At 42.4% G+C, this 144,179-nt stretch overlaps 3 protein-coding genes across 6 annotated transcripts; 2 read left to right on the plus strand and 1 right to left on the minus strand.

Moving 5' to 3' along the window:
- The first annotated feature begins 15,662 nt into the window (after window positions 1-15,662).
- RELA (RELA proto-oncogene, NF-kB subunit) lies at window positions 15,663-39,529 on the plus strand. Of its 2 annotated transcripts, none has more exons than XM_072117916.1 (11): window positions 15,663-15,862; window positions 24,582-24,620; window positions 24,713-24,867; window positions 26,079-26,227; window positions 28,242-28,333; window positions 28,444-28,575; window positions 30,734-30,838; window positions 32,292-32,504; window positions 33,763-33,843; window positions 36,578-36,637; window positions 38,410-39,529. In XM_072117916.1, the coding sequence occupies exons 1-11, from the start codon at window positions 15,856-15,858 to the stop codon at window positions 38,994-38,996; spliced, it is 1,620 nt and encodes a 539-aa protein (XP_071974017.1). In that variant the 5' UTR covers window positions 15,663-15,855; the 3' UTR covers window positions 38,997-39,529. The 2 variants fall into 2 exon arrangements, with proteins under 2 accessions (XP_071974017.1, XP_071974019.1); XM_072117918.1 differs by having other exon boundaries at window positions 32,295-32,504.
- Window positions 39,530-43,570: 4,041 nt separating this feature from the next.
- On the plus strand, window positions 43,571-77,761 carry LOC140070885 (uncharacterized). 3 transcript variants are annotated; one of them, XM_072117919.1, is made up of 10 exons: window positions 43,571-43,754; window positions 50,537-50,693; window positions 59,066-59,431; window positions 61,291-62,800; window positions 63,596-63,627; window positions 65,623-65,680; window positions 69,776-69,826; window positions 71,927-72,040; window positions 72,127-72,170; window positions 76,893-77,761. In XM_072117919.1, the coding sequence occupies exons 3-10, from the start codon at window positions 59,101-59,103 to the stop codon at window positions 76,988-76,990; spliced, it is 2,238 nt and encodes a 745-aa protein (XP_071974020.1). In that variant the 5' UTR covers window positions 43,571-43,754; window positions 50,537-50,693; window positions 59,066-59,100; the 3' UTR covers window positions 76,991-77,761. The 3 variants fall into 3 exon arrangements, with proteins under 3 accessions (XP_071974020.1, XP_071974021.1, XP_071974022.1); XM_072117920.1 differs by having other exon boundaries at window positions 72,130-72,170; XM_072117921.1 differs by lacking the exons at window positions 71,927-72,040; window positions 72,127-72,170; window positions 76,893-77,761 and adding an exon at window positions 64,094-64,158 and having other exon boundaries at window positions 65,629-65,680.
- Window positions 77,762-108,422: 30,661 nt separating this feature from the next.
- Window positions 108,423-110,559, minus strand: LOC140068971 (forkhead box protein A4-like). The gene is made up of 2 exons (XM_072114320.1): window positions 110,491-110,559; window positions 108,423-109,547 (listed from the first exon to the last, which is right to left on the minus strand). The coding sequence occupies exons 1-2, from the start codon at window positions 110,557-110,559 to the stop codon at window positions 108,423-108,425; spliced, it is 1,194 nt and encodes a 397-aa protein (XP_071970421.1).
- Between the last annotated feature and the right edge of the window lie 33,620 nt (window positions 110,560-144,179).

The following is a 144,179-nucleotide window of genomic DNA, read 5'->3' on the forward strand; positions in this document are numbered from 1 at the left end:
GGAAAGTATGACGGAAAGATCGAGCAGTCTCCGGGCAGATGCCATTGCTCTTGGGATCTCTAGGGGTTCGGCCGGTTGTGCACCTCCTCAGATCTTATGCCACCCTGAAAACAGCTCCTAAAGAGGATATCTGGAGTCCTCTTATTAGCCAAGTGGTCTGAAGAAAATCTCAAGTCTGACCATTTCAGCACACTGTTTCTTTTGCGCCGAAGGAAAAGTGGCGGTGCCGAGTCATTCCTAGGGATGAGGCGGTGCTTTTATAGGTGAAACCAACCTGCTACTGTCGGCGCTAAGTGAACGAGGAGCTGACGAGCGGCCAAGCTTCTCGGTATCAAACGGAAAGCTCGACTTCCTTAGGTGGGACCATGTCCAAGAAGGAACTGTGAGGACAGTCTTGGGAAAGAGCTCCGCACGAAAGCAAGACTCGGGCGAGAAAAAATGCAAAGCTCTCCCCGTCGGGGAATCAAACACTGGTCTCCCACGTGACAGGCGGGGATACTCACCACTATACTAACGAAGAACAAGTTGCTGGCAAGGGCCTGTCGCGCAGCGGCCAAAGTCGAGCTGCTTGCAATCCCCCAGCAAGGCCTCTTTCCATGCACCTCTGAAATCAAAGGGGGTTGAAAGCAAACAAACGGCGGCAGTTGATGGAAATGGCATTCAGCTGAATGAATGACTGACATCCTCCGACAAAGACGGGACCTCTTGGAAAGTATGACGGAAAGATCGGGCAGTCTCCAGGCAGATGCCATTGCTCTTGGCATCTCTAGGGGTTCGGCCGGTTGTGCACCTCCTCAGATCTTCTGCCACCCTGAAAACAGCTCCTAAAGAGGATATCTGGAGTCCTCTTATTAGCCAAGTGGTCTGAAGAAAATCTCAAGTCTGACCATTTCAGCCCACTGTTTCTTTTGCGCCGAAGGAAAAGTGGCGGTGCCGAGTCATTCCTAGGGATAAGGCGGTGCTTTTATAGGTGAAACCAACCTGCTACTGTCGGCGCTACGTGAACGAGGAGCTGGCGAGCGACCAAGCTTCTCGGTATCAAACGGAAAGCTCGACTTCCTTAGGTGGGACCATGTCCAAGAAGGAACTGTGAGGACAGTCTTGGGAAAGAGCTCCGCACGAAAGCAAGACTCGGGCGAGAAAAAATGCAAAGCTCTACCCGTCGGGGAATAAAACCCCGGTCTCCCACGTGACAGGCGGGGATACTCACCACTTTACTAACGAGGAACAAGCTGCTGGCAAGGGCCTGTCGCGCTGCGGCCAAAGTCGAGCTGCTTGCGACCCCCCAGCAAGGCCTCTTTCCATGCACCTCTGAAATCAAAGGGGGTTGAAAGCAAACAAATGGCGGCAGTTGATGGAAATGGCATTCAGCTGAATGAATGACTGACATCCTCCGACAAAGACGGGACCTCTTGGAAAGTATGACGGAAAGATCGGGCAGTCTCCGGGCAGATGCCATTGCTCTTGGGATCTCTAGGGGTTCGGCCGGTTGTGCACCTCCTCAGATCTTCTGCCACCCTGAAAACAGCTCCTAAAGAGGATATCTGGAGTCCTCTTATTAGCCAAGTGGTCTGAAGAAAATCTCAAGTCTGACCATTTCAGCACACTGTTTCTTTTGCGCCGAAGGAAAAGTGGTGGTGCCGAGTCATTCCTAGGGATGAGGCGGTGCTTTTATAGGTGAAACCAACCTGCTACTGTCGGCGCTACGTGAACGAGGAGCTGGCGAGCGGCCAAGCTTCTCGGTATCAAACGGAAAGCTCGACTTACTTAGGTGGGACCATGTCCAAGAAGGAACTGTGAGGACAGTCTTGGGAAAGAGCTCCGCACGAAAGCAAGACTCGGGCAAGAAAAAATGCAAAGCTCTCCCCGTTGGGGAATCGAACTCCGGTCTCCCATGTGAGAGGCAGGGATACTCACCACTATACTAACGAGGAACAAGCTGCTGGCAAGGGCCTGTGTTAGGGATTTTTATGCAGGGCCCCAACAGCCCTGTTGACTTTTGTAAGGTGAGTCCTAATTATCCCTTGATTGAACATAGAGACCAAGACATACGTCAATCTCTTAGTCAAGATCTTCTACTCCTTTAATAATCAAAATGCATAATATATATCAGACAAAAGAGTCATCAAAGGGGTGTGAATAGTATACTGCAAAACTATTGGACATCAGAATATTCTGGGGAAAAAATTAATTAATTGTGCTCAGTTCTCAGAGACCTTGTACACAGATATTGTTTATACTAGTTTGCTGAGAAGAAGGTGATAAGTGGCTCCAGAATCATATTATTATGCAGCTTTGAGGACAGACTGGCTTCTCATTAAATGTCAAAGGGTATTAGCTAACAGGCCAGCAAACAGGTTACATAAAATGAAGTTTGAATCATGACATTAACTTGACAATGGTCAGGGAACATGGCCGCTGTATCTAAGATGGCGGACAGTAGTCAAGATGGCGTCCGAAACCAGTGCAACCTCCTTAACAATTCCCCCCTTTGAGCTTTGCTGGCCTGTAACTCCATCCTGAGCGACCTCCTCAAGCTCCAGGTACCCACAGGTAGGCTAAGCCCGTACCTGCTGGACTTGTTACCTCTTCACCAGATCCCCTGGAGGCTGGTCACTCAGGGGTTACAGGCCCGCATACTCAAATCACATCACTGAGTCCCCATAGTCCATAGGTTTGTAAACAGGCAGCATCATCCTCCGCTCCGGGCACTTCTCCTGTCGTGGTTCTTACCACCTGGACATGGTGGACTTGATGAGGGGGACTACACAATGCGCAATAAGTGACGAGAGCAAAATCACAATCCCCAATATCACCCCCACTTACAGGAAACCCTTCCAATCCCCCAACCACAAAGTGAAGGACAAAGTGTCCACCCCAGAGTTTCTCTTGAGGTCCCTGGACAGTCCTTCAATCTTTTCACGAGCATGGGTAATGGATCCATAGGGGGCGATGTCATCTGGGATGTATATGCAACAAGCCACTCCCACCATCTTACAGACTCCTCCCCTCTCAGCAAGGATCATGTTCCAAAGCCATGCATCTCGAATATATTCCCAAATCTCTGTTGATTACAATAAAAAAAAAAACCAGTTACCCAACCAACATCTTTACTCATAGCTCTCTGGGGAATAATGGACTCTAGACCTGCCCATATCTGATTGTGGGCCTTGTACTCATCTGGAACCCCCCCTTGGTGCTCCCACTGTATCCATATAAACGTTGTCATCTAGGTGCTCCTCTCTCAGACCTTCAGAATCCTTTGGGATTCTCTACCTTTTCTTATGTGTCTGATCAACCTTATCCCTGGGGATCACGAGGAAGGAATGCACAAGTGTTATCACCGTACACTCACCTTCCCAGCCTCTAGGCCTGACCTGACTCTCCTATCCCCACAAATCCAGTACACATCAGACACTGCTAATACAGGGCTACCTGTGCTCTCAATGTTAAAGAAGGTCATTGTCGTGTTGCACCAAGCGTAGGTAAAGTCTCCTACCCTGGTCGGTCCTATAGTTACAGTGATAGTCATGGTTGGGGTGTCCCTGAGCATACAGTCATTCAGAAGAGACCAGCTAGCAAGAAGTAAGTTTACAATAGAAAGCATGGAAGCATGCTGACTTCCCTCTAGCTTCAGACGTGGCACTGGTCAGCAGGACTTGGAAAGGACCATCGTAGCGAGGCTCCAGACTCTCTCCCTGGTGTCTCTTTACCACCACGTAGTCTCCAGGTTTCAGGTTATGCGTCCTGAGGTCTCTGTCTGGATCTGAAAAAAGGAATCAGAAACACTTTTGCGGAGCTTTTCCAAGGCATGGCTCAACTGCGTGGCATGTTCCACCTGGTTTCCTGCCATCATCTATAGGATCTGTGGGAAGTAGGGGCCTAGTCTGGGTGCACAGCCAAAAAGTACTTCAAAGGAGGACAATCCCATCTTTCTGGTGGTTGTGGTCCTAACTGAATAGTGGGCAGCAGGAAAGCACTCGCACCTTGGTTTCCCTGTTACGTCCATGGCCTCCCAGATCTCTAACTTAAGATTGCTGTTTAAAGTATCTCAAACGCACCACCAACTTGGGGATGCTAAGGGGTGTTCAGGGCCTGTTCTACACCCAGGAGGGACAAGGTTTCAGTATTTACCTGTCTAGTGAAGTGGGTTCTGCGACCGGACTCTTTGGTCTCTGGAAGTCCAAACCTGCAGAAAAATCTCACTCACCAACTTCTTTGCCTCAGCTCTGGCAGTAGCCTTGGTCATGGGAGAAGCTTCTGGCCACCCTGGAAAGAGATCAATGCACACAGGCACGTATTCCTATGCACCACTTTTTGGTAGCTGGATAAAATCCATCTGCAGTCTCTGGAAGGGATACAGCAGCTTAGGTGTCACCTTCTGTGGGGTCTTTACCACCTTACCCGGGCTGTGGCGGGCACAGACTATAAAGGCTTTCACTAGTCTAGTGACAGGGGTAGTAATGCCCGGGCAAACCACTTGCGGTTTATGAGCAATAGCATGGCCATTTGGAATATGTGTGTGTGTCCGTGGGCTACTTGACTTACTGTCGGGTGCAGGGCTCTGGGCAGGCACACTCTCTCTCCCAGCATCCAGGTCCCATCGGCATCTGGGCTCCAGCTTTCCTCCACTCTTCCTTCACTTCTGATGACACTCGGGCCACCAGGGACTGGAACACCTGTGGATCAAACTTTTAGCTCAGAACTCACCGATGAGACTCCAGGACAGTCTCCAGGCTCCATCTGTGCAGCTGCCTTCGCCATCCCGTCAGCCACATACTTGCCCTTGGCTTGTGGAGTCACCAAATTGTGTGTGCTTTTCCTTTTATTATCCTCACCTCTTGTGGAAGTAAGAGAGCATCCATGAGCTCTATAACCAGCGTGCCATGCTTAAAGGGGGTCCCTGTAGAGGTGAGGAAATCTCTAGCCTTCCATATGGGTTCATAGTCGTGTTTAGACCTCAAAACTATACCTTGAGTATAGATGTTCGCCCTTTTACCTTCCACCAGCTGTAGCGCTTCCCTGAGTGCCGTCACTTCACCTCCTGCGCTGACCTGTGTGGAGGGAGTGGTTCTGCTTGTACTACCTCATGTGCGCCACTGACCACTGTATATCCAGTGTAGAACCGTCTGTCTTCTCCTGCAGACCTGGAGCCATCTATGAGAAAAAACTCAACATCTGGGTCAATCACCCTTCTCTCCCCCCTCTCTGAATCCTGGCAGACTGGCGATAGAATGAAGGATTCAGAGCTGTGCACCTTATCAGTGTATCCTGGGGCATCAGGAGTGCACACTGGAGTCTGAGCTGTCTGGCCTTTGCTCAGATGCTTGGGCTGTACTTGGGTGAGGACACTGTGCAAGGTATGTGGGGTTTGCACTGCAACCAAGTGATCTAGGGTCTAGGATCAGCTCACTGGCCTTGCTGAGCAGATTGCTGGCTGCATCTACTAACACATGAGGGGCTCCCCACACGACTGAGTCTAGCCGGGCCTAAGAGTAGGTCACTGGGGAGGCCACCACGTTCCTGGGCTAAGACACCTGTCTCCTAGATACTCCGTGAAAAATAAAATAAAATGTCTGGTTCAGTGGCATGTGCCTAGGGCCGGGGCAGACTTGCCAGCTTAAGGCTATGGAATGCATCAATTGCCTCCTGACTAAGGGCAAATGGAGAAGAGGCAATTCAGTCAGAAAGGGGGCAGCAGACCTTATCCCAGGCTGCAGGAGCTGGCCAGTGCTAGAATCATGTGAAGAGGCGTAGGGCCTCAGGACAGGGGCACATTCTGGACTGCCAGCTTTCTTCCCTCTGTCAGGTATCTGCCTGTGGCTGAGAAGCAGTGGCCTAGGAAGACCACCTTCTCCTGGCAGTACTGGAGTTTGTCTCAGGAAACTTTGCAACCCTTCTGGAACAGAAAACAAATAAGGTCAATAAATGCAGCCTGGCAAACAAAAACAGTAGGTCCTCCGCATACTGAAAAGGAGAACATCCAGTAAGGGGCCAGTCTGCCAGTCTACTCCCTGTAGGGCCGTGGGGTATTTGCTGGGTGAGTTTTACCCACCCCCCCCTTGTGGGAATCTACATCAGGTATACTGGAATACTGAACTGGTAAAGGCAAATAGGTACTGGCAATCTTTATGTAGGGGCACAGAGAGTAAAACATTTGCCAAATCAATAACAGTGAATAAGATGTCACTCTCAGGGACTGCTGCCAGTTTGGGCTAGGGACCACTGGGCTTCAGTACACTCATTGGCAGCTTGGAGGTCATGGACCATGCTACATGTATCCGGCTGTTCTTTCTGAGTCTTTTCTTGACCGGGAATGGGCTAAAATCATCATCGGACTAGCAGGGGAGAGTTCTACAATGCAAGGAGATAACTCTGTTTGGGGGGGCTTTTCTCGCTGACATCCTTGTCCATAACCACCCCCCTTGTCTTGCCCTGTGGCGGCCGTCTCCGCCACTCACTACAGTAATGTCTCCTCCCCGCAACGCCCACTTGGGTTGGCCGGTTGAGACTTCCGGAGATGTTGTCAATCTCACTTTGGCGTGGTCTGTGAAACATCCTCTATTCCCTCTGTACGTCAATGTCAGAGTCCCTCCACCACATCTCCAGCCCAGTGTTCTGTGCTACCTATAAAGTTCTGGCCAGACTCCAATGTCTCAATAAAATCCAGGTACACTTAAGATGGTTTTTAATCAAAAAGGAACAAAAGTCAGTCATAGGCTCTGTAATACAGTTGGGGGGCTTGTTCTTGCTTAGTCTGTTCATGGGGTACACAGGAGGACATCACATCATACTGTATCCCTGTTCCACAACCAAATAAATTCCTTCAAGTCTTTTTTAGATTGTCAGGGAGAAGTCTAAATGCAGCGATCTACCCCTCCCAAATGTAAATGTTCTCACTAGCCTGTAAACCACGAGATAACAGAACACAGATTCCAAGCAACTCAATATGGAGAAATTCAGTTTTCCGTGAACATCAAGGTCACTATCGTCTCTCTCGTAGATAAGACAGACACAGCACATGTCAGTTCTTCACAAAACAAAACGCAGCTCCAACAGCCCCCACCCTTTTGTTAACCCCTTAAATGCCAGAAAGCAGGTACCGGAGACATTGTAACACTTTTTATAGTAATTTTTCTCTAATTGTCGGGATCAATAAATTTGAATAATACTCAAACAACCTCCATCCCTCACTCCAAGACCCCTAGCAGACGCCCCAAGCATGGTCAGCTGTTATCCTACAAAGCCCCACAACAGCTTTTATGGCTGCCAACAGCAATCAACTTTCATCGACTTGAAGATCGTCTTAAGATGGCCGCCACTGAAGGATGGTAGGGCGTGTCATCTTCTCTAACCACCAGATACAGGGGTGGTGTCTGGATTACAGGGGCCATTTTTCTCTCCAAGGAAAATATAATAAAATCTCTTTTTCTCAAATTCTTTCCACATCAAAAACTTTGAAATGTCCCTTATCGCCTGTCTTTTTCTTCATTGGGCACTCTGAAGGATTCCTGTCACTCTGTCCTGGTCCGTCCGTCAAAGTCAGAGGCTATAAGTGTCTGTTTCCTAATCTGATCAAGTTTTTTCACTTGTACAAACATCAGATGATCTGACACATCCCAAAACCTTCAAACCTTCAATATTACTTTTCATTTCAACACAAAACTACCAGCCCTTATGTCCGATCATGTCAACTTGCACTTTTCCATCAGTCCTACTTAACTCAACAACCTTCTGTCTCTGTGCATCTTTCCCCTTCATGTGGGACACAATCTTCCTTCTTGCCTATGTCTGCAATGCAATGCACTTGGCTCTATTCCAATTCACTCTGCTGTGCTCTCTGTATCTACAACTACGATACCGTTACAGGGACACATCCCCAAAGATTCAGCGGATGCCAACATATCGATTTATTGACAAACAAAGAAACTAGCTACCAGAGAATATCTCACAAAGGACGCTACACCAAGCCACTGCCTGACTAGACTGACTAAAACATGCCGCCATCCTCCACTAGTTCTCACAGCCACACGAGACCGCTCAGACTCCCGAAGAAAGTCTAGCGCTCACCTGATCAGGGCGGGTCTCCGCAATCTGAACTCTGTCACAATCTATGGGAAAAACCAGTCCCAAACAAACAGTATCCAGACACTATGATAATCCGACTATCACAACAGAATATCTCCCACTCTAGCATTGCAGACATCTAAGGGTTACTCTTCCCTGTCCCACAGCTCCAACCAGATAACACCACAGACTGTCTGACCATCCGTCACTGTCCAGTCTCTGTCCATCACCTTACAAAGTGGTTCTTTGCCAAAAACTATGAGCTTAGGTTACAGTGAACAACAGTGACAAATACATAACACAGAGACAGTCTTACCCGGTCCGTCCAACCAGTGAACCAGAAGTGACATATCAAGGTAGACAATAAAAAACAGCTTACCCTGAGAGCTATCTGGTCAGTTCTGTTCACCAAGCCGGCGGGGACTCTTCACGGAGGCTGTCTCGGTGTTGTTGTTGTTTACTTCTAAGCCCACCCAGGAAAGGACGCCAAATATTGTTAAGGATTTTTATGCAGGGCCCCAACAGCCCTCTTGACTTTTGTAAGGTGAGTCCTAATTAACCCTTGATTGAACATAGAGACCAAGACATACGTCAATCTCTTAGTCAAGATCTTCTACTCCTTTAATAATCAAAATGCATAATATATATCAGACAAAAGAGTCATCAAAGGGGTGTGAATAGTATACTGCAAAACTATTGGACATCAGAATATTCTGGGAAAAAAATGAATTAATTGTGCTCAGTTCTCAGAGACCTTGTACACAGATATTGTTTATACTAGTTTGCTGAGAAGAAGGTGATAAGTGGCTCCAGAATCATATTATTATGCAGCTTCGAGGACAGACTGGCTTCTCATTAAATGTCAAAGGGTATTAGCTGACAGGCCAGCAAACAGGTTACATAAAATGAAGTTTGAATCATGACATTAACTTGACAATGGTCAGGGAACATGGCCGCTGTATCTAAGATGGTGGACAGTAGTCAAGATGGCGTCCGAAACCAGTGCAACCTCCTTAACAGCCTGTCACGCTGCGGCCAAAGTCGAGCTGCTTACGACCCCCCAGCAAGGCCTCTTTCCATGCACCTCTGAAATCAAAGGGGGTTGAAAGCAAACAAACGGCGGCAGTTGATGGAAATGGCATTCAGCTGAATGAATGACTGACATCCTCCAACAAAGACGGGACCTCTTGGAAAGTATGACGGAAAGATCGGGCAGTCTCCGGGCAGATGCCATTGCTCTTAGGATCTCTAGGGGTTCGGCCGGTTGTGCACCTCCTCAAATCTTCTGCCACCCTGAAAACAGCTCCTAAAGAGGATATCTGGAGTCCTCTTATTAGCCAAGTGGTCTGAAGAAAATCTCAAGTCTGACCATTTCAGCACACTGTTTCTTTTGCGCCGAAGGAAAAGTGGCGGTGCCGAGTCATTCCTAGGGATGAGGCGGTGCTTTTATAGGTGAAACCAACCTGCTACTGTCGGCGCTATGTGAACGAGGAGCTGGCGAGTGGCCAAGCTTCTCGGTATCAAACGGAAATTTCGACTTCCTTAGGTGGCACCATGTCCAAGAAGGAACTGTGAGGACAGTCTTGGGAAAGAGCTCCGCACGAAAGCAAGACTCGGACGAGAAAAAAATGCAAAGCTCTACCCGTTGGGGAATCGAACCCCGGTCTCCCGTGTGACAGGCGGGGATACTCACCACTATACTAACGAGGAACAAGCTGCTGGCAAGGGCCTGTCGCACTGCGGCCAAAGTCGAGCTGCTTGCGACCCCCCAGCAAGGCCTCTTTCCATGCACCTCTGAAATCAAAGGGAGTTGAAAGCAAACAAACGGCAGCAGTTGATGGAAATGGCATTCAGCTGAATTAATGACTGACATCCTCCGACAAAGACGGGACCTCTTGGAAAGTATGATGGAAAGATCGGGCAGTCTCCGGGCAGATGCCATTGCTCTTGGGATCTCTAGGGGTTCGGCCGGTTGTGCACCTCCTCAGATCTTCTGCCACCCTGAAAACAGCTACTAAAGAGGATATCTGGAGTCCTCTTATTAGCCAAGTGGTTTGAAGAAAATCTCAAGTCTGACCATTTCAGCACACTGTTTCTTTTGCGCCGAAGGAAAAGTGGCGGTGCCGAGTCATTCCTAGGGATGAGGCGGTGCTTTTATAGGTGAAACCAACCTGCTACTGTCGGCGCTACGTGAACGAGGAGCTGGCGAGCGGCCAAGCTTCTCGGTATCAAACGGAAAGCTCGACTTCCTTAGATGGGACCATGTCCAAGAAGGAACGGTGAGGACAGTCTTGGGAAAGAGCTCCGCACGAAAGCAAGACTCGGGCGAGAAAAAATGCAAAGCTCTACCCGTTGGGGAATCGAACCCCGGTCTCCCGTGTGACAGGCGGGGATACTCACCACTATACTAACGAGGAACAAGCTGCTGGCAAGGGCCTGTCGCGCAGTGGCCAAAGTCGAGCTGCTTGCGACCCCCCAGCAAGGCCTCTTTCCATGCACCTCTGAAATCAAAGGGAGTTGAAAGCAAACAAACGGCGGCAGTTGATGGAAATGGCATTCAGCTGAATGAATGACTGACATCCTCCGACAAAGTCGGGACCTCTTGGAAAGTATGACGGAAAGATGGGGCAGTCTCCGGGCAGATGCCATTGCTCTTGGGATCTCTAGGGGTTCGGCCGGTTGTGCACCTCCTCAGATCTTCTGCCACCCTGAAAACAGCTCCTAAAGAGAATATCTGGAGTCCTCTTATTAGCCAAGTGGTCTAAAGAAAATCTCAAGTCTGACCATTTCAGCACACTGTTTCTTTTGCGCCAAAAGAAAAGTGGCAGTGCCGAGTCATTCCTAGGGATGAGGCGGTGCTTTTATAGGTGAAACCAACCTGCTACTGTCGGCGCTACGTGAACGAGGAGCTGGCGAGCGGCCAAGCTTCTCGGTATCAAACGGAAAGCTCGACTTCCTGAGGTGGGACCATGTCCAAGAAGGAACTGTGAGGACAGTCTTGGGAAAAAGCTGCGCACGAAAGCAAAACTCGGGCGAGAAAAAATGCAAAGCTCTCCCCGTCGGGGAATCAAACCCCGGTCTCCCGGGTGACAGACAGGGATACTCACCACTATACTAACGAGGAACAAGCTGCTGGCAAGGGCCTGTCGCGCTGCGGCCAAAGTCGAGCTGCTTGCGACCCCCCAGCAAGGCCTCTTTCCATGCACCTCTGAAATCAAAGGGGGTTGAAAGCAAACAAACGGCGGCAGTTGATGGAAATGGCATTCAGCTGAATTAATGACTGACATCCTCCGACAAAGATGGGACCTCTTGGAAAGTATGACGGAAAGATCGGGCATTCTCCGGGCAGATCCCATTGCTCTTGGGATTCCTAGGGGTTCGGCCGGTTGTGCACCTCCTCAGATCTTCTGCCACCCTGAAAACAGCTCCTAAAGAGGATATCTGGAGTCCTCTTATTAGCCAAGTGGTCTGAAGAAAATCTCAAGTCTGACCATTTCAGCACACTGTTTCTTCTGCGCCGAAGGAAAAGTGGCAGTGCTGAGTCATTCCTAGGGATGAGGCGGTGCTTTTATAGGTGAAACCAACCTGCTACTGTCGGCGCTACATGAACGAGGAGCTGGCGAGCGGACAAGCCTCTCGGTATCAAACGGAAAGCTCGACTTCCTTAGGTGGGACCATGTCCAAGAAGGAACTGTGAGGACAGTCTTGGGAAAGAGCTCCGCACGAAAGCAAGACTCGGGCAAGAGAAAATGCAAAGCTCTCCCTGAACCCCGGGGAATCGGACCCCGGTCTCCCGCGTGACAGGCGGGGAGACTCACCACTGTACTAACGAGGAACAAGCTGCTGGCAAGGGCCTGTCGCGCTGCGGCCAAAGTCGAGCTGCTTGCGACCCCCCAGCAAGGCCTCTTTCCATGCACCTCTGAAATCAAAGGGGGTTGAAAGCAAACAAACGGCGGCAGTTGATGGAAATGGCATTCAGCTGAAAGGAATGACTGACATCCTCCGACAAAGACTACTCGGCTACTTCGAAGAACCGAGTATGAGGATGCCCCATATGTGGTGGTGACTGCTGTATGGGCACATGGCTGAGCATAGAAGGGAAGCTGCACCATTCAGAGCAGATCTGCAATGTCACATTTTACAGGCTATTTTTGTAATTTGGACATATGGGAGATTATTTTTTTGTGGATGAGATCCACTTTTCAGGTACATCATTTACGGGGGGGTTCAATGATCAGATTTTGTTAACTCTTTCTTGGTGGTGGTTAAAAAAATCATTAATTCTTGTTTATGGTTTTTAGCATTTTTTTCGCCAGACGTTCACCATACCATAAAAATAATGTGTTATCTTTATTCTATGGGTCATCACGATTACGGGGATACTCCATTTATATGGCTTTTTATGGTTAACTTGTTTTGCAGAATATAGAACTCATTTTGTGAGAAATTAGCTTGTTTATGTAACAATGTAACAAAGGGCAGAACATTTATATATTTTTTTGTTTACAGAGCTGGTTTATAGCTTATTTTTTGTGGGACACGCTGTACTTTTTCTTGGTATCATGTCGGGATAAATGTTACTTTTTGATTATTTTTTATGCGCTTTTTATGAGATCTGGTGTGAAAATTTCATAATTTTTGCAAGTTTCTTTGTGTTTCTTTTCACGCCGTTCACCGTATGGGTTCAGGGACAGTTTTATTTTATTGTACGGGTTGTAAAAGACGTTGTGATGCCCAATATGTTGTGTTTTTTTGGCGATTTTCACTTTTTTATGTTTTATTGGATTATTGAATGGGATGGGACTTCAAGGGACTTTTATTTTTTTTAATAATTTTTTTTAATTGCACTTTTTTTTTTACTGTTTTATTTTGTCCCAGGGTGGGACATGAACAAGTGATCATTTGATCACTTGTTCATTGTAATATACTGCAATACTAATGTATTGCAGCATATTACATAGTCAGCCTATGCATTCTGCCGATCGTCGCGGTGATTCACCATAGACGCTGCGGTCACAATGACTGCGGCGTCTATAGGGTTAAACAGCCGGGATCCCGGCTACCACGTACTGCCGGGATCCCACGGCGATCGCACGTGCTCAGCTTCTGAGCACGGGTGATCGCCATGACACAATACTACGTCAAGGTGCGGGAACGACCCGCATCCTATGACATAGTATTAAAGACAGCGATGAAGCAGCACTCCGATTAGTGAAAAGAAATTGGCTTTATTCCACCATGAAAAACATGCAACGTTTCACCTTATCAATAAAGGCATTTTCAAGAATGCCTTTATTGATAAGGTGAAACGTTGCATGTTTTTCATGGTGGAATAAAGCCAATTTCTTTTCACTAATCGGAATGCTGCTTCATCACTATCTTTACTACTACGGTGGGTTGTATCAGAACCCGTTTGGAAGATTTTTGCACCCGTTCTTGTCTTTTGCTCGGTGCTGCTCCATAAGAGGATTTTTGCCTAAGGCCCCTTCCACACTTGCGTTGCATTTCACGTCAGAGTTTGATCAGGGTGCGATCAGTTTTTGGTCAGTGAAAAACGCACATTTTTCACGCAAGTTATTTGCAAAAGTAGAGCATGTCGAGATAAAAACGCGCGTGTGTGCGTGAAAAAAAATGCAAGTCTGAAAAGACCCATTGGTTACAATGGGTCAGAGTGCAATGCAAGTTCTGTGCAGCAAACGCGCGTGAAAAACGCAAGTGTGAAAGGGGCCTAACACTATGACGTAATATCACGTCAAGGTGCAGAAAGGGGTTTAAAAAAATACTACATGCTCTATATTTTATTTACGTCTCATTCACAGTACAATACGTTACGTTGGACAATAAGCCCATTAAAATGGATGGCCATACTGGCCCTTGTAATGAATGGGGCTGTATGCTACACACACCTATAGGGCCGTCTATAAGTCCGTTTTCAAACATTTGTGTGCATGCGGCCTGAATCTGTATATAGGTAATGTTTTTCATCCATATGTGCACGTTTGTCACTGTATCTGTACCGTATTTGTTTAAAATACGGTGGGCTGGCAAATAATGGCTGGCTGGAAGTATGCACCTCCCACTGGTTCTGCTCTCTCTAAATACTGCATACTACACATATATATGGCAGGATAGGGTGCACAACTGTATTCAACATGCATTCAATATGCATTTTAAACGTTCCCATAAATTACTTCAATGGTAGATTTCCTCACATTTAGATTAAAAAAAGCTCTTTCCCGGGCGAGTAAAGATGTTACAATACTTGTGTCCCATATATCTTATCCAATTAGTGAATAAAATAAGGTTAATGCAGTTGCCTAACCCTGAGGAAGAGAGCCAAAGCTGTTGAAAACGTGTTTTGTTTGAGCTGTATTGTCTTACCCCTCTACCTGTACCCATAGTGACGTCACAGGTACTTCCGCAGCTAGCAAGGTGAGCCCCACCATCTAGGGCTTCACTGCATTTACCTTCTTTCATTCACTAATTGGATCTTTACTCACCCGGCAAGGAGTTCACCCACTATTGGGTATCGCCGATCATCTAGCAGTCTGGTGTTCCATAGACACAGACCGCACAAGACGCAGGATATATATATATATATACCCCAATGTACTATATATCCAATACTATCTATGAAGGTTGACATATAGAAGTACTATAGAATAGCACAGATATTACCTTATATTGTATATATTTGTTCCATATGAGAAAAGGACCTCTCATACTATACAGGCGAAGCCACTCTCTCAACTGGCTCACTTATTCATTGACATCACTTCACTTACTGCACTGACACATGTTACTACCTTCAATAAATGTACATATTATATTAGTATAAGTAGCATTTTAAATATTGTAATTCTTTATAACAGTAGATACTGTTTTTTTTTTCATGTGAGCCATGGTACAAGATTCACTTCTGGCACATAAGGGTGATGGCACACGTGGCGTTTTGAACACGTTTTTGGCCCATTTTTAAGCAGTCCGTCAAAAACAACATGCGGTTTTCAAAAACGCATGCGTTTTTTTGAAGGACTGCTTAAAAACGGGCCAAAACCGCCTTCAAAATGCCACGTGTGCCATCACCCTAGGGTAGAGGGCCTTTCATGAATTTGAATCTCACCCTTGGCTTACCTCCACTCCAATAACCTATGTGTGTAGCTCCTGTCCCGGTATTTTACGTCTGGCTCTCAAGCTGTCCTATCTAATTTAAACGCTAGGTCTCACCAATCTACCATCACTACTGTTTTCTGACTAATGTAGTTTTTCTTTTCGCAATAACGCTGTAATAAGTTCTAAGACAACCCTCTAAGCGCAAGTCTCCAGCGCGACTGCATCAAACATGGCCACCAAAACAACCTCGTCACAGACAGAACATTTTTTTCAAACTAGAACGGAACAAACATGTGCACGTTTTAGAAAGAAGTGTTCATTTCCCCCCAATCCCTTGGTCACTTCCCGCAGCATGCATTGGGGTTTGAATCGATCAGCGAAAGAATGTGATCTTCCGCAGTTAATTGGCTGATGACTGAAAAGTGGGCGGTACCTGGTGGAACGGGAGCAGGCGCATTTATCAGGGCGTTCCACGAATTACGTCATTTGGGTATTTCCGCAGCGCTTTTAGGGATTGTCTGCAAATGCGTGTGTAAGGGGGCGTGGGTTCAACGAAGTAAAAGTGTACTTGAAGGAAAAAGAAGGGATTTTTTTTTATAGATAGACAAGTGCTGGGTTGTTGGACGTGTACGGTGGAGCATACTATACTGGAGCTGAGAGTTGTCTCCACTAACTATGGAAGGTAAGTGCGGGTCGGGCCCGTAATTAGCATAGTTAGGGAGTCGTGTGACGTCTTTGTAGCTTCTGCTGCTGTCATGTCACACCGCGCTGTTCTGTGCTGCTCATAGAGACGTGTTTCCGTATTTTACCTCAATGTATGGAAGAAATAAGGCTCCGTAGTAGAAGAAACATTGGTTATCAGGAAGTCACTTTTTGAATATTTTACCCGAATACTCATTTATTGTGTTGTTACTTAGTCTGCAGGTGTATATTCTCCTTAGTTTTTCTTAAATCATCTACCCCCCTCTCTAAATACATTACATTTTACAGTGAGGCCTAAGCACAGTTTTTCCAACTTTAAGGGGTTGTCCCAAGCCTTCATGTTCACTCCTATCCACAGGTTGAGTGTTGGTGGCTTGACCACTGGGACACCTATAAATTCCATTCCTAATAATAACTGTAGTTGTATTTTTTATGGGATTGCAGGAGATGACAATCTGTAGCTGGAATATAGTGAATGGAGAGTTGGGAATCAGAACAAGGACCCTCGTTCTCGAGATTGGAGGGGGTCCTAGCAACCAAAGCCTATAGTATATTATTTCTTATCTTGTGGGATAACTTTTAAGCTTTTCCTAAAGTTGCCTGGAAAGTACGACTTGAACTAGAAGATGTATTTGCTATAACAGCAGGTAACTGGAAGGCTCAGATTATGGGGGCGATAATTGGCGCATGATTGTTGGGCCATGCTGGATACATCAAGAGCAGGGGCGTATCAAGGAGAGGCTGGGCCCCATAGCAGCCCCATTCGCTTAATGTATATGTATATATGTATATATATGTATATATATGTAAATTCACATGTTCATACACTCTTTTACACACATGGGGGGATATTTATCATACGCCGGCGCTCATGTTATGCCCACCGCTGCATATTCGTAGCGGGATACATCAAGAGACTTCCGCCTTTATTGTACACGATACAGGGTCTGGCTTAGAAATAAACATGTGAAGAGTCAACGGCAGCAGCAAGTGTGCAGGGACAGTAACGTCGGTGCCGGCCCACTCCCATTCGGGCCTGGCGTAGTTTTGGGTGAAAACCAGCGAATGAACGTTTGCTGGTTTCTCAAAAGAATGCACACAATATGGATAGTTTAAGGGTAGCATCCACACAATCATGTGACCCTTGAAGGGCTTAGAACACGCTGGTGACATAATTTTTCAAACTTTGTTTTTTTTTTTTTGTTTTTTTTTTATGCACCTACAGAAATGGATATCATAGGAATGTTATTATGTAGTCAAAACATCTATAACAAGCATATTTAACATCCAAATAAAGTATATAAAAGAAAAAAATGTACATATTAGGGATCAATCTGTACAATAAATCTAAATCCATATTGAACCCGCTCCGGGAATGACAAAAAAAAGAAAAGCTTTGCGTAATATACAATTTTTCATCAAATACGCTCACCTAAAATGTTCTAAAAAGTGATCCAAAAAATGTACTTGCCCTAATGTGATATGACTGAAAAGAACAATTCTTTTCACAAAAAATAAGCCCTCAACCAGATCTGTCGACAGAAAAATGCAGAAGTTATGCCCCTGAAAAGTTTTTGATAGTAAAAAATTTTTGGATTTTTCTCCAATACAGGCAGTCCCCATGTTACGTACAAGATAGGTTTGTTCTAACTGTATGCTTTATAATTGTAGATCCAGACAAATTTTTTTTTTTTCTTTTTTTTGCCCCAGTCACAATTGGAGTTTCAAAATTTTTTTGCTGTGATTGGAACAGGTATTATCAATAAAGCTTCATTACCTACACCTTACAGCATTTCAGCCTGGGACTATAGAAAAGCATCCAGAGGGGTTCACCAGGGGCAGATGGGTCCGTCTGTAAGTCGGGTGTCCTTAAGTAGATGACTGCCTGTATTGGTTTTTCTCAGTAAAATTGAACAAAGATAAGAAAAACTATATAAATGAGTTACCACCATAATCGTAGTGAACCATACAATAAAGGTAAAATATTATTTTTATGTTACAGTGAGCAGAAAAAAGGGCTAAAAAATAATAATTGGTGATTTTGACTGTGTCCCCCTTGAAATGGTAAATAAAATCTCATGAATAAGCTATAGACCCCCAAAATGAATTATGTATACGTTGTATCTCTCACTGATAATAAGCCCTCATACACTATGTTCACATTACCAGAAAAAAATTATATTTTGTACAATGGAACAATACAAATCTGCTCTGAATGGTGCTGCTTTCATTCCATACCTGGCCATGGGCCCATACAGCAGTCATCACCACTTGTGGGGTTATTGGTATACTCAGGAGAAATTGGGTATCAACTTTTGCAGAGCATTTCATCATTTAGTTAATTGTGAAATGCATGAATTTTCCCAAAAAATTAAAAAGATTGTAAATCGCACTCCCATTTTGTTTTAACCCATGTGAAGCACTTAAAGGGTTAATAGAAGTTGTTTTGCATACATTGAGGGGGGTAGTTTCTATAATGGGGTAATTTATGGGGTTTTACTGTTCTTTAGGGCTTTCAAAGTCACTTGAAAGTTGAGTTGTCCCTCAAAATGTGAGTTTTGGCGGTTTAAGTTCTAAGCCTCATAACATCCTCGAAAAATTTGAGGAGACATTAAATATCATTCCAACATAAAGAAGACATTCTGGAAATGTTAGTTATTAAGCTTTTTAGGTAGTTTGACTATCTGCCTTGAAAGCAGAACATTTCAAACTTTGAATATGAACATTCTTTTCCAAACTTTTTCATTTTTAAAAAAAATTTCTTTAAACGAAGCACAAAACTTATCGCTTAAATTTTACAGCTAGCATGAAGTACAATGGGGCACATATACTTACAGGGTCACCGGAATTCACTGAAAGTGCATTGTCCGTCTATAAGGCAAGGTGCGGCGATGATTGTGTGCCTGAAATCATGAATGTGTCACTTCCCCGCTCAGGTCCGACAGAGTTCCCCATCTTTTTGTGGTGCATCTTTAATGTGGGTTGTGCTACACAATTTAAAAGTTAAATACTGCACTCTGTCCGAATTAGTCGGACTGTCCGACGACACATTCCCTAATTTGTGTCGCATGGAAGCCATCGCAGCTGCGCCACAAAGAGGATCGCATGAACCACAATCCTAGTCCACACACTTCTTAAATACCTATGCAGGCCGTTTTAGCCCCAAAAAAGGTGCAGAGTCCGACAAAAGTGTGCAGCGCAACCCTTACTAAATGAGCCCCAATGTGTCTTGAGAAAACATGATGTTGCTGATGTGATGTCACAGGGATTTCTTAACCCCTTACTGACATGTGACGTAATACTACGTCACATGCTGGGTGCGGGTGCATGGAGAGGGCTCACGGGCTGAGCCCTCTCCATAGCCGGTAAGTCTTTGCTGGATATTGCAGCAAAGGCTTACTGGTAACACCCGCTATCGGTACCCGCTGACGGTGGCTTCAAAAAGACGTCATCGGGGAGCGGCGATCCGTCACCATGGCAGCCTCGGGTCTTCCGAAGACCTGCGGCATCTTCGGGTTAACCCATTAATTCAGCGCATTGTAATGAATGAGTAAAATCCCCATATACTGCCATAGGATAGTACAGACAACCTAGGGTTAAAGTACCCTAGGGAGTCTTAAAAATAGTAAAAATAAAAAAACCTAAACTCAAATCACCCCCCTTTCCCTAGCACTGATATAAATAAACAGTAAAAATCATAAACACATTAGGTATCGCTGTGTCCGAAAATGCCCGACAGTCCTAAAAATTATAACATTGTTAACATCATCAAAAGCTACAAAAAAAAAAACCACCTCCCAAAGCTCCGTACACCAAAGTATAAAAAAGTTATTAGTGCCAGAAGATGGCAAAGTTTTTTTTTTTTTTTTTTGTTTTTTTTTTACAGGAGGGTTTAATTTTTGTAAATGTATGAAAACATTATTAAACCTATACAAATTTGGTATCCCCGTAATCGTACTGACCTAAAGAATAAAGGGCATACAGTGAAATTCGTAAAATCCATGCCCACAAGAATACGGCACAAATATGGTTTTTTTAACAGTTTTACTGCATTTGGTATTTTTTTTTTCCCCACTTCCCAGTACGCGGCATGGAATATTAAATACCACCATTTTGAAGTGTAATTTGTTACGCAGAAAATAAGCCATAACATGGCGTTAAGGGGTCTTCCCATTAAAGAAAATTCTCACATTTCAAACCCTAGTGATTTTAACACAATAAAGATAATTTTACTCAGTTTTCACTACTATCACTCAGTGATGGTCAGTGTAAGATTCCAGAGTGTGGGCAGGGACTCTCTAAACGGACACATTGAGGCACATTTACTTACCCGGTCCGGAGGAGTTCACGAAACTCATGAAGCTTCATTGCAGATACATTTGATAACTGCTATAGGTGTTTATTGTAGCCTAGGACTAAAGTATGGTAAATTTATCAGAATTCAGAGGTCCGTTTGTAACTAGGAGTCGTCTGTCAGTCAGGTGTTTTTAAAGAGGACCTGTCAGCACTAGTAAGCATCTCCTAGTGCTAAAACAAATGCAGCAGTGTTACAATGATAGCATTATCTGAAACCTCTGCGGAGTACAATGAAAACGCCGGACCGCTTTGAGAGTATTCATGAGGGGGCGGTCCGAGGCGCTTCCTCTTCCCCGGGCCGCCTTATTCGCTCCATAGCTTGGCAGTGACTGCCGTGTGTCATGCGGCAGTAACCGCCCCCTCATGAATACGCCGGGCCACTGTGAGAGCTCCTAGTGCCCAATTTCTGGATGACATGTCCTCTTTAAGTAGGGGACCACTTGTATAAAACAACATGATAAAATTATTCGACAGGTTATTTCAAATATGTAAAAGTTTTCTTGTGGTTTACAACATAAATGAAATTTTCTTAAGTAATGTATTTTCTGTATTTTTCGGGCTAAAGGATGCACCCGAAATTTGGACATAAAAAAGGAAAAATTATATTTCTCCCCAATAAAAATTCCCTAGATGTCACACAAACATCTCTGCAATAGCTCCAACACAAACTGCTCTGTAACATGTACACCAATTGCTCTGCTACATTAACCCCTTCATGCTCCGTGACAGCTATATCCGTCCTGGAGCTATGAAGAGGGCTCACAGGCTGAGCCCTCTTCATACAGAGATGGGCTTTGCTGCATATCACAGCAAAGACCCATCGCTAACACCCGCGGTAGGTGCTTGCACCGATCGCAGGTGTTAACCTGTTGTTTGCTGCCGGCAAAGTCGACGGCGGCACTGAAAGGGCCGTCTTGCCTGCGATCCCCCGAATGTCATCAGGGGGCGGCGATCAGTTGCCATGGTAGCCTCGGGTCTTCGTGAGACTCGAGGCTATCTGGTTTCTGAAGATTCGTTACAATGAGCTAGTGGCTCATTGTAATCAATCATGTGCAAAAATGCCATACATTGCAATACAGTAGTATTGCAGGATATGGTAAGATCGATCGGACCATCTAGGGTTAATGTAAAAAAAATGTAAAAAAATGTATTTAATATTAAAAGTTCAAATCACCCCTCTTTCCCTAGAACTGATATAAAACCTAATAAACAGTAAAAAACACAGACACATTAGGTATCGCCGCGTCTCAAAATTTAAAAACGGTTATGGCCGGCCGTGACCTCAGAGACGGGAAATGGCGCCCAAATGTCTGAAACAGGACTTTCACACCTTTTTACAAGACATAAAAAATGTAATAAAAAATTATTAAAATGTCGCACAGTCCTCAAAATTGTAGCAATGAAAATGATGGCTCATTTAGCAAAAAATGACACCTCCCCCAGCTCCGTGCACCAAAGTATGAAAAAGTTATTAGCGTCAGAAGATGGCAAATTTTTTTTTCTTTTTTGTACACATTCGTTTAATTTTTGAAAATGTATTAAAACGCAATAAAACCTGTATAAGGGCGCTGTCCCACGTTGCGTTCGCAAACGCAGACCAAACCGCGCCCACTGGGGCGGTCCGCGGTCCGATCGCATCGGTGTTTTTCTATGGAAACGCCTGCGATCGGGAACAAGCCGCGCTGGCGTTTCCATTGAAAAACACCGATGTGAACGGACCGCCCCAGTGGGCGCGGTTTGGTCTGCGTCTGCGTTTGCGAACGCAACGTGGGACAGCGCCCTTAATTTGGTATCGCCGCGATCGTACCGAACCAAAGAATAAAGTAGAGGCTTTATTTGGAGCGCAGAGTGAAAGTCATAAAGACTGAGCCCACAAGAAGGTGACGCACATGGGTTTTTTTATTTCAATTTTTCCACATTTGGAATTTTTTTCCGGCTTCCCAGTACACGGCATGGAATAATAAATAACATCACAGGAAAGTAAAATTTGCACAAAATAAGCCCTCACACAGCTCTGTACATAGAAAAATGAAAAAGTTATGGATTTTTGAAGATTGAGAGCGAGAAATGAGCGAAAATACCCTGCGTCCTTAAGGGGTTAAACCTGCACACACACACACACACACACCATTAGCTCTCAACCACAAACACCTCTCGCAGGGACCGTTTGAAGTGCTTTGTCAGTGCTTTAACCAATCAGCAGGACAGTGGTCAAGAGTGTGTGGCAGGAAATTTAATAGAAAAAAAATCGTATTTTTTTATGCGTCGTCATATTCCGAGAGCTGTAACCTCGATCAAATAAACAGCAGTTGCTGAGAACAGGACTTTGGAATCTCAAGTACTCTATAAGCACTGGTCAGTCAAGTTCCACCTGTTGATCTAACTAGTAGAGAAGGATACTAACAAAATGACCATCCTCTGAGGAGTGAATTTGCATTTATAGGGGCTGAATAAATTTTATGTTTTGGTAACTAATGTGATTGGTAACGTACTACTTAGTAGTCCGTTACTTATCTGTTTCCAGTTTAGACAGTCTGAAATTCATAGGGTTCTATGTAGATGGAGGATTAATACACAGATATCCTGCTGTGGTCAGATGGATCATTTTTTTAATCTTTAGCAGGATGTATGGATTAGTCTTTTGACTTGTTCATTCCGTACATTTGTTTCTCCAGAGGTTGGAGAGGACCTATAGCTTCTGATTTGGCAAACAATTGTGTTTTACCTGCAATTATAACCTGTCATGCAAATTAAGACGCCCAAATCAAATACTTCATTAATAATTATGATCAACCCTAACAGGACTCTGCCCTTTTTCGTCTTCGTGTTTAGTTTTTTTTTTTTTTTTTTTGAATGATAGGTCTCAGTGCTACAGAACAAGCTGCTATGTGGAACATTGAGAGAGATCTCTGTTAAATCATTGGCCACTTCATGTCATGTGACCAGGTTGACGTCATCGAAGGTTCTGTTACAATTGATACATGTGTATGTATCTGATCATATGAAATCACAACGGCCTCCATGTATGGGGAGGTGTGATGTCCATTGAGACATGCTGTGATCATGCCATCATACTGACATGTAATCAGATACATACATGGGGTAGATCTTACAAACATAACTGGGTAAAGGACCTTATGACATGACATCCTAAGAGGAGACATGGGGAGCTGTAGATGGGAGGGTCTGGCTAAGCAGAAACACTGTTTCTGATGCCAGGTGATATAAGGAAAAGTTGATTTATCGGGATGTAAGGGAACCATTTTTGGCTACAAGAAGGGTGTCCGTTAATAGGGCTCTATGGTAACCTGTCACTAACTGTATATGTGAAAATGTGGTGACAGGTTCCCTTTAATAAACAAGAGCACAATGCAGTTTTAATCTTGAATATTTAAGAATAAAATGGGAGTTTACTATTCTAAAGAGCCATGGGGTGTGCCTCTACACCGCTTCATTCTGACATGTTAGTAGAGACAGTGAAAGAGAACCTGTCAGGGAAAGTAACCACCACAACTAAATATATTTTCATAAACTGCCATTAGAAGGCATTGACTCTATCCCTTTGCTTAAGTTTACAGGCATGTGGAGGTACAATCAGGTCCTAAAGCTTTATGCAAATGACCTGAGAGATGTCCAATGAATCATTATCATATTCAGCTGTCCAGCTTATTCATGAGTGGGAGGCATAGCCACACCCCCAGTGTTTGACTTACAGCCTTTATAATGGTGTAATGTTTCCTCCATGTGCTTCCGGCCACGCCCCCTGCAGTCTGTGTGTATGTGAGATATTCCTATACACATGACTGACAGCCTGTGTAATGGTGTGAGGTATAATGGTGTAAGGGCTCCTCCATGTGCTTCCTTTTTGCTGGCGCCCCCTGCAGCCTGTGTGTGTGTATGTGAAAGATGCAACAGCTCCAGGCAGCCATGTTATAGCAGAACATGTCAGTTACTTGTGTAGCTGATGTCACATATGTATGGGAGGAGAAGCATGTCAGCAGGTAAAGCACAGACACTAGCAATGCTTTACTATACATTACACACAGACATGAGCAGGTGGAGGGGAGGGGTGACAGGGGTGACATCACTTTCTCTCTCCATGTGCCCATCATCATTAACATAATAAAGAAAAAATTATTTTAGAATGATAAATGTATGAATTGACTAGATAAAGGCTGGGATGCAATCCATGTGACCTGCTCCAACAGGTAGTGGCGACAGAAATAGTGGCAGAGACCTGACTACTTATGTGTTAAAATCTTGTCTAGCTGTATAGGAAGGATCCAGTATCTAGCAGTTTCACTATAGTTTGGTTTTAACATTTTATTTTCCTTCTCTTTTAGATATGTTAAATTCTTTTAGAAAAGACTGGATTGCTTCAGGTAACCTTGGTAATTGTCTGTAATATTATATGTTTCATGAAGGGTTTTTATGTTAGATTTGATTATGTTTATTCTTGATCATCTTGCTGCAGGCCATGGTGTGCAGCCTTCCATTCCATATGTGGAGATTATTGAACAGCCAAAGCAACGTGGTATGCGATTTCGTTATAAGTGTGAGGGACGTTCTGCAGGAAGCATTCCCGGAGAGAGGAGTACCGATACGACTAAAACACATCCCACTATTAAGGTTGGTACTCTTTTTCATTATTCTGCAAGTATAGTTTTGTATTTGGAGTATGATGAATCTGCCTGCGTTGTCTATTAGGAGAGATAAGTAGGGTTTTTGGTTTACACTGGCTCAGAATGCATTGGCGGAGGTCCCTTTGACCCTGTAAATGGAGTATCATGTCACGCATATGCACTGGCACTCAATTCACTGTCTGTGACTGAAGGAAATTGTTGAGTACATTGTTAGGCTATTTCCCTCAGTTTCCCTACAGCGCATGTACAAAGTGGTAGCGCCCATGCTCGCCTCGCTGATATTTGTGAATAGCGGTTAAAGGTGTTTTTTAGGAATCTGGAAAAACCCCTAGAGGCTGACGTGGGGGGAAAAAAAAAAAAACTACTCCGATTTTAGGCCTTCACCTAGAGCAGGAGTTCCAGGTTCCAGGATAGATAGATAGATAGATATATCTATCTATCTATCTATCCCCCTGGAACTCCTGCTCTAGGTGAAGGCCTAAAACCGGAGTAGTTTTTTTATAATATATATAATTTTTTTTATTTTATTTATTTTATTTTTTCTCTTTTATGCTTAAGCCTGTCCATTAAAAAAAATCCTGTATTTTGTATTCCGAACTATGTTTTTAACTGTCTGTATCTCCACTGCTTCAGCACACAAGCCTTAGGCCGGCGGCACACGTGGCGTTTTGAACCCAATTTTGGGCCGTTTTTAAGCAGCCCGTTAAACCCATGCGATTTTTGAAAACTGATCAGTTTTTGACCGGTTTTACCAATTATCTTAATTAAAACGTGTCAAAAACGTGTGTTTTCCAAAAAAAAAAAAGCATGCGTTTTTTAACAAACTGCTTAAAAACTGCCCAAAAACGGGCTCAAAACGCCACGTGTGCCACCGTCCTTATGCAAAAGAGATTTTGTTCTTTAATATGATACCAAAGCTTGGTATTATAAGAGCCCAATATAGGGCATTTAAACTGACATGTCTCAAGGCAATTTTTTTTATATAAGTCAACTGGGGAGTTGTAACGTGAGGGAATGCTGCAAAGTAGATTTCATGCACTACCTGAGGGTGATGGTAGTTTAGTGGTGTAAAATCACTCCATACAATAAAATGTTAAATCGGTGGAAACATGTTAATGGAGCAGCAGGAGTTAAATTTCAGGGTTTAAGCTTTCATATAACAAATATCTACTTGTCTCCAAAAAATTTAATTTACAGATAATCAATTACCAAGGACCAGCCCATATAAGGGTATCTCTAGTTACAAAAGATGCCCCACATAAACCTCATCCTCATGAGCTTGTCGGAAAAGATTGCAAAGATGGTTACTATGAGGCTGACCTGACACCTGATCGTAATATTCACAGGTAATTATAAGCATACTGAATTGTTAATTCCCTTGCTTTTGGCTTCAAAAACTGCATTTGAAAAACTGAACGTATGGACTCTCCCTTAGGCCACTTCCACAGTTGCGTTTTTCAGGCGCGTGTTCTGCGCGTGCTTTTGACGTGCAGAACTTCCATTGCACTCTGACCCATTGTAATCAATGGGCTTTTTCACACTTGCATTTTTTTTCACGCACACCCACGTTTTTTTAACGTGTGTTTAAATCTCGGCATGCTCTACTTTTGCAAGTCACGCGCGTGAAAAAATGCACCATACAAGTCTATGGAGATGCATCAAAAACGCATTGCACTCTGAGACACTTGCAAGTGCAATGCGTTTTTCACGCATCTATTGCCATAGAAAAGATAGACCTCAGCCCTGAGTCCTTTCACGTGCATTATCTGTGACGTGATCTGCAACGCAAGTGTGGAAGTCGCCCTAAGGGCGACTCACCTGTGGTGCCCAATGGCTGGGCAGTTGTCTTGGAAGTCCATTTCGCCTTGTGCCTGCTGCTTTTTTGAGGCAGCTTTCAGGGAGGTACCCTGACATTTTGAGCGTTAGGAACATTCAACCTCACTATGAAGCAGTAAATTTATTTAACGTTTTTATGGTTGGTATTGGGAAGTAAAGCTTGCTGAATACTAAATTATACTTGCTCTGTTTATACTAGACTACTTGAATTTATCACGAATACCTGGAAAAACTTATAGAATCGAGCATAAGCCCACACTCAACCCCACCCTTTCAGGGACCTTCTCATAAGTTGGTTCCTGATCGTTTTAGGGTGCGGTCACTCGTACCGCTTTATGCAATACAAGACACTAGTTTCTAGGCTTGGGGGGGGGGGGGGTGTACAGTTCTCCCCCACTATTGCCTAATACAGGCCACAGTCTGTTGTGGGTGTGTGATATCAACGTGATGTCACCGCTGAGCTTCTGTATTTTAAGTGGTGACTAGAAGAGCTGTGCTGCCCTGAGGTGATTCATAAGTGCTTCATTTTATAACACCTGGAGCAAAGTTTGCGTAAAAAAATGGAATTGCACCATTGTTGCCCTTGTGTTAACGGGTTCAAAACGCCATGTGTGGCATCGCCCTTATTCAAGACTCCTATTTTAAGACTCCTGTCCCCAGGGCTGTTTTCGGTCTGTGGATTCCGAACAGTACACAGTCAAGTTTTCACGAACAGAGCTCCGTTGTCTGCCTCCGGCCTTAAATATTTCTAATTGTCAGACAACCCTTTTAACACGAGGAGGAGGGCTTTTGAAAAAAAAAAAATAAATAAACCTTTACTCTCCTCGTCTGGCATCCCCCATGTCCAGTGGTGTGTCTGAGCTCCGCTCAAGCAACGCTCACCCCCTGTACCAGCGCCTGATACAGCACTGTGATATAGGGAGGGCTGGACATCCTAGGCTGCCGGAAGCAGAGCTTCCAGGGGCACGGCTCCGATGGACGGCAGCGTGCCATACTTTGAAGCAGAGTTCATGAAAACTTGACACTGTGCAGTTTGGATTCTACAGACCAAACACAACCCTGGGGATGGGAGTCAAGGAATGCAAGGAATCTGCCTGCTGGCTTTGGACTGCTAAGAATAGGCGCACCAGATTTATCATGGTAGCTCATGCAGGATGATAGATTTAGCTAGTAATTAAAACCTTTGTTCTTTTTTTTTTTTTTTTTTTTTTTTTTTTTTTTTGTTTGAGATTTGCCATCTAAAACTATGCCCGTTTTTGTTAATCTATGCTCCCTTTTCCTATCGAGCCATGCCCCTTATCGATTTGAGGTTTAAAAATGGTATAAACCCCTATTTTTGGGGGGGGGGAATAACAGTATTTTCTAATCGTTAGTTGCTTGGTGTCAGAACCCCAAAAGTATGCTGTTGATTATCTGTCAACAGTAGGTCATAAATTTCAGGATCCAAGAAAACTCATTTAATTTCAAAATGTATTTTTACCTTTTTATGGTTTGTTTTCCAGTGTTTTAATATATTTTAATCAGTTTCCAGAATTTGGGCATTCAATGTGTGAAAAAGAGAGAAGTGGAGGAAGCCATTTCACAGCGGATTCGAACAAATAATAACCCCTTCAATGGTAGAGTATCACAGTATACCACAATCCATTCCATTTCATGCTGTTGTTTTAATGATTCTTTTTTTTTTTTTTTATTAATTTTTTTTTTTTTTTTTTCTTTTTTCTTGCAGTTCCGGTTGAAGATTTAAAATCTGACTTTGACTTGAACACCGTCTGCCTTTGCTTTCAAGTATACATACCTGACCAGTCTGGAGTGCTTATTCCACTTCAGTTTGTAGTTTCTCAGCCCATATACGATAACCGTAAGTTAAGAAATGATGTTCAATGTTGCATAACGTGAACTTCCTTTTATTTCTGGCATTGAGTTTTCAAGAATGCCTGATAAGCTGATATTTTTACACTGACCTGTGTATTTTCACTTGAAGATAGACCACATTTAGGAAATTCCTCTGATTATAAAACAGAATATTACTTGGATTTTATCTTTCGGTGGTTGATTTGGCTGCAAGTCGGTCTCACTTGCATATTAAAATTTATGCCAGAAATGTTAATATTAAAATCATAAAGGAGGAACTACACATGATAGTAGAAAATGGAGCACATGAAAACAGCAAGCCAAGCAGTAATACAAAACAACCATGTGCTATACAAAAATGACACTTTATTTAACCCGTTCACGACTCGTGACATAATAGCACGTCACGGGTCGGCCACGGCGTGGGCGCAGCCATCTTTTCGAGGATCGACGCTCATCAGGGAGCGGTGTTCCGTCGCCATGGTAGCCTCGGGTCTCACGAAGACCCGAGTCTACTTCGGGTTAACCCATGCATTTACAATGTGCTGACAGCACATTGTAATGTATGAGGAGTAAAATCCCCATATACTGCCATACAGTAGTATGGCAGTATATGGTAGGATCGATCAGAAAACCTAGGGTTAAAGTACCCTAGGGAGTCTGAAAAATAGTAAAACTAAAAAAATGTGTAAAAAAAAAAAAAAAAAAAAAAAAAAAAAAATTTAAAACTATAACTGATATAAATATAAATAAACAGTAAAAATCCTAAACATATTAGGTATCACCGCATCTGAAAATGCCCGATCTATAAAATGATAACTGTTTTTCACTGCGTATAATCCTGTAACGGAATATCGCGCCCAAAGTCGGAAATGACACTTTTTTTTTTTGTCATTTAAAAAAAAAAAATTAAAAATTCACATGGTCGTACAGTCCTGAAATCAATAACATTGTAAATGTCATCAAAATCCGCAAAAAAATATACCACCCACAGCTTTGGTATCCCCGTGACTGTACCAACCCAAAGAATAAAGTAGACATGTCATTTTGGCTGCACAGTGAAATCCGTAAGATCCAAGCCCACAAGAATGCGTTTTTTTTACAAATTTCACTGCAATTGGAATTTTTTTCCCGCTTTCCAGTACACGGCATGGAATAATAAATACCATCTCTATGAAGTGTAATTTGTTACGCAGAAAACAAGCCGTCACACAGCTCTGGACATGGAAAAATAAAAAAGTTATGGATTTTTGATCATGTGGAGTGAAAAATAAAAAAACAAAAAAGGGCCAGGTCCTGAAAGGGTTAACCTAATATGGACAACACATGAATATTATACACCAAACCAAACGCCAATAAAAGCATTTAAAAAGGAAAAAACGATCCTCTATACAAAACCCAAGGGAGGGTCGGGCACATGATAAGGCCCACCAGGAAAATGCCTCCCTACCCAGCCCCAAACCCTAAGCCTGTCCAGCTACAGAATGATGAAAATAAAAGAGCTGACCAAAAAAAAGTGCAACACCGTAGCAAAACGATCATGCAATATGGATAATAACTATAATTACTAGGCAGGCGGGGAAGGGGCTGGGAGAGCCCCTCGCAGTGTCTTCCTTAGGGGTAAATGGTATATGTAGATTAACAGATATATATACCTGTGGTGATAGGTGTGGAGCGCCCTGATGGTATAACCGCGCTCAGCGTCATCCCCAGTGTAGTGCGCATGCGTACACGTCATGCCCGCTAGTCACGGGACATAGAGCCATGCGACCAAGATGGCGGCGCCCAGCGCCGTGTTTAATGCATGTTTCCGCGTCATGCCCCCAAGTCACGTGACACGGAGTCATGTGACCAAGATAACGCCGCACAGCGCCGTATTTGATTCACTAAGTATATGGTGGGCTGATAGCTTATAATATAAAAGGTGATATGGCACAAAGAAAAGCGCGTGAGATCTGAAGATGCCCAGAGTCTCCAATATATTAATCTCCTGTACCGGGAAGGTGAAAAACAAAAATGCCACAAAATGGAAAAAACAGAAATGTTAATATTTACATTTGTAAAGCTCTTTAACTACAGTAATGGTGTATAACAGTTATTTGCTTTGTACATATGTGTTTTTTTTTTTTGTTTTTTTTTTACATTTAATACACTTAATATTATAGGAGCTCCTAACACTGCCGAACTGAAGATTTGTAGAGTTAACAAGAATTCCGGGAGTTGCTTAGGAGGCGATGAGATATTTTTACTCTGTGATAAAGTGCAAAAAGGTACTGTGTATTCATATATGTCTGCAAATGTCCATTTGTACCCTTTAACCCCTTTTGTCTAAGCCATTTTAGGGCCTGTGTCATTATAGGAGGTTATAACTTTGTAACGCTTTATCATATCCAGGGGATTTTGAGATTTGTTTTCTCATCACACATTGTACTTCAAAGTAATAGAAACCTTTTGATGATATCTTATATTTTGTGTTTAGTTATGAAAAAAAATGAAATTTGGAAAAATTATTACATTTCAAAGTTCAAAATTTTCTGCTTTTCAGGCATGGTCATAGCGCCCAAGTAACTTTATAACTAACATTTCCCAAATGTCTGCTTTATATCGGCATAGGGCTTTATGCATCCTCTCTCTTTTTTATGTTGTTAGGGGGTTCAGAATTGTGGGTGGAATTTTTCGATGAAAATCGCCAAAACACTTATTTAACTCTATATTAACTCTTTCTTGGTGGTGGTTAAAAAAATCATTTACTCTTGTTTGTGGTTTTTAGCTTTTTTTTTTTTTTTTTTTTTTTTCCTCCGGACTTCACCGTACCATAAAAATATGTTTTATTTATTCTATGGCTCCTCAGGATTACGGCGATGCTTGATTTTTATATGGCTTTTTTATGGTTAACTTGTTTTGCGGAATATAGAACTCATTTTGTGAGAAATTTGCTTGTTTTTGCATCGCCATGTAACATTTATATTTTTTGTTTAGAGCTGTGTTAGAGCTTATTTTTTGCAGGACAAGTTGTAGGTTTTTTTTGGTATCATGTCTGGGTAAATGTTACTTTCTGATCACTTTTGTAGCGCTTTTTATGAGGTCAGATGTGAACATTTTTATAATTTTTAACTGTACGGGTTCAGTGACAATTTTATTTTATTGTACGGGTTGTTACGGACGCGGCAAACCTTTTTAGAGGTCAAGTGCCCAAACTGCAACCCAAAACCTGCATATTTTTTGCAAAGTGCCAAAACTGCAATTCAAGCAGTAACTTATTGCAATTTTCTTGCTCCGTGCTGTACCACAGCTTTCAATGGGCCTGAGGGCACCAATATCTTTGTCAGAAGGAGAGGAAATTTGGGTTGTCACTGGAGCTTCCCTTGACGGCCTCCTAAACAGGGAAGATTCATGGGTCGCACAGGAGGGGCTCCAATGATAACCTGACCCTGTCCACACCACCTCTCTCTTCCTGCAGTCTCAGGTATACCAGGATGCTCCACATTAAAATAATGCTCAACGTGGCAAGTCCTGAGACCACTGAGATGGCTCTGAGTGCCACCTCTGGCACCCGTGCCATAAGTTCGCCCACACTGCCCTATATGTTGTGGGGGGGGGGGGGGGTTGGTGATTTTCACTTTTTACATGTTTTATTTGATTATTGCATGGGATGGGACTTCAGGGGACTATTTTTCCATTAATTGCATTAATTTTGCATAACTGTTTATTTTCACTTCCTAGAAGACATAGAGGTTGTGTTTGTACATGGAAACTGGGAAGCAAGGGGATCATTTTCCCAAGCGGATGTCCACAGACAGGTAGCCATAGTCTTCAGGACGCCACCCTACCAAGTTTCGGAAATCCGTCAGCCTGTAAAAGTCCAGATGCAGTTGAGGAGACCATCCGACAAAGAAGTGAGCGAACCCATGGAGTTCCAGTATCTTCCATATGAAGGTATTAACAGATCATAAGTCATTCGAATGAATTGGCAAATGCACTAAAACTTTTACTATGTGAATTTTTTACCCCTTTTTTTATAAATGAATTTGTTTTTTACCGCAAGGGCGTTATTCAGGTAAGACTTCACGGACAGAAAGGTCTGCAGGTCAGAAAGCGGCGATTACTCAAGCCATTTTGGCGCTATATAAATAAAGATGATGTTGATGATTATTATTCCCTCTAATTCTGCAAGACAGGATTTGGACATTTTTTCTCTTTAGGAATGAGCACATTGCTGTCATAATTGCAGGAAAATGCAATTATCAGGACAGATCATTATTGGCCTGAGGGTGCTTTAACAGTTTGCCATTGATATTCACACATCACATGTATCGTGTTAACATTGTGTTTACACAAACCTCATTTAAATGCATTGGTTTACACAATTTAAACATGTTGTTAACACACTGTAAATGAAACATGAGAACGTACCCCAAGAAATGTTGGTCTGTTCTACTGAAAAATTGCAGCCAGTTTTTTCTAACTCAAAAGCAGGTTCGCTGGCACCCATGGCATAGCCACTTTTCATTCCTGTCCATGAGAGTGGCAAAAATAGCCAAGTCTGTTTGTTCACTGCCCGTGGATACGGCATATATTCTATTTAAGGTAACATGAATGAGTACCCACTTATCCACAGTGTGAAAGAAGACTTCTTTCTCTAGGCTTGATAGATATTTAGGGTAGTACTTTTTTTATTTATTTAGCAACCGTGTCAAATGTAGATTAGGTGCCTTTCTGTGGTGTGTGTTGTTTTTTTTTTTTGCCGGACCTAGAGATGAAGTACCCCCCCACCCTTCCTTTTTTTCAAGCTTTTGTTTGTCAGTGGGTCATATTTCAAAATATTCTGCTGCTTGATTACCATATTTACTATAGTATAAGCCAAGTTTTTCAGCACAAAAAATGTTGAAAAACCCCAACTCAGCTTGTACTTGAGTCAGTGGGAAAAAAAACCACTGTACTCACCCTTCCGACAACCTACGGGTTTGGGGGGCAGGCACTGGCTATTTACGTGGGGATTGCCTGCTATATCTTGGGGTTTAATCAATAATCTCTTGCCACCAACACACAATCCATAAGTAGCTACTGAGAAAGTACATAAAACTACTTTTATGATCTGTTTTGGCAGGACTTTTTTGTAATACGCCCACACCTGTAATCAATTACATAACTACCTAAGACCAATTAAGTGCAAAAAAAACCCTTTTTGTTTTAGGGGATCTTCATCATATTGATGAAAAAAGGAAAAGAACTTTGGAAAGTTTTAAGCATATTGTGAAGAAAAGTCCTTTTTCTGGTAAGTCACAATGTGTGGTTTGGTTGTTGTCTTTGTGTAATACATTATTAGAATTGATTAGATGGTTGTCATAATTATAACAAAAATAATTATACCAAAAAATTAAAAATAACAATTATGCACATTTCGTTTATTTGGAGTCAAAACGGTCAGTAAGTTCAGACTTCTGTGTCCCTAAAGCATTTTTGACAAATACTGGAAATGAGAGATCTATCCTGTGAAGGAGCATGGCAAGTCCCTGATTTACTGGATGGCCTTCCCAATAAGGGCAGTCCCATTGTTTTCCCCCTACTCAGTTGTTAGGCCATTTCAGACTACAGTTGTGAGGACATGTATATGGCCGGGTGAGCACACGTTGGTGTGAAAGTAGCCTAAAAAAATATTATTTTCAGGAGTTTGTCTTTTAAAGTCAACAACTGACTAAGATAATTTCTTAAAATAAAATGACCATAATATTCATAAAGATGCTGATACTCGAGGTGGTCTTGATAAGGCACATAAATCTGCAGTTTCATAAAAAAAATTTATTTCTACACTAGGCAAATAACCCCATACGGCACTCCTGGGCCCCTGACACAGGGTGCTCAGTCACAACAATGCGCCTTGCGTGCTTGAAACTTCTCCTTCTACCCTCCCTCACTTTCTCCCGAGAGCCGGAGACGTCACCGAGCTCTCGGAAGCACTGGCGCATGCGCACTGTGCAACATCCCCCACCGGGGCCTAGCCTTTTCTTGGGGCCTGGGGGCAGCTGGGGCCCAGAATACCGGAGTTGCTGGCGGTTGCGGCCTAGGCACGCTAGTATCACGGTGCTTGGTATGAGGACCGGAGGGCTGTCCTACAGCCTGGAAGGTCTCCGGCAGGTGGTGTTGGCAAGAAATGATGTAGAGGGAGAGGCTGATGTACTGGTTCTCCCTGGGGCAGCCCTTAGAGTCTGTAGTATGTGTCCCTGGTAGATGGATGTGGCGCCCTTGATGGTGATACAGCCGTAGCAGGGACCAGACGTAGGCAATGTTGTGCATAAAAATAACTTACAGTTCTTTATTCGAACCAACGGTAACAACACGCCAAACGATTCTGTACAAGTGCAGTACTGGAGTGCTCTTGGAGAAGAACCTCAGGAGTTATGTCACCAGCCTGGATGCAGGGGCAGGCTGGGATGTAGCTGTGTCCAACGCTGGAAGCTGCAGCTTTTAATCCTGAGTATATTCAGTATCAGCCCTGAAGGTGGACTGACACCATGTAGCACTGAGGCCTGTAGTAAGAGCAGGTGCTCTAAGAGCTGATGCTCCTCCGTCAGAAGCTGGGTCCTAAGAGAGCTAACTCCTTCCCTGTTTAAGGGTTTAGTTACTCCCCAGTCAGGTGGTCTCCTCCTCCAATAACACTTCAGTTACAATAGTGGAACATCATTGGATGATAACATTAACATGCTTAACCCTTGCCTATCCAGGCAGAATTTACCGCTGCTCAATTACCTCTATATGTACTTAATAGTAAAAGGGCTTATTCGCAACTACTCCTCTGCCGTGCGCGTTGGCAGGGACGTTGCATCCGCTTCAGAATGGGGTCATTTGCCTAGTCTAGACATCGATTTATGTGAATTTACGTTCCTTATCAAGACCACCTCCAGTATCAGCTTACCAACTCTCGTGTAAAGGTATGTTTTAGTTCAGAATGAGCACTTTGAAATGGTAAATTTCCTTTAGACTGTTGGCTCAGTCTAATCACCTTACAACCTAAAGAGAGCAAGTTTTTACTCTCTGGTCACATTGTTTTTCCCGTGTTGATCTAGTCTGAAGACTCCTTTCTCATGAAAGGCCAGCTCTATAGTATGATGCAGAAGAAAGTGACTTTTCTCACAGCAGTTATGCCACAAATTAACTGAACTGAGCAGCCACTGTAAACGGCGGGTGACAGCTGTAACCACTGCCATGACTGGTATTACATGCTGTATTCAGACACAACTGCACCTATAGAAGATGTCTCCATTCTAAAGAAGATTTTTCTCCTATTGAGTTTGGAAGCAAAGTTTAAAAAAATTGAATTTAAACTTTCATATAATGAAAAGTCAAAATTGATATAATCAAATATATGGTAGCAGAATGACTGGAAAAACACATTATTGAACCTGCATGGTGAATTTTTAGTTTTTCGTTTTTGTGGATCAGTTCTGTATTACAGCTGTGGGGTCAAAATGCACCTCACAATGAATTTATCAAGGTATAGCGAGTAGTCTTCAAAATGTCACTTATTGGGTGATTCCAAAGGGACTCTTCAGTCAAATCTTCCCTCCAAAAGCCCAGTGACACTATCTTCCTTCACGACCTACCGTTACCAAAACCGTAGTTTGCAGACCCCTATGAAATTGTGGGAGAAAAATAGCTGTGGGTGCATTTTCTTCTTAACCCCTTGCATACGTTTAAGGGATGTGGTTGTCTATTACATAGGCATAGGCCACTTCAGGCCTTAACTGATATTTTTTTTTTTTTTTTTTTTTTTTTTTCTTTTTCAAAGGGGTTTATTTTTGTGAAAATATAAAAAATCGCTCCTACAGTTTATAGACCTCCCACAATGTTTGGACATTCCATATTTCTCAAGCTGTAAAGAAAGCGTTTCATTTTCAAAGAATGAAAATGTTGAGGAACGTTTGTCACATTTGGCAATACCAGCTCACGTGGAGCATGATCTGTAAAGAAAACTTACATTCCTCTTATTTTGTCTTTTTTTTTCCTTTTAGGGAGTGAAGTAAAGAACACAAGAAAAATTGCTGTTCCATTCCGGAACATTACAAAGACCGGTAACTGTGGATTCTGTGCATGTCATATATTAGTAGTTTTCTCCAATTGCAGACTTTTACATGTATATTAACCCATAGAACATAACTAATAAAGGTCCTTTTTTCTAAGTCCAGTCAATGGTTTACCTATTTTCCATGCAAAGCATATTAATGGCTTATGAATAGGATAGCTCGTTTAATGTGAATCTTCTTATGTAGATTCCCTAATTGTAACTAATCCCTAATCACTTTATTATTTTCTAAAATCTAACCCCTTGCAGAGGGGAGTGCTGCGCATGTGCAGAAGCTCCAGGTCCCATGCTGGCTTCACTGAGCACTCTAACCTGTGCGGTATGCCGCCACATTCACATGCAGCTTGGAGCACAGCTTTGCATAGACTACTCATGAAGTTGGGTAGCCTTAGACACGAAGTTAATAGATGCTACATCATGCCTTGGTGGCCTCTGGAGGTTATTGGCATAAAAATATATTAAAGTATTAAAACTTAGGATTTCAGTTTTAGAAAATAATAAAAGGGGATTAGTTACTCATTTAGTATAACTTAATGTTAGATTCCTTAAATCTTAAATCCTGACTGTAGATTTCCTTTAACATGAGATCATTGAGAGTGCAACAGCCAGCACACCCAACAATTGGATAAAAGCACTGCTAGCAGCACTACTACACAGTGGATGAAGCTGGAATATCACCATACCGCCCCATCCTGCTGTTAAGCTGCTTAGATCCCAAAGTTGCACCACTTGCTAGATGGGTGTATTCTGTGTTAGGGCACAAACGTGTGTAGCCCGTGTAAATGTGCCGTATGGTGGCACAATGCCATGAGCTGCACACAGTGCAGTGTATGGGGGTCCCGGAATAATATTGAAATATAATGCTAGGGCGTTCCCTCTGCCACGCTGGCTGTTCAGCCACAAGAGGGAATGTCCTTGCATTATATTTCTATATAATTCAGGGACTCCCATCCACTGCACTGTGCAGCTGTGGGGTCGTGCCACCTTATTGCACGTTTACACAGGTTTAAAGGAAACCTACCACTACGATCTACCTATTAAGGTAGATCTGGTGGTAGGTGCATCTAATGAATTACAATCCTTTAGTTTCCACAATCTTTTAATGGCCATGATATGCTAATTTTCAAAAGAGGCTACTGGGGTGTAGAGTAGTTGAAGCTGAGGCTACGCCACGCGGCTTCTCTATGCCCAAGTAGCCTCTTTTGATCCTTACAGATATCTTTAGCGCGCAGCTATAAGGAGCTGCGCATACTTGTCCACGAAGCCAGAGCATGCGCAGAACACAGGCCAGCAGCTGCGCGATCTCGGCTCCAAAGCCAGAGCTATTGCGCATGTGCAGAACCCTGGCTTCAAGGACGAGCTGAAGATATCTGGTAGGAGGATCAAAGAGGCTACTGGGGCATGGAGTGGCCGTGTGGCATAGCCTCAGCTCCGGCTACTCCACGCCCCAGTTGGCTCTTTAGAAAATTTGCATATCAGGGCCATTAAACTTTCTAAAAGATTGTGGGGATTAGCTTTAACAAGGGCTATCCTTACATTCGTTAGATGCATTAATCTAATGTTACATGGAACACCACACTTGTATCCTATGATACAGGTAATAAATCCCCTCTGTGTACAGTAGGGGTCTCTTATGAATGCAGTTCTACTTTACCTTTCTTAAGCAATACCACTGCTGGTTTTATCATGCTTATCGTAGGTCAGGAAAGTAGTAGATCGTATTGGTGATCATGCACTGAATAATATTTGTTCTTTCCTTAGAACCTATACCCACAGCTATTCAGAGAAACCTTCCAATGTCTATGCCGATAAATCCCCAATTCTCAGTTCCTGTGGTAAAAGCCGACACTGGAAATACGTTGACTCCACTCTTCACTGTAAATGCTAGTGATTTCAGCAATCTGGGATTTTCCCCTCTACCTTCCGTATCTCAGCCTTCAGCATCAGTAGATGAACATCTGGACTCTATGTTGGGCTATTCTTCCTTTACAGATGATGCCAATCTTGATTTAGCAAACATGCTGCAGAATGAACCTGACAGCCACTGTGCAAGTCTGAGTTCCATTGACAATAGTGATTTTGGCCAACTTCTCAGTGAATCTCAGTCTTCAAGTACTCTCTCACAAGGTCTCCATGAGGCTGGGGCTGGCCAGAATACACTCATGGCTTATCCTGAATCAATCACTAGACTCATGACTACTGGAACCGGTGAGGAGGCAGGTGGATGTGACAATTCTGAAAGACTTGACAGTACTCTCATGAATGGGATTTTTGAAATGCAGCAGGGAGAATGCTTAAACTCTATGTTGGATCTGGACTTTGCATCTTTTATAAATACATTGAAATGAAATGTATTCCAATGAAGGCACTAGACACTGCTCAGTCACAGCTGAGCTACATGCATTAACATTCATGGATCTTCTCAAGATTGCAGTGGCCTACAGAAACATAATAGGACTGCTATCATCTTGGTCATAATGGAACTAGGATTGTGCTCTCCCAATCCTATTCGAGTTAACATCCGTGTGAGAGAAGCGCTTTTTTTTTTTTTAAGTGGGGCTTATACATTGGATTTTTCTACAGGAATTATAATTTTTATCAACTATGAGGCTTTTTTTTGCACTGCTGCACTCATAAATGAGAGTTTTCTATCTGGAGTGCAAGCTTTTGAATGAATCTCTTAATTCCTTTGTCTACATGTCATTTTATTTCTCAATTCATTTTATTGTACATACTTGACTTTTACTGTTATCTAAGACATGTATTTTGGACAAACAAGCATATATTGTATAATATTGTATGTATTCACTAAGAATCTATCTTATAAATGTTTTTAGTTTGGTGTGCTTATTTGTAACCAACTAATTTACTTTGATCTCTCCATCTAGTCTTTTTCCTTTTCTTATTCAAAGCATCTGCAGTAGAGATTCATTAAGTAAACTTTATCTTATAATTACACTGTTCAGATGTATGGATCCGACCCCAGATCCCCAGTCCCCAACTAGTCATGGCGGGGGGGGGAGGGTGTTTGTTAAAATATTTCTAGTCCATAACTGGAAATTTTAAGCATTCTTTGACCCCCTACAGATGCATCTGAATTTGTTAATAATAAAGACGTTAAAGACACATGAAACTTTAAAAATACTTAAATGTAACCCTGTCCCCTCATGTCCTTTTAACCCATTTTTACTCCTGTGATTTGTAAACGCTGAGGAATATGAAGGCATTTGTATAAAGATTTTTTACTGCTGTCGTTTCAACTTGCTGCATTAAGCTATTCCGTTTGTCAGTCTCTTACTTGGTCTTTTTCCTTGTTCATTTTTTTTTTTTTTTCCCTTCAAGTATTTTTAACGAACGGTAGAATTTGGTGGGAATGCCCTTTTGCTATTGCGTTTCTGGTCTTGCATCCTGGATCTCATTTCTACTCTGACAGACCTTAGTTTTATGGATGACCTAACAACTCTTCTGCTAAACACAACTCTTCTGTTTCCACTTTCAATAAATAAAACTAGGCACTCTAGCAGGATTTATACTGAAAGTGGTTAGGACATTGATACCATGCTTGTGGAATGTATACTACGGTGCCCTCTAATTTTTGATCTGATCTCTGAAATCCTACTGTTGCACAGGCTGGAAGAACTTACAGCAGACTCTCATAAAACCACTGGGCAACATATTGTCTCTCCCGACAAGTAAGCAGATGTGCCGAACATCTGTAATCTATTCTTCACTGTGTGCTTTACTGTGTTTTTCACTTAAATGATCCTGTGTTCACCATGTTCACTGTTTTTATTCTATTCTTCACTGTGTTTTTTTAATGAAATGCTCGATCTCGAGCAGGGGAATTATTCATGTCACCTAGCAACCCATCCATTTAAAACGCATTGCACTTGCATGGGGACTTGAATGGGGCGGGAAAAACGCGAGTGAAACGCAAAAGTATAGCATGCTGCGATTTTGATGCATGTCAAAACAAACGCAAGCACGCGCGTGAAAAACAACACAAATGAGGAAAGACCCATTGGAAACAATGGGACAGAGTGCAATGCAAGTTCTGCACGTCAAAAGCACGCGCAGAACTCGCACGTGAAAAACGCTGGTGTGGAAGGGGCCTTACACAATTAGTACATGTGGTGATAAGTCATTAAGATAAATCGGGGTAATAAAACTGTTTTTGAAGGTCAATAGGGGAGGATTTAGTCTCTTGTGGTGTTTGAAGTGTGTCTATGTAATGGGCCATAAACCCAGGTGCAATGTTGAGTCCTTGTGTCAGTGTCTGGAAGCTCATCATCAGCTTGAATTCCCAGGTTTTCCTCTTCCATTATTAAAGTCCTCTTTCAGTCTTAGGACCTTTAAATTCTTCACACCGTGGCCTGGTCCAGGAAAGTGTTTTCCCACAGGTGTATCCATCTTCTAGCTCATGGTGTGTTTGTGTGGATGTTGTAGTCCTGTTTTGCCAACGTTCTCCGCTAGATGACTTGCATTTTTTGTTGTTTCAGTGCCCATCTGTGTTTGAAAAGAGGGCATTTCTGACCAGGAGATTCCTCCATATTTGGTGCCTGTCTGTTGGCCAGGGAGGTAGATCTGGGAATATTTCCTTTAGTCTGTTGTACTTATGAGGAATAGTTTGGAGATCTCCAAACTATTTATTTATTCATTTAATTTTATTGGCTAACACAGTACTTCTACACCTTTCTCAACATGCTATGAACTAGGCATACAAATGCAATTTTCTCTGATGGGAGCAACTTTGCGAACAAGGGATGATTGATGATTTTTCTGAGGCTGAATACTATACAGAAAAAGGATCCTCAAGATCCTTATGCATGCTAGTAATTAGGTCTGTTCTTTGCAATTATTGCTGTAGAATTATTTCAGATTTTCAACTGTTCCTAATAATAGGTGCCTATTCTATAAACCGCAGTACCCGCAATTACTGCTGTTTTAGTCCTTGTCTGGTTGACTGACCCTATGATGAGTAGCAAGCTCCTCCTAGTTGGCTACTGTGTGTAATGGTGTCTGGAAGCGTGACACTGCTCTTAAAGGAAACCTGTCACCAGGGACCTCACTTTCACTAAAGACAAGTTATAGAAGCCCATTGCAGCTGCATTGCAAATATGTCTTTCTTACAATATTCCATTTAAATATACTTGTGTGTTAATACTTACTTTGCACCCTGACAAAGTCCTCTGTTTAGTCCCATAAAACCCGTGAATTTTCTGTGTTACTCACTTCTCAGCTCTCCGCTCTCCTGTACAGCTGCTTCCAACCCCACTGATGTCAGCTCACACGGTGTGAGGTCTGTGAAGAAGCACAAAGGTGGCAGCTGAGAGCTGAGGAGTTTTCAGCACAGACAAGTCATGACAAGACCAAAGACAACCCCAGGGACTAAAAAGAGGATTCTGACAGGGTGCAGGGTAAGTTATAACACACAATGCAATGCACACGCAATACAGCTGTAATGGGCTTCTGCAACCTGTCTTTAATGAAAATGAGGTCCCTGGTGACAGGTTCCTTTTAAACTGCAGTCACATGTCCAGCCCAGCAAATCATGGGCATGCCAACTAAAAGACTAGAAGCTGCTTCTGTAGCCAATCAAGCAGCTTTGTGCTTTTTTTTTTCCCGAACACTGACCCGGATAATAACATGTGTTCAGGTTCGTGGGTGCCGACTACTTGTCAGCTTTGACCTGACGGTTCTCTGCAGAGTTTGGAAAATTGCTAGAAGAATTGCATATGTAGCAATTAAATAACATTAAAAGTTTTGTGTGAAATTTGCAAATAAAATTTTGAAACACATCTGCTCTTGAGAGCATTTGTTGGTGTCTTGAGCTGCTGGTCCCTAAAGGGGTTGTCCACTTTCAGCAAATAATTGCTAATTTTTATGTAAGGAAATGTTATACAATTTTCCAATATACTTTCTGTATCAATTACTCACCATTTTCTACATCTCTGCTTGCTTTGCTTTTATAGAAAGCTTCTAGAGTGTCCGTCTATTATGCTGCGTGCGCCTATTCATTAAGATTGTCTGACAGTTCACCAACTTTTTTTGTGGTTCATTTCAAACGTAGACTGATCACGGTATTTAACTTTTAAATTGTGTCGCAAGCCCTGACGGCACCCCCCCTAATTTGTTTCGCATGGAAGCCAGCGCAACTGCGCCACAAAAAGGGTCGCGTGCGCCACAATCCCAGCGAGCACACACTTATTAAATACCTGTGCAAGCTGTTATAGCCCAGAAAAATGGTGCACAGTCCGACTAAAGTGCGCACCGCAACCCTTAGTAAATGAGCCCTAATCTAGCCATGGTCATGTGATTATGCGTTATTATCTCACGGCTCTGATTACTTTTTGTGATAATAACGGCTAATGCACCTGCATGTCCATCACAAGACCATTGATACAGAAGGTATATTGAAAAATTGTATAACTTTTCATTATATTATTTTACAAATAATATCAATTTTTTACTGAAAGTGGCCGACCCCTTGAAGACACTATGAAAGGATCTGACAGAAGAAAAGAGTGAATAATCTCCTGCTTTAAGCTGTGTGCTCTTATTATTGACAATATGGCTGTTTAACCTGCTATCAATTTTTTTCAAAAAAAATATGCAAGTAACATAAAAACGCCAAACTACCAAATTTTGGCTAAAGTTCAAACTAATTAAAGGCTTATAAGTGAGGAAGAACTGCTCGGTATACATGCAGCCATAGTATATACATGCAGCCATAGTATAGTACTTGGCATATGTAAAGATTTCTCATTATATGGAGGCATTTTAAACCACCAAGAATAAAATAGCTTCAAAGAAAAAGGTGTTGATAATATGGCAAGTGAAAGAGTTAATACACTTATGTCTGCCCTTAGTGTGACAGGAGCAGAAGGAAGGTGACAAGATTTACTAAGTCTTTTAATCTTCCAGGAGCTAAGAGGCAGCCAAGAGTAACTGGTGGAATAAAGAAGGAATCCAGACAAACTATAATGCTTTTTCATAGGTGATCTACCATAAATGGAGAAGGGGGGCTATTTTTCATTTTTTCCAATGTCTCAGACCGAGACCAACCTGCACTACAAACACAGATCTTTAAAGCAACAGCAGATAAGGTAAGTTAATCTGTTTGCTGGAACAGATTTCAGGTGCTATATCTCATTGGCTTCTAATATAGTAGACAGTAAAAACCTCCAAAGAGTGGACCCATTTTAAAAACTAGACCCCTCAAGGATTGTTTAACCTTTATTAGCTTTTTTTTGGGGTGGGGGTCGCAAAAAAAAAATCTATTCAGTAATTGATTTTTTTTTTTTTTTTTGGGGGGGGGGGGGGGGTTGTGTTTTATATACTAAATAGCATAGTTAACATGCTACTTGTTATATATATATATTGGTTAGTACAGTTACGCTGATATCCCATTTATATAGCTTTTTTATGTTTAACTTGTTCTACAAATTTATTTTGTTGATTGAGCTGTTTAAGGGCCTATTTTTTGCGGGACAAGTTGTACTTTTTTATTGGTAGCATGCAGGAGTATATTTTACTTTTTGATCACTTTTTATGGTGTTTCTTTGGTTGGATGCGTAAAAATCTGAATTTTTGCTTTTGTTTATTTTTTTTAAGAAGTTCACCATATGGGTTCAGTAATGATTTTATTGTACCGGTTGATACAGAGGTGGGGATACCCTATATGTGCTGTTTGTGTGGTGATATTTTTACATGTTATTGTGTTTGGGAGTTTTAAACTATATGGGGCATTTTATTAATTTTTTTTTTTACACTTTTTTTTTTGTCCCCCTCTGGGACTTGAACATCCAATCACTTGTTCAAATTAATACGCTGCCATACTTATGAATGGCAGTCAGGGTCGGACTGGCCCACCGGAGGACCAGTGGATCCTCTGGTGGGCCCCCGTTACCTCCGCTATGGCAGGGGCCTCCATCCCGATCTGAGGGCCCTGCCAGCAAGGTCGCACGGGTCCACAGTGGGCTCCCGATATCTCCGCTACGGCAGGGGCCTCCATCGGGGGCCCCTGCCAGTGAGTGACAGCTCTGGTACTCGATGCGGCCGTAAGTGGCCACTCGAGTACCATCTCTGCTGTAATGGCATTGCTGAGTGTTCGTGCGACGCGGCCGTTTTTATTCCCGGCACGCATCGCACTGTGACCCCTGTTGCGCGGCAGCATGATGATGCACTCACGCTGCCGCGCATCGGGGGTCACAGTGTGACTGGTGCCGGGAATAGAAACGGCCACGGCGCGCGAACACTCAGCAATGGCATTACATTGTGAGTTCCACTATCGCGGGGAGAAGAGAAGCGGAGGACGCGGGAGCGCTGCGACAGGTAAGTGAGGTTTATTATTTTCATCTAATAGTCTTAACTATATCGTAGGGGGCCACAGAAGTAAGGGGCTACATCAAATAAGGGACTCCATTGCAGGGATCAATGTTAAAGGGGCCACTACAAGACTAAATGTAATAATGGGACCGGTTGCAAGAATATATAATTAATGGGCACTAGAGTAGTAGTACTGTGCCCATGTATACAGGATAGGAGTAGTAGTACTGTGCTGTGCCCATGTATACAGGATAGGAGTAGTAGTACTGTGCCCATGTATACAGGATGGGGGTAGTAGTACTGTGCTGTGCCCATGTATACAGGATGGGGGTAGTAGTACTGTGCTGTGCCCATGTATACAGGATGGGGGTAGTAGTACTGTGCTGTGCCCATGTATACAGGATGGGGGTAGTAGTACTGTGCTGTGCCCATGTATACAGGATGGGGGTATTTATTAGGACTTTTATATAAAATATTTGATAAGAGGAGTGGTAAATATAAGAATAATAATTAAGGAGAGCAATATATATATATATATATATATATATATATATATATATATATATATATATATATATATATATGTATGTAGTATCACTGCAAGACTTTATAGATGAAATGATTAATTGGAAATGTTATATTATGAAATTAAAGGGAACGATGTAAAATTTAATTTATTAGGTGTATCATTTTATTTACTCAGGGGTGTGTATTGTTTAATAGTGATGAGTCGCAATATAATATTTGATTTATGGAAAGGGCACAGTATGGCTTTTTTTATGGGGGTATATTTGGTATTTGTGAGGAGCACAGTGTGGTCAGTTGTGTGGTGAGTGGTAAATATTATTTAGGAGCACAGTGTGGGACATTATCCAGGTGACAATATGCTGTAGTGACTGATATTTTTAGTTGCACAGTGTGGAGATGTGCCTCACAGATATGAAGGTGTCAGGTGAAAATTCTCCAGTGATAAGAAAAAAAAAAAAAAGGGAGAAGTCGTCCTGCAGTTCAGTACCCAAAAGAGAAGACGTGTAACATGTAAGGTACTGAATCCCACTTCTGAGTCTGATAACTGTAATTACTGACCAACTATCTAGACTATAATGTAATTGCCTAGTTCTTATGTGCTGCAGAGAACATACGAAGGAGATGAAGGGTTATAGTTAGTTATTCTTATTGGTAAGTTAGTGCTAAGCACAATGCAGCCGCTGTGAACTCCTGGGAAATAACAAATATTTCTAGGTAGCGGTATGGTGGGCCCCCCAAATCAATTTCCCTGGTGGGCCCTAGGCACCCCAGTCCGACCCTGATGGCAGTATATTTCAACAGTCAGCCGATGCAAATGCATAGGCTGACAACTGCACTGCTGGTCTGACCTAGCAGGAAGTCATGTAAGACAGACCTAGGCTCCTTCATCGGACCCCGGGGCTGCCATGAAGGCTATCGGCGCAGGGGTGGCTGATCGCTGGGTGCTGCAGTCATGTTTGATTATCGTGATCCCCGTTGCTGGTGCAGAGGCTCGGCTGTCATGTACAGCCGTGCTCCTGCATGGATGCAGACTCTGCTTCTGAGCCTGTGCAATCCACATGAAGTTGAGGAACATCATGGTGGCCCAAACTGAAGCTCACCATGTCGTTGGGGGTTAGAGAAGAGTGGATCCTGCCAGAGTGGGCACATACTGGTATTCCAGTGTCCTTGGTTTACGATCCTTCATCCTGGTGGTAAATGCCCTTTAAAGGAACTCTTCCACCAGATCATGCCTTTATTAACCACTCATACTGTTTGATAAATCCTAGCGTGCATATGTTGAAGCTAAGATGTCTGCCGGGATCCCGCTGCAAAATATGTGTAAGCTTTTGCTTCCTGGGCCAGCTCCTCCCACTGTGTGTCTCCTCCATCCTGCAAATCATGATATCCAGATTCCCTCACTGATGTCCGGGGGAGTCCCTCACTAATAACATGTTCAGCAGCGGCCTCTCTTCACTAATAACATGTCCAGCAGTGGCCTCCCCTCACTAATAACATGACCCAGCAGCGGCCTCCCTTCTCTAATAACATGTCCAGCAGCAGCCTCCCTTCACTAATAACATGTCCAGCAGCGGCCTACCTTCGCTAATAACATGTCCAGCAGTGGCCTCCCCTCGCTAATAACATGTCCTGCAGCATCCTCCCCTCGCTAATAACATGTCCATCAATGGCCTCCCTGCCCTAATAACATGCCCCAACAGCGACCTGCCCTCATTAATAACATGTCCAGCAGCGACCTCCCTTCACTAATAACATGTACAGCAATGGATTCCCTTCGCTAATAACATGTCCAGCAGCATTCTCCCCTCGCTAATAACATGTCCAACAATGGCCCCCCTGCCCTAATAACATACCCCAACAGAAGCCTCCCCTCGCCAATAACATGTCCAGCAGCGGCCTCCCTTCGCCAATAACATGTCCAGCAGCGGCCTCCCTCCACATATATGATGTCCAGCAGCGGCCTCGCTTCGCTAATAACATGTCCAGCAACGACCTCCCTTGGCTAATAAAACAGCAGGAACAGAGGGGTGGGGAGGGGGGTAGCAGTAACAGAGCAGCGGGGAGGAGGGATGATTGTTTTAACAGCCCGGGCGGCGGCCGGGTTGGGAAATGCAGTGCAGCAGAGTGCGGACATTGTGATTGAGCCGCCTTCATGGGCCCCCTGGCAGCAGCTGCTAAGGTGGTAGTTACGGCACTGGGTCCCATGAACCTCCGTCGGACTGCTTGTTGCTCCATCAGATGCGTCATCAGACCGGTCTGCTCCATTAATCTCTATGGAGCTGATGGAAATTGCTGAACACTGCGCGGCCCATAGAATTAGGCCACATTACCGCCCTATTCTCATGGGTGTATTTAGATGGCCTACGGCATACACATTCAATGGCAGGCATGTATCATGACCAAATTTTATTGGAGCCTGAAGGATGGGCTCCGTTAGGAATTTTGCCCTGGGGCCCAGTGGACTCTAGTTATGCCACTGACCGGGAATGCCCAAAGGAGAACCAAGCGACCGTGACCCAATCTATCTATTTATCTATCCCTCATAGATGTTATCTATAGATGTCTACCAATCGATCATACTTTTCTATCTTCCTATTGATTTCTCATTTGTATTTGCCTACCTACCTTTCTCTCTATACCTCACATTTATTTATAATCTATCCATCATTTATTTTTCTATGTATTAATATCAACTATTATTGTTTATTTCTTAATCTAAAAAATACTGCAAAAACTGACTGTCCCCATTGACTTCAATGTCAAAGATAAATTAATGTCATCCGTTATTGTCAGTTTTTTTAAAACAGAAAAAAAGTGCTTCAAGCAGTGTCATTTTTGCCGTAAAAAAATTGAAGAATGATTGTCTAAAGAATGACATAAAAAATTGCATTGATTTCAATGGGATTTCTAACGGATTTGTTCAGTTTCCATTTTTACTTTTTTCAGTAAAACTGAAATCGAAATCTGAATGGTAGTGTGAAATTTGTATTATTTTGAGTGCATCTTATTGTCATGTGCGTACTATGGTCCAAAATACAATTTTGGAAATGTTTCTTCTCAATCAGGATTATAAATCAACATGCAGGCCATAATGTGCTGTTTTGGTCATACTGTACTTTTCCTTGGAGACTAATCAGACATACATAGTGGGTTTGTGAGTTAAAAACCATGTGGTAGTGGCATTTCTTGACAGAATACAGCACTTAAACCATAATTATCTATGAGCTATCAATGAGTCCCTGCAGTACATCTTCTCCATTCTATAATGATTTTTCCATACAGAGTGAACAAAATAGGTCTCTTTAAATAAGCCCTTTATAGCCATTTTTATAAAGACTGCAATATTTTATGTGGGCTGGTAAGGTTTGTTTCCCAGGGTTTTCTGTGGGTGGTATATTGGATTACTGCCAACCATAGTAACTGCAAACCATAAATATTCTAAATACATTTGGGTGACATTTAAAGATGGTTTCAAACTGTTGTTTTGATATACTGCAGTTCGAACTACAATGTAAGTATACTGTACATCCATTCCTTGGATCGGTTTTTGGGTGCTATGCAAAGTCCCTTAAACAGTGGTACTTGTCACCTTATGTTATTGTCTCAGTAGTCTAGTGTAAAAAGTGTAGCAGGTGTGTGGCTATGGTCAGGACGGCCCCACCAGCCTCTATACACACAGAGGCCGGCAGTGACGGCTGACACTGTGGCTTAAGCCCCTCCCAACCAGCTTAAGCCCCCCAACATTTCTTTAAAAAAGTAACTCCTGGACAACACCTTTAAGTTGCCAAGGACTGGTCTAATTTTGTCCAAACTGTTGTCCAAATTTTACATACTAAGCATTCATTGAAACGACTAGGACGTGTGCTAGCTGTATTTTATACAGCAAGGACATATCCTAATTCACTTCTATGGGAACATGCACAATCAGTGGCATAACAAGACCCCAGTGGGGCCGGCAGCAAGGGTTTAGGTATATGGGGGGCCCCCCATATACCTAAACTCTCACTGCTGGCCCCATACCGCATGTTATTCTTCAGAATACACATATACCATATATACTTTGCACAGACATAAGTACACATATACTACATACGCATAACACACATACATAAACACTGCACCTTATAAACTCTACACACACACACTATATACAGGCTACACATACAAATACACACACACACCCAGGGGTGCAGTGGTAATTTAAAGTGGCCCTGGAAAAAAAAATACTACAATACCTTCTCCGATAAACAAGAATGTAACTACTATAACACTGCCCACTATGTACAAGAATATAACTACTATAATACAGGTGGTCCCCTACTTAAAAACACCTGACTTACAGACGACCCCTAGATACAAACAGACCGCTGGATACTGGTAATTTACTGTACTTTAGCCTCAGGCTACAATGATCAGCTGTAACAGTTATCACAGGTGTCTGTAATTAATCTTTATTGTTAATCCTGGTTCTTATGACTATCCAACATTTAAAAAAAAAAATCAAATTGTCACAGAGACCCAACAAAATTTTGACTGGGGTTAGAATAATAAAGTATACATTTCCAACTTGCATACAAATTCAACTGAAAAACAAACCTACAGAACCTATCTTGTACGTAACCCGGGGACTGCCTGTACTGCCCACTGTGCACAAGAATACAACTACTATAATACTTCCCCATATGTACAACAATATAGCTACTATAATACTGCCCCCTATTTACAGGAATATAACCACCACAGTCCCCCCACTACACAGCCAGCCCCCACTGTATATAGCCAGCCATTCCCCCTGTATATATCCAGCCCCCTCAGTATAGATCCAGCCAGCTTCGGGGGTGGGTGTCGGAAAGGTGAAAACTTTGGGGGTTTTTTTTCCAACTGGCCCCAGTCCCACAAGCTATCGCCAGCGCCCAACCCACCGGCTATCACCGGCCCGCAAGTCACTGACATTTTCTTTTGCTACTAAAAGAAATGCAATGTTGTTATTTATTTATCTATATTCTGTAAATTAAATGATCTATCTGTACAGGGAAAAGGAACTGCTGCTCTGCAATCAACTGGAAGTTGTATGCCAGAGACAATATGAGGCGCATAGAAGAAATCAAAATCTACTGAGGGACTTCAAGAAGATTGAACAAGCACTGGCACAATTAGCTGCAAAAAATGATGATTTCAGAATTAATCAGGTTAGACTTCTGTTTAGGATTAAAAAAAAAACCTTTTTAACTATTCAGCTTTGAGCCTAAACAGTTCAGTTTTCCCTGGGCCTAAAAATATGTTGAACACCGTTGTTTAGGAGATTTCTTTTGCAGCAGACACCAACATTATAAGCAAAGGAAGGATACCAATGGTATCATCAGTATTTATACAGGGGGTACAGAAAGTATTCAGAAGCCTTCAAGTGTTTCATTTGTTGTTTCATTGCAGCCAAGGTTTTTTAATGTACACTCTGCACCCCATTTTGACAGAAAAAACAGAAATGTAGATGTTTTTACTAATTTATAAAATAAAAACTGAAACGGTCATAAATATTCAGACCCTCATATTGAACTCACATGCTGTTCATTTTCTTCTGATCCTCCTTTAGATGGTTGTACTCCTTCTTTGGAGTCCAGCTGTGTTTAATTAAACTGATTGGACTTTATCACACACCTGTCTATATAAGACTTCACATCTCACAGTGCATGTCAGAGCACATGAGAATCATGAGGTCCAAGGAACTGCCCAAGGAGCTCAGAGACAGAATTGTGGCAAGACACTGATCTGGTCAAGGTTCTGCAGCACTCAAGGTTCCTAAGAGCACAGTGGCCTCCATAAGCCTTAAATGGAATACGTTTAGGACCACCACAACTCTTCCACGACCTGACCATCATGGACAAAGATTCAACTTTTTAGTGTTAATTCTAAGCGGTCATGCTATGGGGCTGTTTTTCAGCTGTAGGTACAGGATGACTGGTTGCAATTATAGGAAAGATGAATGTGGCCAAGTACAGAGATATCCTGGATGAAAACCTCTTCCAGAATGCTCTGGGCTTAGACTGGACCACAGTTGGTCCACCTCCCAACAAGACAATGACAATAAGCACACAACTGAAAAAAACAAAGCAGTGGCTTCAGAACAACTCAGAAAACTTCTTGACTGAACCAGCCAGAGCTGGGATGCTCTCAGCAAAATACGCTATTGAGTATCTTTGGAGAGACCTGAAAATTGCAGTTCGCCAACATTCACCATCTAACCTGAGGAAACTGGAGAGGATCTGCAAGGAAGAATGGCAGAGGATCCCCAAATCCAGGTGTGAAAAACTGGTTGCATCATTCCCAAGAAGACTCATGGCTGTACTAGCTCAAAGGGGGGCTTCTACTCAATACTGAGCAAAAGTTCTGAATACTTATGACCATGTGATATTTCAGTTTTTCTTGTTTAATAAATGAGCAAAAATATCTACATTTCTGTTTTTTCTGTAAAGATGGGGTGCAGAGAATACATAAATGAGCAAAAAGAATTTAACTTTTTTGATGTTTCTGTAGCCACTGTTCATCACTCTATAACAAAGGGACCAGCTTATTTACCCCATCAATTTTTAACAAAAAATATATATATTCATTATACACTCACCGGCCACTTTATTAGGTACACCATGCTAGTAACGGGTTGGACCCCCTTTTGCCTTCAGAACTGCCTCAATTCTTTGTGGCATAGATTCAACAAGGTGCTGGAAGCATTCCTCAGAGATTTTGGTCCATATTGACATGATGGCATCACACAGTTGCCGCAGATTTGTCGGCTGCACATCCATGATGCAAATCTCCCGTTCCACCACATCCCAAAGATGCTCTATTGGATTGAGATCTGGTGACTGTGGAGGCCATTTGAGTACAGTGAACTCATTGTCATGTTCAAGAAACCAGTCTGAGATGATTCCAGCTCTATGACATGGCGCATTATCCTGCTGAAAGTAGCCATCAGATGTTGGGTACATTGTGGTCATAAAGGGATGGACATGGTCAGCAACAATAATCAGGTAGGCTGTGGCGATTTGAGTCACTGTTGCCTTTCTATCAGCTCGAACCAGTCTGCCCATTCTTCTCTGACCTCTGGCATCAACAAGGCATTTCCGCCCACAGAACTGCCGCTCACTGGATGTTTTTTCTTTTTCGGACCATTCTCTGTAAACCCTAGAGATGGTTGTGCGTGAAAATCTCAGTAGATTACTCAGACCAGCCCTTCTGGCACCAACAACAATGCCACGTTCAAAGGCACTCAAATCACCTTTCTTCCCCATACTGATGCTCGGTTTGAACTGCAGGAGATTGTCTTGACCATGTCTACATGCCTAAATGCACTGAGTTGCCGGCATGTGATTGGCTGATTAGAAATTAAGTGTTAACGAGCAGTTGGACAGGTGTACCTAATAAAGTGGCCATATATATATGGAAATATAATTGGATGACAAGACAATTGGATACAACAGACACCAGCTTTTAACATCAGCACCTATCACATGGTTAAATCACATTGGGGCACTTGAACACCAATGATGCATGTCTGGTCACATATAGGATTTACCAGGTGCCTGTGTGACATCAGCCCAATTGGAAGGCAGGGCTTAATGGGGTATTTTCATGAAGACCAGATTCTTAAATATACTCAGGATAGTGTTATTGTGTCTTATATCCATCTCATGACCATACGACCATATACATCCTATTTGCACATCCCCCGTGCAGAAAGAACGTCGATAAACAACTTGACGGTGACCAAATTCAAGCGTTCATATTTCCTGAACCCTGGCACATAGAATATAATTTGACGTCATTTTAAACAGAAGAAACTCCATTCTCTCTAATCTCCCTATGTGATGTAAGGATTGTGAATGGATGCTTAACAGAACCGGAGATATCCACCCTTAAATTTGTACTAAAAAAATTATTTTTATGTACAGCTTAGTATTCTCGATTGTAAATTTAAGAATGAATATCTCCGGTTGCCTTGTTTAATATGACCCTCAAATTGTGTTTGTGCAAATTATTCAAAGGTTCAGGAGATATAGGCGTTTGAAATGTGCCCTCCTCCGTCAGCTGAAGGCAGAATATAGAAGAAACTGCAGGAGACTTTCACTTTGCAGAAGTACATGCACCCTCTGCATCTGTAGCTGAACCTGGAAAAGGGTGATGGAATAATGCTGTACGTATTTATAACATATTTTGGTAAAAGTTAGTACTTATTTTAAAAAAATGACAAAAAAAGCTTATTTTTTCACATTGGTAGTCAATTACTGGCAAATTTTATAAAATAAAAAAAAATAGTAAAATAGTAATCAATAAAACTATCTTATCAAGTTAAATTCTCACATGCCATGAGAAAAACTCAGTAAAAATTGTTATGGTATGTGAAGCTTTTCCAGAAATATCGTCATTTAAAGAAGCACATAACAGAAAATCAAAAAAGTCCTAGTTGCCTTTCTACAGATAGGGAACAATGGTTATGTTGTTTTATAGAATTGTGTTTACTTACACCCCTTCCTCTTGATCCTGTCACTTGCCACCCATGGTTGTACTTGATGGACATATGTCTTTTTTTCAACCACACTATGTACCATGTGATTTCACAAATTTTAATGTGTGGCAATTTGTTTATATTCTTTCTTTTACAGGTGAACTACACAAAGCAGTTTCCAGCTATATTACCAATGCATTATACATGTTTCCCACCTAGAAGTTGTACTTTGAGGCATGACAACAAATCTATAGACTGTGGTGAGCCTGGCCATATCAGAGATCATTTCAGCCAAGCAAATAGAAACAATGGACTATGGCCAAATAATAATAATAATAATAATACTTTATTATCCCAAAGGGCATTTAAGGTGTCACCTCAGCAATACATAAAATTGACAAGACAGCACATATATAAAAACTCACATAAAAAGGGGAACACATATACAATAAGACAAAATAAAAGCACCAATACACATAAGTGAATAATTAGTTAAATAGATTATAAAAGTAATAAAATGGAACCCATGTTTCCAATAATCTTAATTTCTAAAACATTCATATGTTACCCCCAATTGCGATATTTGATAGCTCGAGAGCAGCCGGTATAAATGTTTTCTTAAATCTCTCCGACCTGCAGCGCAAGAGAATAAAACGGGAACTGAAACCACTGACCTGTGCCTGCAGCACGCCATGCAATGGATGGTCTCTATTATTTCTAATTTTTTCCAATTTCCTTAGTATCCCGCACTTTACAAGTTTTTCCCATCGATCAAATTGCAAACCTACTATCGAGGAGGCTTTCTTAATTATTTTATTCATCTTTTGACAGTCCCTACTAGAAATGCAGTTGCCCCAAGCCACTAGGGCAAATGCAAATGCGCTCACCATAACCGTATTATAGAAACCGACCAACATAGTCTTCTGGATGTCAAATGCTCTTAATCTGCGTAAAAAGAATAGATTACTATTAGCACGTCTAGAGACCTTATCAATATGCTCATGCCAGCTTAATTTATTGTCAATGATTACGCCCAAATATTTATAGCTACCAACCTGCTCCACTTCCATCCCTGCTATAGTGAGCGGTTTGGGCATAACGCCCCTTTTCCTTGAAAAATCTATAACCAGTTCTTTCGTCTTATTTACATTTAATACGAGACCATTTGAGCTGCACCATTCAGTAAAAGTATTCACTGACTCTCGATATTCACTGTCGTCCCCCTCTGTGATACAGCCCACCATTACCGAATCATCCGAGTATTTCTGTAGAAAACAGGCCGGATCATTTTTCCTAAAGTCAGAGGTGTACAGAATAAACAGGAAGGGAGCTAGCACAGTACCCTGGGGGGCCCCCGTACTGCACACCACCTCATCAGACCATATGTCACCCAACCTAACCCTCTGTGGTCTGCAGCGCAGATAAGTCATCAGCCATTTGATCATGGTCGGTTCTATCTGCATAACCTGAAGCTTAGATTCTAGCAATGCTGGAATGATCGTATTAAATGCGCTGCTAAAATCGAAAAAAGTCAAGCGTACTTCTGTTTTAGGGGATTCAAGATGAGCACATACTCTGTGTAACAGGTTAATTAATGCATCATCAACTCCCAACCCACGCCGATATGCAAATTGTAGTGGGTCTACAAAATCCTTCACTACACTAGACAAATGGCGCATAACCAGTCTTTCTAAAATTTTCATGACCACCGGTGTCAGCGCTATTGGTCTATAATCGTTTAACGTTTTCGGTCGAGGAACTTTATTCACAGGAACTATAACCGAAGTTTTCCATAGTGTTGGCACTATTCCGCATTTTAAGCTCATATTAAATAAATGTGTAAAAACCTCCCCCAGCTCCCTACAGCACGATTTCAGAACCCTATTATCCAACATGTCTGGGCCTCCAGCTTTACTAGATTTTATCCGTCCCAATTCTAGTACCACGTCCTCAACTTTAATTGGTGACATCATCTCCTGTTTTCCTCCATCGTAGTGTTCCCCCACCACATTTTCATTTACACCATCCCGTACAGTACTTCCTGACACTATGGAATTACTCATATCATCAAAACGATTAAAAAAATTATTCAATTCGTTGGCCTTCTCTTTATCCCCTTCAGCCCCTTCAGTTCGTGTTGGTATGCCGGTGATTAGTTTTAGACCCTTCCAAACCTCCTTCGTTTTCTGTTCAGACAGCTTATTTTCTAATCTCTTTTTATAAGCAGATTTACACTCTCGGATTTTATGTTTAACATCCTTCAATAGGCTCCTATACGAGTCCTCATCCCCAGCCAAGAATGCCCGCCTCTTCAACCCCAACAATTTCTTAAGTTCTCCGGTCATCCACGGTTTGTTATTTGCAAATATTTTGACCCTTTTTTCTGGCACTATACTGTCTACACAGAACCTGATATAGTCAGTGACCAAATTAACACCCAGGTTTACATCACCCTGAGCTTCACCACATAACAACTCCCAGTCCGTAGTTGCAAAGCAGCATTGCAATTCCTCCTCCACCAACCCTGACCATTTACGTACCACTATCTCCTTGGGAGGAAGTCTTTTTAGGACCGGGCGATATCGGGCAGCAAGGTAATTGGGCAGCAAGGTAACAATTCTGAACTTCTTCTTATTGACATGATCTCTTATGCCTGTAGAGGAATACTGTAAACTCGGTTAAAGCAGTGAAAAGTCCCTCCATTCTTCAGAACGAGGAAGTGGGAGTACATTTGGGGCACATTTACTAAGAGCAGGGCAAACTGCACTAAATTCAGTTTGCCTGTGCTTTTTGCAGGGTTCGTCAGATTCAGGATTTCTGATGGCCATTCTTCATGCGCTCCCTGCACTGCCCTGACAGAGTGCACCAACTTATTTTAGTGCACCTTTAACATATGGGAACAAATTTACTTACCTGGTCCTGTCGCGATCCCCGATTCGGATGGTCTGACGAAGATGAAGTCTGGCGCGATTCATGAAGATCGTGTGCCTGCGCTGAGGTCCGTCAGAGTTCACCTTCTTCCCGGTGCTTGTAAGTGCGTGTCTTGCGACACAATTCTAAATGTTAACCGATGCACCAACATCCGATCCCATGCGACACAATCCCCGGCGCGATCATCGGTAAAACGGAAATCATTGGGAAACCCAACGAAAATGCGCTCCGCGGACCCTTAGTAAATGAGCCCCATGGCGTGCAACACAATTCTGGCGGACTTTGCATGATAAATCTGTCCCACAGTCCGATTTACGCCACAAAAGGGTCACGTGCAACACATGCTGCGGCACTTCTTAAAAATCTGTGCAAGCAGTTTGCACCTAAAAGTAAATGTTTGCCCTTAGTAAATGTGCCCCATTGTTTCTACAACAGAATGGACATAAATGAAACCTCTCTATAATGTTAAAATGTAAATAACATTTCTATATGGTGCTCACAATAAATGGCCCAGCAAACATTGAATTTCTTCAGAGGATTTGATGTACATTTATGTTATGATAATAATAATAAATCTTTATTTATAAAGTCTATCTTATTCCGCAGCGCATTAAAAATCATGGGGAACATATCAAAATAAAATAATACATAACAGAGCAATAATAATAATTCTTTATTCATATAGCACTCACAGAGGTTGTCAAATCAGTCCCTGTCCCCATGGGGCTTACAAGCTAATCAACCTACCAGTATGTAGAGAACATACAATCTCTTTGTAAATGTTGACCGAGATGGGACTTGAACCCAGGACCCCAGCCCTGCAAGGCTGTAGTGCTAAACACTGAGCCAACATAGCACAGTGATACATAACAAGATGAGTGAGGTCCCTGCTCGCAACACCTCACCATCTATGAGGAGGAAGGGGTCAATATTAAACAACATTGGGGCTTATTTACTAAGGGTCCTGCAGAACTCACGTTCATTGGATTTTAGAAAATATCGGGTTTCGCACAGCTGTGACAGGTATTTTAGAAGGGGATTGTGTCGCATGCGATCGGATTTTGACGCAATCGCGCCGGCTTTCATGCCAGGAAATTGGGGAGGGTGGCTGTCAGACTATTCGACTGATTCAGACTGAGCGCGGGATTTAATATTCAAATTGTGTCGCAACCAATGCACTTACGTGCATCAAGAAGAAGAAGGTTAACTCCGGCGGACCTGAACGGGGAAACGACACATGCCGGATATTGGCCGCACGCCCGTAGTGAATCCATGTTCGTCGGCCATTCCAGATCGGGAATCGTGAAGTGGATGGGTAAGTAAATGTGCCCCATTAAGTAGTGCTATTTACAGGTGCGAATTAAAAGCACAGTTATTTCCGGTTAGTTCCAACATAATGTAAAGTTTATACTGAATGAAATGGTCAAAATATTTAGCCAGTATAGAAACTGATTGGGAATAGTAAGCGCTCTGCTGTCCATTATGGTTGAATGGTCACAATATATTGTCAGAAAGCTCAGCATCTATCAGTCAATGCTTGGAAAATTTAGCTCACTTACATTGTTCTGTGTCGACTTTTATTGTGTCTGTACCATTAATGTCTCTTTCACATTGTTGTTAATGTTCAGCTTCAGTTGCGCATCCGTTCCGTTTTGTATCCATTTTTTTATCCATGTCCGCAAAAAAAAACCTGAGGGTTGCATGCGTTTTTTAATTTCTTCTGCCGAACCATAGACTTCTATTGCCTTCCGTGATCCGCATCCGCATGAAAAAAAATGGGACATGTTTTGTTGACATATATTGAAATATATGTATGTTAACATGCGGTTAACATATGTGTTAATACTTGTATTTTGTAAATTCATGTAACTAGTCAAATCTTTTCTCCAGCTGTTGTATTGCGTTTCAAGACACAATGTAAACTCCAGACGTGAAAGCAGCCTCAATGTTCAGTCAGTTGTGAAGTGCAGAGAACTATGTAAAGAGACTGGTATTGACTTGTGTGTTTTAGTTTTACCCATAATAAATTAACTACTGTCCACTCACTAGTACACAAATTAGTTGAAGTGGCAGGAAATGTGTTTTTGACAATAGCAGGTACAGTGTTCCATTGTCTTTGTTTTGTTACAGGTTGTTGCAGACAGTCTTCATGTTGTGGCTGTTGTATGAATTGTTATTCGGATGCAGTTTTTATGTGCTGCAAAGAATCACTGAAGAAAAGAAAGTCTACAACTGCTTTACTATTACACAGAGATGAGAGCTCTATTAAAGAAGATATCAGAGATCAGTGTCCAGAATTCACAAATGACGTTACTAACACCAGCAGGAACAGAACCATTCCTCCATCACAAGATCCCCTGCAATATATAAGGAATGAAGATCTGTATAGACATTCAAGCCAAATGTTCCTAGAAGGGGTGAACAAAACAGTTGTTGGGGGCAAGGTTAAGGCTGACTTAAAGAGACCTGTAGAAGACAACCGCAGAGGATTATCAGGTAGGGGACCACAATATATATAAACCCTATACTAAGCAGACCTAAAAGGGTCCTAATGACAAGAGTTTTGAGGTAAAATTTTACAGCTTTTTTCATTTTATAGTAAAATTGTTGGAAAACTGTATTGTTCTGTGTTAATTAAAGCCAAGGTATATGTTTAAAAAGGGATTCATATTTTAGTACCTAATTGCATAGAATGAGGTAAACATAATGGCTCAACATTCATGTGAAATTTATAATTAGCAGGCAAATTATATGTGATGGTTGTTGGAAACTGCCTCTAAAAATTGGTTGTTGCGACTGCCACTGACTTTGATGCATGAAAATTGAGAGTCCTTAGTTGTTGAAACGTTTTATTGGCTAACTAAGAAGACGATGTTTGTTTTGATGATGTTTATATGTTCTCTGGAGTGTTTGGTTTTCTTATTAGTCGTCTTCCGTCAGCCGCCAAGGGTGGGATGGGGGACGGGGGTGAGAGAAATTGGTATAACAATAATAAATGTTGGTGTTGAATTGATAAATACTAATGAAATGATACTGTTTATATATGTTTATAGATTTTTTTTCTTTGTATATTGCATTTTTGTATAATAAAATCTGTATAAAAAAAGTGAAGATGATGATGACAATTTAAAGCTTTCAAAACTACTTGGGTCTCTTCATCAGGCATGGTATAAGACAACATCTGAATAGAACACAAATTTATGCACAAATGGACATAGTATTGCTAAGAAACAGAACAATCAATGTAAGGAGCGTAGAGCACTATTAGCAGTAAAACACTGTAGCACTTTTGCAGTCCTGACCACAAAATCAAAGATTTTGAAGCACCTCTATTCAGACAATTTCAAATCTCTGAGGAAAAAGCAGGGTCTATTGATTGTTGCAAACAATATGCAAGTAAGTTGTCCAGGCTTGGATACGGAAAAACATGCTTCTTTTAGCTTGACATCAATCAGGACTTTCAGGAAGCCTAATCACATGATGCTGGATTAAAACCAAACCAGTGTATCTATACCAGAAGGAACAGATTCCCAACTGTATACAGCACTGTTTCGATGTGGCTGCATCTCTTTAGTACAGTGTAGGGAACTTTTGAATATACTTTTTAGAGGCTTTTGAATAGGGTGTGGAAGGAAGAGTTCTCCTTACAGAGACTTTTCCAATTAAGGTTGCCTTGTAGGCGTGTGGAGACCTATAGCCATTGATGCTCCACTAGGGGATTCTGTGAAAATATGCAAATAAGTTTTGCAGAATGGGATAAGGAAAACTTCTCACTCAGCCAAACCAGTTCTCTACACTGGATTGAGGAGATGCAACCTACATCTGGGAATCTGTTCCTTCTGGAATAGATATACTGTTTTGGTTTTAGTCCAGCATTATGTCATTATGCTTCCTGAAAGTCATGCTTAAAGTCATTGTTTTCCTTATCCTATCCTAGAAAACGTATTTACATATTTTCCAAGGATCCATCAGTGGAGAGTCAATGGGTATAAGTCTCCACATGCCTACAAGGCGGCATTAATTAGGAGAACTCTTAGTTTCCGACCCTACATTCATTGTTCTGCTTCTTATCACTTGTGTCATCAACCATAGCATTACTGTGTCCATTTGTGTATAAATTTGTGTTCTATTCAGCTGTTGTCTTTTACTATGCCTGATGAAGAGACCTAAATAGTCTTGAAAGATTGCACCTGTCAACATCTTTTTTAGTTGGCCATTAAAAGGTATCAATAACTGAGGACTCTCAACGTTCAACTATTTAACCACCTCCTAACATGGTACAAAGAATCTTTTAGCATAAAAATTTCAGTGATTTAATTAATTTTTTATTTTTTATTTGTCTTCTCTATATCAAGAAATTCCATTGAACTCCACTGCTGAAGAATATGAGGAGTCATTAAAATCTATCTACGAGTTAAAACAGCTTCCAACTGCTTTGATAAATCTTAAACACTGTAGTGATGATCATCAACACAATAAAATAGGAGATGAAAATGCAAGTGTAAGAAAACTGAGCACCCCAAAGAAAAATGGAGGAGGACAATCTGAGGACAGTCAGCAGCAGAATGTTCTGGGTGAATTGTTGATGGAAATACATAATGAAAACATCTGCACAGATGGCAATGAAACATGGTTTAGTTTGGAGAACACAATCATGAATGGCTGTGATAAAAAAGGACTGGTTGAAATACTTAAACGGAATAAAACAAAAGAAAGTTGCAACTCTGATATAAAGGATCAAATGACTAAAACATCAGATATATACTATGAAGAAACAAACATAATACATACTTCAAATACAGAGCACATAGGTGGAGAAACATTAAGTCAACCGACCACGACACATTCAAGTAATCAGAAGATTCTTAAGAATTCTGATAAACATCAGGATAGGGCAATCCTAGGGGTTGTTTTAGGTGGGTCATTTGAAGAAAGCAGTAGTGACTCTGAAGAAATCAGTGAATCAAAAGGAGGAGCAGAAGAATGTAAACTAGTTAAAGACGAGATGTTAGGTAGACAAAAGTCTTTTGAAAACTATCAGAATGAAAGTGTCCAGTCAGATCTGTCTGATGACACAGTAAGTAATGAAAGCAACAAAAGAAGATCAACATCCGATAAATGCCTACAAATGAAAGATCTCAGACAACTAAATGGGAAAGCTAAGAGTGAATTAGGTATGTTTTCAAAAGGTGATGATGAAAAAAAAGGAGAAATTGGGGAAGTCAGTAAAACTCAAGAAGTGGAAGAAGGTAAAGAAGTTATGAAAATGGTACTTAGGTCCACAGAAATCGGAATATCAAAACCAAGAGTGATTACAAACTGTGCAATGTATGAAGAGGATACAGATATAAACAGTGACACAGAAGATGATGACAAGGAAGAGAGTACAAGTGGAAAATATCCTGGACAGGAAACTAAGGACATTAACGATGCCACAGACAACAGTGCTCATGAGAATCATTTTGAGGATGAGGAGGATGATGATAAAGGTGATGGTGATGATAATAGTGATGAAGATGATAATAGTGATCATGAAGATAAAGATGATGAAAATTATGAGGATAATTATAATGAAGAAGACAGAATGGTATCTGAAGAAGATAGAATACAACAGATAGATATACATAAGGAAGACTGTAGTACTGAGGCTTCTGAAAATGAAGAACTTAGTTTGGGAGAGGAGGAAGGCAGCCATGATTCATCAGATGTAGAAAAATCATTTTGTGAAAACCATGATGAAATAGAAGACACTGATTTGATAGAGGAAGAGCCAAATGTCGACCTTTGGTCATGCAGCTCTAAGTGCACTAATACAGAAACTGAAAAGATAAAGAAGAATTTAAGAAAGGATGGAGGAGCAACAAGGTACATTCATTGTGTTAATGTTCAGTCCACTCTAAAGAAATATAAAAAAACAAGTACTAGAAGTGCGGACAGTGGAATATTGTACCACTGTACCACTTAACTGGTTTGGCTTAGAGCAGTGGTTCTCAACCTTTCTAATGCTGTGACCCCGCAATACAATTCCTCATGCTGTGGTGACTCCAAACCATGCAAGTCGCAGTAAAAACACAGTAAAATTTTGGCTCCGATGGCTTTAGGCGACCCCCGGTTTTGGTCGTTCGACCCCCGCTGGGGTCCCGACCCACAGGTTGAGAACCACTGGCTTAGAGCTAGAGATGAGCAGGTTGGAGTCAGGGCAGGTGGAGTTTTGGTCAAAGTTAGGGACAATGGCAAAAATTTCTAGTTAGAACTATCTTCGAGGAGTGGGGCATACCAGACATGGGATACACAGAGTCATAGTCAAGAATTAATATCAGAAACATGAGTGTCTATTGTTCAGCAGAAATCAAGAAACTTGGAACAGTTACATATAATAATGGTGCAGATTCTTCACTCATCAAATACTGTGTGACAACTAGTCTACTACAACATGTAGTAGTTACATGCACAATGTCTACCACCTGTGAAATTCCTTTCTTGATCATAGCCCAATGTCAAGTTGGGTGGCACATTAGGACCAAACCTGATGAATGCAAAAGTATACTATAAAATATAGATACTAGTCCCACATTAAGGACTAGATATAAAGTAATACCATGACATCTTTATAAACATAAGAGATGTTTGTCAAACTAAAATGTTTGATTTTCTGTTTAGGAAAGATGAATCCGCTGATCTTGAAGATCAAGGTAACCAAGAATTTGTATGTATTTCTTTTGTAGGCTTAGAATTGCCAGTTAGATCATGTTTTTCCTTAATTCCAAAAGAAGGCCCTGATTACAACAGCGCCGCAGACAAAGAACATAAGGCATGAGAATGATTTACATAAGGACATGCTTGTTTTGGCATCATCAATTTCCATCCATTCCAATGTAAAACAAATTGTTTTGTGCTTCTGAGCTCTTTTTTAAGCACACTTTACTAAGTAGTTAATGGGTCCACATCTTAAATGTTCATTCCTATTTATTTTACTGGTAGGAAGGCCTAGGCCTAGACACCATTCCAGATCCTCATTCCATACACAGAGAGGAGAAGGGGGAGAAGGGGGACCTTGGTGAATATTTCTTTAAATTAGATCTGTGGTTTTCCAGGATGGGATAAGGAAAACCATGTCATGGGATATTTCTAGGATATTAACTACTTTTGTGATCATAGGAGTCAAACCTCTGGGAGCTCCAAAAATCCTGAGAGCAAAGGGGGCAAACTACTGGTTTAGCACTGTATCCTTTTTCTAATTTACTAACAATGCTTTGATGACTGTCCCATTTACTTAATAAGCATTACACTGCAGTCGCCTGCAAAGAAAGTTGCTGTTTCTGATGGCAAAGATGCATCCCCTCATTACTGGGATCTGTTGGGTTCCCAATGACCACTTTCCCACTGATCATGCAAAGCATATACTTACATTATTTCTCATACTCTATAAAAAAAGAATACTTCTTTTAAAGGATTTGCCATTCCTTAGATGATTTTTGGGATTTTAGTAAGGAATTCTTTAAAAAGGATGTCAATATATGAAAAGTGGGATACCCCTTTAAGAACACTGACACTCAAATTAACTGATATGGTACATAGGGCTATGCCCATGCATGTGCCAATGCCTTTATTTTTATTTTTCAGACTTGGCTCAGCTACCTCATTTCCCGTTCCCTTTAAAATGATAGAGACTGTGTGTACCTCACTTTTGAGATTTTCTAAGGGAGGGGCATATGAGGGAGCTGATTTCTCTTCAGCAAGTCACACACAGCCAGTGTAACTCTTATTCCTGAGGGAGGGATGAATGAGGTAGCAGAACTGAGTTGGTTCAGCTGAAGAGAAAGCATGTCCCTTATCATGGAAGATCATTAATATGCATAGATGGTGAATGAAATTTGCGAATGGACTGTGGAATTTTACAGGCATGGGGAGGAACAATATAGGGATAGTTGTACTTCTGTATGATAGCAGTTTTCAAACATATGTTTAGTTAGTATGGGTTAATTTAACTTACAGGTTCCATTTAAATACTCAGCTGCCAAAAATATTGCCTGTTACCTCTTACTAAATTCATAGTTCTATTATTAAAGAACTGCATTCCGGATCATATTGATATATCAGTGTTCTATAAGATGCAGTAAATTAAGCCCCATTCACATCTGTGTTTCTGGTTAATGTTATACTCTTCTATTATGTGAGAGCAGAACAAAGACCAAATATTGGAGGATCTTCAACTTAACATATGATATTATGATATATTTATTTTTTCCATATTCCAAATGATACATTTATTTCCATATGATATTATTTGTATTTGTAATAAAAAAGAAGAATTACGAGTATTTTGGACATGTAAGTCTGAGAAGTGATGGTAAACAGTAGGGCTTCCATTTAGCATCCCTGCTCGGTTTCTATTATTCTCTTCCATAACAAAATAGTATAACAAAAACCCAGAAATGTAAACTAAACTAATGCCCACATGTTGCCCCTGAATTGGTCAGAATATATAAATATCATAGTATTTTATATGATCATCCAACCACATGGTGCCAGTATTTTGGTTACAAACTATATAGATATTTAGTAAGGTTAGATATCAAGCTATTACTGCATATATACTCATCCTCCATCCATTCCTTCCATTTTTGCCCCTTTGCAACCTGATACCTACCTAAAAAAATATATATATATTTAAATTCCTCATATAGCTACAGTGAACTCTCAGGAACTGAAAGAAGATGGACAAATAGACACAGAAAATCAGAGGTATGCCATAATTAACAAAGTTTCATTTCTCACTTAAAGGAATGTTTTTTATCACCCTGTAAGAAACTTTTATCTAGGGCTTAAATCGCCCTTACTGCAGTTGCAAGGTGACTTTCGAATTAATCCTTTTATGGCTCCCGGTACCATGATGAGAGCAGAAACCAAGACACACCAGTCTCTTAGAAAATGCAGAATCACACAGTGTTTATTAGCGCACAGCTGCATATATAAAACACATAAAATCATCAGCATATGGGCGTGAAAAGGTGATAAAATACTGCAATGCTATTGGTCATAATGCATATACCAGGACATCCTCTTTAAGACATTCTTTCAAAATGTTTATGAACTATACACCGTTACTTCCAGAGACCTTGTTCTCATACAAACACAATGTTTATACTAATTGTCCTTGTGTTAGTATAAGGCAGCAATACCGAAGACACAATAATTTCTAAACAGTTCACACAAAATGAAGTTCACAGACTAAAATGGCGTCCAATTGGTCCAAGATGACGTCTGTAGAGGAATATATCTCCTACATACCCCTGAAATTAATTTGAGTTATTTTGTTTAGCATTAATAAATTCAAGCACTATGGATACTTTACAGTGAACCTCAGATGAGAAAAGCTGGAAAGAGAACCTTGTGTATTTTTTAAATATGATTCTTTCTACTATTATGAGACAGCCAATTACCAGAATTGCACACAAACTGAGTTTGAGCGCTCCCCAAGTTTACACTAGATTGGTCTGACATAAATAACCCCTTAACAGACCATGAGGTAAGTGTATATCAGGGAGTACTGCAGGATCTATAAGGTATGACACCAATCCAAGCATTTTAAAGGAAACCTACCATCAAATACCGTGCACCAGCTCCAAAGCACTTTAATGCTTTTTAACACTTTTTTAATCTTCATATTCTAAGCAGGTTTGGCGCACGGTAATACGCGCTCGGCGCACCATGCCCGCGTATCACCGTGCGCCGAAGCTGATTAGAATATAAAGATTAAAAAAAGTGCATGGTATGTGATGCTGAGCTGGTGCATGGTATGTGATGCTTATAAGTACAGTTTTAAAGTGGTAGGTTTCCTTTAACCCCTTAATGCCTCAGTTGTACCATCTCATTGGTTTGGACCATTATTCACCTGAGACTCACTAAAAGAAGTCAAGGGGGGAGATTTATTAATCCCTTTTCAGTGAAGCTTGTTTTCAGCTCAATGATCAGACTCGGTTTTTCGAATCTGACATGTGTCAGGATAATTGGTTATAACTTCGGATGCTTTAACATATCCAGGTGATTTTTAGGATGTTATGATGCTTAGAACTTTAGGTGCGATTTTTTAAATTTTCATGATTCGCCAAAACTCACGTTTTGAAGGACAACTCAGCTTTCAAGTGACTTTGAAAGGGCTAAATAATAGTAAAACCCCATAAACTACACCCTTCAACGTATGTAAAACAACTTGTATTAAATCTATCAACCCTTTAAGTATTTCATATGGGTTAAAACAAAATGGAAGTGCGATTTAGAAACTTTAGATTTTTTGGGGGAAAATACTTTAATTTAAGTCAAAAATGATGCTTTCATAATGAATAAAATGATGAAATGTTCTGCAAAGTTTGCTGCCCAATTTCTCCCGAGTGTACTGACAATACTGCTGTATTGTCACATGGCCGGGCATGGAATGGAAGCAGCGAAATACAAAGTAGATTTGTATTTTCACAATGTACAAGTTATAAAATTAAATTTTTTTTTGGTAATATGAATGTACAAGGGATTATTATTTGTAGGGGGAGATACAATGTATAGATAATTAATATATAGGGTCTATAGCTGTATAGATAATTAATCTATAGGGTCTATAGCTTATTCATGAGATTTTATTAACTATTTCAAGGGGGACACAAACAAAATCATCAATTTTTATTTGGAATTTTTAGCACTTTTTTTTCCCCACTCGCCCATAACATAAAAATAATATTTTATCAGTATTGTCTGGCTCTCTACAATTGTGGTGATACCTCATTCGTGTAGTTTTTCTTATCTTTGCTCAATTTTACTGAGCAAAACCAATATTGGAGAAAATCACATTTTTATTCACAACTTTTCATGGGCATAACTTCTGTAATTTTATGTTGACAGGTCTAGAACCAAGCAGTTCAATATTGTTTTAGATTTATTGTGCACACGTATGCAGTGATAATAAATATGTACTTTTTTAGCATTTTTGTATTTGTTCAAGCCCTTGTATTGCAGGTATAACAAGTGTATTGCAGTGTACAATGTAAATAACTAAGCATGCTGCACATGCTCAGTTACTTACAGCCGGGTCCTTTCCGGAACCCGGTGTGAACAGGAGCCGGAACCCAGCGTGAACAGGAGCCGGTATGCCAGACCCCAAGGCTGCCGCAGGATGGGGGTCTGATCCACGGGGGACACACTCATGCTTGACCGCGGCATGTAAGGGGTTAAACACCCAGGATCTGAGTTTTTCCGATCCTGAGTGTTAGTGCTGGGTCTGGGCTGTGATGTCACTGCCCGACAACGGCACCAGCGAGACCTGATGTCCCGCAATCTTCTTCTGATTCGCCTCTGTAGAAAGGCATCGCATCAGGAGAAGTACCCTTAATGACTGCCGTAAAAAGCCAATAGGGCGTGCATTAACAGGTTAGTAAAACAGTACAGTGTTTAGGTTAAACAGTCTTAGCCTCAGAGACTTCTATTCTGCATGGTCACTGCATAGTGAGGCGCAGGGTGTTGACTGTGCCTCACCGCACTGCAACTGAACCACTAGCTTGTGGACCATGTGCATGAGGCCTTATGCTGCACTTGATTCATCACTGTGTCTGCTGCAAAATGATACATCTGCTGTAGTTTCATGCTGTTACTCTCTATTACTGTCAAGTTAGCGGAGAGCAGGGATCACGTCATCAGGTTCAGATCTCTATCCATATATGGTAAAATCTCTTAGGGTTCCCCAGAGCAGACATCGGGCAGGGAATCCTTTTGAGAGATGTGTCGAGTTAGCGGAGAGCATGGACCACGTCATAAGGTTCAGCATCTGTCCATATATGGTCTCCTAGGGCTTCCTCAGACACAAGCTTTTATTTAAATTAATTAAATAAATTTATGCCCAGGCCGGGATTCAAACCCTAGACCTTCTGCAATAGAGATCCCACTAGGCTATAAGCTCTGGGGATGTCAATGGGGATTTTTTTGTAACTATGCGCTACGCGTGCCGCCATTTTGTCCCTCTTTCTCTTCTGGAAATGTTGGGAGGTATGAAACTGGGATCTTTCTACTACACCAACCATGACATAAACAGGCCCAGACTTGTTTGGATGCCATCTCACACCTTCTTTTTCTTGTAACTGTAGATCTTTATTTTAATATCATGCTTATAATACTATGCATGCAGCTTATGCGTTTTGGGCTAAATTTGCCCCTTGTCTTATCCAGGGAAGTATTGTGTCATTTTAACCTGTTTGAAAAAATAATGGTAAAGTTTATTAGGTCAATTTCTGCTGACAAGTGCCATCTAAGTTCCATCACTAACAAGTGATCAGGTGTCAATAATAAGCTGATACTGAGGTTTACAAAGCTGTTTTGCACAGATACTTAAGTAAGCAGCTCCTAGTACTACATCATATGCGACAGTGTTACACTGCTAGCGTTATCGGAAACCTCTGATAATGCTAACAAACACTGCAGTGCTGTACAATTGAAAACGCTGAACCGTGCTGTAAGCGGTCGGGCGTATTCATGAGGGGGCGGGATTAGGGGCAGAGAATGCCGTGTGAAGCTCGGCTATCACGGCTGGCCTATGGAGTAGGAGGGCGGTCCGGGGAGAGGCAGCGCCTCGGAGCGTCCCCTCATGAATATGCCCGACCGCTTACAGCGCGGTCTGGAGTTTTCAGTTGTACAGTGCAGTAGTGTTTGTTAGCATTATTGGAGGTTTCCGATAACGCTAGCAGTGTAACACTGAGGCATATGCTATAGTTTTTAGAAGTGACAGGTCCTCTTTAACTTTTGCTATGTCTCATTATACCAATGCTTTTTAACCCTTTATTACTTCTCTTTCATGCTTAGGAGCCACTGGCTTTGCTGCCTGAAATCATGCTTTCTCTCCGATGACACAAGGTCATTATTATTACTATTATTAGATATTTGTTGGTTTCATTTATAAAATGTTTCCTTGCAGAGCAGGGCAATGGAAGTAGATGCATTAGCGATTATATGCAAAAATTTTAATGTTTTTTTTCCTTCTTATCAAATGTCCAAGAATGTTTGTTTAATTTTTTCTCTTTAAAGCCGTGTTATCCTATGAAGTATCTGCTGCATTTTGTTGAGTATGATATACATTTTTCAAAATTATTATTTACAGGTTTTTGTTTGGCTCTAAACCATGACTGATCTATTAGTTGAGTCTGATATAAAGGAATACTCTCCGGATGAACAAACAGTCCTCAGTCAATCTCCTTCATCGTGGTTCATACTGCACCTTCTTTGTGCTCTTCCAACAAAAGTCAGCAGCATCATCAACAGAGGATGTATGCAACATAGCACAGACTTATGCAACATAGTGCAGACCATTCCAGTATTCTCCTTAAAAAGGAATATTTTTTTCATATACTGTACTCACAAACAATGTTTTCAAATGCGCATTGTATAAAATCAGGGAGTAACCCATCATTGATCATTCATTTAGTACAGTGATGGCCAACCTATGACACGCGTGTCAGTGCTGACACGCATAGCCATTTTCAGTGACACGCGACCGCTGGAGAGTTAAGTTTCATCCTCGGCTCCTACACAGCCAGGTGCAGTAGCCGGGAGGCTGAGAGATTGTCCAGTACATTGTAATAAATAGATGTAGTATGGCAGTACATGGTAGGATCAATCACACAACCTAGGATTAAAGTACCCTAGAAGTTAAAGGGAACCTACCACCACAAATCTACCTATAAAGGTAGATTGGGTGGTAGGTGGATCAATGGGACGTGAGGATAGCCCTTTTAAGGGCTAATCCTCACGTCCCCACACTTTTTTGATAACTTTTATTATCCCTATATTCAAATTTACTTATGCGGCTACTGGGGCGTGGAGTAGCCGCATCTGAAGTTACACGAGGCGGCTACTCCACGCCCCGGTAGCCACTTTACCCCTCCTACTCACCCATCTTCGGCGCGCAGCTCCGCGTAGCTGCGCGCCCTCGTCCGGCGATCCTGCCGTCTGCGCATGCGCAGAAGAGCAGGCCCGCGCCTGCGCGCTCACTGCTCCGAAACTCTTCTGCGCATGCGCAGACGGCAGGATCGCCGGACGAGGGACGAGGGCCGAAGATGGGTGAGTAGGAGGGGTAAAGTGGCTACCGGGGCGTGGAGTAGCCGCCTCGTGTAACCTCAGATGCGGCTACTCCACGCCCCAGTAGCCGCATAAGTAAATTTGAATATAGGGATAATAAAAGTTATCAAAAAAGTGTGGGGACGTGAGGATTAGCCCTTAAAAGGGCTATCCTCACGTCCCATTGATCCACCTACCACCCAATCTACCTTTATAGGTAGATTTGTGGTGGTAGGTGCCCTTTAAATAATTATACATATTTATAAATATCACAAAATTATGTTTTTTTTGTCAAGGTGACACACCACCCGAGTTATGCTCGGTTTTTTGGCAAATTTTGACACACCAAGCTCAAAAGGTTGCCCATCACTGATTTAGTAGATCAATTTAATTGAAAAGCTTTAGCTTCTATTGTAATAGTCATATAGTAAAACAGGGGATCAGAAAGTTATGGAAATTACCTCATAAAGAAAAGTTTATTTCTGAACTTCTTTCTTTTAATATACCCCACAAATTGTTCTCTCGTTTGGTAATGTGATCACCCGAATGACCTACTGATTCACACACAATATTGAATTATAATACAGGAGGTTTGGGCAGTGGCCAGAGGCTCAAGTTTTCTAGGGAGCCAGTGGCCACCCATGCCACCCACCAAATCTTATACTGAGATGGGCCTTCACCCATGAAAGCCTCGTACATCTGTTCCTGCTCTCAATACACATGTACACAAGAGCCATTTCTAGACCTTTGAAGACTGAAAGAAGGTGGAAAGGAAGTAGTGAAGGAAGTAAATTCCTGATTCATATGGCAGTCTTATTCATTATTACATGTAATCTAATCCTAAACAAAAAAAATCTGATCCTTTTATAAGAAACTAAATAATTTCTTTCTTTTTTTTAGAGAAAATCTGAAAAGATGCAGCGAGGATAGAAATATGGATTTACTTCAACTGAATCCTGTCGAATCTGCGTCCTCATTTCTTAAGCAGGAGTTGTGTGAAAGCCCCACTTTCAGGTAACATGAACTGAAGTGCCTACAGTAATCTGCAGATTATACCGGATTAGTTCCATAAACATCTGACAGTGTGTTATTCTTTCCAGCAGAAATACTGAAGTAGCATCTGCTCATAGGGCACCTTCAGAAGGTAAGTTTGTATACATTGATCAGCCATAACATTACAACAGGAAGACAGAAAATAGATTTGGGAGGAATATATTTGGTGTATAGAGAACAGCCATTAATGTCACTGCCCTTTTCCATTTTCCTGTTTCCACCCTCCTTCCAAGGGCTTCTTAGTGCCACCATTTTACACTTTGTGCAAAGCGGGAAGTGGAAATGAAATGGACAAAACTGAGCCATTTTCTTACAAGTTCTGTTTTTATGGCTTTCACTGTGCAGTCCAAATGACACATTGCGGCACATTTACTTACCTGGTCCTGTCGCGATCCCCGATCCGGGCGGTCCGACGAAGATGAAGTCAGGCGCGATTCACGTAGCTCGTGCTCCCGAGATCCTGCATCTGTCGCTTTCCCGCTGAGGTCTGCCGGAGTTCACCTTCTTCTTCCTGGTGCTTGTAAGTGCTTGTCTTGCAACACAATTTGAATTTTAGATCCTGCACGTAGTCCGAATCCGTTGGTTTGTACGATGGCCACGCCCCCCGATTTGCGTCGTTTGAAAGTCGGCGCGATTGCACCAAAATCCGATCGCGTGCACCAAAAACCCCAGTTAAATGAGGCGCAAAACGGAAATTGCCGGGAAACCCGATGACCCTTAGTAAATGAGCCCCATCACCGTCAGACTGCCTTTGCATGATCATGTGCAGCTCATGGAAATGGGCCCTTATGTTGGCCAGATACACAAACTGCACATCTTTCATGGGACATGATGGAAAGAATTTCACATGAATCAGTATATAGCGTAATTTTAACAGAATTAGGGTCAGTTTTGATCATTTCTGTTAGCATACTATGCTTGTGATCTGATATATGTTATATGTAGTCTTTACATTTATTTTTATTTGTTTGTTACCTGAATAATTAATTTTGATTCCAGAAGCCCAGTGTACTGCAAGTAAGTGGCTGCTAGGTGGCAGCAAAACCAAAGCTAGGGGTTTATCCTGGTCTTGGTTTTTATCTGTTCTCTTCTCTGCTCCTATAGCATTCTCTAATGCTTTTCTCTAACTATTTCAATCTACAATAAATGGGGAGATGTTGTCATAATTATATATTATGTAGTGCTTCAATACATCTGTATGGCTATCGCATAATTTCTGCAGAGTGTTTCCTCAATCTTATCTTTCTATGTATTTTATGTTTTATATATACTTATTAGGGAAGAATTTTCAGGATTTATATGCCAGTTATATGGCATACAAGAGTTATTAGCGAACCACCAGTAATTGCTATTATTTCCCCTTTCGTGTACGTTCTACGCTGGGGCACACGCTATAGCCTGTGAACTTTCAGGCCTGAAAGTTTACAGGCTATAGCGCAATTAGACACCAGGAAGGATTTGGCATAAAATGTGCATGCCGCCCTCTGAGCCTCCTGAAGACAAAAAGTTTCAATTGGTGCATAAAGAAACAGGATATCCAATCAACCATCAGTCAAACTGGTGGTAGATGACCTTTAAAGGGGATTTGTGGGATAAAAATATTTAAAAAATTTCCAAAGAAAAAGTCCTCAGTATCAGCACCCCCACAGATATCCTACCGCTCATCGATTGACACACAAACAATGAAACTGAAAGCAGACATCAGTGTTTTCTGAGTAGTGGTCACACCAGGTTACTGCAGATTCGGTTCAGTCACTATACAGAGCACAGAGCTGTTTTCTTCCCGTTCCTGTTTATTAGACACACATCTGGTTTGTGGACACTGCACTAAATATAAATATAATAAATAAATACATATAAAATGTTAAAAAACTGAAATTTATGACATAACCACAGAATATTTCATAAATCTCTGATAGATGCGGGTCTCACCTCTCTGACCAGTAACTATCTTTAACCCCTTAAGGACCAGGCCCTTTTTCGTTTTTGCGTCTTTATTTTTCACACCCCACCTTCAAAAATCTATAACTTTTTTATTTTTCCATGTAGAGAGCTGTGTGATGGCTTGTTTTCTGCGTAACAAATTGCACTTCATAGTGATGGCATTTAATTGTCTATGCCATATACTGGGAAGCGGGAAAAAAATTCTGAATGCAGTGAAAATGGTGAAAAAACGCATTTGCGCCGTTTTCTTGTGGGCGTGGATTTTACGTCTTTCACTGTGCGCTCCAAATGACATGTCTAATTTATTCATTGGGTCAATACGATCACATGGATACCAAATTTGTATAGGTTTTATAATGTTTTCATACATTTACAAAAATTAAAACCTTCTGTACAAAAAAAAATTCTTCATTTTGCCGTCTTCTTGCGCTAATAACTTTTTCATACTTTGGTGTATGGAGCTGTGGGTGGTGTCATTTTTTGCGACTTTTGATGACGTTTTCAATGCTTTTATTTTTAGATTTTTACGACCTTTTGATCACTTTTTATTGAATTGTTTATATTTTTCAAAATGGCAAAAAAAATGCCATTTGCGACTTTGAGCACTATTGTCCGTTACGGGGTTAAACGCAGTAAAAAAACATTCTTATATTTTGATAGATCGGGCATTTTCGGACGCGGCGATACCTAATGTGTTTATGATTTTTACTGTTTATTTATATTTATATCAGTTCTAGGGAAAGGGGGGTGATTTGAATTTTTAGGTTTTTTTAATATAATTTTTTATTTTTTTTTATTAAAATTTTTTACTATTTTTCAGACTCCCTAGGGTACTTTAACCCTAGGTTGTCTGATTAATCCTACCATATACTGCCATACTACAGTATGGCAGTATATGGGGATTTTGCACACCATCTATTTCAATGTGCAGATCGCACATTGTAATAGATGGCCTAAAACATGATAGCCTCGGATCATTGTGTGATCCGAGGCTGTCATGGCAACGGATCGCCGCTCCCCGATGACGTCACGGGGAGCGGCTATCGGAGCTTTGCCGGCGGCGATGAAAGGGTTAACACCCGCGATCGGTACAAGCACCGATCGCGGGTGTTAGCGACGGGTGCTTGCTTCATTGTGAAGCAAGCACCCGGCGTGTATGAAGAGGGCTCAGCCCGTGAACCCTCTTCATACTACCCCATGCGCAATAAAACGTACAGGTATGTCTTATTGCGCTATGGGGTTAAAATAAAGCTGTTAAGTCACTTCCCGTGGCTCCTAGAGCTTTCTGACAATCACTTGTGGCTGGCATTTGACATAAAACACATATAACTGAGCTGCTTTGTTCTCAAAATCCATCATGATAAACCAGGGACACTTACTGATAGATCCAGGCACTGTGACTGTGGTGATCTTCTTATATTTGTTATCTATGGCCTCCTTTCTTCTAAATCAACTTTTGAAATGATGCTAATGAGCCTAAGGGTCTACCCTAGCCCCATTTTGATCTTGCTTTAAAGGCTATTACACTGTCTCACCCTCCCTGCTGCTCCCTTAGCACTTGTGCAGTGGACAGGAAGCGCTCACTTCTGAGGGGGGAGGGAGAGACATTGAAACAGCCTGTAAAGCCAGATCAGACTCAAACTCATTAGCATAATATTCCAATTTTAAGCCCCCATTAGAGAAAAATAAAAAATTACCTTTTTTTTAAAATGCAGCTGCAGCTGGTGACTTTTCATTGGTGAAAATTCGCCAGCTGCGTTTATTTCTACACCAGGCAGGGCCCCCTATAGGTCAAATGGTGCCAAATTCTCTTTTTTCTTTTGCAACATTTATGGCAATATTATGCTCATACACAACTTCATGAGGCATAAAGTCCCCCAAGCTGCTACCAGCAGGGTTCAGTGGTGATACACAAGAGCACCAAGGCTGGTACATCATCCTATGCCACCCTCAGCCCATTGATTTTGCAGTAAATATTGCAACATGAAGCACATTTCATTATGCAGCTACAATTACAGCATAACATCTGTAAGACAAGGATAAATGGTGTGAAAATGAGGAAACGTAGTGCGCCACAAGTTTGCAGTTCAGTCGCAAATTAGCTGTAAAAAATATCATTACGCACTAAATAATTCCAATACAAAAAATGAAAAAATGATAAACCACAAACTGTAACTTTTATGAGGTATTTTAATTCTGCTGTATGGCAGGGTATTATGCAACACCACATGATCGCATTACATGGATAACAACTTAGAAGCAGCAGTTTCTTTTTCAGATCAGCGATCAATATTGTAACCTTTAATTACAAATAGTCCCTTTCCTTATGCCATCAGGGTATACAGATATCACTCACTATACACTCTGGTAAGTGTCCCCCAAAACAGGATCTATTCTTCCCTTATGGCTCATTTTGGAGTAAATCGTCTTTTAAATTATGCAAATGAGCCTCAGGAGCTCCTGTCTTCATCACAGGTGCCCCTTCTAGCTCTGTTTCTACTTATGGCATGCATAATTAGCAGAAGACTGAACCAGGAGGGGCTATAGACAATTTTTTCCAAAACTAAGCCATAAGAAGATAAAGGAAAAATGGATCCTGTTTCAGGGGACACACACCAGCGTGTAAGTGTGATTGGTGTACAGTACTGCATCCATCTGTTTGACTTTCTTTGAAGGCTACCATTCAGTGCTACATGTCTGGCTTTCTATAACTCTTTATATGGTTATTATAATTATAACTTATAAATATGCAATCATGTTCCAGTGTGATAACTGTGAAATACCATATTTAGTTTTTTCATCTCAATACATGTCCCCTACAACACTATTGATAAATAATCCTTGGTGTTCCAATTCTTTTTTTTTCTAGATTCAAGTGAAGATTTATCTGACAATGAACAGAAATCTAAAAATTCAAAGCAGGACTGGTCCGATTCAGAAGATGATGTGCATTCTTTCTATGACTGATCTACCAAACCAATGTTCCTATAAAATAATAAATAATAATAATCAATAATATAAATAATAAAATTAAAAGGGGTCTGTAACAAATGCTGAATTAAGTGATTAACTGAAAACATTTCAATTAAAATCAGGGTACTCAACTACTAGATCTCCTCTACTTGTCTTACATTATGGGGCACATTTACTAAGAGCTTTGCGCTGCACTTTTGTCGACTGTGCATGTTCTTCTAGGCTTAAGCGGATTGCACAGGTATATAAGAAGTGTCTGCGCTGTTATTGTGTTGCACGTGACCCTTTTGTGGCACAGCTGCGCTAGCCTCCATGCGACACAAATTAGGGGGGCATGCTGTTGCGACGTCGGTCTGTATGTTAAAGGTGCAGCACAAAAAAAAGGTGGTGAACTCTGTTGGGCCAGTGGGTGGAAACGACAGATACCTGATTTCTGGCGCACAATCTTAGTGATTTGCCGCACCCAGCATTATACACGGAAATAGGACTTTTTGTGCAGTTTACAACTTTCTAAGTAAATGTGCCCTAATGTCTTCTTTTTTCTACTGTACAGTACCAGTCACAGTATATCCCAAGCACAGACTATACCCTGAGTTAAAGGGGCTGAGGCTAGATAATGCCACCCCCTAGGCCAGTTTATTCCTTCATCAGTAACAGTGTAATATACAGAAAAATTACTTAATTTTGTAACATTTTATTGTGGATTAAGATCTGTTAAGTCAAGTTAAACCTACTGGGGATACACTCTTCGTTTCATTGCAGCCATTTGGTAAAATCAAAAAAGCTCTTTATTTTGCACATTAATGTACACTCTGAGTCCCATCTTGACAGAAAAAAGCAGAAATGTACATAATTTTGCTAATATATTAAAGAAGAAAAACTGAAACAGTACAGCCATTAGTCTTCTTGGGAATGATGCAACCGGTTTTCACACCTGGATTTGGGGATCCTCTGACATTGTTCCTTGCAGATCCTCTCCAGTTTCCTCAGGTTGGATGATGAACGTTGGTGGTCAGCCATTTTCAAGTCTCTCCAGAGATGCTCAATAGTGTTTAGGTCAGAGCACTGGCTGGGCCAGTCAAGAATTGTTCTGAGTTGTTCTGAAGCCACTGCTTTGTTTAACTGTTTGCTTGTCTTGTTGGAAGGTAAACCTACGGCCCAGTCTGAGGTCCAGTCGTCCTGTCTCTGCTGCTGAAAAACACCCCCATAGCCCCACCACCATGTTTCACTTTTGGGATTGTATTTGGCAGGTGATGAGCAGTTGCTGGTTTTCTCCACACATACCACTTAGAATTAACAACAGGAAGTTCAATATTCGTCTCATCAGACCAGAAAATCTTATTTCTCATAGTCTTCATGTGATTTCTTTACAAAATGTATGTGCAACACCCTCGCCGATGCAAGGCGGAGGAGTGGTTGCGAATACGTCCCACCATGTAGCTTACTGTCTGTGTAGGGTCTAGTCAGCCCCACAGCATGTCACTACATCACACTACATGGGGACATTGCAGTGGTAGATCCTGCCTGGCAAGGCAGGAGTTAAGTGTTTTGTATGATGCAAGATCTGTCGTCCAATCACTTGTATTGCATTCTGTCCAATGTAAGCTGAGATGTAATTGGAGGAACAGCCACCACCTGACCTAGGGGCTACAAAACCCCTGGCCAGGAAGATTCCAGAGCTCAGTTCCAGGCAGACCTGAGGGTCTGCAGGACACTAGAAGAGACTAGTTTTAGCCTAGCTCAGATGAGAAGAAGCAGACTGGTTTATCCCAGTCCAGACTCTATTCAGCCAGCATACCATACCAGAGCAGGAAGAGCCTAGCCCCTGCCTCTGAAGAGTGGAGCTAATAGATAAGAGTTAGTGAGGAAAGGGGTATCATCCTACCTTCAAGGGTGATACCTGAAGCACTCCAGGACAAGCTGAAGCTTCCTATTAGGACACAGCTACCTCCCAGCCTGCCCTCTGCATCAAGGCTGGCGATCTACCTCCTGTGGCTTCCTCCACCTGAGACTCATACGCTAGACACCAAAGGGTTGCCCCAGGGAGATCCGCTACAGCAGTCTCTCCCTCATCATTTCTTGCCAACACCACCCTGCTGGAGACCTGCCAGGCTGTAGGACAGCCCTCCGGTTCCCCATACCAAGCACCGTGACACAAGCGTGCTTAGGCCGCAACCGCCAGCCACTCAGGTACTGCGGGCCCAGGCTGTCTCCAGGCCCCAAGAAAAGGCTAGACCCCGGTGGGGGATGTTGCAAGTGGCGTCACGATCACAGGATATATACTTCTGTGCCTTATCCTGGCACTAAAGACTGTACTTTATTAAGAAACGATTGTACTGCCTAACCCTGCTGCCATTCGGGTATAGGCCCAAGTGACTTTGTGTGTTTCACATTGAACTGTATTACTGCTGCCACGTGCTGTCGAGCTCCGCTCCAGCACTCAAGAGGTTAAACCCTGCAAAGAACTTTGTCAGCTCTGCTACATCCGGCGCTGCCGTGCCTGAAGCATTTTACCTCAGAGGCTGTGGCGCAGCAAGTAATTCCAGCCCACCAAAACCTTCACTGGCGGGAAATCCAGATGACACACCAAGCTCCACCCACGCGCGAATGGCGCGAACCCAGTCTCCTGTGGCGCAGGAAAGAATAGAGCCCGCCACGGCTCTTGGCGGGAAGGACTTGGACTCCTCCCTCTGACACGAAGCGGACTTCCTGCCCCGCCTTGACCAAACGCCAGTACGAGTGTGGATCTTGTGCAGTGAGGTCAACACCATGTGGGGTCTTCGGCCATTCCCCTCCGTGGAACAACCGGAGTTCCTCGAAGTTCTTGAGACCATGATTGCGGTCTCTGCTCAGCCGGTCCGGAAGCCCTTCGCTGGGCACCGGCTGCATCGAGGACTGACCCGAGCCTTCGTCATGAGGACGTATTTCCAGTCGGTGACGGAGCGCCAAGCACCACCCGGGCGGTTCCTAGTGCCTCTCCCGGCTACCATGCTGGTGCCGCGGGCCCACGTGGAGGCGCCACGTGGGGAGGCCCCAACTCCTGTCGAACCAGCGCCTGGGCCTACTACTGCTGCTGTGCAACCTGCACCGAGGCCTACTGCTAATGCCGACCAGCCTGCCGAACCTGCTGATGTGGTTCCTGACCCTCTGGCTGCTCCTGCTCCAGTTCCGGCACCTGCCCGACCATCTGCGAGACCAGGACCTGCACCGGAGAGACCTACCCCAGCACCGGCACCTCCGCAGCCTCGAGGCCGAGGTAAGGCCTTCCGCCGGCAACTCCGAGACGCTGTCTCGGAACAATGACGCCCCAACACCTCTTCTTCCTCGGCTGCGAGTCCCCGGGCGGTGACCCACGTGAATGCCCCATCCACGGTGATCGTGAATACAGGCCCCATTGCCATCCACGGGCCGGGCATGATCCAGGGCACCACCCCCACCGTCTCCCCTGCAGGGAGCGTTGCCAGGTCCCGCAGTTCCTCCGTGGGAGAAGATATCCCGGTTGGTGGGCCTTATCCGGAGGCTCCAACTGGACCCTCATCTCCATCTACCGGTTACCAGTGGGGTGACGACCCGGCCCTCGAAGAATCGGAGCTGGAGAGAGCCGCGGCGCTGCCGCAGGTTCCCATTTACCTATTTCTGGACCCCCTCCGTGGTCCCTGGCTCTGTTGAGCCCCCGGCTGGAACAGCCGACACCCCGGCCCCCTGAATGTCAGGAGGATGCTGCTGCGCCTGCAGTTCCTGAAACTGCCACCGGGTGTCCCCAGCCGGCTCCTACCACCGCTGAGGATACACAGGATTCCCTGCTGGAGCTGGATCCTGTCCCTGCTAAACCCAGCGATGCATCTGACTAATCCCTGAAGGGCTGTAGCCCTCTCCAGGTACTATTTCCATTGTAAATATTTATTTCTGTCCCTACCCTATAGAGCCAGAAACTGTCCTGAGACTCTTCCCCTACTTATTTATCTCAGTCAAGAGATTTTCCACTGTCATGTGCTATGATAGCACCCTTCCTCTGCCACAGCAGAGATTTCTACAAAGGACTCTGTCCCTCTACACTAGAGGAGACCCTTTGCATCTTTATTGCACTTTTCCCCACCTCAAGGCCTGTACCCAGAAGATGAGCTTTGATATTAAAGACCTTCAGAGAGACTTTGTCAGATACTCCAAGGAAAAGTTGCTATTGCTATTGACTTCTTATATTGCACTTAATGCCTTCCTTTTAGGTATGGACATTCTGCATGCACTATTATGCCTTTTCCTTTTCAGGTAAAGAGACATTTTATTCTGCTACCCTGTGTAGCCTACCTTTGTAATGTTTGTAACGTTCAAGATGTGTACCCATTGGGCTCCTAAGCCAATGTGAGTTTGCCAGTAGTTTGCACTAACTTTTGATAGGCTTTTTAGGTTGTAGTGTGGCTTTGTCGGACCGTCTCTATATAAAACCCTGACCGCTACCTTATCCCTCAAACCGAGGTTTGCACGTGGGGGTAGTCCGTAAACTGCGGGTCCTTAGTGGACCGGGGGTGTTACAGAGATAGCACCTGGATGCCACTCATACAAGGGTAAGAATGTTAGTCGGCAGGTACTTGTACATTGTACAATGTCTTATTGTGTCACATATGCCAATGTAATGCATATATACACACACTATATGTTTGTCGCCAGGGAAGAAGTGTTTACATAACAAATATACAGGCCTTGGTGCAAGGAGTGGATTACAGTACATTACACCACACCTTTCCTACTGTACAGTTCGGTTTAATGGCGTTAGCGACCAACTGTCATACTTCGCATTTACATGTCTTTGTCTTAGTCCGACACCAACCCAGGTGCCTGTCTCCAGGACCATGGGCGGTTTGTCCCTACATATCCTATAGCCTACACTTCCCAGAAGTGCCCTTATCTACCTATGCGCCCCAACCATCTGTAGTCGAGCCGAGGGCGGCTCTTTCAATTGCCCCGGGGGTATGCAACACCCTCGCCGATGCAAGGCGGAGGAGTGGTTGCGAATACGTCCCACCATGTAGCTTACTGTCTGTGTAGGGTCTAGTCAGCCCCACAGCATGTCACTACATCACACTACATGGGGACATTGCAGTGGTAGATCCTGCCTGGCAAGGCAGGAGTTAAGTGTTTTGTATGATGCAAGATCTGTCGTCCAATCACTTGTATTGCATTCTGTCCAATGTAAGCTGAGATGTAATTGGAGGAACAGCCACCACCTGACCTAGGGGCTACAAAACCCCTGGCCAGGAAGATTCCAGAGCTCAGTTCCAGGCAGACCTGAGGGTCTGCAGGACACTAGAAGAGACTAGTTTTAGCCTAGCTCAGATGAGAAGAAGCAGACTGGGTTATCCCAGTCCAGACTCTATTCAGCCAGCATACCATACCAGAGCAGGAAGAGCCTAGCCCCTGCCTCTGAAGAGTGGAGCTAATAGATAAGAGTTAGTGAGGAAAGGGGTATCATCCTACCTTCAAGGGTGATACCTGAAGGACACTAGGACAAGCTGAAGCTTCCTATTAGGACACAGCTACCTCCCAGCCTGCCCTCTGCATCCAGGCTGGCGATCTACCTCCTGTGGCTTCCTCCACCTGCATCTCAGTACTCCACCATTCTGTTAAAGGCACGTTGCTGATGTTCCTGTCGGTTCCAAAAACAACTGTAAGTTGTTTTTGTTCAACGTCTGCCTCCGTCTGGTCCCTGCTACTCTGGCTGTCACCATCACGGGCACCCTGTCCACCACACAGAGACTCATACTCTAGACACCAAAGGGTTGCCCCAGGGAGATCCGCTACAGCAGTCTCTCCCTCATCATTTCTTGCCAACACCACCCTGCTGGAGACCTGCCAGGCTGTAGGACAGCCCTCCGGTTCCCCATACCAAGCACCGTGACACAAGCGTGCTTAGGCCGCAACCGCCAGCCACTCAGGTACTGCGGGCCCAGGCTGTCTCCAGGCCCCAAGAAAAGGCTAGGCCCCGGTGGGGGATGTTGCATATGCAGGTTTTCATATGTCATGCACTGAGGAAAGGCTTTCATCGGCACACTCTGCCATAAAGCGCCAACTGGAAGCCAGGTCGAGAAAGAAGAACTTTTTTGATCTTACCAATTGGCTGCAATGAAACAAAGAGAGAAACATTTAAAGGGCTCTCGACATTTATGTTTCATTTAATTCCTCTGCCATATAAATACATATTTTACATTTTATTATAAAAATGTCCCAGTGTGCAGAAAGTTTCCCATAAATGTCCCCATTTTGTCCCTTAGAAGCAAGATAGTTGTCCTTGGATACAACTGTTTCCGTAAATGTGGTGTAAACATTCATTTTGTGTTTATGTGAACTAGTTTTAACTCAATGTGATGTTAACAATATGTAAATGTGTGAACGCAGCAAAATATCCCATTCACATTGTGTTTATAAAGATGTGGTGTAAACATAATGTTCAAATTGTGTTTACTTAAACACTGTGTAATTACCATGTTGATGTAAACACAGTGCAAACATCATGCTCACATTGGGGCAGATTTACTTACCAGTCCCTGCGCGATCCCCAAGGTGAGTTACCTTGCACAGCTGCTGTGATTCACTGCGAGCGCACGCTCGATATCCTGCATCTGTCGCTTCCCCGATCAGGTCGGCCGGAGTTCACCTTCTTCTTCCCGGTGCATATAAGTGCTTGGCTTGCGACACAATTTAAATGTTAAATCCGGCGGTTTGTCCGAATTCGTCGGATTGTCCGATGGTCTGCCCCCCCAATTTCTGTTGCATGAAAGCCAGTGCGATTGCGACACAATTCGATCGCAACGGAAATGTGGCAGCGGGACCCTTAGTAAATAAGCCCCATTGAGGTTAGGTAAATGCATTGTAAACATTTTCAAATTGGCTAATATTGCATTTCCATAAATGAGGTATATAATCATGTTCATGTTGCTTTTACGTAACGTGGTTTAAATCAACACAGTGTTAACACAATGTAAATGTGATGTAATGAAAAGTGTGTGAATACAGGCTAATATTACATTCACATACCGTTTCCGTAAATGCGACATAAACATTGCATTCATGTTGCTTTTACATAAACGTGGTTAAAATCAATGCAATGTCAACACAATGTTAATGAAAGGTGTGTAAATGTAGGCTAATATTGTGTTCACATGTGGTTTAACACCTTGAGGACCACACCCTTTTTTGTTTTTGCATTTTCATTTTTCCCTCCCCACCTTTAGAAATCTATAAATTTTTTATTTTTCCATGTGAGGAGCTGTGTACTGCTTGTTTTCTGCATAACAATTGCACTTCATAGTGTCGGTATTTAATATTCCATGCCGTGTACCCGGAAGCCGGAAAAAAATTATGAATTCAGCGAAAATGATGAAAAAAACACATTTGCGCTATTTTCTTGTGGGTTTTTACAGCTTTCATTGAGCCCCCCAAATCACAAGTCTACTTCATGTTTTGGGTCAGTGCGATCATAGAGATACGATATCTGTATAGGTTTTATAATGTTTTCATACATTTACAAAAATTAAAACCTCCTGTAGGTGTATGGAGATGAGTGTCTTGTTATTTCTTTGCGACTTTTGATGACATTTTTAGGTCCGTACGACCTTTTGATCACTTTTTATAAAAAATTTAAAAAATTTTAAAATGGCAAAAAAGGTCCATTTTCAACTTTGGGCACTCAGTGACAAAATGTTATTATATTTTGATAGATCGGGAATTTTCAGATGCCACGATAACTAATGCGTTTATGATTTTTACTGTTTATTTATATGACTTCTAGGGAAAGGGGGTTGATTTGAATTTTTAGGGTTTTTTTTACTATAATTTTTTTTAACCTTTTAAAATTTTTATTTTTTACTATTTTTAAGACCCCTTAGTGTACTTTAACCATAGGTTGTCTGATCAATTTTACCATATACTGCTATACTACATCATCTATTGCAATGTGCAAATAGCACATGCCGCTGTCAGCTTTGTGGGCGGGTGATCGCGGGTGTTAACGACCTGTGTTTGCTCCACCTGTGTTTGCTCCATTGTGCAGCAAACACCCGGTGAGTATGAAGAGGGCTCAGTCCGTGAGCCCGCTTCATACTTACCCTACGCAAAAGGACATTCAGGAATGTCTTTTTGCGTCAAGGGGTTAAACATCGCATTCACATTGTTTTAACACAAACGTGGTTTTAATAAATGCAATGTTAACTAAAAGTTAGGGCTACTATTACGTTCACATAGCGTTACGTAAATGCGATATAACATTGCATTCGTGTTGATTTTACATAAATTTGGTTAAAATCAATGCATTGTTAATGTGATGTAAACACAATGTAAATGAAGGTGTGTGAATACAGGCTAATATTGTGTTCATATAGCGTTTACGTAAATGAGTTATAAACATCGCGTCCACATTGTTTTTAAAGAAATGTTGTTTGAATCAATGCAGTGTTGATGCAATGTTAATGCAAAATCTGATTGTGTGCGCCAAATCCCCTGTTAACTGCGCGCAAAACGGAAAATGCGCTCCACGGACCCTTAGTAAATGAGCCCCAATGTATTAATTCAACCTGACATGGAATTCACATTTCTTTTACAAAAAAATGCTTTAAATATCTTGTTCATATGACCAGGGGAAGTTTTTGATGGGGTGGAAATGGAAAGAGGTGAGCGCTCCTCACCCCTCCTACATTCAAGGGAGCCGTTATAAAGTTTATCCCCCGGGGTGTACTGTGGCCTGGGCCAGACTATATCCAGGCCCAAGTTAAGAAGGGTAAATTCTGGCCTGGGAGGTATACACTGGCCTAGGCTACTTTTTTTCCAGGGGTATAATCTGGCTTAGTCTACTTTATACCCAGGGTATACTCTGGCCTTTCCCAAACTATACCCGGGTATAATCTGAGACAGTGTTATTTCGGCCTGCTAAGCCAGAATGACATATTTAATGATACCCAATCAGAGCTGTACAGTTTCAGCTCATGGTAAAAAAGAAAAAAATATTGGTAACTTTCTGATATTGTTTTTACAGTGAGAAAAACCACAACATCTGTTAGGAAAGATGATTGAAATTATTATATGAATGATTCCTTTCGGTCAGGGTGCTTGGCATCTGTTTGGGGGAACTTAAATAAATATCTCACAAAATGTTGCACATAGCATAAGTAAGAGATATTACTTGCCGCCGTGATGTAGTACTACGTCCAATGTCGGTAAGGGGTTATTCTCACAAAAAGTTGCCCAAAGCATAAGAAAGAGGTATTACTTGCCGCCCGTGATGTAGTACTACGTCCAATGTCGGTAAGGGGTTAAAGGGATCCTGTCACCAGCTTTTACCATATTCATACCCTACCTGAGGGAGCTAAGCTGCCCCACTCATCTTTGATCACCTCTCCTGTGGAAAATTACATTTAAAGGACACCTGTCAGGATAATTTAGACCTCCATTCAAACATACCTACTAAATCCACTGTAATGATATTAATTTCATAGACTTGGCATTTAAAGTTTAATAAAAATCCCTTATTCATATGACCCATAGCATACTAATGGGTCCAATTCACGGATCTCTGGTGTAGCATATTGATTAGGAGGCACTCCTCTCTTTTCCTGTGCCGCTGCTCCCACGGCAATGTAAGTATCAAGTGTGCATGCGCAGGTGCTTCCAGCATTCTGCTTACTCTCATGTTGTTCACCGTGCCACCTTGCTGTGCGTGTCTACAAACTGTATCCTGTCATGGAGCTGGAGCCATGGACCAGGGCAGAGCAGGTCCACCACGTACTTATTTTCTGCCACTATTTCATTTCCAGCAATGAAGTATATGATATATGTATATACAGGCAGTCCCCTACTTAAGAATACCCGACTAACAGATGACCCCTAGTTACAAACGGACCAACATGATCTGTAGTGACATGTTACCAGGGACATCACACCTACTGGGATTTGGGACGAGATTTGAAGAAGATCAGAAGGGTGTGGGTGTATCCAGAGTCTGGGGGATGGATCAATGGCTGCATAATGATTTAACCACACCCTGCATTTGAATATTACTTCAGGACAATAAAATGCAAGTTATGCAATGAAGGCACAACCAAGAAAATAATAAATAGCTGGTTAATAGCAGGAAAATGTGTTCTGAAGTGTGACAGGTGTCCATTAAAGAGTATTCCTATCTTGGACACGTATGGAAGAAGCATATGCTTTTTTCTGTAAGATGGCTTTTAATATTTAGGCATAAAAAGATGTGAGCGATTGAAGCGTAAACTCTAACACTTTATGTATACATCTTCCGTACATCTTCAATATTAAAAAAAAAGTATACGTGTTGTATACGTTTATCAAGAGGTCATGAAAAATCGCAGCAGCCACAGTCCACAGACATGAATGGATACGCTGTACCACACATTTTTCAGTGAAAAAGTGTCCCACAGCAATTATACAAAAACTAAATGTGAACCCAACCTAAGTCAAATATGTGACACTCTTACTTTTCACATCCTACTTCACACACAGGTGGCCAACATGTTCTAAGTTAAACAGAAACAAACTGCATTGGACAAGAATTTGATTTTAGAAATTACAGATAAAGGTAAATTAAAATGAACAATGCAATACTGACGTAAAATAGTCTCCATATCAGGTGTGATGTCCCAGAGACAGGGTATTCTTCATATGACAATGACTCATCCTAGAAGACAATAGGTAATGGCTGTAGTGGACCTGTCGCTCAAGATTTCAAGACTGTATAGAATGAGTGAGTGGGAGGGGAGAGAGACACAGGTGGAAGAGGAGATACTTATACAATGGTACATAGATAAGGGTCATCACAATGTCACCTTCAGAAGATCAGCCATTGTGTTACTGGAGTCAAGTTATTGCAAGGGGTTGAAAGGTTTGGTGCCCCTGTGTCTACATTTTATGTCTGTCTGTACCGGAGAAATATATACTCAGATAATATATAGTATACATCTGTCTGTATACTGTGAATTGTGTGACAGTCATACGTAACATCCAGTGGTACAGAATATTTTTTTTCTTCTGTACTTCGAAATGTTGTCTTAGATGAATAATTAGCTAAAAAGTAAAAATGAAAAGCTGGATAAAAGTTGGATATTAGATGAAATTGATCATCTTTATCTTATCCTGTCAATTATTTACTTTATGTATGTATTTTAATGTATAATAAATTATTTTATAGAATGTCATTTGGTAATGATAGGTTACCCTTAACATCCATGCATTTATATCAGATATAGTTAACACCCAGGTCTAAATTAAGAAACTTAAGAGTATTGGTTTTATGTGTGATAGACATGTGATTTTCATGTGTATAGCAACGGTTGAGGTTCTTGTTGATATGACATAAATGTGAGAGATTGGAATACTTTAATAAAAAGCATAACCTTCCATTATAGGAATTAGAACTTGGTAAATATAAAAAATATTTTGCAGCTTTTATGGTAAATTTAAATAATGTACAAGAGCCTTGCAGGTAACGGAAGTGGTTCTCTGCTGAGATGTACTCAATACAAATTGTAATATAAGTCATCTATTAATTTCGTAGACCTGGAGCAGGAATTGCTCTTAAGACTGTACCTAACAGCCCATACCACTACATGTAAGCAATCGTTTCCTGACAGGACATTAACCCCTTCCCACCAATGCCCTTTTTGGTTTTTGTGTTTCCGTATTTTGCTTCCATTCTTTAACACCTTAACGACCTGGCCCTTTTTAGTTTTTTCACTTCCATTTTTCACTCACCACCTTCAAAAATCTATAACTGTTTTATTTTTCCACATAAAGAGCTCTGTGACGGCTTATTTTCTGCGTAACAAATTGCACTTCATAGTGACGGTATTTAATATTCCATGCCGTGTACTGGGAAGCGGGAAAAAAATTCCAAATGCAGTGAAAATGGTGAAAAAACACATTTGCACGGTTTGTGCGTCCCAAATGACATGTCTACTTTATTCATTGGGTCGGTATGATTACAGGGATAACAAATTTGTATAGGTTTTATAATGTTTTCATACATTTACAAAAATTAAAACCTCGTATAACTTTTTCATACTTTGGTGTACGGAGCTGTGGGTGATGTCATTTTTTGCAACTTTTGATGGCATTTTCATTGCTATCATTTTTAAGACTATGCAACCTTTTGATCAATTTTTATAGTTTTTTTTATACTTTTCAAAATGGCAAAAAAGTGACATTTTTCAACTTTGGGCGCTATTTTCCGTTACAGTGTTAAACGCATTGAAAAAACGTTATTATATTTTTATTGGGTATTTTTGGATGCGGCGATACCTAATGTGTTTATGATTTTTACTGTTTATTAATATTTATATCAGTTCTAGGGAAAGGGGGGTGATCTGAATTTTTTTGGGTTTGTTTAATTCAAATTTTTTTTTTATTAACTTTTTTTAATGTTTACTTTTAGTATTTTTCAGACTACCTAGGGTACTTTAACCCTAGATTGTCTGATCGATCCTATCATATACTGCCATACTACAGTATGGCAGTATATGGGGATTTTCTTCCTCATTCATTACAATGTGCAATTAGCTGGAGTGCCCATGCGCCGCCATCTATTTGAAGCCGCCGGCAGCATTGCAATCGGTGGGAAAACACCTGCAATCGATGCTAGCACCGATCGCGGGTGTTACCGGTAAGCCTTTGCTGCAATATGCAGCAAAGACTTACCGGCTATGGAGAATGCTCGGCCCGTGAGCCCTCTCCATGCATCGGAACCCGGCTTGCGCAATACTAGTATGGCGCAAATCGGGAAGGGGTTAAAAATCCATAACTTTTTATTTTTCCATGGAGGGAGCTTCATAAGGGCTTTTTTTCTGTGTAATACATTATATTTCCTATTGGCAGTATTTAAAATTGCAAATCCAGTAAACTTGACTAAAAAATCCTTTTGTGCTATTTTCTTGTGGATCCTGTTTTTACAGCTTTAAATGTGCACACCAAATGACACCTCCCGTCTATTCTTTGGGTCTGTGAGATTAGAGAGAGACCGCATTTATATAGGTATTATTAGGTTTTAATAGATTTCTACCTTTTGTAGAAAAAAATATTTCTTCATTCAGCCATATATTTCCATTCTGACACTAAACTTTTTATTACTTATGCTGTGTTTTTAGCAGGACATGGTGACATTTACATTAATACCATTTGTGGGAGTGTGTGACCCTTTGATCACTATTTATTTCAATCTTTATGCAAATTTTTTTTAAAAATGGAGTTTCAGACATTGGGTTCTATTTTCTGTTACAGGGTTCACCACCAGGAATAACTGTTTTATAGATTGTGACTTTCGGGACATGGCAATATCTAACATGTTTACGATATTTTTATTGTTTATTTATTTTTATATCAGTTCTAGGGAAAATGAGTGATTTTAGCTTTTTTTTTTTAAATTTTGTAGACCACCTAGCAGTGGCGTAACTAGAAGCTGATGGGCCCCAGTGCAAAGTCTGTGCCAGGCCCCGACTATAATGTATGGTTTATAGTAATAGTCTTCTCATATGGGAAAGTGACACCATAAGGGCCCCCTAAACCTCTTGGGACCAGGTGCGACCACAACCTCTGCTCCCACTCAAGTTACGCCCCTGCCACCGAGGTTACTTGCTGATCGATCCCTCTGATTGATACTATAGTATAATGGTATATGACATTTTTGAACATGATTATGACAGATCTTCAGAAATTACAATAGCTGCAGTCTCATACAGACTCCAGGCTATCATGGCGATGAATCTTCGCTCCACAATGATGTCACAGCCAAGAAGGTGGCACCCATGCACAAGCATGTAAAGGGTTTACACTTGCTATCAGTGCCAGCACCAATTGGGGGTGTTAACGCTGGGTGTTTCCTGCAATATAAAAGGCCTATAAGCCCTCTCCATGCACCCCTTTGCTTCACGCCAACGTATTATTATGTTGGTTTGTGGCAAGGAGGTTATATAATTGGCTTTAAAAACTAGACAATCCCTCTAACCCTATTTTGTTCTTCCCACCAAAATCCATAACATTTTATTTTGCCGATTACAGACATGTTATATGCAGAAATTGTAGAAGCACATTTTGATATTGTGTGCAATTTACTGTAAAAAAAAATAAAATTGAAATTGACAAATACACACAGTTGCTTTTTTTTCGTAAGGGCTTTATGGTGGCGGGTTTCACTGCCCCTTTATTCGATTCTGAAATAGTTTGGAGATGCCAAATTTATATAGTTTTTGTTATGTTAAAAATAAATTAAGAGAATAATTTTTGGAGAGATACAACTATTTCTCTTTGTCACCATATTATATCACCACATATAACTTTTATATACTTTGTGGTCCTTAATCCAAAGTATATAGAAGTTATATGTGGTGGTAGAATATGGTGACAAAGAGGAATAGTTTTATGTCTCCAAATATTATTTTCTAAATATATTTTGAACGTAACGTGTAATTTTTTGCAGGACCAACTGACATTTTAATTTATACCATTTTAGGATGTATGACCTTTTGATGTAAAAAGTGTTTTATGTAAAAAGATTCAGTATCAGTTATTATTTTATTTGTTTAAATCTCTGCTTATTCTGGGAGTTCAATAGACAGTTCTATTCAGTGACTGACAATCATACTAGGAATGCTGTCACTTAGAGTTACTGTTAAAGGAAACCTGTCACCACATTTTCACAAATACAGCTAGTGACAGGTTCCTGTAGAACTTGATTAACTAAATGCCACATTTCTTTTAGCCAAAAACTGTTTCCCTTAAATCCCCATAAATCCACTTTATCTTATATAACCTAGCATCAGAGGGTGTGTGTCCCCTCCCATCCACTCCTCCCCATGTACCATGCATCTTCTCAGCATGTCATCTGACCAGCGTGACAACGTCTAAGGTCCTGTTACATTTTCAGCATCTACCCAATTTATGTAACTGATTGCATGAAATCAAAGCAGCTACCATGGACTTCAACTGCTACCCATCTTCCATGGAGGCTGCTGTGATTCATGTGATCAGATACATACATGAGGTATATGTTGCAGATGTAACAAGACTTTTGATGATGTCATCCTGGTCACATGACTTTAAGTGCCCAATGATGTAACAGTGCTCCCTCTCAATGTTCCATACAGCAGAATATCATTATTTATTATACGTAGACCTCTCAATCAGGAACAAGTGGGCAGAGCAATGTATGTACATTTTAATATATGTGACTCACTTAGTGTAAACGACTCAAATCGGGTGAGTTGTATAAAGTTTAGAAACAGATTTTTAACATTGCAGCCATGGAAATGAACCATTAAGGAATAAGGGCAATGCTTTTTAATCATAGTTTTTAATGAAGTCTTTATTTTGGATAGGATAATTTGCATGACAGTTTCTCTTCAATTTAACTGCTAGGCTGAAGATGAGCATTGATTTAAATGACAAAAATAAGAGTTATTTAATCTTTCAGCATGAAACTATATTAATCTATTCACGTCCTCTGCCTCTTTAGCAGCTCTCTGCAGACTTGACAGTGTTTTTATTTTTACAAATCCACTTTCAGGCGCGTTTGCATATAAAGCCAACTGAATCTGATCCACCACTGCAAACTCAATAGTAAAGAATATTATTGTTAAATATTTAGATAAACCTGGACTAGATAATCCTACAAAGCATCAAATATATCACAGTGGTTAATTCTGGATAATACATCTGGCACTTCTCTAAACAATCTTGTCTAAGTTTACACTAGTTGGCTCAGTTTATTCCAAAAGATGTGGCAACATTTTGGCACATTATTAGTGCACTGTTTAATTTTTTAAGGCAGGTTTAATTATGTCAGAGCTCTGTTGAATTTTCTTTGAAATCTGCCAGTTTTTGTGAATACTTCAGATAAGTGTCCTTACAATTATTTGTCTTCAGATTTGTTTCACATTTTGTCACCCTTTTCATAGTGATCTCCCTATCTCATGCATACACACAGCGTCCCAGTAAGCTAGTGACATGTTTTGCAGAATATCGATCTATTTGCTAGACTCCACCTTTCTGTTAAATGTTACCCATCTTAATAGTAAGAGTTCTCCTTACAGAGAGACTGCCAATTAAAGCCGTTATGTAGGCGTGTGGAGACTAATAGCCATAGACTCTCCACTAGGAGATTCTGGGAAAATATGCAAATATGTTTTCCAGGATGGGATAAGGAAAACCATGCCTCTTTAGCTACTTTGTAAGGCAGCTCCCTTGGCATCAGGTATGACCTACAAGAGGCCTTATGACATGACTACCACATCATGTCATAAGGCCTCTTGTAGGTCATGCTTGATGCTAAGTCAACTGCCTTACAAGGTAGCTAAAAGATGCATGGCTTTCCTTATCCCTTTCTGGAAAACGTATTTGCATATTTTCCCATCATTATACAAATTTATAGGCAATTTCTTTTAGGTCTTTTTTCATATTTTGGTCTTAGGACTGAAAATTCAACGGCAGCCACTGTTATACCATCAGAGTTGTAACTCCATCGGCTTTAAAAAAGCTGAGCTTTGGAAATGGTAACCCGAGGTTTTATTATTTCATAGAGATATTGTTATTTTTTATCTCATTGTGGTCCACTTTTTTAAATTTAGACACCCACCTCATTTATAAACAAAAAAAGGAAATAAAGTCAGTTTGAGTATGTAAGTCTATGTTCTAGAAGCAACCATACAGGAAAGTGCAAAGCAGATTGTTGTCAAACATTTTTTGGAAGTCTACAGGGAGCATTTTTAGAGATTTCCCATCCTTTTTTAGGTTTAGTGATCTAACCTCTTCTTTTGGGTGTCTGTGTATTTGGTGTCTGGTACATATGCCATCCTGGCTTTCCTGCCCTATTGTGACCTTATAAATCAGACAGGATAATGAGTTACAATAGACATTTACACTGTGATTATTTCTGAGAATGAGCTGCTCTAATTACCTTACAAAAGGACAGATTAGCAGGAGCTATTGTAAGCAGATCTGTATGTCTTCTAATCTCCTCCCCCTTTCCCTGCCTTGGCTATTGTGATGGAATCCTTTAGCAGCAAGACATTTCCCTCAGTCTGTATCAATGGCTAATTGTTATTATTCTGTATTTCTGTTTTAGTGGCCTGTTAGAAGTAAAGGCGCATGTAATCTCCTCCCCCCCACCGTGACCAACTATTGTAATGATACATCTGCTATTATACTAAAACATTAAGTTCCCACCAATGTTACTGTATAGTCTTTACATTTATTTGGTATGTATGATTTTGTATAAAAATTAGAACATAGTGGCCAAACCACAGAACAACAAATATATAATTAAGAGAGTGATCACCTTATTTGAACTATTAATACAATATTTTATATATCATATAATAAGGATTGGTGACAGTGAATTTTGACTTTTTCACCACATTTTCCTTTCACTCCACTCTTCGTCACTATACCCTTTAATATATATTCACTAGATAGGTAGTTTCCAAAATGGTGTCACTGGTTGAGAGCTCTGACTCTTTCTATCATGGCACCTGAAAAGTATTCCAGCAAAATCTGCTTTCTGAAAGCACTCTTACCCTTTAGAGATTGTTTGTGCTTTTGATCACATACTGGGTATTTCCATCTTCAGGAGTAACAAGTTGTGAGGTTTTTTTTAGAAAACTTGCAAAAATTTCAATTCTAGGATAAAGGAACATTTGTATAAAATTTATAAAATAAGGTTGGGCTAAAAAGCTTAACAACATTTTCGGGGGTATTTATCCTTGACTTTCCATCAGAAAACTGTTGTGTTTTTTCCCTTTGCTTCATCTTTTGTGCGGAAATTTTGGCACTACTTGGGAATTCGGCACTTTTCCTGCAATTCTAGTTTACTGACACTGTTTTTGGTGCAATTTTTAGCTTACACTTTAGATGTTCTAAAAGCTGGTCTATGGAGTTCTATTTCACCATCTTGAATGTGGAGACAGTTCTAAACCTTTCCAGTCCTGGGCCAATTCATTAACAGCATGTGTCCCAATCTTATATCCCAGTGTAAAATTTAGCACAATTTGTGCCTCAAAAACATAAACCTTTCGTCCAAATAGATAGATTCCTGTCTTTGTCACTTGTTTGGTGTTTTCACTGTTCTGGTATCTTAGTTAAATACGTGAGAGCACTTGAAAATTATTCCAGCAAAATCAGTCTTACACATGTGGGGATTTCCATATTCCAGAAAAATTTCTAAACAAATTAAGGACTAAATAAAAAAAAAAAAAAATAATTCTGGCAAAGTATTAATCCTTCCCATGGTTGCAGCTATTGGGGCAAATTTACTTACCTGGTCATTTCACAATCCCCGATTCGGATGGCCCGACAAAGATGACGTCCGGCGCGATTCACGTAGCAGGTGCGCCCAAGTTCCTCCATCCATCGCTTCCCCGCCGAGGTCCGACGGAGTTCACCTTCTTCTTCCCCGTGCTTGAAAGTGCGTGTCTTGCGACACAATTCGAAGTGTTAAATCCCGCGCGTAGTCCGAATCCGTCGGGTTGTCCAACGGCCCGCCCCCCCTCCCCCCCGATTTGTGTAGTGTGCAAGCCAGCGCCGATGCTCCAAAAACCTGATCGCAAGCTCCAAAATCCCCTGTTAAATGCAGCGCAAAACGTAAATTGCCAGGAAACCAGACAAAAATGCACTCCGAGGACCCTTAGTAAATGAGCCCCATTGACAGTGGAAAAAGACTGAACTACAAACCTCGGCATAATAGGACCTGCTTTTAGCTTTGAGTAAAAATGGCTAGCAAACATCAACATGGTGGTCATTTATCTTTAGTAAGGATATTTGTGCATGTCTTGGTTTTGGCCAAGATTTATCTTAGAAGTTGATATATCAGGCACCCGAGTCTATGGGGTTTTTGCGGCTTCTTATTAGTCAAACAAAAGTCTCAGACTCTTCTGCAACTTCTTTTAAGGTTTTTTTCTACACCTGATCAGGACTGGAGTTTATTTGTTCAGATTGCGCATCTATGATGCATGATGAGCGTTTGCACGGCGCTGGAGGACTGGGTCTACTTTTTTTAAAAAATCCAATTTTTATTGGTATTCTAATATAGTAGTAACAGGTTAAAAATAAACATAAAAAATATATATAATTTGTCTAAAAGAGAACTACGCGTTTCGCGTTCGAACCGAGGGCTTCCTCTGGTTCATGTATTGTTCACTAAGGATGGATGCTCGTTTATAAAGGCTGGTGAGTAGCTGATGAGTGATCTTCTTCACAGGTGATCACTTCCGGTTGTCAGGTATAGGGTAATCGTTTCGGTATCACATACTTTACAGATGTTAAAATCTCATTATTAAAGTCATACTATATAATCAGCGGTTAGTATTGATGTTTAAAATAGAATACAATACAAAATATCATAATAAACAGGAGAGTATAATGGTACCTATATGTGATGTCTTCATGATTGCTGGTTTCCAGTGAGGATAGGACTACAACTACGGGCGTAGCTTAGGGACAAAAAGGGTTTGATGCTTGAGAACTACAGGTACGGAAGCCGATTTGTACCAAAAAGACTGGAGTGACACTCTTGTGTTTGGGAGGGAGTAGCTGCTATGGTGCTGTATGGGAGGCTGATGTTCTGGCAAGAACGAAAAAGCACTGATCTTTGTGGGTATTTATGTGTTTTTATATAATTATATTATAGAATGGTTTCGTTTATTTCATTAAGTCCACCAGGTGACAGTGTATTTAGTTTGAACATCCAGTATACTTCTCGTTTGCATAGCATTTGGAAGCGATTGGGAAATGTATCTGGAATATGATCTATCGGCATAATAGAAATGGGAAATGGTATTTTGGGATGGTATAGAGTACAATGTTTGGAAACTCCTTGTAGGAGGAAGTTTTTCTTGATATTTTCACGGTGTTTGTTTAAACGGTTACGTAAGGTTTGGACTGTTCTGCCAACGTATTGTAATTGGCATATATTACATTTTATGAGGTAGATAACATACCTACTCTGGCACGACATTTTGTTTTTTATGGGGAATTCTTCACCTGTGTTGGTGCATAGAAAAGTGGAGCCTGTTCTAATGGACTGGCAACACAGACATTTGGGTTTTCCACATTTATTTACATATCCCTTTTCTCTATTGGTCTTATTTCTTTTGTGTTGTCTCAGGATACTGGGGGCCAATATATTTTTAATGGTGGCAGATTTTCTGTATGTTATTTTCGGCTGTTTTGGGAGTAGGTCTTTTAAGTATATATCGTTCTGTAGTATATGCCAGTGTTTTTGCACAATGTTCCTGATACTGTTTGATTTTTCATTGAATTTTGTGATAAAGTTCATTTCGTGGTAAGAGTCATTATTTTTTGCAGTTGGATTTTTGTTTGTCACGCATTCTATCTGCTTTAAAGGTCTCACTCGTTTGTACGCATTTTTTAAAAGGTTTTTCGGATACCCTTTTTCTAGAAAACGTTCCTGTAGAATTTTTGCTTGTTGGTCAAAGTTGTCTACATCGGTGCAGTTCTTCCTTATCCTCTTGTATTGTGAATAGGGTACATTTTGTATCCATTTCTTATAATGTGAACTAGAGTATTCAAGATAATTATTTGAGTCTACTTTTTTGAAATGGGTTTTGGTTTTAAAGGAGCCATCTTCATGGTATATTTGTAGGTCGAGAAATGCAATGGTCTCATCACTGGTCTCGAGGGTAAAGGAGATGCCCCACGGGTTTTTATTAAGGTAGTCGTGGAATTCTTTTATCATATTCTTTGGGCCTGTCCATAAAAGGAATAGGTCATCTATATATCTTTTATATTTTAAGATATATGGTAGGAACTAACATTGAAGAGATATTTCGCAAAAAAAGAAAAAGATAAAAATACTAAACAACCAGATAAATGTGAAATACAGAACACAAGCATAGTAAAAAATAAATCAAAATTTTATCCCATTAAAGAACAAAGTCACAATATCAAAACCTTCCAACAATTAGTTTTAAAAGATCTTACCAAATTAACTAGAGCCCCGAAAAACACTAAGGGCTATAAGAAACAAAAAAACAATCTCACAAAAAAAGAAAACAAAGCCCTAAAACAATTACAAGAAAATATTGATCTTGTAATCCGAGGAGCGGATAAAGGAGGTGGTATAGTTATTCTTACATATACTGCCTACCATCAAGAAGCCCTCCGGATTCTAGATGACAGAAAATATTATAAAAAAATCACAGAAAATCCCACTCCAGAAATACAGAAGAATCTAAAAGAATTTCTAAAGAATGCATGTGAAAAGGGCCTCATCACTAAAGACGAAAAATCCTTTTTATTCATCCCATTTCCATCCACAGCATACTTTTATTTTCCTCCAACCCACCAGGGAGACCGATTATTTCAGGTGTTGGGTCCATCACCAGTAACATATCTCAATATCTTGATATTATACTACAAACATTCGTCACAAATCTCCCCAGCTACCTCAAAGACTCGGACCAGCTCATCCGAGAGCTATATGAAACAAACTGGGACGAAAACATCAGTTTAATCACCTTAGACGTTAACTCCCTATACTCTAATATTGACCACTCTAAAGGGATAGAGTGCGTCAAATTATTTTTGGATAGAGATGTCGATTTCTCTGAAGAGAAGAAAGCCTTCTTACTAGAATGTCTACGTATTGTCTTACAGAATAATTATTTCATATATGATACCAACCTATACCATCAAATACTAGGAACGGCTATGGGCACACGGGTAGCCCCCACTTTTGCCAACTTATTTATGGGGGCTTTTGAGGAAGAGTTCATAGTGAACAGCAACAACCCGTTCCTACCATATATCTTAAAATATAAAAGATATATAGATGACCTATTCCTTTTGTGGACAGGCCCAAAGAATATGATAAAAGAATTCCACGACTACCTTAATAAAAACCCGTGGGGCATCTCCTTTACCCTCGAGACCAGTGATGAGACCATTGCATTTCTCGACCTACAAATATACCATGAAGATGGCTCCTTTAAAACCAAAACCCATTTCAAAAAAGTAGACTCGAATAATTATCTTGAATACTCTAGTTCACATTATAAGAAATGGATACAAAATGTACCCTATTCACAATACAAGAGGATAAGGAAGAACTGCACCGATGTAGACAACTTTGACCAACAAGCAAAAATTCTACAGGAACGTTTTCTAGAAAAAGGGTATCCGAAAAACCTTTTAAAAAATGCGTACAAACGAGTGAGACCTTTAAAGCAGATAGAATGCGTGACAAACAAAAATCCAACTGCAAAAAATAATGACTCTTACCAAGAAATGAACTTTATCACAAAATTCAATGAAAAATCAAACAGTATCAGGAACATTGTGCAAAAACACTGGCATATACTACAGAATGATATATACTTAAAAGACCTACTCCCAAAACAGCCGAAAATAACATACAGAAAATCTGCCACCATTAAAAATATATTGGCCCCCAGTATCCTGAGACAACACAAAAGAAATAAGACCAATAGAGAAAAGGGATATGTAAATAAATGTGGAAAACCCAAATGTCTGTGTTGCCAGTCCATTAGAACAGGCTCCACTTTTCTATGCACCAACACAGGTGAAGAATTCCCCATAAAAAACAAAATGTCGTGCCAGAGTAGGTATGTTATCTACCTCATAAAATGTAATATATGCCAATTACAATACGTTGGCAGAACAGTCCAAACCTTACGTAACCGTTTAAACAAACACCGTGAAAATATCAAGAAAAACTTCCTCCTACAAGGAGTTTCCAAACATTGTACTCTATACCATCCCAAAATACCATTTCCCATTTCTATTATGCCGATAGATCATATTCCAGATACATTTCCCAATCGCTTCCAAATGCTATGCAAACGAGAAGTATACTGGATGTTCAAACTAAATACACTGTCACCTGGTGGACTTAATGAAATAAACGAAACCATTCTATAATATAATTATATAAAAACACATAAATACCCACAAAGATCAGTGCTTTTTCGTTCTTGCCAGAACATCAGCCTCCCATACAGCACCATAGCAGCTACTCCCTCCCAAACACAAAAGTGTCACTCCAGTCTTTTTGGTACAAATCGGCTTCCGTACCTGTAGTTCTCAAGCATCAAACCCTTTTTGTCCCTAAGCTACGCCCGTAGTTGTAGTCCTATCCTCACTGGAAACCAGCAATCATGAAGACATCACATATAGGTACCATTATACTCTCTTGTTTATTATGATATTTTGTATTGTATTCTATTTTAAACATCAATACTAACCGCTGATTATATAGTATGACTTTAATAATGAGATTTTAACATCTGTAAAGTATGTGATACCGAAACGATTACCCTATACCTGACAACCGGAAGTGATCACCTGTGAAGAAGATCACTCATCAGCTACTCACCAGCCTTTATAAACGAGCATCCATCCTTAGTGAACAATACATGAACCAGAGGAAGCGCTCGGGTCGAGCGCGAAACGCGTAGTTCTCTTTTAGGCAAATTATATATATTTTTTATGTTTATTTTTAACCTCTTACTACTATATTAGAATACCAATAAAAATTGGATTTTTAAAAAAAAGTAGACCCAGTCCTCCAGCGCCGTGCAAACGCTCATCATGCATCATAGATGCGCAATCTGAAAAAATATTTCCTGTCCTTTGGAGTTTCTTCCCACGGAAAAGGATCAACCCCGAGAGCGTGGCTGCAGGGAGACGCTAACGGAAAAAAACACTAAACGCGACTCAGAGTTGTGCCTGTCAGCACAACTCCACCAGGTGAGAAGTTTCACTATTACCTTATCTTAAAATTTACCAGAGGATACTACGCCATAGGAGCGCCCTTTCCCTTCCACTATTGTTTCAGTTTGGAGTTTATTTGTAACTTTTTAACCTCAACTTTTTTTTACGTTCACCTCTGGATTTTAGAGCTATATAACTGAAAAATGCTTTTTTGCTAGGCTAGGCAAATTTAGGCACAAATATATCAAATGTCCCAATAAGTCGCACAAATAAGAGAAAAAAGAAAATTCTAAGATACATGACTTCTATGAGTTCTTGTGCATAAGGCCTAAAACTTTTACCAATATAAAATCTATATTTATTTTACAATCCATAAAATACTGAACTAGTTACTAGAGTTCCTGTTGGCATGCAAGGGATAGCCATGCAATTATTTTGATGCTAGAAATTACATACATGTTGTAGTAGACCACAGTTTCTGTAAAAGGAGCACACACAAGCTGTATGACATAAGGAGGCTCTCTGGACTTGACAAAATGTATTTGCTTCAAGGCATGAGATTAAAGTGGAATAAGGTGTTAATGTTTTGTCTTACTTCTCCCTTAAAACATATTAATAAGATTAGCACTGGGCTCTTTCAGCCATCAAATATAGAGTATAAAATACAGTATGTACAAAATGCATATATGCAAAAATATATTCAAATATATATATATATATATATATATATATATATATATATATTTGAATATATATATATGTGTATATATATATATCTATATATACACTTACGGGCCACTTTATTAGGTACACCATGCTAGTAACGGGTTGGACCCCCTTTTGCCTTCAGAACTGCCTCAATACTTTGTGGCATAGATTCAACAAGGTGCTGGAAGCATTCCTCAGAGATTTTGGTCCATATTGACATGATGGCATCACACAGTTGCCGCAGATTTGTCGGCTGCACAGCCATGATGCGAATCTCCCGTTCCACCACATCCCAAAGATGCTCTATTGGATTGAGATCTGGTAACTGTGGAGGCCATTTGAGTACAGTGAACTCATTGTCATGTTCAAGAAACCAGTCTGAGATGATTCCAGCTTTATGACATGGCGCATTATCCTGCTGAAAGTAGCCATCAGATGTTGGGTACATTGTGGTCATAAAGGGATGGACATGGTCAGCAACAATACTCAGGTAGGCTGTGGCGTTGCAACGATGCTCAATTGGTACCAAGGGGCCCAAAGTGTGCCAAGAAAATATTCCCCACACCATGACACCACCACCGCCAGCCTGAACCATTGATACAAGGCAGGATGGATCCATGCTTTCATGTTGTTGACGCCAAATTCTGACCCTACCATCCGAATGTCGCAGCAGAAATCGAGACTCATCAGACCAGGCAACGTTTTTCCAGTCTTCTACTGTCCAATTTCAATGAGCTTGTGCAAATTGTAGCCTCAGTTTCCTGTTTTTAGCTGAAAGGAGTGGCACCTGGTGTGGCCTTCTGCTGCTGTAGCCCATATGCCTCAAAGTTCGACGTACTGTGCATTCAGATATGCTCTTCTGCCTACCTTGGTTATAACGGGTGGCGATTTGAGTCACTGTTGCCTTTCTATCAGCTCGAACCAGTCTGCCCATTCTCCTCTGACCTCTGGCATCAAAAAGGCATTTCCGCCCACAGGACTGCCGCTCACTGGATGTTTTTTCTTTTTCGGACCATTCTCTGTAAACCCTATATATATATATATATATATGTAAACACATTGGTTTCACTGTACTATACAGTGCCTGCATTCATTGCCTTCAGATTAATTTATGCCTACCCAAAGATTTTCCTTCCTAACAGTGGGGGAATGTGGGTATCAAACTTTTGGCTTGCCTTTTTCTTTAATTTTTGAGACTTTTCATGGTGCTTGTGTTCATTTGCAACTTTTTTGCACCTAAAACTGTCTCCTTTCAAAGTTCGCACTGTCTAGTTTTCTGCACTGTTCACTGAGTTATTACCGGAATACAGATGTGAAAGTTTAAAAATCTTGTGCAAATCTACAGCTGCTCTGACCAGGCGTAGAAATTGGCTTGGAGCTGATTGCGACTTTTGGAGACTTTTTTTTTTTTTTTAAACAAAAGTAGCTAAAGACCAAACGCCACATGTATCAATAAGGAAAAACTCTAAGATACATAAGACCAGCAGAAAAGCCAAGAAAAATCCCAAAAAACAAATGGACAAAGTCAGACTCATGATACATGTGCCCAGTGCCTCCATTCCCCAAAGATGCTCCCAATTAATGCAGTCCCTCCTCCCTAATGAATTTACATTTATAAAACCCTCCCTTGCAAAATAATAAAACCACTTACCTTCCACAGTGTCTTACTCTAGCTTAGAGATGGAGTCCTGTGCAGCACTTTTGTAATCAATAGATACTGCTCTTGTAATAACAGTAATATAATTTAAAGCAGGTAAAGGACAGAAGGGCCTAAGCCTGTTGCACCCTACGTCCAGTGATACAAACAGCACTGATTTCTATTCATTAAATTATAAAGAATCTGACAAAAAAAAGGAGTTTTGATTGTAAAATTCCAGATATGTGATGTTCGTTGTCCAGCTCACACACAAAGCTGCTTTAATACAGCTTTGTGTTGAAATAGCTAACATAAATTTCCAGGCCTCCACCTTTGCAACACCAACATATCTTGCAGCTCTGACCTAATTTAGTCATGCTCAGGCTCAGATTGGCACACCAATGGTCAAGTGGATTTACCAGGGGACCCCGACACCTGTTACCACGGCACCATGGCAGGTGCCTCTGTCCCTATAGGAGACCCTTGCAAGTCATAGTACTCGAGCAGATGCCATTGCTACTCAGTGTGAAATGGAAGGGGGGCTTCCCTGGTGCACATCACACTATGACCTAGGAAGCATGGCACTGCGCATCCTGTTCCTGATTGGCTGACTCCAGCATCAATAAGGTGGGAAAGAAGAAGCAGTAGTTGTCAAGGTCAGTAAAAGGTTTTTATTGTTTTTATAAGTTGGAGCCTCAACTTATACTCATTTTTTATGGGGGGGGGGGGTCTTTATGTGAACTAATTACCACTGTGTCTCTCTGTGCAAAAATTGACCAGCGGTGACAGGAGGAGCACTGCTGGACCCAAACATAAGAGGTAGGTAAGTAAAGCTTCTTTCTTGTTTTCACACCATCCAGGGCCCCTGTTAAGTATAAATTGGAGACACTTGGAGCCATTATATGTAAATAAAAAATTTGGAGGGGATTATAGATACAATAATAATTCATGCGGGGATATATATCTAAAAATTGATTGAGGGCATTTTAAAATAAATAAATGTACAAAAGGACAACATGTATAAATATTAGTTAAGGAAAGCATTCTTTAAAACATAATTGATTAGTAGCGAAACTGTATAAAAATATCTAGCGGTGTAATTATTTGGAGGGGCACAGTAATTGTGGGATAAAGTTGTCATCCAGCTACAACTATACTGTAAGTAACTATAGTATTTTTTGTTCCACGGTGTGAAGATGTGCTCTGGGAGTCAAATGAGACCGAAAGAATCCAAAGGAGAAGAAATATCACCAGTGAGGTTCTAGATCACACTTGTGTCTGTGTCGTATAAGAACTGCAGTAACTGACTATCCTTCCAGTGTGTGACAGCTTTCCACATGTGTAGTGTTACTCTTTATGTCTTCTGTATCTGTTGCTATAACCCCAAGGTGGGTGTTGGTTATTGTCATCAGTTATTAATGTAAACACCATTTTGTTATTGGTAACTATTGAGTGCTGATACTTTCATCTCAACTAGCAGAAGACCAAAGACACCAGGAGTAATTCTTTATAACATACCAAGCATTAATGCCCTGATGTAACGTCACCTCACTATTTATAAACCAAAAGCTGCATGAGAGGGAAGGAGAAGGGGATTACATAATTTTATATTGCCTCCCTTCCCAGTGCCTAGAAATTCCCTGATCCTTGACTCCCGCAATATAGCTCATATTTCTATGTAGCAGTAGGGTGGGCCCTCAGAATCCATTCATTGGTGGGCCTCAGTTACCACAGTCCTACAATGGTTATGCTGCTGAGGTCAGCCAGTAAAGTACTGTGGGTACCGAGATAACCACTGAGGCAAGTGATTGACTGTGTTGGTGCCCTGCATTGAACAGCTTTTCATGTCATCAGCCAAATGGGAAATTAATTTACCAGCTTTGAAATTGAGGGTAAGGTTCGATTTATCTCAGTTAACATAAAAACTTTAAGTCTCATTTTATATTTAGAGGTAATAACAACTTCAGCAAAACATGTAGGATTTTGTAGAAATCAGTAACTGTAAACTGGCCACTGACTTCCATTTAAAAGTAGATATTTTTTGTTGTAAAATAAAACGGAACTTCCTGTCTCAAAAAAGGCTTAAAATTTATTGCCATTTTGTAGATAGCCTCCAAAGTCTTGTTCTTTTAGGCACTACCTCCCCCTGTACACACACACACGCACCTGTTTAAACGCTTCGTTTACTCAGGATGATTGTCGCCCTGTATAAAATCTAGCACGAGGGTGACAGCAGAGGACCCACTTGTTTGTAACAAGGCACCAGGGGAATGAAGTTCTCAATGTCCCGCTTCTGGAATAGTAGATAAGTGAAAAAAGTTAAATACCATGTTGGAAGATAATTCTAAAATAGACCAACACTTCATCTAACCAATTATAGGCAATACTTCGACAAGGTTTGTATTCAGCATTAGTGCTTTGTAAAAAATTAGGTTGAGGTTAGGTGAGGTTTTTTTCATATATTTTCTTCTTTTTTTACAATTACATCAATGTACTGCCTTGTTGAATGTTGCCTATCATCTTCAAAACAAGCAAAATGATTCCATTCATATTCTGGGTAAAAATGTAAAAGATGTAAAAATAATCACTATGGAAAAATGTGACAGAATATGATAATTGTGGTGTCAAAAAAATATAGATTTTTGAAACAAAGTACAAAAGCCATGTTTGTTAAAAAAAAAAAAAATTGTATGTTATTGTACACATTAAATGTGCAGATGTTCTAAACCAAAAAAAATAAATCCAATAAATAAATAAACTGTGAGATATTTTAGCCACTTACACAATTGAAATTGAAAAATAGCACTGTAACTTTTTCAAGAGTTTGTGGGGCTTTCTAGTCATCAACTGTGGCTGCAGTTTACTTGATTATGAGGTTTATACAAGTAACTGTGGACTGCAGTCACTTAAAATTGGAAATTGAATCGGGTTGACCCAGCGCACTTTTGCTTTCAAAGTTGTGTTTTAAACCCTCAACAACTAGACCTGGTTGGGCCTTAATGCAATACATGTAACTTTTAAAAATTTGCATCCCACATTCCAAGAGACATTTTCTGTCAAGGAGTGTAAGGAGGTGTGAGTTACACTCATGTAACTCAACCAAAAAGTGTTATTCTAAATACCATCTTTAAAAGACAATACAAAGCCACACAATAGGCAAAAATCCCATAAAAAGTGGCACATAATGTTGAGATTATAAATGTTGGTTCTTAAATTACTTGTAGAATGTCTAGAAAAGTTGGGTGTGGTGCTGCTTCATTAGAGTAATGTCTTACTCTAATGAGGTCGTGTCACCTCAAGTACAACTGAGTCTGGATAGCTGCTTTCCAATGGTTTTGGGAATAATATTAAATAAACTATGGAAGCCATTCACTGCTTAGATGAGAATAGATCAGTCTCTGCCATAGCTAAACAAGAGTTATGGAAACAGCATAACGCAAAGAGCTATACTGTTTCTTTAACCCCTAACTATGGAAAAAGTGTAGTTCTCTTTACTTCCCTATTACGGTAATTGTAAATCACCTCTATGGGTCTCATGGAAACCGTGTAGAACAGCAATGTCCAGCTGTTTCCCCAATGCTTGCAATCTGAGCTTAGCAGCAAAAGGCCTATTCTCAACTCATCCTAAGACATTTTTTTAAGATCAGATTACAGGCGGTCCCCTACTTAAGGACACCCGACTTACAGACAACCCATAGTTACAGACAGACCCCTCTGACCTCTGGTGAAGCTTTCTGAATGCTTTACTATAGTCCCAGACTGCAATAATCAGCTGTAAGGTGTCTGTAATGAGGCTTTATTGATAATCCTTGGTCCCATTACAGCAAAAAATGTTTAAACTCCAATTGTCACTGGGCCAAAATTTTTTTTGTCTGGATCTACAATTATAAAATATACAGTTTCGACTTACATACAAATTCAACTTAAGAACAAACCTATCTTGTACGTAACCCGGGGACTGTCTGTACTCTGATCCAGGTCCAAAAATATTGCAGATTTAATAAACCAAAGGTTCTCTTTGTAGGCTTAAATAAAAACCAAAGAGCTTTTAAAGCAAAGTGTGCCTTATTCATGCAGACAATAATCACTTGCATTATGTATGAGGGAAAATATAAACGCTACTAGCATAAAGTGATGCCATAACACTGCCATATATTCCCCCCAAAAGATAATTTGATTTTGTACACAAATCATACTACTAGTATCCAAACAATACAACCACAAAATACTTAAGTATCAACTAACTATGTTGTCTGACATTGCTAACATTCAGTTCCTAAATTATACTGCAATGTACACCTATATATAGTATCCAAATACCTGACATTTTAAAGGTCAATATTAATTTAGAGTGCAAAAAAGGTTAATTAGCTGTATATGAGTTATAGAGGAAAAGGAAATCGAATGAGGTCACCCTGTAACAAGATAATGTACTCTGTATGGATGCTGTCATTTAGTGTAGAGCAGGAAACAGAAAAGTAGAACACTAATTTATCTGTACACCTTTCTCCCTATTTTGGGGAGTGTTCAATGCAAATAGATACTATTTAATCTCAACCCCTTAAATTGTCACATTCTTAAATTATATAACTTAACTTTTAATGTCTAATAGGTATAAATTTCACACTATTCTGAAAAATTGGGACCCGTTGTTCCTAGCTCTCTTTAAGACAATTAGAAAGTACTGAGTAATGAGTGGTAAGCTCTTTTTGTAACTCTCATAGACCATGATAGGAAGAGATTGGAGATACAAATATGTTCCTTCATTGCGATGTTAAAATTTAAAAGTTCTACTACGTAAATTATAAAGTAAGAAACATACACAATAGCTTTAATTGATCAAATATATTAATATTTAATAACAGACATTAATATGAAAAACAGGAGGCATGTAAAATGTCATGGTCTGATAAAAAACAAGTTCCCCAAATTTAAATACAAAAAATGCAAAGATGTAATATTTATATACATTAAAAATATTGCAAAGATCTGATAAATCATGAGCCCAGATGCTACATTTTAGTATCCAGTGCAAATATTCTTTTTGTCATTTAGAAAGTAAAGACATAGAAATAATGACAAAGATATGATTTTAGACAATTACGTTCGTTTATAAATATGAAAACTTTTGGATCCATAATTGTAGCCAGGTTATGGTTCCTACAATAAAAACATCGTCAAATAAGAGAATAATGATACAGCTTATATACAAATAGATGCTTTATGTGATATGAGGTGTTAATCAGCCAGTAAATTGTCAAGCACAAATAAACTTCATAAAAAATCTCCTAGAAAATGCCAAAACATTGAATCATGTATACATATTTGTAAACATAATTGCTCATGTTACAGAGAGCTGAGTATAGGCCTGGAGTACATATTTGCATAATAACCATCATTGGTGGATGCTGTCATGTCCATTGCACTTTTTGTGGTCATATTGTGATAGTCAGCAGTATAGTTGGGATAGTGGACAAGGTGATTATTTGTTGAACACGTATCAATTTTACTTGAGTAGTTCTGAGCCTGTTCAGAAGACATCAATTGAGTGATAGAAAATGGATGTCTACCAGTGAAAGGGTCATGCTTTAACTGGGGATCTTCTATCATTCCAAGGTAACCATCACTAGGCATAGTTAATGGATACAGGACCTGTGGAGCTGACCCACTTTGCTCCGATTCGGGGGTAATACATGCTGGAGAAGCTCCATTTTGTTGTGGAATGTTTGCCAACAATGAGTCTCTCTCTCCACTGTTTGTCATAGTTTTTGGAGACCGAGATGAAGAGCTCTCATCATAGGTAGGAGACTCCTTCAAATTCAAGGCCACTTCATCTGAAGATTTACCTGTTTTTTTTTCTAGGTCTGAAGACCCAGACCTTGATCTTTCACATTTGAATCTCTTCTGCCTTCTCAAGTAGCAACCATTTTCAAACATATTTCCAGATTCTGGGTGAAGAGTCCAATAAGAACCTTTTCCTGGTTTCTCTGGAGAGCGAGGAACCTTTACAAAGCAGTCATTGAATGACAATGAGTGACGGATAGAGTTCTGCCAACGTTGCTGATTCTGTCTGTAATAGGGAAAAAGGTCGATGATCCACTGGTAAATCTCATTCAGTGTCATCATTTTATTTGGGGATTGCTGGATGGCCATTGTAATAAGTGAGATATATGAGTAAGGAGGTTTTGCATGAGAGTAATTCCTCCTGTAGGTTCGAGGGTCTCTCTGGAATTCAGTCTCCCCTTGGCAGTAGCTCAGTGGGTAAGCAGAAGATGATGCTGGAGATGGCATTGGACCTCCCATATTGGGTGCCAAAGAGCTGAGAGTACCAAGGTTGTTTTGGATGTTGTTGACAGGCCCAGTCATGGTACTGTTCATGTAGTTCATGGCGGGTGTTACTGTAGAGACATCACTAGGCATAAATGAGGTTGGTTGAAGGCCATTATTCATGTTGTGCAATCCAGAGTATACCTGAAATAGAAAAGAGCAATACATTGTAAAATGATAATTTCTAAATAAATCTAAAATGTTTAGATTAAAATACACAACAAAAAATATTTAAAAACATAACTGTTTAAATGTTTCATAGTTATAATTAAGTAAATGAACCTCAATGATCTTTAAATAATGACTTGAACAAAATGTTCATGAAGCTACAGGCAATTATTTTCCTGGGTATGCTACAGATTTCCTGTTTGCTGGCTAATATGCATAAAAGGATTACACTCACACAGTTTCACACTTCCTTTTTTCTGGCAATGGCATACCAAATGAACTTGTAGTCTCTAAATAGAAGGCATTGGAATTACAATGAAGTTTAATTACTTGCTAAATGCAGTCCTTTACCTTCAAAACCCAGACATAAATAGGAATGTCTTGTGTATTCCTTATTATATGATGACCTAACACAATTACCTACCACATATGCATAGTCAAAGCCAATATAGTATTCCTGTATGAAATTTCATAGCTAGACATATGAAGGCCCCTGTAACATTGCAGTTGCCCCACATTCAATATTATATAACTGAAGGAACAAGGACTCCCAAATATATTTTATTAATTGATGTACTCCCAATAAATATTACTGGGAAGGGAGATTTCCTGTAACGCTAATCAGAAAACCGTAGACCACTGCTAATGATGATCTCCAAACTGAAAATGGGACAAAAATGATTATGATACTATGTGGCCCTACTCAATTTTAGATCAATAAATAACAATATATTGGGTTTCTACATATTTAATTTGGTGCTATATTATACTGAAACAATGTGTAAAAAGTATACAGTGCCATACTAAGGTTTTTACCCATTTCTTCCAATAAAAACTCAGACCACTACAGATAAAAATAGTAACTATCATTATTTTCCACAGCTAATAATGCTTTTATGTCACAAAGAAGGAGCCTTACCTCATTCTCTGAGTACATTGTATTCCAATCCATTGGGTCTTTCATTTCCAGTTTGACTCTATTGAGCATGATCTGACTTCAGCCCCGTTGAACTGAAATCTTTCTCCCTTGAGAAGTTTGGGTGTTCACCAATCCCAGGGAGTTGTTACAGATGTTTCTTCCAGTGTTGAATCCAAGTGTTTGTCCCAGGGAAACAATTTCTTGAAACATTTAAATACCTATCCAACTGGTCATTTAAATAGGCCTGTCCCTCTAGAAGTCTCCACCCTTTTTCCTCAATCTCTCTATGACCTCTACACTGACTACCTGCAGAGCTAAATCACTTAAAGACAAAGGAAGTCAGTTGTACCCCCCTGACTCCTTTCATTCACACACACCTCCTACCCATCTCTTTTTCAATCACTAGTCTGTCTCATCAAAATGCTAATAGGATCAAGTAGTTCTCCATCCCTAAAGATGTAGGGTCAGGGTGGTATTTTCATTCTAGAAATGTATTGTAAAGACCCTCTTCCTGTCTCAATTTCAGGAGATCTATATTGTAAGTGTCCTCATTTAACAGAAACTTTACCTGACCACCATGAAGTGAAAGTGCAAAGGAGTGACTCCCTGTCCAGTATACATCCTTATCGAGGCTCAGTCATACAGTGCCTCCTTTTTAAAAATATAAAATTAAATATTGTTACTGTGCTAAGATGTAATCTATACTCGTCCGCCAGGTTATAGATTACTATATTTAACGACAAAACTGCAAAACTTTAATCTTATACACAGTTTTCATCTTCATTGTCATCATGATTTATTACCAATTCCAATACACAAAAACCGTGAGTAAAATTGGGGATCATAATGTACTCTAGATTCCATTGGGGTGATTTGTTTTTTTGATATAACAATAACATGCATTAGCATGTAGACTACTATTAAGATACTGATGCTGGAGTACAATGTTCATATTAACATTTTGCTGGAAAAAATGAATATAACTTGCACTGCACAACTAGCAATTGTTGAGTTGCCAGATCTCCATTGTGGTTGGTGAACTACTATTTTTAGCAACAGAAAGAAGACATGCAAGACTAGGATTAGCTATACAAAGAAGAAAAAAATGCAAAAACTAAGTTAATAAATAAAAAAGCCCAGAAAATCTGCTTTGGTACTTGTGATCAAACATCTACAATGGGTTGATAACATACTTTGATTGTTTTTACTATGTTTTGTTTTGAAACATGGATTTGATCTACTAATTCAGTCTAATTTGCTGGCAGCAGGATAGCTTACACCAATAAACTGATGGGTCGCCATTGGCTTATCTTTTCTGGTTATTATTTGCATTTGGTTTATGTTCCAAACTCTTTAAAACTCATAAAACTGAATTCAATTAAAAGAAAAGCTAAGTTTAAGGCTACATTCACACGATGTATGCCCGCCGTACCGTAGTACATCGGCGCTGCGGAGAGGAGCAGGGGATGAGTGCTGCTCACCCCCGCCCCTCTCCATAGGGAGATACAGCGCACGGCGCCGTATCACGGGAAAAGATAGGACATGTCCTATCTTTTCCCGGGCTACGGAGCGGTACGGTGCTGCACGTGTGCAGGGCCGTGAGCCCATAGAAGTGTATGGGGGACGTATATCGGCCGTATATACGTCGCCCGTATATACGTCCCCCATACATGTGTGTGAATGTAGCCTAAGGCTATATTCACACTGCCGTTGCCCGCCCGTACCGTACTGGGCAACGGCAGTGCACGCGGATAGGAGGAGGAGGTGAGCGCAGCTCACCCCCGCCCCTCTCCGTAGGAAGTAATGGCGCACGGCGCCGTATTACGGTAAAGGATAGGACAGGTCCTATCTTTTTCCAGGTAAGGAGCGGTACGGTATATACGTCCTCCATACGGCAGTGTGAATGTAGCCTAAGTCTGTATTTGGAATTTTCCCTGCTACAAATAATGATGGAAGTTGTTCTTACATCCATGGAACCCTATGGGAACCAAAGGTGAACGAAAAATCTTCCATGCACCTTTTGCATTTCGTTTACCATTACACTCTTCTGAGTTATTTTTCTGATGCTTAAAATAATAGACACTTTTTTCAGTTTATTTCAGTTATTTTTTGTTTTTATCCTCACTTATTTGTATTTTTTTAGTTTTAAGTCAATGTAAACTTTAATAGATCTTGTAGCTTTTTGTTATTTTCATTGTTTAACATAATTAATTCAGATAAGTGAAATGGCCTTTAGCCCTCATGATTACTTACATTATTTTTTTCTGTGTTTTACACATTGATTCAAAGGATAGCAACTGGGCACCTTAATTTCTATGGGTTCATACACACAGTCATGATTTGCACAGTCCTGTGGTGCATCTTATCCCTGCCTGTGTGTCTGACTCGGGCTATCTTTATTGGGTATGTGAGCAGACTTCACGAGGATGACTCACCGCCACAAACAATGCCCTTGGATCTGTTGTTTGCATCATAAGGTTAGCACACATTCAAGTGCATGTAGCCTTAGCTCTCAGGACAACATTGAAATTCATCCACAATTTTAATGCTCTTTTTAAAAAGGTTTTTAAAACATCTGATAACTGTTTGACAGGTGCATTACTGTTTATTTTTGACAATAAAATTCTTCTGCCAAGTCCTGCTTTCCACTCACAGATGCTGTGCACAGCTGAGGGTTTGGTACAGTGCTCAGTGCAGTCCACGTGTACCTGATCATCCTCATAGACTGTAAGCTCCTGTGAGCAGGGCCCTCACTCCTATTGTCCCATATGACTGTTTGTACTCTGTAATGTAATAATATACTGTATATACTCGAGTATAAGCCGACCCGAGTATAAGCCGAGACCCCTAATTTTACCACCAAAAACTGGGAAAAACTACTGACTCAAGTATAAGCCGAGGGTGGGAAATGCATTGGTCAAACCCCCCCAGTAGTATACAGCCTGCCAGCCCCCAGTAGTATACAGCCTGCCAGCCCCCAGTAGTATACAGCCTGCCAGCCCCCAGAAGAATACAGCAGCCCCTAGTAGTATACAGCAGCCCCCAGTAGTATACAGCAGCCCCCCTGTAGTATACAGCAAGCCCCTAGTAGTATACAGCAAGCCCCTAGTAGTATACAGCAGCCCCCATGTAGTATACAGCAAGCCCCTAGTAGTATACAGCAGCCCCCATGTAGTATACAGCAAGCCCCTAGTAGTATACAGCAGCCCCCATGTAATATACAGCAGCCCCCATGTAATATACAGCAGCCCCCATGTAGTATACAGCAAGCCCCTAGTAGTATACAGCAAGCCCCTAGTAGTATACAGCAGTCCCCCTGTAGTATACAGCAGCCCCCTGTAGTATACAGCAAGCCCCTAGTAGTATACAGCAGCCCCTAGAAGTATACAGCAGCCCCCAGTAGTATACAGCAGCCCCCCTGTAGTATACAGCAGCCCCCAGTCTTATACAGCAGCCCCCCTGTAGTATACAGCAGCCCCCATGTAGTATACAGCCTGCCCCTAGTAGTATACAGCCTGCCCCTAGTAGTATACAGCTTGCCCCTAGTAGTATACAGCCTGCCCCTAGTAGTATACAGCCTGCCCCTAGTAGTATACAGCCTGCCCCTAGTAGTATACAGCTTGCCCCTAGTAGTATACAGCCTGCCCCCACGGCCCTTAAAAAAATAAACTTAAATACTCACCCTCCGATGTCAGCGCGGCTCCCCGATGTCGGTGCGACTTACCGATGTCCCCAATGTCAGCGCGTCCCGTCTTCTTTCCTCTCCGCGGATCCTCTTCACTCTTCCCGCGCCCATGTTTTCTTCTAGCAGGCGCATACTATGACGCGGCCGCTGCTGACGTCATAGTATGCGCGGCCATGAAGAAAACATGGCCGCGTCGATGATAGAAGAAAGAAGAGAGAAGAGGAGCCGCGGAGAAGAAAGAAGACGGGACGCGCTGACATCGGGGACATCGGTAAGTCGCGCCGACATCGGGGAGTCGCGCTGACATCGGAGGGTGAGTATTTAAGTTTATTTTTTTAAGTGGGTAATTTTTTGGGGGGTAATAGACTCGTGTATAAGCCGAGGGGACGTTTTTCAGCACATTTTTTGTGCTGAAAAACTCGGCTTATACACGAGTATATACGGTAGTTGTATATGTCCCCTTTGATCTGTAAAGCGCTTCAGAATCTGATGGTGCTATATAAATAAAGATTATTATTATTATTTTTGTCTTTGATGCTAATTTACATGTAGAACTCTGTTTTCTCAGGGAAGCTAAGTTCTAAGTATCCTACAATGTCTTGTATCATTTTTTAAAACTTACATTGTATTTTCAACCCCAAAAAGAAGTTCATTAATAACACTATTAAAGGCAATAGGGTCTGAAATCTGTGTGGTATCCCAATTTTCTACAAATATGCATTTGTCCTCCTTACATATGCAGATTCAGAACAAGGTATGTATACTATCAAAAACTTAAAAAAATAGAAATATCTAATCAAGAATTTGCAAAATCCAGACTTCCCTTCTCATAGAAACCAAGCATGTTAGCTAGGAATAATCTTTTTTTTCTCTAAGCCACGCTGGTTATACGTTATTCCACTGCTTTACGTTTAATTTCTTAAAATACCTTTACCTACTTTCATACCACAGGTAACACAGTTTCATCTTTTCACCTTTTTTTAAATATTGGTGTAATAGCAGCCCTCTTTTTATCCCATAATCACCCTGTTATATAAGAGTCTAAGCTACATTGATTTATGTCAGGTGTGGGAGATTTGGCCCAGTAGAGACCGTGGTAGCGGGGTGCTGTGATGCAGTTCACGACAGTGACACCAAAGTACAGTCCAAAACAGGTCTCGCCTGCGTTTATTTCAGCAGGAACAAAATAAAACAGCCTTCACATTCAGGCATAAAAAACAAAATAATATCCTACCCGTCAGGGTGCTAACTAAACAATGGTTCTCTGACTCACCACTAACAAAACACTTTCGCTGTTTCAGGCACAGAGGTCAAGGCTGCGTGCTCTCCAGCCTCCTTCCAGAGAGACAACACTTTCAGCTCTGCTGAGCGGCCTTATGAGGCTAATTGGGCTGTTCCCACCACCTGTGTCCAAGGAGCTGGACACCCAACCTCAGCACTAAGGCCTTGCATAATAGCAAAACCTAGGGGAAACATACCGCCCATCCACAGTTAACCCCTTCAGTGTCTCACATACCCTCCCCCTCTGTTTGACCCTGTGGGGGCGAACACTTTTGGCCATCAGACAGTGGGTACGAGACAGGGCATCGGCATTCCCATGCAGCTTTCCTGCTCGATGTTCCACCGTGAATTTGAAATTCTGCAACATTAGGAACCACCTTGTGATCCTGGCGTTCCTCTCTTTGGCCTGACTCATCCAGGTGAGGGGAGAGTGATCGGTCACTAGTGTAAACTGTCGCCCTATCAAGTAATATCTCAGGGATTCCAGAGCCCATTTGATCGCCAAGCACTCCCTCTCAACTATACTATAGTTCTTCTCAGGGGGTGTGAGCTTGCGGCTCAGGAATGTCACGGGATGTTCCTCACCCTCCACTACTTGGGACAGGACAGCCCCTAAGCCCACGTCAGAAGCGTCAGTCTGTACAATAAAGGTCTTGGTGAAGTTAGGGGTGATCAGTACCGGTCCCTCGCACAAAACTGTCTTAAGTCGCTGAAACGCCCCCTCAGCCTCTTCACTCCACTTTACCATCACCGCCCTGCTACCCTTGGTCAGGTCAGTCAGGGGTGCCGCTATGGTAGCAAAATCGGGGATAAATCGGTGATAATAGCCCACTATGCCTAGGAAAGCCCTCACTTGCTTCTTGCTCATAGGTCGTGGCCACTGCTGGATCGCCTCTACTTTATTTACTTGGGGTTTGATGACACCTCGCCCAATACGGTACCCCAGGTAACGGGCCTCTTCCAGACCCAGTGCACATTTTTGGGGGTTCGCTGTCAACCCTGCTGCCCTCAGGGAGTCTACCACTGCTTGCACCTTGGCCAGGTGACTCTCCCAATTGGTACTATAAACTATGATGTCATCCAGGTAGGCCGAGGCATATCTCCGGTGAGGTTTTAGCACGAGATCCATTAACCTCTGGAATGTGGCGGGAGCCCCATGTAGCCCAAAGGGGAGTACCACGTACTGGAAAAGCCCATCAGGAGTAACAAAAGCGGTCTTCTCTTTGGCCCTGTCAGTAAGGGGCACCTGCCAATACCCTTTCGTCAGGTCAAGGGTGGAGAAGAAGCTAGCCTGTCCAAGTCGTTCTATCAACTCGTCAACCCTGGGCATGGGATAAGAATCAAATTTGGACACCTCGTTCAACTTCCTAAAATCATTACAGAACCGTAGGGAACCATCAGGCTTGGGAATCAACACAATAGGACTCGACCAGTCACTTTTAGACTCCTCGATAACCCCCAAGTCTAACATCTGCCTGACTTCTTCGGATATGGCAAGTCGGCGTGCTTCGGGGACCCGGTAGGGTTTTTGGTGTACCCGGATGTGGGGTTCGGTTATGATGTCATGACTGAAGTACGTCCCGGTAACTTAGAGAACACATCCACATTTCGGAGCACAAACTCCTTCGCTTCCTGAATCTGGGCCCTGGAGAGGGACTCCGAGATCCGTACTTCAGGCACCTTGGCATCGGGTACACCTACCTCCGGTGTCCCCTTCTTGGGGACAGACGCTTTTTCTACTCCCATGGCCATCAGGGACTCTCTTTCCTTCCATGGCTTTAGGAGGTTCACGTGGTATATCTGTTCGGGTTTCCTCCTCCCCGGCTGAGATACCTTGTAGGTTACCTCCCCCACTTTCTCCATGACCATACCTTGTAGGTTACCTCCCCCACTTTCTCCATGACCTCATGCCATTTTGCCAAGAACTTGCTCTCAACGGTGGGCACCAGAACTAGCACTCTGTCGCCTGGGTTAAAGGTCCTGAGTCTGGCTGACCTATTGTAGACCCTAGACTGGGCCTCTTGTGCCCTTGTCATGTGCTCCTTTACAAGGGGCATTACCGCCGCTATGCGGTCCTGCATAAGGGAGATGTGTTCTATCACACTACGGTGGGGGGTCCTCTCCTGTTCCCAGGTCTCCTTGGCTACATCCAAAAGCCCACGTGGGGAACGGCCACATAACAGCTCAAAGGGTGAGAAACCCGTGGAGGACTGGGGAACTTCACGTATGGCAAACATCAAATAGGGCAACAAACAATCCCAGTCCTTCCCATCTTTGCTGACCACCCTCTTTAGCATCCCCTTCAAGGTCTTATTAAACCTCTCGACCAGGCCATCTGTCTGAGGATGATACACAGAGGTGCGGAGCTGTTTTACCTGCAGTAACTTACACATCTCCTTCATTACCCTAGACATGAATGGGGTACCCTGGTCAGTCAAGATTTCCTTGGGGAGGCCTGTGCGTGAGAACACCTGGAACAGCTCCCTAGCAATATTTTTGGAGGAGGTGTTCCTTAATGGAATCGCCTCGGGATACCGCGTAGCGTAGTCCAGGATAACTAGGATGTATTGGTGCCCCCTTGAGGACTTGACTATGGGGCCAACCAGATCCATTGCAATCCGTTCAAATGGTACCTCTATGATTGGTAACGGTACCAGAGGACTCCTAAAGTGGGACACCGGGGCAGTAAGTTGGCACTCAGGGCAGGAGCTACAATACCGGCTTACCTCCTCCCACACCCCGGGCCAGAAAAATCTCTGCAGGATCCTCTCTCGGGTCTTCTCAGCACCCAAGTGCCCTCCCAGCACATGTTTTTGTGCCAAATCTAGCACCAGCCTATGGTGAGATTGGGGTACTACAAGTTGCTCAACCTCCTCACCCCGTATCTGGTCAACCCTGTACAACAGTTCCCCAACAATCACCATTCGGGGGTATATTTTGTCAGCCCCTGGTATTTGGAGTACCCCATTTATCACTTTAACATTCTCCCGTGCTTTAAACAAGGTAGGGTCCTGTAGCTGTGCAGCCCAAAATTTTCACAGGAAATCTCAAGGTCCGGCAGGTCGGCTACCTCCTCGTGGCCCTCGACCTCACCAGCTAGGACCTCTAGGGGCGAGAATTCATCACATGGGGTCACCCCTACTGCTGGTGTGGGTACATCGGCCTCAAAGGGTTCAGGGGCCAAGGCCGGACATACCTGTTGTCCATTATCTGCAACAGCACCTGAGGTGGGTCTTCGTCTCCTGAGGTCCCAAAACACCGGTAAGTCTCTGCCGATAATATCCTCATGAAACAGGGTCCCCACCACCCCCACTTCATGGGTAATAGTACCACAAGGTGTATGTAGGTTGATGACAGCAGTGGGATATTCGCGAGTGTCCCCATGTATACACAACACTCCCACTTTCCGCCCACTGTATAGTCCAGGATCAACCAAAGTTCCCCGCACCAGGGTGACCAGACTCCCTGAGTCTAGCAAGGCTTCCACTGTGTGACCCCCGATTGTGACCATACACACTTGGGGTTCTGCATCCGTGACCGACTCGGCTGCCAGAACCGGCCGGGCAAACAGTGACACTCGCCGGGTCTGGTTGCAGTCCATTGGCTCCACTGACAGTGGACAGTTGGCAGCAATATGGCCCATTTCATGGCATCGCCAGCACTGGATATGGCTATGACCTCTGTCACGAGCCTCACTGGGTTTCTGGGTATCCACGCCCCCCAATGAACCCCCTCCCAACCATGGTTTGGTGACCTTGTCACTGGCACTGCTTCGTGTGGGAGAGGTAAGTAGAAGATCCTCCGTAGCCCGATATCTCTCTACTAGGGACACGAGTTCCTCAGCATTTGTGGGACCGGCCTGTCCAACCCATCGCTGGAGCCGAGAGGGCAGAGAACGGGTGAACTTGTCAAGAACCACTCTCTCTACCATCTGTGCTGGGGTGCAGTCCTCTGGTTGTAGCCACTTCCGGACTAGATGGATCAGGTCATGCATTTGGGAGCATGGGGGTAGTTTTTCTGAGTAAGCCCACTGGTGGACCCGGCTGGAACAAACTTGAACGGTGACCCCAAGACGAGCCAGAACCTCCGCCTTTAGCTGGGGGTACTCACGGGCCTCTGTTTCACTCAGGTCGTAGTAAGCCTTCTGCGCTTCGCCCGTCAGGAACGGTGCCAGGACATCTGCCCACTGCTCAGCTGGTAACTCCTCTCGCTCAGCTACTCGCTCGAACACAGTGAGATATGCCTCCACGTCGTCGGTCGCCGTCATTTTTTGTAAAGCCTTTTGTACTGCAGCCCGTGCGGAACGCTGAACAACCGGGTACCCTTGCAAACCAGTATGGGACCCCTCAGTAGTCATCGCTTGCGGTGCTGCCATAAGGCCAGAAAGCTTTTCCATCATCAGCTGGAACATGGCTCGGGACTCTTCCTGCTGCTGGCGGGACCTCTCCTCCTGCAGCTGGAACATGGCTTGCTGCTGGCGGGACCTCTCCTCCTGCTGCTGGCGGGACCTCTCCTCCTGCAGCTGGAACATGGCTTGCTGCTGGCGGGACCTCTCCTCCTGCTGCTGGCGGGACCTCTTCTCCTGCTACTGGAACATGGCTTGCTGCTGGCGGGACCTCTCCTCCTGCTGCTGGAGCATGGCTTGCTGCAGCTGCCGATTAGCCTGGGACTCTTCCTGCTGCCGATTAGCCCTGGACTCCTCTTGCAGGTATTTAATAAAGTCCTCCATCTTGGCTTTATCCTGCAATTTGCCTGCTGCTTTCACCCAGGCCATGCAATGTTGCAGGATGTAGCGAGCCTTTCAGGTGTGTGTCTTTTGAACTGCCCGCATCCTCCACCATATGTGGGAGATTTGGCCCAGTAGAGACCGTGGTAGCGGGGTGCTGTGATGCAGTTCACGACAGTGACACCAAAGTACAGTCCAAAACAGGTCTCGCCTGCGTTTATTTCAGCAGGAACAAAATAAAACAGCCTTCACATTCAGGCATAAAAAACAAAATAATATCCTACCCGTCAGGGTGCTAACTAAACAATGGTTCTCTGACTCACCACTAACAAAACACTTTCGCTGTTTCAGGCACAGAGGTCAAGGCTGCGTACTCTCCAGCCTCCTTCCAGAGAGACAACACTTTCAGCTCTGCTGAGCGGCCTTATGAGGCTAATTGGGCTGTTCCCACCACCTGTGTCCAAGGAGCTGGACACCCAACCTCAGCACTAAGGCCTTGCATAATAGCAAAACCTAGAGGAAACATACCGCCCATTCACAGTTAACCCCTTCAGTGTCTCACACAGGCTAGAGGGATGTGGATCCTCTGGACCACTGCAGACGATGACACAAGCCACTACCTGGGACCGGAGTCTAAGTGGTACCCGGTTTTCACCAGAGCCTGCCGCAAAGCGGGTTGGACTTGCTGCGGCGTGGTACCACCAGGTCGTTCCACAGGAGTGACTTGTCTGCAGTGGCAGCCAAGGTCGGGGTACAGAAACGGCAAACAGTCTCTTGGTCGGATCCAGGCACAAAATCAGGGCAGGCGGCAAAGATGCAACATCAGGGTCAAATCCGGGGTCAGCAACAGGAGGTCCAAGCAGATGGATACGGGAATACGGCACACGAACAACAGCACGGAGGAACACTGGTACACAGGACAGCAGCACGGAGGGATTCGGGTAGACACTGGAACACGGAAGGACTCAGGAACGCAGGAGACACAGGAGACACTGGAATGCAGGGAACACAGGAACGCAGGCAAATCGCAACAGAGCTTTCTCTCAGGCTGTGAGGCACAAAGATCTGGCAAGGTAGTAAGGGAGGTACTTGCCTTTTAAAGGTGAAGTGTTCAGCCAGCGCACCAATCAGCGGTGCGCTGGCCCTTTAAATCTTCTGAAGGTGCCGCCCGCGCGCCCTAGGAGTCGGGGACGCGCGCGCACGGAGCCAGACAGAGACACAGGACCGGGGAGAGGTGAGCTGCGCCGGCGCGCCTGCGAGCCCCGGGGAGCACGGGTGAGCCCGCGACCCGCGATATGAGTCGCGGGACCACCTGTGACAGTACCCCCCCTTCGGCCTCCCCCTCCTCTTGGGCTGTAGAAACCTCTGTAGGAGGTCATGGTCCAGGATGTTGTCTTCAGGCTCCCAGGATTTCTCTTCTGGCCCGAACCCCTTCCAGTCAACCAAGAAGAACCGCTTCCCTCTCACCATCTTCATGTCGATGATCTCCTTCACCTCATAAACGTCCGAGGAGTCAGCCACCGGGGCAGGAAGAGGTACTTGCCGGGAGAAGCGGTTCAGGATGACAGGCTTGAGTAGGGAGACATGGAAGGAGTTCGGGATGCGCATGGTGGAGGGAAGGCACAGTTTGTAGGAGACTGGATTTATGCGGGAAAGAACCACGAAGGGACCCAAGAATCGTGGACCAAGCTTGTACCCAGGAATCTTCAACCTGATGTATCTAGCGGATAACCAGACCTTGTCACCAGGAGAAAAGACTGGAGAAGCAATCAATACCAATTATCCAGGAAATGTGTGGAAAGCAAGGACTGCTATGAACACCAACTATATGTACCTATATACAGGCCTTGTACAACAAAGTACACAAAATATATGCATGAATACCATAATATGGAAGACACAAAATTTTATTGAACAAAATAATAATACAAATATGATCACTGCAATAAAAACAACCCATAAAATCAATCCTTGGTGGACTAAAAGTACACCGCCAATCCTTTACAATCACATTGTAAACCACAGTCAGTCAATACATTACAAGTGTAAACATAAGGTTTCAATGTAACACACAAGTCAGTCAATATAATATATTACAAGTGTAAACAAAAGGTTATAACATAAACCTAATCTAAATAACATGGAACCTGGTAGGAAGTCATATAAACCAAACAAAACAAAATAAAGTGCATCGTGCAAAATAGCTATATATACCAACCAGGTTGCATATTGGACAGGAGATGTGGCAGACAACCCCGACGCGCGTTTCGCCGTCGCTTCCTCAGGGGTTAAGACTGGAGAAGGCCTGCGTTTTTTGTCGGCCTGGAGTTTGGTGCGAGCAGAGGCCTGCAGCAATGAAAGGCGAGTCTGCTCCTAGATGGTCTTCAGATCTCGTATCAACACATCAACAGCAGGAACATCAGTGGGCACAGGTAGAGGAAGAGGAGGACGTGGATGCTGTCCATACAAGATGAAGAAGGGAGAAGAACCAGAAGTCTCAGAGTTCAAGGAATTGTATGAGAACTCCGCCCATGGCAATAAAGCGGACCAGTCATCTTGGCGGGCCGAGACGAAATGGCGAAGATAGCAGCCTAGAGTTTGGTTGACTCTCTCTACCTGTCCATTAGACTGTGGATGGTATGCAGAGGAAAAGTCCAGTTTCACCTGTAATTGGCTACATAGAGATCGCCAGAAGCGGGAGACAAACTGAACCCCTCGATCCGAAACAATGTGTAATGGAAATCCATGCAGTCGAAAGATGAAGAATAGGCTGGCTAGGCGTGGAGCAGACGGCAGTCCAGGCAACGGAATAAAATGGGACATTTTAGAGAACCGGTCAGTTAGCACCCAGATGACAGTATTCCCAGAGGACAATGGAAGGTCTGTGATGAAGTCCATGGCCATGTGCGTCCACGGGTGGCTGGGTATCGGCAACGGCATCAGGAGACCAGCAGGTTTAAGGCGAGATGGCTTATTACGAGCACAGGAAATGCAGGAACCCACAAAATCCCGCACATCCTTGGCCAGGTCTGGCCACCAATAGTAACGGGAAATGAGGGCTATAGAACGCTGCACCCCAGGGTGCCCAGCCACACGAGAGCAATGTCCCCAAGTTAAAATTCTCTTCCGAAGAGCAGGTCAGACATACGTCTTGCCTGGTGGAAGCTGCCAGAGATCCACTGGAGCAGCCTGAACCAGTCGTTCCGGAGGAACAATATGACTAGGAACGGAATCTTCTCCAACCACATCTGAAGCACGAGAGAGGGCATCGGCCTTAACGTTCTTCTCTGCAGGGTGGAAATGTATTAAATAATCAAATCGGGAGAAGAAGAGAGACCAACGAGCCTGTCGAGGATTAAGACGCTGAGCGGTCTGGAGATACAGGAGGTTCTTGTGGTCAGTATGAATATGAACCGGATGACGAGCTCCCTCCAGTAGATAGCGCCATTCCTCCAAAGCTAACTTTATGGCCAAGAGTTCCCGATCACCAATGGAATAATTTCTTTCGGCAGGTGTGAAAGTCTTTGAGAAAAAAACGCAGGTGAGGGTACGATCCTTGGGCCCCTTCTGAGTGAGGACGGCCCCAGCACCCACGGATGAGGCGTCAACCTCTAATTGGAAAGACTTCTCCGTGTCAGGCCTTGTGAGTACTGGCGCAGTAGCAAAGGCAGACTTCAACCCAGTGAAAGCCTCTTCAGCAGCCGGAGGCCATAGTCTCGGGTTGGCATCCTTCTTAGTCAATGCCACGATGGGAGCCACAAGGGAGGAGAAGTGAGGAATGAATTGTCGATATGTAATCTTTGTATGGCACGTAACCCGACTGGACTAGGCCACTGAAGTACGGCTGCCAACTTGGAAGGGTCCATCTGAAGTTCTTTATCAGAAATGACGTATCCCAGAAATGGAAGCCTACTCTGGTGAAATAGGCATTTCTCGAGTTTGGCATATAAACAGTTGGTCCTTAAGCGCCTGAGAACCTGTCGGATGTGGGTCTGGTGAGACTGTAGATCTGGGGAAAACACCAAAATGTTGTCCAAGTAGACTATGACACAAGAGTAGAGCAAGTCTCTAAAAATATCGTTAACAAATTCTTGAAAAACCGCTGGAGCATTGCAGAGTCCAAAGGGCATCACCAAATACTCAAAATGGCCGTCACGGGTATTGAAAGCTGTTTTCCACTCGTCGCCTTCCCGAATACGAATGAGGTTGTATGCCCCTCGCAGATCCAGCTTGGTGAAAACCTTGGCACCCCGTAGGCGCTCAAAGAGTTCGGTGATGAGAGGCAAGGGATAGCGGTTTTTTATCGTGACTTTATTGAGGCCGCGGTAATCTATGCACGGATGGAGGGAACCATCCTTCTTGGATACAAAGAAGAAGCCAGCTCCAGCGGGGGAAGAAGACTTCCGGATGAATCCTTTCTCCAAATTTTCCTTTATGTAGGCAGACATGGCTTCGGTCTCAGGCACTGATAACGGGTATACTCGTCCTCGAGGAGGAGACGTACCCGATAGCAAGTCGATGGGACAGTCATAGGAACGGTGTGGAGGCAGGACCTCCGCTTGCTTCTCAGAAAAAACGTCGCCATAGTGTCGGTAGCACGCTGGAAGGTTCTTCAGAGGCTTGTCGCCCAAGGTAGTTGGCAAGACAGGTACAGGGTGAGGAACTTCTAAGCAACGAGACCGACAATCCGGACCCCAACGAAGAACTTCTCCTATCCTCCAATCAAGGACTGGTGCGTGGTTCTGCAACCATGGAAGACCTAGCAGAAGAGACGAAGTAGAGCGAGGTAGCACCAGGAAGGACAACTTCTCCTTGTGTAGAGCACCGACTTGCATAGTTAGAGGCTTAGTGCGATATCGCACCGGATCAGAGAGGACCACTAACTGAGGAAATAACCAGTGGCTTGTCAAGTAGGACCACTGGAAAGTGATACCGGGAAACCAGTGCGGCATCCATGAAGTTCCCCGCGGAGCCGGAGTCCAGGAAGGCAGAAACTTGGGTCTGGTTGCCGGCACCAACGCTGAGAAGCACCGGAATCAACAAGCGTGGAGAAGCACTGCTCACACCTAGGCACGCTTCTCCCAAGAACCCTAGGTGCTGGCATTTCCCGGACGTTGAGGTCGGCTAGGACAAGACCCAAGGAAATGCTCAGGACTAGCGCAGTAGAGGCAGAGGTTTCCTTGGCGTCTTCTGGCACGCTCCTGCGGTGACAATTTGGCTCTGTCCACTTCCATAGACTCCTCTGCAGGTGGTGCGACCGGAGGCTGGAATGGTCTTTGGAAGGTAGGAGCTAGGCGAGGGGGGCGTCGTGGACGGAGTGGAAGTTGCTCAAAACGTGACTCTTCAGCGCGCTCTCTGAACCGCACATCAATTCGGGTGGCCAGAGAGATGAGGTCACTCAGAGAGGATGGCAGATCACGAGCAGCCAGTGCGTCCTTAACCTGAGAAGATAGACCCTTCTTAAAAGCTGCCGACAAAGCCGCGTCGTTCCAGGAGAGTTCTGGACTGCATACTCTCCGACGGAGGAATTCCCCTGACGTAAATTCAGCAAGGCAGACTCAGCGGAGGAGGCCCGAGCCGGTTCCTCGAATACAGACCGGAATTCAAACAGAAAGGCAAGGGAAGCCGTGACTGGGTCGTTCCGGTCCCAAAGGGGAGTAGCCCAGGCCAGGGCTTTCCCAGAGAGAAGGCTGAATATAAATGCCACCTTGGCACACTCCGTGATAAATTGGCTCGGCATAAGTTCTATGTGCAGAGAGCACTGAGTTATAAAGCTCCTGCACATCTTGGAATCGCCATCATACTTGGTGGGCATGGACAGCCGCATTCTGGGTTCAACAGCAGGTAGACCAGTCGGAGCAGAAGGAGTCGCAATAGCAGCCTCAGGAACCTGTTGCTGGTTAGCTAGCAGTTATTGCAGCATGGCGGTGACTTGCTCCAGTTGATCACACTGTGCAGCAATCTGCCGGGATTGGTGGATCACAATAGTGGCAAGATCTGGCTTGCTGTGTGGCGGAACCTCGGCGGGATCCATGGCCGGATCTTACTGTCAGGCTAGAGGGATGTGGATCCTCTGGACCACTGCAGACGATGACACAAGCCACTACCTGGGACCGGAGTCTAAGTGGTACCCGGTTTTCACCAGAGCCCGCCGCAAAGCGGGTTGGACTTGCTGCGGCGTGGTACCACTAGGTCGTTCCACAGGAGTGACTTGTCTGCAGTGGCAGCCAAGGTCGGGGTACAGAAATGGCAAACAGTCTCTTGGTCGGATCCAGGCACAAGGTCAGGGCAGGCGGCAGAGATGCAACGTCAGGGTCAAATCCGGGGTCAGCAACAGGAGGTCCAAGCAGATGGGTACGGGAATACGGCACACGAACAACAGCACGGAGGAACACTGGTACACAGGACAGCAGCACGGAGGGATTCGGGTAGACACTGGAACACGGAAGGACTCAGGAACGCAAGAGACACAGGAGACACAGGAGACACTGGAATGCAGGGAACACAGGAACGCAGGCAAATCGCAACAGAGCTTTCTCTCAGGCTGTGAGGCACAAAGATCCGGCAAGGTAGTAAGGGAGGTACTTGCCTTTTAAAGGTGAAGTGTTCAGCCAGCGCACCAATCAGCGGTGTGCTGGCCCTTTAAATCTTCTGAAGGTGCCAGATGGAGACACAGGACCGGGGAGAGGTGAGCTGCGCCGTCGCTGCGCCTGCAAGCCCCGGGGAGCACGGGCGAGCCCGCGACCCGCGATTTGAGTCGCGGGACCACCCGTGACAATTTATGAATTGACTATGCCAAGTTCCCTTGCTAACCATGGATCAATGTGATTTGGGCTGCAAGCAATAGGTATCAAAATTTTACCTGATTACCTGTTACATGGAAAATGTTACCTGTTATGTAGAAAATGCAGTCTAATCTGCAGGCAGCATGTTATAACAGAAGAGTAGCTGAGTTGATCTGACACCCTTCTTTTAACTAAAATTGTGTTCCATACATCTCAATAAATCAACTTTATGCTGTATTACCTGGCATCAGAGGGGGCATGTCCTGCTAGGCCGGCCCCTCCCATCTACTCCTCCCCAGGTTCCATGTTTCTTCTCAGCATGTCATATGACCATGATGACATCATCAAAGGTACTGTTACATTTTCAACATCTACCACATGTATATATCTTATCATATAAAATCAGAGCAGCCTCCATGGACTTCTACTTCTCCCCATTCTCCATGGAATTCTACTCCTCCCTATGCTCCACGGAGGCTGTTGTGATTTTATGTGATCAGATACATACGTGGGATAGATGTCGCAAATGTAAATGTAACTTTAATTGCCTAATGTTGTAACAGAGCTCTTTTTCAATGTCCCATACAGCAGAATAGCGTAGCTCAGAGAGCTCTCATTCAGAAAAAGGGAGGCAGGGCAATGCAAGTAAAATTTAATATACGTATCTCTCATGCGTGTGATTGGACTCACATCAGGTGAGTTGCATATAAGTTTACAAACTGAAAATACAATAGGCTATCCAAAATCACCAGAAGATCAGAAGGCATTGTAGGAGATAGCCTGAGCCCAAGTGACAGCATTTGACAGGTTAGGAGTCTCAGCAAGCTTATCTCCATTGCAGGAAATGCATTACACCCGTTGCTCCAAGTAATACTGCAACAACGGAGCATGGGAAGTGACCGGTACAGGCAAATAAGCTGCCCGAACAACAAGGTTTCAAAACTCCTTTATACCAAGAGCCACTAATTTCTACAATAAATGGACTAAGGGAGCAGCCAAACCGACTTAGTAACCCCCACTTGCACCTCCAACGAAAGTGCCCCCCCCCCAAGCCATATTGTACCACTCTTTCATGTGTTATCATCTGTGCAGGTTCTCTTTAAGATCAATCTTCAATATAACAGTGTTGAACCAGAAACATTGGGGCACATTTACTTCCCAGTAAGTATTGTCTGAAAGTGCATTGTTCGACTATAATGCACTGTGCCCTATTCACTAAGATTGTGCACCCCATATCCTGCACGTGTCGCCACTCAGGTCCGACAGAGTTCACCATCTTTTTAGTGGTGCATCTAAGTGATTGGGCTTGCTATACAATTTGAAAGCTAAATCTCGTGCTCAGTCCGAATCAGTTGGATCATCCAACAGCACCCCCCCTAAACTGTGTCACATGGAAGCCAGCGAAAAATCCCGTCGCAGACACTTCTTAAATACCAGTGCAAGCCGTGTAATCCCTGAAAGAGGGGCACAGTCCAACAAAAGTGAGCAGTGTGACCCTTAGTAAATGAGGCCAATTGTCTAATTTCAGGGTGAAATATTTCATCCCAACTGTAATGGCAATATGAATGAATACCTTGGTTATAGACCGGAGTCTAAGTGACACCTGGTCTTCGCCAGAACCCCCGTAAAGCAGGCTCTGGCGAAGACCAGGTGCCACTTACACTCCAGTCCCGGGTTGCAGCTAGTACCATCATCATATCCTGCGGTGGTCCAGAGGGTCCACAGACTCTTCCCAAAGAGACTTTTCCCTTACACACTTGTCCCTACAAGGATGTTCTGTTACAGTAAAATCTGGCCTTATAATCTGGCACCTCATTCACTCCCCGCAGGATCTTCTCCAAGGATCTCCTATGGTTCCCATGCCAGGCTTCCCTAAGCCATTCCTGAGGAAGAGAAAGCCATCCAGCGTTCCCATACGCTCCAACATTCACATACGCTCCTGTGTTTCTGTCTTCAGCGTTCCCAGATGCTCCTGTGTTTTCCTGTCTCCAGCGTTCCCATACGCTCCTATGTTTCCAAGTGTTCCTCCGTGTTCCTGTCTCCAGTGTTACCAGTGTTCCTTCGTTGTTCCTGTCTCCTGCATTACCAGTGTTCCTCTGTGTTCCTGTGTCAAGTCTTCAGTCTGCTTCCGTGCTTCCTGCTGTACCTTCCAGGGTTCCTGTCCAGCGGTTTCTCCAGTGTTCCTATGCTCCTCTGGTGTCTCCAGCGTTTCCAGACGCTCCTGTCCTCCAGCTTTTCCAGATGCCTCCTGCTGTTCCCTCCAAGATTCCAGTCCAGCGGTTCTTTTAGCATTCCTGGACTCCTCTGGTGTCTTCAGTGTCCCTACGCTACTGTTTCCTGCATCCTGCCCTGGCTGGGTGGCATCCCGCCGCAGCAGGACCATCCCGCTTTGCGGTGGGCTCTGGCGAAGACCAGGTGCCACTTAGACTCCGGTCCCGGGTTGCAGTTAGTACCATCATCATCTCGCGGTGGTCCAGAGGGTCCACCGGTCCACAGAATCCTCCTTCCGGACTCTTCCCACAGAGACTTTCCTTCCCTGGTGCTCCCAGGTACCTTCCTGTGTCTGTGTATCGTTACAAAATTGATGCCTCATCGTCAAGATTATTAGATAAGTTAGCTGCCATGTCCATTTATGTCCAGTCATGATGGTAAACTGATAACTTGTAAGTGGTTGTTCAGCCTTTTTTTTTCATTTATATTGATGACTATACCTAGGATAGGAAAAAAGAAGAGAAAGACAACAATCTCAGAACATAACTATAAGAAATGGTATTTGGGTGCCTGCAGCTGATAATCCTGCGGCATGGATCCAATATCAAATTAAGTACCAGCATTCTTTCTCAAGTACTCATCTACAGTCAAAACGTTGCTATGTTGCTGGGTGAGTAAACAACCAAGGATTTTTTCTTGACTTGCTCAGGGGTACTACCTTTTCTTTTCTTCTTAGTTTACCCAGGATAGCTCACCAATGTAAAATGTGAGATCTGTCACTCAGAACCACCGCACATTTGATGATCAAAGTACTGCAATCATTTTATTCCCTTGTCTACGATACCCAGTGTTTAACTATTTCATTTAAAGGCAATATAAATTTGATTTCATTTTACTTTTTTTCAAAAATGATTTTATTTTCTGATTGTAGTATTTTTGTTGCTGAAAATAGTATAAAACTTATAGAATTGTGATGTAGAAACGTTTTAAACACTAAAGAACTTATCACAAATAACTATTATTTAATACATTTTAAATAGAGATGAGCGAGCACTAAAATGCTCGAGTGCTCGTTATTCGAGACGAACTTTTCCAGATGCTCGAGTGCTCGTCTCGAATAACGAGCCCCATTGAAGTCAATGGGAGACTCGAGCATTTTTCAAAGGGACCATGGTTCGGGAATAAAATGTGTTAATTAATTGAAAAAGAATGTCTTCTGATAAGTTAGCAGATGTATGCAAACATCTGCAATCTATTCTTCACTGTTCCGCGCGTATATTATCTCCCGACAAGTTAGCAGATGTGAAGAACAGTGAAGAATAGGATCATTTAAGTGAAAAACACAGTGAAGAATAGATTGCAGATGTTCGGCACATCTGCTTACTTGTCGGGAGATACGCTGTCTCCGTGCCCCGCTGTCTCCGTGCCCCGCTGTCTCCGTGCCCCGCTGTCTCCGTGCCCCGCTGTCTCCGTGCCCCGATGTCTCCGTGCCCAGCTGTCTCCGTGCCCAGCTGTCTCCGTGCCCCGCTGTCTCCGTGCCCCGCTGTCTCCGTGCCCCGCTGTCTCCGTGCCCCGATGTCTCCGTGCCCAGCTGTCTCCGTGCCCAGCTGTCTCCTTGCCCCGATGTCTCCGTGCCCCGATGTCTCCGTGCCCAGCTGTCTCCGTGCCCAGCTGTCTCCGTGCCCCGCTGTCTCCGTGCCCAGCTGTCTCCGTGCCCCGCTCTCTCTGTGCCCCGCTGTCTCCGTGCCCCACTGTCTCCGTGCCCAGCTGTCTCAGTGCCCCGCTCTCTCCGTGCCCCGATGTCTCCGTGCCCAGCTGTCTCCGTGCCCAGCTGTCTCCGTGCCCCGCTCTCTCCGTGCCCCGATGTCTCCGTGCCCAGCTGTCTCCGTGCCCAGCTGTCTCCGTGCCCCGCTGTCTCCGTGCCCAGCTGTCTCCGTGCCCCGCTCTCTCCGTGCCCCGCTGTCTCCGTGCCCCGCTGTCTCCGTGCCCCGCTCTCTCCGTGCCCCGATGTCTCCGTGCCCAGCTGTCTCCGTGCCCAGCTGTCTCCGTGCCCCGCTCTCTCCGTGCCCCGATGTCTCCGTGCCCAGCTGTCTCCGTGCCCCGCTGTCTCCGTGCCCCGCTGTCTCCGTGCCCCGCTGTCTCCGTGCCCCGCTGTCTCCGTGCCCCGCTGTCTCCGTGCCCCGCTGTCTCCGTGCCCCGCTGTCTCCGTGCCCCGATGTCTCCGTGCCCCGATGTCTCCGTGCCCCGATGTCTCCGTGCCGCTCCGTGCCGCTGCCTGATGTCTCCGTGCCCCGATGTCTCCGTGCCGCTCCGTGCCGCTGCCTGATGTCTCCGTGCTGCCGCTGCCCCATGTCTTCGTGCTGCCGCTGCCCCATGTCTCCGTGCTGCTCCCCGGTGTCTCTGTGCTGCTCCCCGGTGTCTCTGTGCTGCTCCTCGTTGTCTCTGTCCTGCTCACCGTGTTCTGCAATGTGTTCTTCACACATATATATTGTTCTTCACATAGTATTTTGTTCGCACCGTTCCGCGCGTATCTCCCGACAAGTAAGCAGATGTGCCGAACATCTGTAATCTATTCTTCACTGTGTTTTTCACTGTGTTTTTCACTTAAATGATCCTGTGTTCACTGTGTTCACTGTTTTTATTCTATTCTTCATTGTTCTTCACTGTGTTTTTTTAATTAAATGCTCGATCTCGAGCAGGGGAAATACTCGTCCGAGCAACGAGCCGTTTCGAGTACCTTAATACTCGAACGAGCATCAAGCTCGGACGAGTATACTCGCTCATCTCTAATTTTAAACTTTCTGACTTAATCAAAAACAAGATTTCTTGTAACATGTTTTCATTCTTACTTTTTTAAAGGCATAAATACTTAACAGCATCTGGAGTGTGACAGTTTTCACTATAACAAATATACTACTATCTGCTCATTAGAGGCATACATGTGATTGAATAAAAAGAATCTGTCATCCCCCAGGTTATATATTAACTAAACATATGATCTTGTACATGAAGTGCCTTGCATCATAAGCATGCCTTTTCTAATAATATCTATGGCCTGAATGCAGAGAAATTGTTGTTTATATTTATTATCATTTTGGTGCAGCTATGAAATCCAGTGCACACTCTTTTAACAAATTATCCTAATTGGCGCCACTTAATTCCAAGTTCCTTGCTCTCACTGAGAAACTGGGTAAGAGAGGGAGCACTGGGCCTTTATAAGAACATCTTGATCCATTGTGACGCCAAAGATGAGACTCATCTCAGAAACTATTACCGTATATACTAAAGTATAAGCCGACCCAAGTATAAGCTGAGGTACTTAATTTTACCACAAAAACTGTGAAAATGTATTGATTCGAGTATAAGCCTAGGGTGGGAAATGCCGCTACTCTTAATTAAATGTCCAGAGCCCATCTTAGTAATTAAATGTCCAGCAGCAGAGTCCCTCTAAATTTTCAGCAGAGCCCCCGACAATTTCTGGCAGCAAAGCCCCCCTAATAAATAATCAACTTAGCACTTCTGGCACTAAACCCCAGCATCTTTTTCTCCTGGCGGCTCCAGCTTCAAGGTGTTACAGTCCAGAGCATACCTCCAGCTCAGACTATACCCGGGGTTAAAGTGGCCTAGCCCAGGTTTGACCCTGGGTTAAACAGCATTCACACGAACATATGTCTGCCATTTATACAGCCGAGTAGGCATACTATCGCGCCATGGAGAGGAGGAGGGGTGACCCCTCCCCTCTCCATAGAAATGCACAGTGTATGGACCGTACACACGGGGAAAGATAGGACACGCCCTATCTTATTCCTGTGTATGAAGCGGTGTAGCGCCATATCACCCTGTGCGGCCATTGCTCTCTATGGGGGACATATGTATGACTGTAATGTAGCTTGTAATGTAGTGTGACTGTAGCTTTAAAGTGGCCAAGCCCAGATTATACCATGAGGTATAAAGTGGCCTAGGCCAGGGTATAACCCCCTAGGCCAGATTATACCCTCATCAGTGGAATTGTTAAGTAATTAGTTAATTTTATTAGGGATTCAGCTCTAGTAAGTTAAGTGAAAAACCTAAGTGTTTCCAAACACATAACCATCACTGCCAACCTTCATTCTCACATTGAGGTTTTTTGATGCAGTTTTGTAGCAGGTGTGGATCCTAATGGATGAGAACATATACTGGAGATGCTGCACCTCCTTTTATTTTTTCTCAATTCCTGGATTGGACACCAAAAAAATGCTTCCTTCATAAACCCATTCTTATCTCGGCATTCACATTGCCATATATAGACGTTTATTAAATTACATTTTATTTAAAAAAATAACCTGAAGATAATTTCTCATAAACTTAACCAATTTGTCCCTTAGAAAAAAAATAGTTGTCCTTGGATACAACAGTTTTTTTTACAGACAGACACTATGAAAATAAGATGAGTTGGGTTTTTTCAGCACATTTTTTGTGCTGAAAAACTTAGCTTATACTTGAGAATATACTGTATTTCTCACAGATAATTGACATCAGATGTTGTAAGTAATGGAAGGGAAGTAAGGGAAACAAAAAGTGCAACCAATACTGCTTGCAATGAGCAAACAGAACCTAGGATCTACCTGTAATCTGATGGATTAAATGAAAGATTTGTTTGTTTGATCTTTTTTTATTTTAGAATGTACATGTAAACCCAAGTAGAACATTAAAATTATGGATTTATATTATATTTCCTGCCTACATCCAACCCAGGAAAAAATATTTTTTTCCCATTGTTACATTTAAACCATATGCATAAACCAAATTTTATCTATCACAATATAGATACATAATATTTAATCTCATCACACATAAAGATTACAAAGGTTGATCCACTGTTCTCTAGTAAGGGCCGCAATGAGGGAGGCAATACTGAGACTCCAGTGATGGGCCCACGCATTTCAAGAAGGAAAAGGGGGTCAAGGCCCAGCAGTCGCAGTATTCCCAGGGTTGATCCTCTAGTGGACCTTGTCTTGGCCAAAGCTTCTTCTGTGAGGAGAAAAGAGCTTCCTCCCCTTCCCTGGCCGAGCCTCTAACCACTTTTTGACAAAAGCAGGACTGAGGGGAGTGAGAGAACGGGAGAGTGAGCAGAAAAGGAAATGCTGGAATGTTCTACTCTGCATGTATTTCATCTTCTCCCATTATCCCTGTGTGCTGAATAGTGTTTCAACTCTACTATGCAGGAGTGGGAGGTGTTCAATAGAACATATGAATATGTAAAGCATATGTAATGTTTGTGTGTGATGTGTTTCTATACATATAATAACTATATATGTATGTAGAGGATATGTGAGAAATTTATCAGTATACACACAGTTTATGGATTTAGACTGGTACGTTTGTGGCGCTCTCGCAGTTGGGACAGGAATTTAGAAGGGGATTGTATTGCACTTGATCGGATTTTGGTGCATCGGTGCAGGCTTTCATGTGGGCCGTTGGACGATCCTGCTGATTCGGACAGAGCGCGGGATTTAACAGTAAAATTGTGTCGCAAGCCATGAACTTACATACACCAGGAAGAAGGTGAACTCCGGTGGACCTGAGCATGGGGCGACACATGCAGGATATCGGGTGCACGATCTACGTGAATCACGGCAAAGTTCATACTCATCTGACACTCCGAATAGGAGAATACGCAGTAAGTAACACGGGTAAGTAAAGATGCCCCTATATGGCAGGTTTGATGGTATGACAGATTTTCAATTCATGGAACTGAATGAAATCCACGCCAGTACAGATATGGCATAGGCTTCAGCTATAACCTTGTCTTGGGTGCTCCTGTGACCCATATTCTGAGTCGCAGGTGTACCTGTGCCCCTGGAGCCCAACGGCAGCTCTTACCTTCTCTTATTCCAATGGCATTCCCCTCGCTCCCCGCCTCTTAGGGTGTGCATGCCAGCTTTCTGACATTTAAAAAGCCAGCACGCCGATGATTGCCGCTGCCCGGGCGCCATCCCTGTTAAATTCCCATCCCCTTCCTGTGCATCGTTCTGCCTCGTGCCTCTGAGAAATCGCTCCTGTGTTTGTTTCTGAAGTTATTCTGATTATTCGTTGTGACCTTGATTCTGTTCCTGACTTTGATTCCCTGCCGCCTGTCCTGACCTTCTGCCTTGTCCCTAACTCAGCTCATGTGCCACCTGTCCTGACCTCTTGCGCCTGTGGAGTCGCGCCTGTGGAGCAAACTGGTGATGTATCCTGTTGCATCAAGTCAAACCCACTTTACGGCAGGCTCTGGTGAAAACCGGGTGCCACTTACACTCCGCTCCCAGGTGTCAGGTTACGTCATCGCTCACGTTGGTACAGTGGGTCGACTACCCCTGAATCGTGACAAACCTGTTCCAACTCTGTGCCCCATCCCAACATGCCTACTTTTCAGAAAAGTAGGATGAGGGGTGCAAAACCCTCAAAAAGTCACAATTCCACTCTCCTCTCGGGACTTAAAGTTGTCACACTTTTAAAATACTCATTTTTCAACACACCAGCACTTATTACAGCAGAACAAAATTCAAAGCTTGGAAATCCCTTCCCCTATCAGTAGTCATATAAATTTAGTTAAAATTATAATCCTTCCCAAGTGTCTCTACTGGCTTCAACACTCCAGGGTCCTGATTGCCAAAAAAATATTAAAGGAACTGTACTCCTATACAGGCAGATTTATATGGGGGAATTCTAGGTCTAAACTTAGTCTGGCAACCAACCCTTCAGTTAGGCACTTCTGGACTTCTATTCTATCTAGCAGAGCAACTTCAATATATATTTCACTGGGTACAGGGTTGTCACCTCCCCAACTCAGAGCACCACCTACATCATTACTTGCAGCTGCAGACCATGTGGTCCATACTGGAGGGCTCTCCTTACCTTCAGCTACCTCTGCTAACTCTTCAGGATGAGGATATTCTCTCTTCCCAACGGAGGGTTTCCAACTTGGTGAACAACAGAATGACACAACTCTATATATACTACACCTGGTATATCTCACTCTTATACGTTTATACGTGATGCGCACCCAACACTGCTTGTCTGGGATATGGATCCCTAGAAGCGAATTTTTGGAACATGTATGTGCCCGTATTAATCAATTTTGGAAACGGTTAACTGCTTTCCTTTCTGATTTACTTTCCTTGCAAGTGTCTTGTAGCTCTGAAATATGTCTGCTTTGATTACTGTCTGAAGAAACCTGGTCACACTATCATAGAATCTTTCTGCAAGAATCTCCTTTTATGGCAAGGAAATGTATTGCTTTGAGATGGTACAATCCCAACACTCCCACACTGAGGATGTGGAAATCCAACATCAATCAGACGCTACCCTATGAACCTCTAATTTTCAAGCACAGGAACTGCCCGGTTGAATTTAATGATATATGGGCAACATGGTGTGAATCAAATCATACTAATGAATCCCCCCGCAGATATTGAGACTCACTCTCTAACCTATTGCCACAGACATAACCACTAGATAACCGGAGAAACTGAGAAGCTTTCCTTCCGTGATACCCCAATTGATTTGATTATACACCTCCAGCTGGGGTGAGCAATAAGAGTACACATTACCTTGGGTTCCCATCTAGTGAATGTGAGATTAGGTCATGCCTTGGAAATCAAAGTGTCTAGACATGTTTTTTAAGTTTGTTCTCTATTTTAGATGTATTTGTGCACTATTTTTATTTATTGCATGTTTCACGCAGCATAGGCCTGGCACACAATATTGCTGTACAATATGTTTAAGTTCTGTTTACTCTCTGAAAATGGAGATATACTTTGCTTTGTGTTCACATTGTTATAAGTATGAGTCTGTACATTCTGCAACTTTTTTCATACCTTATATGCCAAAGAACTGGGGTACAAAGTCTTAGAAATGTCCACTTGTTTGTATCAGTGACTAATCTTTATTTTACTGGGTATGTGTCTGTTTATGTATATACTCATATACATAAACAGACACATACCCAGTAAATTAAAGTATAAATGTGTGTGTGTAATTTACCATAATCGTCTTAAAGGGGTCATTGGAGATTTTGGAGCAAGAGTATCCTTGGCTGCCATCTTTGTCCACAGGCTGCAGCAGTGACATCCTATTCATGGTATATGCCCGCTGTATCCTGTTACCGGCAGGGATAGTCTGGATTTAGATATTCCATCAACGAGAACTCTGCAGCCTGTGTAAAGTGCCTTCAGCTCATAGGAGAAGTAAGTAGATTGTAATAACAATTGTTTGGTGGGAGTACGAGTGGCATTATGATATGGTGGCTTTAGGATTGGCACTGTGTTGTGGTGGCTTTAGGAGTGGCACTATGGTGTGGTGGCAATATGAGGGGCATTAAGCTACGGTGGCAGTATGAGTGGCACTATAATGTGGTGGTATGAGTGGTACTATGGTATGGCATTGGAAATATGGTTTGAGTGGCACTATCGTAGCTGGCACCTCCATTGTTATGAGGGTGCTGACTATGACTGTTCAGTTACCTGTACATTTATTTTTTTTCAAAAGAGCTTTATTTAGAAATAGAAATAGAAGTGTACAATTTGTTGACAGCAATATTTTCATCTTTACAAGATATATCTTGTAACGTACAACGTAACAGTTCAAAACATATGTCTATATGCAGCTTCCTAAAAGAGGTGTGGATAAACCTCTCTCTCACCCACCGAGTCGGCGAGGGAGAGGGTGGAAGGTGCAGGTATGATTACAGGTAGGTAGGTAGAGGAAGTGTAGAAGGGGTAATGGTGCGGGTGGGAGGGTTTAGGGTTTTCACCCTATGTACTGGAAGGGTGCATAGGACATTAACTTGCATGAAACAAATGTGGAACACTTGAGAAACAGTAATACAGGTGATGACTTAATATTGCTTTGTGGTTCTGGCTGACTGGGAGTAACCCAGAATGATCCGCTTCTCCAACTGGCTTTTGTCTTAAGAGTTTTTTTTTAAGAAAGAGTCAGTATGATGTAAGTTTCTAGTATGTGGTTGTCTTAGGTAAGGGTCTTGGTGGCTCATATAGTGACAAGTGTCTCTTGAGCCAGTGTGTGTTCTAATGAAGGTTAAATTGTAGTACACCACAGAAGAGGTCTCGGTCAGCTCTTGTATTTAATCCAGCTTTCCCATATTTTGAGAAAGGATTCATGTTTTCTTTCTGTCCAGCTAGCTATCTCATCTAGGCGGTATATTCGGTCCATTTTGTCTTGCCATTGTTCTATTGTTGGGGGGGGGGAGTAACTTAGCCATTGTAGTGGTATTAAAGTTTTGGCTGCTTGTATAATAATTGTGGGAAGGTGATTTTTCCTTGGGGTCCATGTTTCGTTTGGTAGCCACAATAACACTGACTCTGGTGTGAGAGTTTAGTTTAGAGATGTGATGTTATTAATTGTGCGTGAAATTTTTTCCCAAAATGGCTTAAAGGAAACCTACCACTTGAAGTGGCAGGTTTCCGATGGCAATACCGAGCACCAGCTCAGGGTGAGCTGATGCCGGAGCTTATTTTAGTTAGTGTTTTAAACCGCGGTATCGCGGTTTAAAACACTTTTTAAACTTTATAGCCGGCGCAGGCAGGTACGCGCTCGGCGCTTACCGTGCGCGCGGCTACATAGGAAGTGAATGAGAGCCGCGCGCATGGTAAGCGCCGAGCGCGTACCTCCATGCGCCGGCTATAAAGTTTAAAAAGTGTTTTAAACCGCGATACCGCGGTTTAAAACACTAACTAAAATAAACTCCGGCACCAGCTCACCCTGAGCTGGTGCTCGGTATTGCCATCGGAAACCTGCCACTTCAAGTGGTAGGTTTCCTTTAATGGCTGTGCGGTGATAGACTCATTCGTCTAAGGGCTGCAGGTGTCTTATACCATCTTGTTAAAAATTTTCCTGAAATTTCATGCACCTAGAGAAGCCATGTGAATTACTTAATATTTTGGGGGTGTCACTTTCAAAGAGTGTGAGGCCTGAGTCATGTTCCCATGCCAATATACATGCTGGTTTGATGTCCTGTTGCTCTATAGTTACTAATTTATGGTAGAATTTGGATAAGAAGTGTCTTGGGGGTTAGTGTTTAGGATTTGTTCTTCTGTCCAGGTTAGGTCGGTTTTGATTGTGGCTATCGCTGGTATTTGTTTGCTGAGTAAAGAAATATCCAATTTATGCATAAAGTGCATATTGGGGAGGACTCTGTTTAGAAAATTAAGTAGGTCATCTGGGTTGTCTGCTATTTTTGGTTCTTATTTTTAATTCTTTGGTCAACAGGTGTTTTAGTGCTTCCCAGGCACCTGATATAGGTTTGTTGCTTTTGTTGCCTATGTGTGGAAGTAGATTCGCTGGCATAGCCGGTGAGAAAGTACTTGGTTTGAGGTCGAATTGTCTTGCTTCTATGAGTGTCGTTTATGGAGCTGAGACATGTTTTGTTTCAGTTCCATCCCATGCCCATGCCAGGGTATTAGCTGCTTTCTTGTTCAGTTGTATCCATCTCCTAAGATGGATTGCCGTATAATACGTTTTAGGGTCCGGAAGTCCTATCCCCCTTCTCTTTTGGGTTGTATCAATCTGTTATAAGCTAGTCTGGAGCTGCCTTCTTTCCACAAGAATTTTCTAAATAGCGATCTGATTGACGTGAAGAAGTTTTAAGGGTTAAATGTATGGGGACCATCTGCATCAGGTAAAGAAGTTTTGGCATTATGAATGTTTTCAGAAGATGTTTCCCTCCTAGCCAGGACATAAAAGGTGCTACTAAAGTCTTTAATTGTTGGTCTATTTGTGCTAATAAGGGTTGGTAGTTGTCTTTGTAGAGGAGAGTGGGATTATTGGGGATGTAGTTTCCTAGGTATTTAATTTTGGTTGATTGCCATTTGAATGGCTGTATGTTTTGGCGGAAATTGATATGTGATGGGGGAACAGATATGTTTATGGCTTCCGATTTGCTGAAGTTGTCCGAAATCCTTCATAATCTGGAAGATGTGAGGGAACGCAGTTTTGGGGTTCGTAACCATCATCAGGAGATCATCCGCGAAAGCAGTGTTTAAGTGATTATTAGGGCCTATTTTATTTCCCTGGATCTGGGGGCATTCTCTGAGGGTTTGTAGAGGGTGATAGTGGGCATCCCTGTCTAGTTCCGTTTTGTAGACTGAATGCATCTGAATATGTGCCGTTTACTTTAATTCTAGCTCTGGGGCATGTGTATAGGGTTTGAACTGTGGTTACAAAGGAGTTAGGGAATCCAAACTTCTTCATCGTCTCAAACATATAAGGCCAACTTATTCTATCAAAGGCCTTTTCGGCATCTGTTCTATAGATGCAGTGATATATTTTTTGTGTTTGCCATAGTTGATCGCATGGATGACTCTGCAGGAGTTCCCGATTCCCTTCTCTACCTGGTACAAACCCTGCTTGATCCTGATGGAGGAGTCTGGGTAATAATTTGTTCAACCTTTGTGACAGGACTTTGGCTAAAATTTTCACATCAAGTTTGAGCAAAGAAATGGGCCGGTAGCTCCCGCAGTTTTCAGGGTTTTTTCCATTCTTATGGATGACTGTTATTGTGGCCTCTAGCGCTTGTCTCGGGAGTTTAGATCCTGAAGATAGTACTTCGCACTAGTACTAGTACTTCGTTAAGTGGTTACCTGGGGAAGTAGCATGTCCGCAAACTTTTTATAATAGGAGGCTGGTAAGCCTGGCCCAGGGCTTTTATGTAGGGGTAGGGAATTTACAATTTTCCTTATTTCAGCTTCAGTTATGGGGCGTGACAGTTCCTCAGCCTCTGATGCATTGAGGGATGGGAGGTGAATTTCTTCGAGGAAGAGTTTTATTTTGGACATTAGGTCAGATCCATCGGTGGGCATGTACGATGGAATGTTGTATAGTTCTTTATAGAAATTTTGAAATTCATCTCCAATTTTCCTGGCATCGTTTGTTATTGTCTGGTCTGGTTTGGATATAGATTTGATGTATGGATTGGATCTCTGCTTATACAGTAGCTGAGCCATCAGTTTGTTGCCCTTGTCTCCATGGGCGTAGTGTAGATATTTGCAGAACATATAGTTTTCTGCCGCTTTTAAGTTAAGGCAATCCTTCAATTGTTCCCTGGTGGTTGTAAACTCCCGCAAGCCAGAAATCGCTTGGCTTCTTTTATGAGCTATCTCTGGTCAGTACATTTTTTGCAGTAAGTTGTCTATATTTTTGGATTTCTGTTTTTTTACCACGGCTGCAAGGGCCATGAGCTCATCCCTTATAAACATTTTGTGCGCTTCCCACGTTAATGGGATTAAAGTATTGTCTGGAGAGTTGCGAGCAAACAAATATGTCAGTTTCTTTTTTGTTTCGCTTATACGTTCATCAGAATCTAAGAGGGTCTCGTTTAGTCTCCGTAAACCATGGGGGCGCGGTAATGATTCCATTGTTAACTGAGCTATTACTGGTGCATGGTCCGAGACCGTTCTTGCTTCTATGTTAGCCGCACACACTGCCGGTAGGGAGAACCTACGTAGAAAATTATATACTAACCTTTGAAAAGGGTCATGTGGCGTTGAATAGAATGTGTATTCTTTGATAGAGGGTTTGATTTCCCTCCATACATCTATTAAGTCCATTTTCTGCAATGTTTTATGTAATTTGGCTAGATATTTTTGAGAGTGAACTGAGGTTCTTTTTTAATTTCTCCTCCTGCAATGATCATACCATCAGCAAAGTTTTGTAGTTTGTCTAATGTCTTTATCAGCCAATAAATTTGACCAGTATTTGGTGCATACAGATTAGCTAACGTAATTTTTGTGTTGCCTAAAAGACTGTTGATAATTAAAAATCTGCCTTCGCTGTCGTAATGAGAAGCAGTGTGTTCAAACGGTATCGATTTGGCTATTGCTATTGCGACCACTCTCGCTGCTTTGTCGTAGGTGCTATGCAACCAGTGTTGATACGTGTATATAGGTAGTTTAGGTATCTTTGTGTGTTTGAAGTGTGTTTCCTGTAGATAGTATATGCAGGATTGGGACTTAAGTAATAAAGTGAGAACTTGAGACCTCTTCTGTGGTGTGTTTAGACCCTTAACATTAAATGTTGCGACTGTTACCATTGCTATATTTGCTTGTCACCTTATTGTTGCTTAACAATGCGACTCATAGTTAGATGTTGGTTGGCGGAGACTCGGATCCCCTGCAAGAAAATGAAATTGGATCTGTATAAAGAACATAAACAAAAACATAAACAAAAACAATGTTGACATTTGGTTAATATAAAAGTCATGTTGGAATTACGTTTATTTGTCTAGTTTGCTGCCTATCGTCGGCGAGAGGCAGTGTGAGTTAGCCTTCTCGGATATAGGGTGAAAAGAGGGGGGTTGGGCGAGAGTAATGTATCCCTGATCGGGGGCTGTGGCCATTGGACCTACTCTCTTAAAAGGTCTGGTGGTTACTAGTATGGGATAAGTCTAGGGGGGGATTGTGGCTAAGAGCTTATAAATTGGGTTCTCTAGAATCAGTCAGATGTGGTTGCCCTTATATTAAGCCTAGTTTAAGCCTCTGGTTTGGGATATCTATCTGTTTACCAAGTTGAGTATAATTTAAGTAGGCTTATCTGGCAATGCACTTCTCTCTTCGAGAGTGGGGGTCAGTTCAAAATAATAACATTGGACACTTTGGACTGTCTATGGAGTCTCTACGAGTCATCAATCTTCAACCTGTGTGTTTCTTCCTCCTTGCAGATTTCGCCTTTGTTGTTGTGGCCCATGGCTCTGTTGTGGGTAGTGTTGGCAGATCCAGGAACTGTTCGGATACAGCAGACCAGGAGGCAATATCAAGTGGCTCCGTGTCTTCTGGGTGCCTTATTTTGCATCTCTTTCCTCCTCTTTGGAATGTTATTCTGAATGGAAATAGCCATCTAAACAGGACATTATTAAGTCAGAGATAGTCCGTGAGAGGTTTTAATATTCTCCTCTTATTGAGGGTGGCAGATGAAATATCCTGGTATAGGGCAATCTTTTTGTCTCTGATTTGGAGCCCTTCTTTGTTTCCGGCTGCTTTTAAAATGGCTGCTGTATCCACATATGATAGGAGGCCACAGATCACATCTCTTGGGGGCTCATCCTGCTTGGGGAGGGGGGCGTAGAGCCCTATGAATGTGCTCCATTCGTATGTCTTTAGCCCTTTCATTCCCTATCAGGGATGAAAAAATTATTTTTGCTGCTCTTCATGGGTGATCGATTCCGGCATCACTTTAAATCTGATATTTTTCCTCCTGTCCCTGTTCTATTGGTCCTCTAAGAGGTCCTCTAAGAGAGTTGGGCCTTGTACCTGATTTGAAGCGCCGAACTAAAGTTGATAACCGCTTCCTGGTTAGTTTCTACCTCCTCGACTCTCTGGCCAATATGGCAGAGCTCCGTTTCATTACGGGAGACATGGCTTGAAGAAGAGTCTTAGTTTTAGAAAAGAGTGTGAGTTTTTCTTGGCAGATCTCCAGCCTGTCTGCTTCTGAGTGCTCCACTGTTTCAAACTCTTGCTGCTTGTCTGGCACCATCTTGCGCGCCAGAGCCGAGGGAGAAGCGAAGTGCTTTTTCAAGAATTTGTCAAGGTCCCCCTGTGTTTTCTTCAGTCTAGGGGTGCCCAATTGTTCTCCGGACTTGCCCCTGTTCGCTTTCCCCGTGCTTTCGCCAGTTAAGTTGCTCAATTTATCAGGTCCAAGTGGCTAAGCCGCAGAAGCTCACTCTGAAGCGTCCATCTCTGCAGTCAGGCTCCGCCCCCTGTACATTTAATTTTTAAGGGGTTCTTCACAGAAATTTAGTTCTATCCGTCTCAAAGATGTAGTCTTTGGTTCTAGTAGGTTATCTATGTAGTAATCTTTGTTTCTGTGCTATATATCTATGGAGTAAGATTGTTTTTGGTGCTGTCCCCATGTAATAAGTTTAGGTATGTTAAAGTTTTGTTATAGATTTATGCACTAAATGTCAAATTATCTATGGCCCTTGGGGAGGACATAACCTCTTGCCCTAGGCCAGTGACAGTCTTATATG

This window comes from Engystomops pustulosus, chromosome 7 (genome assembly GCF_040894005.1).
Source record: "Engystomops pustulosus chromosome 7, aEngPut4.maternal, whole genome shotgun sequence".
NCBI lineage: Eukaryota > Metazoa > Chordata > Amphibia > Anura > Leptodactylidae > Engystomops > Engystomops pustulosus.

Coding starts and splice junctions, on each gene's coding strand:
- RELA (XM_072117916.1), top strand. Junction 28,334..28,443: donor AAATAATAACCCCTTCAATG/GTAGAGTATCAC, acceptor TTTTTCTTGCAG/TTCCGGTTGAAGATTTAAAA. Junction 30,839..32,291: donor CTGTGATAAAGTGCAAAAAG/GTACTGTGTATT, acceptor TTCACTTCCTAG/AAGACATAGAGGTTGTGTTT.
- LOC140070885 (XM_072117919.1), top strand. CDS start 59,101: ATGAATTGTTATTCGGATGCAGTTTTTATGTGCTGCAAAGAATCACTG. Junction 59,432..61,290: donor CAACCGCAGAGGATTATCAG/GTAGGGGACCAC, acceptor CTCTATATCAAG/AAATTCCATTGAACTCCACT. Junction 72,041..72,126: donor TGTGAAAGCCCCACTTTCAG/GTAACATGAACT, acceptor TATTCTTTCCAG/CAGAAATACTGAAGTAGCAT.
- LOC140068971 (XM_072114320.1), bottom strand. CDS start 110,559: ATGCTCAATAGAGTCAAACTGGAAATGAAAGACCCAATGGATTGGAAT. Junction 109,548..110,490: donor CAATGTACTCAGAGAATGAG/GTAAGGCTCCTT, acceptor TTTCTATTTCAG/GTATACTCTGGATTGCACAA.